The sequence below is a fragment of the Tauraco erythrolophus genome, chromosome 6 (assembly GCF_009769465.1).
Source record: "Tauraco erythrolophus isolate bTauEry1 chromosome 6, bTauEry1.pri, whole genome shotgun sequence".
Taxonomy (NCBI): Eukaryota; Metazoa; Chordata; class Aves; order Musophagiformes; family Musophagidae; genus Tauraco; species Tauraco erythrolophus.
In genome coordinates, this window is record NC_141470.1 from 67,194,714 (window position 1) to 67,316,609 (window position 121,896).

At 42.4% G+C, this 121,896-nt stretch overlaps 2 protein-coding genes across 4 annotated transcripts; one reads left to right on the forward strand and one right to left on the reverse strand.

Moving 5' to 3' along the window:
- Positions 1–52,408: 52,408 nt before the first annotated feature.
- Positions 52,409–81,405, reverse strand: PPM1A (protein phosphatase, Mg2+/Mn2+ dependent 1A). 3 transcript variants are annotated; one of them, XM_086614169.1, is made up of 6 exons: positions 81,366–81,405; positions 65,411–66,262; positions 63,468–63,585; positions 58,346–58,454; positions 55,703–55,760; positions 52,409–53,332 (listed from the first exon to the last, which is right to left on the reverse strand). In XM_086614169.1, exons 2-6 carry the CDS (start codon positions 66,242–66,244, stop codon positions 53,303–53,305), a joined length of 1,149 nt encoding a protein of 382 aa, XP_086470295.1. In that variant the 5' UTR covers positions 66,245–66,262; positions 81,366–81,405; the 3' UTR covers positions 52,409–53,302. The 3 variants fall into 3 exon arrangements, 1 of the variants encoding a protein (XP_086470295.1); XR_015222228.1 differs by lacking the exons at positions 52,409–53,332; positions 55,703–55,760 and adding an exon at positions 61,980–62,102 and having other exon boundaries at positions 58,416–58,454; XR_015222227.1 differs by lacking the exons at positions 52,409–53,332; positions 55,703–55,760 and adding an exon at positions 61,980–62,105 and having other exon boundaries at positions 58,416–58,454.
- An 18,629-nt stretch (positions 81,406–100,034) lies between these two features.
- DHRS7 (dehydrogenase/reductase 7) lies at positions 100,035–121,612 on the forward strand. The gene is made up of 8 exons (XM_086612934.1): positions 100,035–100,170; positions 105,353–105,505; positions 111,692–111,798; positions 112,798–113,037; position 114,115; positions 118,779–118,900; positions 120,411–120,626; positions 121,398–121,612. Exons 1-8 carry the CDS (start codon positions 100,035–100,037, stop codon positions 121,431–121,433), a joined length of 1,011 nt encoding a protein of 336 aa, XP_086469060.1. The 3' UTR covers positions 121,434–121,612.
- The last annotated feature ends 284 nt before the right edge of the window (positions 121,613–121,896 follow it).

Here is a 121,896-nt window from a genome sequence, read left to right on the forward strand (position 1 = left end):
TTTAATTTCACCTTCTGGAATCAAAGCTCCCTTATTGTTTTCTTTTGTCCTTATGGAGGCCCAGAGACATAATGCTTGAAGCAGGACATTTCCTCCCATATCCTCTATTAGAACCAAATTCCGTCATCATGATCTGTCTGTAATATTTTAAAACTAATGGATGAGTAACCAGATCCTCTTTGCTGTTGTGCAAATCCCAGCATGAAGTGCTACTTATTATAATGTACCTCATGGACACATCTAGGGATCTCTAGCCGGATGAAGTAGGAGCTGTGCAAGCACGGTCCCTGCACTAAGGAATGTGGCCCTGCACTAAGGTCTGCTCTGTCTTAGCCTACTTCACATGGGTCACATCATAATACACACTCAGTTCTGAACTGGATGGTATGAAGATACTCAAGCAGACTCTGAAGGACAGCACCCATATGCAGGAGTGATTTATCTGCAAGCTGGATAATCTGCCAGGGAATAATGGCAAGGAAACAAAGAACGCTCTGCCTAAAAAACACTCAAAATCCAGCTCCTGGACAAAGTCTTTCCCAATATGTATTCCCTAGCTGGAGGATGAGGACAGTTTTGGTGTATGTTCTCCAGTGGGCCTCTGCATTCCTCATTGCACTGTGGTGCACCTTTTTACTTTTGCTTGTAATTAGAGCTGCTTTTTGATTGGTCTCAACAGCAGTTTGAAGTGGTTTTTTTGTTCGGAAATATCGCCAGGAAGTATGTTAACGGAGAGGTGCCAAAGGTGTTAAAAGCTACAGTCCCATGTCACAATGGAGATAATATTCTTGCATACATTCCAGTGCAATCTTTGCAATATAAAAGCAGAGACAAAACATCTCCTGCGTTTCTTTCCTCTCTCGAATTCCATCTTCCACCACTCTATTCCCTTTGCAGATCAGTGAGCGGCGGTTGCTAAGTATATGCATAATACTGAAAACCACTACATAATACACTGCATTGAAAAAGAGTCCTGCCAGGCTTCTAGGTCAAGGGAAGGAATATCTCTTTCTTCCCTAGTTAGCTTATCTTCCCATTTGTCTCCTTTCTCTTTATGAAAGAGCTGATGGGGAAGGTCTCCGGTTGAAGGAGCTATTCAGAAAAAGACCTGACATTTTGAATCAAAATTCAGGCTGCCTCCAAATGTCATGTCCCCAGTGCTATTAAACAATAATCATAGTATAATGAAATTCATATTTACTCTGACAACAAAACACACACAGGTATTTGATTTAAGAAAACCCAGATAATTGCCTTAGAAAAGCGAGCCATGACGAATGGGTGCAAAACGGATAATTTAGGTAGAATGTGAAAAAAAGTAATGCTTGAATCTATGAGAGGAAGAGATAAGAACCAACAGTAGGTAGAGGCACAGATGTTTGCGTTCTACAGAGGAATGCATAGATACATGGGGACAAAGACTTGGGAAGGGCCCTCGCTTTCACCAAAGTCCACCCCAGGCATCAGAAGCAGTTTGGTGAGGGTGGCAGACACCAGGCTCAGAGAGACTCACAGCACAGCACACGTGCCAGGCCCCACGTGCTGTTGTGGCATGCCCCTGTGTGCCTCTCTGCTGACATCGATAGCAAATTTAACACCTCCGGTGTGTTAAATTAACACCTTCGGTGTGTTTAGCACCTTTATTGTGTGTCAGTGAGGACTTGGGTGACACTAAGAAGAAGATTTTACCCTGCGCTATGGGTAAAAGCAAAAAATTGTAGCCTTAAACCAATGCCACGCGTCCATCTGATTTATGGCACAACTTCTTGACTCCAAGCCTGTCATCAGCTTAACCCTAACTTTGTGATAAATCACCCACTACTTGGGAGGTTTCTTGGAACCACCAGAAGCACCAGCTTAACTCACACGAAAATCCATCCCCATATGGATGTTTCAGAAGACGTTGGAGAAAAGCAACCTGACCTCCCAAATTCGGCATTAAGGGTGAAAAAAAAGTCCTTTCAGCCTCTTGCAAATGGTCAGAATTAGCAGCAAATAGCATTCAAAACTGAGAAGTGCTTTGGTATTTGGATGAGGGCACTAAAACTAAAATGTTGAAGACTACATGAGAAGAGTGCCCCTGCCCATTGCTGGTGCACCCTTGCCCGTCTCAAGCTCCAGGGAGGTGTACAAGGCTGGTCGAGTGAGGACTTGGGTGCTCAGGTTAAAAGTCTTCGTGGCTTTTGGACTTGCAGTTGAAGGGGTTTTGTCTGATTTACTGATTTCAGCACCCACTTCAGACGTCCCGTAATCCTAGCGTGGACTCTGCTGCCATGGAGATTGTCCCAGACCAAGCTCCCTTGACACCATGGGTAGAGCATCTGAGTAACATCTCTTTCTGGGTGACTACTCTGTCACTGTTTCTTAAAGCTCTTCTTTGTAAGATGATTCCTGAGCTGTAAACCGATCCCGTTGCAGCAGCCAGGTAGGAATTACTGGTGTGTGCTCAGGATTCCAGGCAGCTGTGCCAGGATGTGGTGTTGCTTATCCTGTCAGTCACAGGTGTGTAACCACAGGAGATAACGAAAGATCATAAAACCAAGCAAGTGCAAAAGGTCTTCGCATGTGCTGTTTGTTGCCCTTTATTCTGTCAGTAAAGACACAGCCACGCTGCTGTTATCAGGAGCTCTAATGAGCTGGAACACCAGCAAGGACCAGGAGAGAAGCATTTAGGTGTTTGCTAACCTCACAAATGATCCATAGTTTGCAAAGGCGCATACATGTCCCACGCTGGTTGACATGGTTTGCCACAACCAGTGGCCTCCTGTCTTACTGGCATAATATATCTCCAAGCAGAGTAGTTCAGCAAGGGAGACATCAAACAAGGATAGAACTATCATTCCATTATAATGCAGCTGAGATGCTTCCTGGCCTTCCACCTAACAGCATCCTCAAGACTTCTGAGGACTGTGGCAGGGTGAGCAGGGTTACTCAAAAGGGAATTATTGCCACTTATATGAGACCTCCAGGCTGTTGCTGAGAGATGTAAGTCCCAGGTCAGCAGCAGCTTGTGTGTGACCTGAGTGGATTCTGCAGGCTACTGCTCAAAAACAATGACTTGCTGGATTTCTACTGTTAAAATCCTCATGTAAGAGTTTTGCTAAATAGCCCAGTCCAAAGGCTGTGGTGTCCCCTCAGCGATTTGTACGCGCAGATCCCACCAGTACCCATCCATGCTGAACGCATCTGCCTGTTGCCTGGCACGAGGACATCCCAAGGTGGTAGAGCACCGCAGGAAAGTTCATGTTCTTCAGAGGCTGGATCAGAAATGTTATTGAGCTAAAGAAAACATCACGTCGATAGAGTTATCCACGCGTCACGACAGAGCTGACTCCCTCAGTTTGTGCCCTTACCCTTCCTTCCCTGCCACCCAGCTACGGGTTTAAAAAACCCCAGCGATACACGCATCTTCAAAGCTTCCAAGGGCGAAACTTTCCTCTGCAGCCTTCGTCGCATCACTCAGACTTGTATTCACAAGCACAGAATTCATTGTATAATCCACACCCACTCAGCACAAAGATCATTCTTGACACCAGAGGAAAAGTTAATGTATGAAGAAATAAAAGAATATGTAACTGAGATTCCCCCAGAGCGGAAAGGAGTGGAGAAATCTGCCACCGCGTATCATGCATCTCACTAACAGATACATATTCATTCTGCTTAAATGTATTCTGGTAGTTCTTATGTGTTCCTTGTAGTTCCTAACAATTATATCTGATCTCTTTGTTAGGGACAGAAAATGTAGACTTAATAAGATGTCAACAGACAAGGAGTATAAAGTAATTGCCCATTACGCTATAAATGTGTTATAATCACTTGCCAGAAGGAAAAAAAGTCTAATTGAATGAAAACTCTTGATGGTTTCATTATGCTTCTATTAAAAGGCAGTCAGTCCTCCTGATCCCAACACAAGGCTTGACACTTCTTGTATTTACATCCACAGAAAATTTGAGGCAGCTGCAACGTTACCGATGGATTAGCAGAGCTGGAGTAAGAGAGATGAGAGTGGGCCCTGAGCATTTCTGAGCCAGGATGAAATGAAAACATTTACCATGCGTGTGGCTGAGGAAGAAAAATTCAATACAAATGAAAGCAAAGCTGAATAAAACGCCAGAGCACTTTCCAGCAATGGCAGGAATCAAACAAAGTCTGTCTTCGGGGAGAAAGGAAAGAAAAGGGCTAAATTCTGCCTTTCAAATTGCACTGCTAAAAATCCAGGCTAATTATTTGCTTATTAGTTATTAAACAAAACTTCCTTTTCTCCATCCTCCCTGCCACTCAGGCAGAACACAGCTGTTGAAATCCCCTTCTGCCTTTGCCAAGATCGGCCCAGCCTTTTTCAATCACTCACTAACTCCCCCTTTCTCTACTCCGCCTTGTTCAAGCTCCTTGTCCTTGCCTTTGTGCCCTGCATAATTCCAGCTCTTCCCCACTTCACGTGCTACCCCCCGCGCATCCCCCATGCCCTGCGTACCAACTTCGGCATCCTGTGCATCTGCTTCTCTGTGAACCTCTTGGCGTTTTCGCCTCCTGCCGCTATTCACAGCCTTCCTGAGGTGCTTCACGAAGTCGTCCCCCTCACCTACTTTCAATACTTTTTGAAGAACCTTTTCTTCCGTAACCTAAAATAAACGCAACTCCTGGTGGCTTCATCCACTTACCACATGACAAGAGGAATTGTCGCTCCTCCTCTGCATCAGCCTCACTGAACGTGTAGCTTCAGTGCTGCTGCGCTTGCCCGTGCTTCCCCAGCCCGTCCATCTTGGTGGCTGCCGTGAAGCGTTTTGTGAGCTCCGTGGGACGGGAAAGGCGAGTTGCTGCGGGGTCCCACCTGCGCCGTGAGAAACGGCACGTAGATTTGGCGGCCTTCAAGACAACAGCAGGAGGGTGCCTCTGACTCCTTAGCTGTGGCTCCTGCAGCAGAGGTATGGGGTGGGAGAGGTGGTGGGGCTGGGGGAGGTAGCCGTGGTCTCACGTCAGCCTGGGAGAGCTGCTGGTGCCCTGCCTGCAGCAGGAAGCCCTTGATGTGTCCATCAGCCCCACCAGCCCACAGTCCTCCATGGGACAGGGTCTGTGCCTGCTGAGTCCTGTCCGCAAGAGGATTTGGAGTTGCGGCTCATAAGGTCAGACAGGATGGACGCTCCTAAGTTATGCTATCTCAGCAAAAAAGATTTTTTGGCTTGTTTTGACTGATGAATGTCTAAATTTTTTTCCAGCAGGGGTAAGCACCACCGTAGTGTGCCTTTTAAAGGCTGACTCTTCTTCATTGGTCTCCATGGGTCTCTGAAGCATCACACACAGCTCCCTGAGGATCTGCAGACCACCGATGGGAAAGTGTTTCTCACTCACTCGTCGGCTTCCTCCGATCAGGCAAATTATTAGAGCTACCTGAGCAGAGGTATTTGTGCTAGCCGAGGGCCTCTCTCAGCAGCAATGATGTGCTCTGGAAGTAAGGAGGAGCGGTGATCTCTTCTGCATAGGGACTTTAAGGTGGTTATAAAGCCAGACAGCCGCTTCTTGTGCTCACTTGCACGTATGCAAGATACCATGTAAGTTACAAACCAATGAAAATCACACTGGCCGTCATACGTATTGTTCAAATGATGTTCTGACTAGGGCCATCACCCAAACCAGAGGGAAACTAAATGACTATCTGCTTCTGTACAACCTTCTGGCCCTAACCCCATATGCTTCCCTGTCTTTCTATCTGTCTACCTACCCACCCAGGCAGCCTGTTGCATAACGAGTCTTTTGCAAACTGGGAATGTAACAAAGTTTTCTTTCCCTCCTCTGTCAATTCAGTTTTCCTTTCAGCAGATTTGCATGCTCCTGCTGTGAATCCTTACCATTATCAGCATCTTTTTAAAAGCTCATGTTTGAGGCTCAGCACAACAAAAACCTGAGTTGTTTACGTAAAAAAAAGGACTGGGTGGACAGACTCAGTAGTGAAGCTGGGTTTTAGGCGTGTCTGACCCCTCACTATCATTTTGTTGAGGGAAATATCTCACCTTTTCATTGTTTTTGTTTTTGAGGGAATCACTCTCTGTTTCTTCCAACCTCTGATCTCACCAGCCATTTTCAATCACATTTGACAGTCGGTTTCCCTATAGTTTTGCCAAGAAGGAACAGAAGAGAGGGGCAGGTTAGTCCCCCGCTGAAGGAAGGACAGGCAGAATTTAGCTGTTACCCAGTGTCTGGACGTGAGCATTTGGGCAGGCAGCATCACGACCGAGCTGAGATGATGCTGTGCTGCGGAGAGGGGGAGGAAGCTGGGGCGCTGCAGTGGGGAGAAATTTGGAGGACAAAGAGCACGTACCCACTGAGGCATCACTACTTCACCATGCAGTATTATTTCAGTATTCTGCATTACGTTTTTAGCTTCATTTAATTGCCTTGCGCATTTATATGAACAAGCCATTGCATAATTCTCGAATCGTGAATGCTTCAGTTAATTTTCTGTCTCTTTTTGGCTGGGGCAAAGATATCTATTTGTCCTGCCTCCTTGGACAGGGTAATCCCTGTATCTTGTCAGGTAGGCTCCATGACTCCTCTCTGGCAAGCAAAAGCACCTCTTGCTTGTGCTTGCTGGTACAAAAACGCATTGTACCTGTTGTAGAGATTTACTTTCATTGACACCAATCTCCTGAGCTCATAATAGGACGGTATTTTGAAATATTTGCTTTCGAAATATTTGCTTTCAAATTATTTACTGAGAAACAACCCTCTCATCTCAGCTCTTCCTTGAGAGTCGTACTTCTGTGTGTGCTCCTTGACTTCAGCAGTAAATGGTTTTGTCGTGCCTCAGATACAGACTCTGAAAGGAAAATTGCTGGTGGAGCTGTATCTGCAAGTGGAAATGTTTTCCTTCAGACAGAGTTCAGTCCAAAACTACCTGGAATTAATGGCATTTTTTTCCCTAAGGTTTCTGAACACTGCAATTAAATCTAACTGTGATGAGCTAGTTGATAAATAGAGGAATCTTCTCTATTCTTAGACTGCCTTTCCCTGAGAAGACAAGGGGTATTGGTAATAAATGCACAGTTTCTTGTACAGAGCAGTGGGGTTATCCATGACAGGGAGGTTGGATTAGATGATCTCTAAGGTCCCTTCCACCCTATGCCATTGTATGATTCTGTGATATCTCTGTTGTCTTATATAAATATAGATACACTCCATTGGAATATTGTGTCCAGTTTTGGGCCCCTCGCTTTAAGAGAGATATTGAGCTCCTGGAGCGGGTCCAGAGAAGGGCGACTAAACTGGTCAAGGGGCTGGAAAATAAAACTTATGAGGAGCGGCTGAGGGAGTTGGGGCTGTTTAGCCTGGAGAAGAGGAGGCTGAGGGGAGACCTGATTACGGCCTATAAATACTTGAGAAAAGATGGTGGGGAGGTAGGGGAAGGGCTCTTTACATTAGTGTTGGGTGATAGAACAAGAGGAAATGGGCATAAGCTTAGTCAGGGGAAATTCAGGTTGGATGTTAGGAAGTATTTCTTCTCTGAAAGGGTTGTCAGCCACTGGAATAAGCTGCCCAGGGAGGTGGTTGAGTCCCCATCCCTGGCTGTGTTTAAGAATAGGGTGGATGAGCTACTTGAGGACATGGTTTAATGGGGATTAGGGATGGTTGGACTCGATGATCTATAAGGTCTTTTCCAACCTAGAAATCTATGAATCTATGAATCTATGAATCATGCAGAAAAACCCAGTGGAAGAAATGAAATTTCAGCTAAAATGCTGAATTGCGTGCAGCCCAGTGTGCTAACGGACACCAAGCTGCTTTATTTGACACTATTTGGGTTAAAAAATAAATAGAATGAGATGATAAACAAAAACTAGTGTAAAAGATAAACAAGGATCACTAAACCCATGTCATCTGAAGATTAAATATCACTGTTGGTTTTAAATGTAACAAAACCAAGTCAGTTCCAAAATACCAGAATTATTTTGTCACTTTTGACCTGTATCTCAGCAGTTTTAACATTTTCTTTTGGTATAACTCAGTAAAGGCAAAGGATATAAAGGTGTTAGCATAATTTAGGAGTAATTCTGCCGGAATCTTTAGATAAAACTTTCAGCTTGAACATGGAAAAATAGAATTTTTTTTTTTAGAAAATCTTACTTTTAGTGAGAATGAACCCTCCTCTTTCCTGCTTTTGCAAATCCCCTCCAAATGCATACTTATGCTCAAACTTCAAAAGCATCCTGTATTTTAAATGTTTCCCCCGCTGCCTTCAAATTGCAGTTGTTCTGAGAGGAGAAAATCCAACTATATTTCGGAGGGATATCAAAGTATGGATTTAGGAGATTAATTTTAGACACCCAGGCTTGATGTTTGGACCAATGGGATTACATTGATACAAACAACAGCAAAGCCCTAAATCTGGGAAAAATAACAAAGCAGAACTTCTCAAAGAAGGACAACCCGACTCTTGCAAAAGCTGCCAAGGATTACTGTAAGGCAATAATTAACGACCATTGCTTCTGGGTCTCTAACTGATGCAGGGGGAATATTGATATAATCCTATTAGTGTGTTGCTCTCATTAATGTACTTATGTCAATTAGCTGAGCATTTTAGCAGAAAGGTGAATTTATGATTTTTTTTTTCCATCTAACATAGATTTCCAGTGCAAAAATCAATTTTGAACAACCACCAAAGATCAAGGTCCATTAATGAATCTTATCTGACACTAATGTTTTCTAATTACATTAAAATGTCACAACTAATTTAATGGCATCAGAGCTCCCTGCTCCATAAACAAACACAAGTTTGGTTACATTTCTAAAGAATTTCATTTTTGAACAGGAAAAAGGTGAATGGAAATTCCAGTTCTGATAATTTCCTACATTTCTGCCATTTTTATGTGTTTTGAAATAAAGTGTAAGAAAAACCAGGGGCTTAACAGAACATTCACCAACATCTCACCAGCCAAAACAACAGACCTTTTTGGGGAGTATTTAGAAGAATCGAATTATCTTTGCCCCTGTCTTCCATTAAACTCTAAGAAAGCCCTAGAAAATCAGCCAAAGCAGCCTGTGTCGCTCTTTGTGAACCTATTTCTGCGTCTGCTTGTGCCTTGGGGCAGTCGCTTGGGTGCAAAGCTGAAGTCAGATGGTGCTGTCCTGACGTAAGCACTGGACATCCTTGCTGGTGCGGCTGTTGCTGGCTCCATGGCTCGCCCTCCTTGATGCTCCCGCTCTGTGCGACCCAGCACCCTGCTCTGCCCCCTGTGCCCACGTGCCACAGTCAGTACAGTGTGGGAGAAGGGTGCAGGAGGGGATAAAACCGGGTGCTGCCCAGTCCCCAGCTTGTGAGTCTGGTTGTAAGTGGGTGGAGAAGCAGAGGGACCAGAGACTGCAGTGAAGACGCAGTGAGGGTTTTTCGTCACTCCAACACACTTGAGCCTTGGAAATGAGTTAAAATAAGACGCTGAACCAACAACTCTTCAAATGACTGATAACTGGGGCATAGAGAGGAGTTCTTAACCTAATTCCCACTGGGTTTTTTTCTTCAACAAAATAAAACAGCAGACTCTTTCACAGTTGCCAGAGCTGGAGCCTCAGTAAGAGATTATGAGAGATGCGGCCAGGGACTCAGTTCGGATACAAAAGCATTTCTGATTGGTTTCCCGCAAGACGAAATTCTGTTATAAAACCTGCTACTCATTTTCCATTGAAAGAGTAATTTGGGAAACTGTCGCTCTTTGTGCTCTAACTAGGCAGCAGATGGCTCTGGATAAGTTGTTCTTGGTCCTATTGATTTCACTGAAGGGATTGGATTTTATTTCTCAGCAGAGCAGATTAAAATCTGGGAGATGCTTTATAGGCTTCTGAGATGGCAGAAACCTGCCCCAAAGAAGCTACGGCATGAGTCCATCCCCAAGTGCACCTCTTTCCCTTGCGTTATCTCAGAGACATCCGCCTCCACACCACGGTCCCCTGTAGCAGCGTTTGGGTCCAGGGAAGGGTGTTGGCAGACCCAGTGCAAAACACAGACAACAAGCACACAAAGGAGAAACAAGTGACTCTGAAGAAAAGACGTGTGATGTGATTTTTTTTTTTACAGCCCGTCTCCAGTGTGTGCTTAATAAATAATTAATTGCTGTTATTTCCAAGCTTGGATCCATTTTCACACAAATGCACTTTCAACGCCAGTGATGAAAAAAAAAAGGATGCTTTTTTGTTGATTCTTCTTCAGTGCAGCCCTGAAGCAATAAACCAAATTGACTGCTAAATTTAGACAAGAATACAGTCTGGCCGAGTCATTGCAGAGTCCATAAATTTATTAATAAGGGAGATCAAGACGAGTCAGGAAAGAATCCCTGAGATGCAGAGCTGCTTCTCCTTTTAGTGGGTCAAGGATAGCTTAGGATATGAAACACATATTGTATTCTCCAATTTACATGTCCAAGTCTAGGTTTATTCTCTTAACTATGAAAAAAACCTGCACTAAGGAAGAGCAACGGACTGGACAGCCCTGAGCAGAACTTCCCCATGCTGAGGGGCAGCTTGTTCCAGCCCTGCGACACCACGCTGCTTCCTCTACCCTTAGGATTCTTGTCTTTTCCAGCAGTGGGTGGGTAACATGCTCTTCTATAAGTAGTATTTCTTATGTGTTACCTATCAAAGGAGTCCCTGGGAGACTGTTTGAAGCTCTAGCTAGTCCCTGCATATTTTTTGCAAAGTGGGTGTGATGACTGATGCTCAGTTGTGTTCCTCACACAGTACCTAACTTTTCATCTCAGGCTTTGTACGGAGGTGGCTGGGTATTTCACGAATTTTTCCAGGTAAGAAAATAAATCCGTAGCAAGAAAAAGTGATTTGTCTCCAGTGCTGCACAAATGAGGATATGGCCAAGAAGAAGATCCATTGCATGGCAAGGTAGGAAAAGAAAGAGGTGGAATATGGATTGGGAATTGATTCTCTTCACTGAAGGAAGGGACTGAATCTCATTTTTCCTGGGGAGGAAAGCAGGCAAGCAGTTGTCACCTCAAAGTAGTCAATGGCATAGTCTGTTGTACTGCCCTTCTTCATGTCCGTGTACTTCACAGGCATGGCATGACATGGCAAGAACTTCTCTCCTGAAGGAGCTTGGAAGCTTCTCCAGGCACTAGATACTAGACCTGACCTTGAGAGTCACATCTCCCATTTCTTTCATGGTCTTCCTGCCCCATACAATACGTTTGTCCTGTAAGGGAAACACAGATACAGCCAGTAAGGTCATAGATTTTATCATAGTTTTATGTGTAACATGGGACAACAGCCCCATATGGTGTAGACCTTGTGTTCAGAAACTGATCAGTGTTGGATGAGGGACCATGGCATTTGCTTAGAGCTACCTCTGCCTGTCATCTCCTCCTGTCCATGCTGTCTCCTTCTCTCCCACCATCACCTTTCATCTTCTCTTCACCCATTCATGCCTGGGGATCAGCGTCTGCAAAGGGCTCATTCAGATTCTGGCAACAGCTGCATCTGCAACAAGGAGTATATTAAAAACTGAAAAAGCTAAGCGGGAGCTTGGAAGCCTAGGATGTGGGGGAGGAAAGGTGTCAGATGAGAATGGAGGTGGTCTGTACTACCTTTTCTTGCTGGAGAGCCTGTTTTCCTGCAGTAATGCACTTCCACAAGAGTTGGTGAAGGCAAACGTGAATGGGTTGTGTGCTGCTGCAGTGGCTTTCTCTGGTGTTGGAGCTTGCACTCATAGATTTCATAGATTTCTAGGTTGGAAAAGACCTTAGAGATCATCGAGTCCAACCATCGAATTGTCCACTCAGGACAATTACAGCCTTTTAGTTACTTAGCAGGAAGATCCCACTTTCATCTACTTTGCCATAACACTTGTGTGTCCATCAACCTCGTGAGTCAGGGAGAGACAAGAAGTTGCTTCTGTGTTTGCAGCACGAGCACGAGGCTGGGGGACTACCATGAACTTGACCTTGTCACTAATAGCATATAATTTAATCATCAAGTTTTCAATACCAATCAATAATTGTGAAGATTACAACTCAGACTAATTAATGCAACACCTTGAATTCACAGCCAGTCCCCCAAGACATAGCATGAATCCATCTCACCTTCTCCACGTGGCTTCAAAGAGGCTATTTACCTGAGTAAAGGGAGCAGAACGTGATCCACGACGTCACACAAAAGGATTGGTGTTTGCTCTACTTGGCAAAATGTGTCAGGACAAATGTGGGTGACATACCGCTGTGACGACATTACAACACGCTGAACATCACCTCAACAAAATCGTGTTACCACAATGCACTGTTCATGCTAGCCTACCCTTTAGACCATGCGTCCCACCCCAGCCTGCCTCAGATTTGTGCGCCTGTCCCAGCACACTTGGACCTTGTACAAAGGCTGAAGAGCAAACTCTGGTCTCAGAGCAGTCAGAAGAGCAAAACTGCTTTGTTCAACACTGGTGCTGGCTTCCTTATGCATAAAAAAGGTCAAAATTCCTGCAGTTCAATTCCAGATTTCTGCCTCAAGTGACAAGGTCTTTAACTCCATTATCTGGTTCCCAAGAAGCTAATAGGAGTGAGACCAGATGTGTACCTTGTTTGGTTGGAAAGCCTCACTTGAAGAGGTTGATCATTTATGGGTGCTCGGTGCTTCTTGATCAGTCCCTGCGGGTTTTCTCATACTCCATATTTCAAGACTTGGATGCCAGCACAGCCCCATGCTGGTGTCTTCTCACTGCTTGCCCTCTCCTGGCCCTCCCTATCACTGCGTGTTCTGCTTTTCCAAACACTTGAGTTGGCAAATTTTCCTCTCCTCCTCCAGGATCAAGCTGGGTTTCCCCAGGCAGGATTTTGCCCTTGGCTAAGAGGAAGAAGAAACACATGCTCACATTCCTGGGCTACAAACCTGAAGTGGGAGATCATGGCCATTAAGAAGACAGTCCCCATCATGCTACCTGCTCCTGGTGACCGAATTTGCCCTCAGTGAACCGTTTTCACAGAAGCTGATAGAAAGTGATATGATTTACAGGTCCTAGTGTCAGTAAAGTCTTTTGCACTGGTAAGGAAAGAGTTCCTGTTTAGAAACAGTTACTTAATGGTCTTTGGGATTTTTTTCACCCTTTAAATTACCCAAGTTCAGCACTTTACTGAGCCAACAGGGGACAGTCCCCCAGGAGCAATGCCTGCCACCTATTTTCACCAGCAGTACTTCTCACATCTACTTGGCTATTCTTCTTAAATTGCTGTCTAATTTTCAGCATAAAGAGTGTTCAAGGTACATACTTTCCATGATCGAAGCTTTATTACAAACCTGCAAGAAAAATAATAAGAGCTTTCATTGTTGTTTTAATTCCTTCGAACTTCTGAGTTCAGCTTCCCCCAGACACATGCACGTACAAAGCAGAAAAAAGCGCACTATTTTAAAGAGCGTTCAGAATAAAGGTGGACATATGCTATCTTGTCATTTTCTAATAAAAAAAAATCAAGCAAATAATCACATTCCTGCAATTAGGACATCACTAAATACCATGTATTTTGGATCAGCTGTCGGAATAAAATCTAAAATTTAAATAAACGCGTTTCCAGAGCAACTGATGGGTGTAAATCAGGGATTTGATTCAACGCAGATCCATCCTCGGAACAACGTGGAGCTTCACAAACGTGACTAACGGTTGTTCTGCGCGTGAAAAATAAGAGTGAAAACAAGCAGGGTAAACACTGTTGTTTAACTGACTTCTGCCACTACAAATCTAGGCCAGATGCAGCCCTGGATTTCCAGTCATTGAAGAAAGAGACTCGTACAAAGAAAATCTATTTTGCAGAACACACAAGTGAAAGAGCTTGGAAGGTCACCAAACCTAAACAGTTAAAAGCAATCACGTTTCAATTAAGTTGAGCTGAAACAAACAGGCTTTAGAAAGAACGGTAAACACAGAAATGTTTCACTGAGCATTAAGATGAACAAAGAGCATACATCTTCTGAAATGCTTTTTAAGAGCCATCTCATCCCAGCGCAGACATGAGACATTGCGCTGCGCAGAACTCCCAACTTCTCCCCGCCAAGCCAAGCACAAAAATTAAATAGTTTTCCCTTTCCGTTCGAGATGAAATGAAGGCAATACAACCATCTGAAGCAAAAGGGGAAGAAATGGCTGCGTGGTATTAAGAGAGTTAATTATAGATGCAGATTAAAAGGCAAGACTGAGTGGTGGAAGAAAAGGGAAGAGTAACCTCCGGCGCAGAGATACTGACATGCAGCAGTTGTCAGTCACCTAGCAACAAGTTTCCTATCCCTGCTGTGCTCTTTAATTCAGCAAATCTGCTCAGGATGTTGGGCTGTTCTCCTGACAAAACGCATTATGTAGTAGACTAAAGGATACAAAAATCCACTGTACACAACACTCTGCTCCCTATTGACCACTGATCCTTTCTCTCAACCCACAAAAGAGGCTTGCATAATGCTCTGAAAAGAGAAAAGTCTCAACAGAGAAAACATTTGCTTGTAATTGAGATTGACTACATAATGAAAATGATGTTCTTTTTTAAATTCAGCTTGTTGAGGCCATGCTTTTTGTCTCCTGGCTCTCAAAACCCATCCCTGCTGGGAAAAGGGGCAAACATTGTACAAACTCAAACCTGTGGGTTTTTTCCCTTCTTTTCACTGGAAGCACACACACACACACGCACGCATGCACGCACACGCATTTGAGGCTAAATGGGCAAGATCGGCTCCTAAAGACTTAAACAAGTTGGAAAAAAGAGAAGACAAATAAGAGAATCGTGGTGTGTTTCTGTGTCAGAGGGAAGCTGCCTTCCTTCTGAAGGGAAGCTGGCGTGTGGAGGGCAGAGTATATTTTATAACTGATTTGGCTAACTAAGAACACTGCCTGAGAAGAGTTGTGTTATTACTGAGTCCATGCAGGAAGTTATAAGCAAACCCAGGAAGGACCTGTGCACCCACATCCCCACCTCTGCATTAATGTCACGATTGCACTTTGGGGTAGCGATTATCTAAATACAAAGAATAAACATGGGCGTGAGTTTAAAAGACCGAAGTCTTGGCACAATGAACTCCACTGTGGTCCATGGCAGATGTTCGAGTGAGTGCTCCTCACAGAGCCACAGCTAACACCACCAAGATGGATGAAGGTGCTGGACCAGGAGTGCTGGACAATAGGACAAGGGGCAATGGATTTAAACTGAAAGAGGGCAGATTTAGATCAGATACAAGGAAGAAATTTTTCACTCTGAGGGTGGTGAGGCACTGGAACAGGTTGCCCAGAGAAGTTGTAGATGCCCCATCCCTGGAAGTGTTCAAGGCCAGGTTGGATGAGGTGTTGAGCAACCTGGTGTAGTGGAGGGTTTCCCTGCCCATGGCAGGGGGGTTGGAACTAGATGATCTTTGAGCTCCCTTCCAACCCAAACCATTCTATGATTCAATGATTCTATGATTTTATGTCTTCCTGAGACTTATTGGTAGGTCTCAAGTCCAGAAGCTAGTAAAAGGAGAGAGGAAGATAATGGGAGAGAAACTACAGCCTCATCCAGCTCACATGGATGCCCGCAGCAAACTCAGCAGAAGCCCTCTGAAGAGGAGTTTGAGCTGCAGTGACATGCTCAGCTCTTTGGGATAGAAATGGTTTGCTTTTCCTGTTTGTAGAGCACCTAATGCAATGGAGGATCAGCATCCTGGGAGCTCCACAAGTTCAGATAACAGCAGTAACACATAACAAGCTTTTCTGTTGACATCAACCAATTGACTCTGCAACTGTGCAACTCCAGATAAACCAGTGGTAATCCCAGAAATTATGTGGAGTCCCTTCTGGAATAAGACTGATTAGCACATCTGTGCAGAGGAGAGGGTACCGATCCCAATGGGTCCCAGAGCACAGCACAGGTAAGGAACATCATGAAAACCCAGCTTCCTTGGATAACAAAGCAGGCTCCAGGCTCCACTGGCAGAAGCCCCATCGCTTCTGGTGATGCAGGTACTACTGAACTTTCCTCCCTGGGTATCAGAACCACCTTGTCTTCATGCTCCACAGCATAAAAAAAAGTGGTATCTGTGCACAAGGAAATCCAGCAGTGAATTTCTTCCTCCAAAAGCTACACAGAAAACTGAAAAAACACCGACTAAGAGAAGATGGGAAAGGTGACAGTATATTTTATAATCTGATGCTTACAGAACAGCATCACTTAGAAGCCATAACAGTCCAGGATAAGGCTGATGGGTGCAGTACTTCATCCCATCAAAACAAACCCACTTGGGTGTCACTCCAGCTCAGCTATTTCCACCCTCTGCTCTCCTAGAGAAGGAAGGAATGAAAGGGAAGCACCATCGTTTACCTAGTGGGTATTTCCAGCAGTGATAAAACCCCATTCCCTGCTTGTGCCTATAACTCCTGGATACCCATTCCTGCCCAAACGCCCCCTTCCCTTCTTGGTGCTGAGCACCACCAGGCATCGCTGGCTGTGGGGCCGCCACTGATGCCTGCAAAAAGGGAGAGATTTGGCCACAGCTCACCTGGTCCTTGGCTTCTGTCTGCCCAGCCGACCATCCGCTCCTCTGCTGATTTCGGCCATAGAGCCCAGCTTGTTGTAAGGGGCTGCTCTCAGCCGTAGCAAGCTGGGGGGAAAAATCAATAGATGTATCTCAGTTGATAACACCCAGATCTTGTTTTTTTTTTGTGCTCGGCATGGCAGAGCCAGGGGCAATTGGTATGGGCTTTCTGTGAGGGATCATCTCACAGAATAGGGCTAAGAGTGGAATAATACTGCACTAATAAAAGATGGGTGATGCCCAGTTTATTCTCTGGCTTACTGAAACATGTTTAACAATTTCTCTTCCGTATCAATGCTTTTTCCAGGCTTCTCATCTTGCATTGTTTTGTGTATCGAATAACAAGTTGAGTACTTTGTTTCCTTTATTTTCATAACCATGGCACTGAAGATATGAAGGTTTAATGTAAGCAGTATGCACTCCAATGTGAATATAACATAATTTGTTAAAAAATAAAGAATTGGAAGGGCTACCAGGAATGTGTTGTGCACCCACAACTGAGAAAAAGTAGAGTTTGATTTTTAAGAGTTTCTCTCTTAAAAAGGATTGTTCCTTTGAAAAAAAATGAATTAATATTCAAAATTTTCCTTCCCAATTTTAGTCAAAACCAACCAGAAAATAAAAATTGCACAAAATTGTGAAGATAATTTCAACCAATAAATATGAACTCAAGGGAGAGCTTCACGAAGCTGGAAATGATCATAAGGTAACGTACAACAGTAGAAAAGAAGGTTATGTGAACCCCTCAAAGAGATGCTAAAAACCTGAAATAGCAGAAGGTTTAAAGGAATTAAATGGAAAAAATAAAGCAGAAGGTGTGAATAATTGTGGTGCTGGTGAAATACTTCTTGCTATCTCCAGAAAGAGTGTAGTGTTGTTTACTGTAGAATGTAAGGCCCTCTGTCACTCCGACAGTGCAGACAGATTTCATAGGAGTTACAAAGAAAATCCCCTGTGAAGGATTTGGATCAATCATATAACACGCAAAAGCCCAAATTGCTGAAAAAAGAAAAACAAAAAAGGCAAATATTTAGGCTAAGAAGAAACTCCTAGTACCATAAAATGAAGAGAAGACATAAAAGTATTTACATTCATTTCTGGAGCTTCGTAAATATGGTCAACAGGGATATTTGTTTTAAATCTACCCACAGTAACAACGTGTGTAAATCCTGCCCTAGCTTAACGCTGTGTAGCTCCTCTCCCGCTGAGCCAGTGCACGCCAGCTGCAGAAGGGACCTTGTCTTCTAAACGCAGAATTTCTGCCAAGCAGGGTACTTAATTTTCAGGTATAGTTTTTAGAAAAGTTTTATCTCAGAAAAGATAAAATTCAAGCGGACGCTGGGGTCAATGCGGAATAGTTGGATCGCGTCCCACCAAAAGTAGGAATCGCGAGGGATTCTCCTGTTGATATTTTAAACTTTTGTTCATGCAAGTTTTAATCAATTAAAATGCATTATCTACCCTCTTAACTTTCTCAGAGAGGATTATCTGACATTTACTATTCACCAGTTTTGCTGAAAAGGTTAATAGTTCACAGGCTGAAGTTAGAAGTAAACAGAATTGATCATTTCTAATGCTTTGGCTGAAACGGAGGGGCTTTGTGTTGACAGGCTAGGAGATGTAATGAGCCTCTAGTACATTCTTAAGGCTTGTTTCATTTGCTCTGTGAATGGGGAAAGTAAAATTACAGTCTATAGGTGTTTTCCATGGTTCTTTCATAAGCAGGCCTCCTGACACCAATTAAAGAGATTATGTCATCAACTGAAAAGAAAGCTATAACCTTGTATGTTAATGCCGTGATTACTTGAGACAGGGTCACTGGACCCAACAGAACGGTGAATGACCTTGGTGAAATTAACTTCGGAGCTCAATTCCTAATTAACTGTTTTCAATGAAAGAATGTGTGATTTCAGGCTATTGGTCAAAATACTCACTTTTTTCTGTACAAGGACTTTGCCACCAGAAGTTAGTCTCCAGCAGCATGAAAAAACAGGAATAAGATTAGGAAATGGGAAACAGCGTGTCCAGAGCTTTATGAAAACAGATATTGTGCCCTGCCTGAAAAACCTTATTCTTTACAGGCTTCTTTGCCCACAGTGCAAAAATTACAATCCTCAGGAGGAAACGACACGTTTGAACACTCATCCAGGACAGATGGAATTGAAAAAAGTTGCACCAAAATACTAAAAAGTAGCTATGCACAAAATACAAGCATATATTTATACTTCTTATAAAATTAGCAATTTTTAAATGCAATTGCAGCATATACAAAAATCCGGTCAGGGAAGCTGCATTTTGTAACATTGGAGGCAAGTGAAAGGAAGACAGGGAAGCATTTTTAAGCAGCTCTCTGCGTGCTCTCTCGGGTAAGGGTAGTGATGCTCCGAAAGGAGGGTAGATGTCCAGAGCACCCCTTGACTTTGTCTGCCCTGTGTCATGGGCTGGTCTCCATCAGAGACGCACCCACCCAGTCCCAGTGCTATAATAGTGGTAGGGGCCATATAGTCCCCTTGAAGCTGTTGCTCTGCACTGAATCTATCTAAGATCTCTGGTCAGCTATGCCAACGTCACGCTTCTACGTGCTTCACTTTACCAGGAAGAAATACTTATCTGAAAAAATCTTCAACATTAATAACCACCGGCTCTGGCTGCAAAAGAAGTTGGTTTAACCCGTCAGTCTTTTTCTGCTTTCATAAATAACTGATATTCCAGCAAACAGCAAATTCTCCTTCAAAATTATTACAGAGTTAATGGCAACTTGCTTCATGTGTGGAAAGACTTTGGACCTGTGTTACCTGTATGAACACGTTCTGCTTCCATGGGGCTGGATTTAGAGGGTCAAATGTTACACCTGTGCCAGATGTGAGTATGGCAGAGGTTTCTTCCTCTGAAGGCTATGAGCAAGGCACGAAGGGTGGCCATCCAGGGTGTCATACAGTCCCCAACTCAGGACAAGGTGCGGGGCTCTGGATTTGCTTCTGCTACTGAATCATGCAATGGAGTCGATTCCTCTCTCTGGCTGCAGTGATGGGATGAACATCAAAGTAGGTCAAGAAGGGGAAGCAGAAACCTCTCCCATCTGCCAACATATAATCCTACAAGTAGAAGCGATTAGACAAAATGTCCCAGAGAAACCCCAGAGTACCTGGTGCTCAGAGACAGTGGAGGTATCTATGTGCCATGGGCAAAACCCCAAAGGGAGCCTGTAGCAAAGCCAAGGGATGAGCCAGCTTCCTGAAACTCCATTTCTGTTCGCAGACCACATCTGTGCCAACCATACAGCATCGCTGGTTGACCACCGGGCCAGCTGCTCCTCTCCTCACGTAGAACGAAAATCTGCCTGGGCTTGGACACAGACATTCACTGTTCTTGGGAACACTCTGAAAGATCACAGTGCAAAAAAAAAAAAGTCTTTTCCCACGGTCACCAGGTTCTAAAGCATCACGCTTAACTGGGGATCCAGCTCTAGAGGACAGCTAGAGAGACTGAGGGAGATGCCCTGGAAATTAAACTGGTGCCATCCGGGTAACATCGCTGATACCTGCCTAGAGATACGGCATGTGGATGGGACGGCATTAATTAAACATAAAAATCTGTGAAACCTGTGACCATGTAGTACAGGTGACACCAGAGACGCAATTCACTTCAAATCTGACCAAATGTGGGCAGCTGATTTCTCCAAGAATCAAGAAAACAAACTCTCCTACAGCTTTCTGGCCTTGTTTTTATTGCAGGTCCAAAACACACCCCTTAGACTGGGCACACATGTCACCAAACAAGGCCCGGGGCTGGATATCGCCAACCTCCCAGAGCACCCTTCAGAAAAGCACCTTCCACGCTCCGGCCCCTGCCTAATGAACGGCAAAGGAGCAGTGAGTAAATTCTCTGAAAAGTGCAATTAAAAGCGATAGGGACATTCTGCCCGCTGAAAGCAGAGTATTCTTTACTGCTTGTTTGTGGAGGAGAAGGGAAAAGAAAAGGAAAGGAAAAGATTTCTCCCTTCGCTGTGGACCACCCATGGAACTTTTTGTCTCCTGATTCTGACACCAGAAAGAAAAGAGACACTTGTTGCTTACGGCGATGCCTCGAGCTCTCGTGGGCCTTTCTCTCCATACAGTAGGGCTTTGGGAAGCTGATTGCAGTAACGTGTTGTCAGAGGACAAACAGGTGTTGCAACACCTGCATTTTCTAAAGCTGAATTTCATTAAGAAACTTGGCGTTTTTTGGAGGGTTGGAGCATGTGGTTTACACAGAGGTGATATTTAAGGGACTGGGGCTGCACAGAACCACTAAATTGGAAACTTTAATAACTTGTGCCATGAAACCCTGCAAATTATTGACTACCAGAGCTAAACCCTGGACAGTGCCGAGCTCTCTGCAGGAACTGGGCATGGGAATGGTTTTCAGAGAGTGGTGGTGGAATCAGTTGGTGTCATTAACCTTTTGGCCCATGCTTTAGCCTTCGCTGGACACAATGACAGTGCTCAGCGCTTTGCAGGATGCAGCTCCTTAGATAAGGCCTCTGAGCCTGCAGAACCAAAACCAGCAGGCTCTTTGCCACCATCTTCATTCAGGAGCCAGGTTAGAGTGAATGAGGTAGCTTCTAGTGAATGGATATTATGGTTGCAAAGAACATGACAGCAACAACGCCAAGGCTGGAAAGCCTCCCAGCACTGAGGATTTTCTAGGAATAGGGAGTATCTTACGGGCTACAAGGGCTGAAGTGGGAGATTGCTTACTCACAAGAGTAAGGGCTACTAGCAGTAGGAAGGATTGCAAGATTAAGCTCTTAAGGAATGAAATGCTAATGGGTCTGACGGTGAAGTGGCTTTGCAGTTACTTACACAGTTGAGGATATGGCCTGTGACATAACACACTCAGTCATGCAAGCTTCATGTGCACATGTCCGTGTCATAATACCAGCAACTTGCTAAGTGCACATAATCCCTCCCATCAGAGACACGAGAGTTACCTCCTTGTAAAAAGCATGTTAAAATCCTGAGAATATACACTGCCTTGAGCCAACACTCATTTGTACATTGAATCATATAAGGGGGAAATGCATCCTGGGTGAGATGCCCTTACTTCAGCAAGAGTTCTCTCCACCACTTGTCCGTGTTTGCCAGCACACTAAAGGGCCAGAGCAGCTGGGAGAAGTTTGAAAAGCCCTATTAAAAGCAGAAAGTCGATTCCTGCAGTGGAGAGACCAGAAGGTGGCCGAGCATCCACCTTCCAGGGACAAGTCCTGGTGCTGAGGGGCTCCAGAATAGAGACCCTAATGAGGCAAACCACCAGAGCTGGCTGATAACTAAGGTGACTTAGAGAGTTCATTCAAGCAGGAGTGGAAGTGGGGCTTTCCTCCTCACTCGACCAGTCCAGGGTTGAGAACATTCAGAAAGGCTTTAAAATCAGTGTCTCTGTGAAGGCACTGTGAGCTTTGGCGAGGTCCAGCTGTGAGTCCTTTTGAGTACTGTGGCCCTGTTTCTTTCAGAGCTTCAAATTAAGAATTCATTCTGTTAGATATTATTATTCTCCTTATTATTAGTCTGATTATTATTGCTAGCCTCATTACTTGCATCCAGCCTGATCACACTCTCACACTCTGCACAGTTTCATTCCAGCGTACTTCAGCTTTCATCCCAACCAAACTTTTTGTTGAAACTTCTCAGAGACCACAGAGAGAAGTGCAGGGTTTTTTTTTCCCCCATCTCTCCTGGGTGCAACAAGTTGCCTATCTGGAATGCAGTACTTCCACGGACGCCTCTTGCCCTGGACACACAAGCTAGAAACCCATCACAAGGGAAAAAATGTAATTACTTGTATCAATCCAAACATTTAGTTCAAATGCTTTACAGCACAGATAAACAGTGGCAGGCTCTAAACATCTTCCCCTGAAAGCAGGTTTGCCTTGTAATGATTTTGGTATAAAATCTTCCAAAGTGGAAATGACAGATGAGTAGCAGAAATGACTGACATCTGTTTCCTTCCCTCAGTTGTGGGCTATTTTCAGATAGAATTGACAATGTTTTTCCTATTTCCTTCCTCTGAAGTCCACTTATTTTGTAGCAAACGTGCAGTTCCTTTCTCCTTTGTCGCTATTAGCAAGTGCACAGAGAGCAGCTACTTTCTACATGTGTGAAGATGGCAATGTCTTTGCACAACTGTTTTCTACTGGAACAACCTTCCCAAAGCAGTCTGAGAAAAAGGACTGGCTATGCACAGCCATGGAGAGTCTGCTGGAGCAAGGCAGGCTCCAGCATGGTCAGCTCTTCCCAGGAGATGCTCCACGTGTGCTAACAGCAGTAAAACACTACCATTATACAGCATTCTTCTCACCAGCAGATCTCAAAGCAGTTTATGATGGCAGCACTGCTATCTTCTTTTCACAGGTGGAAATGATCAGTCCCCTGGTCATATAGGCAGTCATCACACAGTGAAGAACAGAAGAAAAGGCACTTGAGCTCCCCAGCCATAGCTCCAGCCCCTAGACCACACTACTCCTTCTTGCTACCAAGATCTAGGGAAGGTGGTAAAGCTACTTTTATACTGTTTGTTGATCGAAAGTCAAGCCTATATCAGTCAAAAAATCTCGATATTCGCATTTAGGACGCTTCTGATTTAAGTCCTGGTTTGGCAGGTCTTCTCCTCCACTTTGTGAAGCCCAACCTACAAAGGCCGGGCTCGTGAAACACAGGAGCCGGTGGGTACGCAGCTGCAGGACGGCTTGAGGAAAAGACTGGGGCAGCACAACTTGTTAAGCCAACTTTGCCTCGCATCAGATGGGATGCTGTGTCTTCCTGAGCAGAGAGCCTGGTGCCAGGGAGCCCCAAAGCCACGTGCTCTCCTGCTCACCTACCCACGGACAAGGGCTTGCGGCGACGCATGCCGTTGGCCTGCCTGGTTCAGAGATGGTGTCTGAGGAGGAGATGGAGACTGAGTCAGGCTGCAGGCTGCAAGAGCTGGAGCAGCCAGGCTGAACTTCTCTTGACCTTTCCCTAATCCGTCAGCATTTGAGCACAAGAACTCAGGCTTTCCTACACCACACGTTTCCATTCATTTTTTACAGATACATTCACGCTGCGATTATTCCAGGTTTTTCTGTTTCCAGCCCCTGGGGAAGGGCGAGCCAGGCACAGACAAGGCATCTTCTGCCAGCAGTTACGTGCTGCTCTTTGTCACCGTGCTCCAGCACTGCGCCATGAGGCAACTGCTCCTCTCAGCCTTGCTGCGCTCATTTCATCAGCTGTGATTTTTTTTTTTTTTCCTGACAAAAGGGACTGGAGCCCTCTTGTGTTGAGTTTGAAGCTTGCAACAATCCCTTTGGAAATCTCTTTAAGTGAAGTCACCCCAGCTTTACCTGGATGCTGCAGACCAGCCGCTACTAATAGGAACGTGTCTGCTCTGCTTGTCTTTGCCTTAGCAGTAACATCACATATGATGACAGTCCAAAACAGATTTCAGCTTCAAAAGCCACAGACTCAATCATAGAAAGATGAATAAAAATATTTTATGAATAAAATTATTTTATGATATAAACCCAGCCTACTCTAATCTCAGCTACTGCGAAAGGTGGCTTTTTAATCACTGGAGTTTAATTAGTAAGGTACAATATATGCCACACATTCCTGCTGCGCAGGAAGCCTGTATTAGAAAGGGCAGCGATGACTATAGGATTTGCAATTGCAATTTCACTTGAATTTCAAAGCCACGTAGACTAAATCGTCTGTTCACACCTGCTACTCACTCGGAGTGAGTTTCCCTAAACCTGAGATCCTGCAGTATGTGGCTATGGTAGAACAGCACGCACGCTTTGGAAGAGGCAGCATCTTAATTGCTGAGAGTTCCTGGGATTATTTGAAACTGATGTAAAACTGATGTTATTTTTCATTAATTTTAGTCATAAATTATGCTTTTCTGCCTCTTTTAGTGGTATCAGCTTGACAGTGAAAGCTGATGTTGAAACCACTTTGAATACACGTATCAGTCCTTTATTTTGAGAAAGTGTTATTTACGCAACTACAAGCATGTCACTTTTTCAAAGTTGGGGAAAACCCAGGATTATATTTGCCTTAGGTTTGCATGTGGGAAGATATTTTTAGGTGTTGTAATCCCCTTCTGATAAAAGTTGCTATTAAAAAAAATCTATTCAAAGACATTTAAAATTGTTTCTATCGCAGACTCATTTAAGACATCCTAAAAAAATTGTTATCTGTGCTCTTAAGTCCTATATACAGGCTTCAGACAGTCTCTAGGCAGGGATCCTAATTCTGTATCATGCCTTTTAAGGCAAATTTATTAGAGGTTATTAGTATTATTATTTGCTGCGAATTGCAATGGTATTTTACAGACTGGCGAGCTGACAAGGTCCCTGCTCTGTGACGCTCATTCTAGCTCAGAGACGCACAATCTATGGAAGGACATCATGTAGGACATGGCCTTGTAGAGTCATACTCCCTATGCAAGTCAGCCTTACAAGGTCTCACAAAGGAAGCAGTTTCTAAAGAGAACCCTCTTTAGAAGGTGAGGGAAAAAAGAGGTCATGTTATTCTTATTAGCACGAGTTGAGCTTTTTCTGCCACCAGTGCAGCACTTGGAAGACGGAGACCCACGACTTTCCCAGACAATGTACTCACTTGCGAAGAAGTAGATGCAAATGTGCCTTTCACTGCTTGCATCACACGTTGCCGTCTCCCCTGTCTTTAAGTCCAATCCAAGACCATGTGTTTCCTGGGAGAAAGAGGAGCCTAGCTGTGGGCCAAGATTGTCTGAGCTGCTAGATCATTCCAGGCTCCCAGCTTGTAAGACAACACAGGGACATGGCTTTTTTATGAACTGCTGAGACATCCTCTCAAAATTCAGGCCTTTTCAAGGCGCTTTCAGTTGTTCTGCTTAAAAAAAAACCCCAAAACACATTAATAAAAATGCCCCAAAACTTTAATCACTTTAAAAAATCTGTCTACATTTCATTGGCAATGCAGGTACACTCAGTACAGGTGAAGGTCACGTTTGATCTTTCTCCATTTGCTCCCTGTTCTCACCATATGTCAAAGATCATGATTATAATCTCACAGAAAAGCGTCGTCAGCAAGTGATGCATTTCCTCTGCTTGTGGTTAAACACAACACCTACAGACAAAACTATATTTTATGTCTCAAGACTGCAGTAACAACGACTGGAAGAGATAATTTATAGGTATTTCAGTTTTTACTCTCTGCACTACCGAGCGCAGGACAGATCGAACGACATGGTGCAGTTGCTGACTTCCAGCCCGGCACAGCTGAAATGGAAATAATGGATGCTGGTAGGACCTTCCACTGAGAGAGAGTTCCTGATACCTCGTGCGAAGAGCAGCTGTGAGTCTGGGAGACGCAGCGGTCTAGCGAAGCGCTGAAGGAAGTCTCTGACAGAAGACATTACGGTCATGTACTGTAATGGGACTTGCTGATTTGAATAAAGTAGCATGTTAAACACTCCACAGGTTCTTTACTCTGTGCCGTGGCCCTATTTACAACTCTACGTTTAAGATATTTGCACTCGATACAATTTGGGACAAGCCAACACGCCCAGGCTACAGTCTTTTTCCATTTATTTTAGTTTTAAAAATTTTAAAAGGATACATAGGAACTTCGTCCCTTGGTGGAAACCCGACAGCTACGAACAAGCTTTGCAGCAGCATTCCCATCGTTTACCTCTTGGGTGCATCTTTTGAAATGAAATGTTTGTCCCAAGCCCCAGGTCAGCACAAAGTCACCTGTCACTTAGAGAAACACTACTGGTCTCAGAAATAGCTAACACTTGTTTTTGTAGTCATTAGAGCGATAAACATGCTTTATTACACATTCATAATGAAAAACAAGCGCAAACATTAATAAATTTACCTATTAATAGCTGCAGAGCAGCATAACCCATGTTGTACTCATGGTGCTGTGCCTCAGCCCGGGCCCTGGTTGAGCACACGTGTTCCTCCCAACTGAGTCAAGCACACACTGTAATAAAACTGGGTGATGGATGAGATCATAATGTATACCATTAAATGATTACAGTCTACTGCTCCCTTGACCTCTGCAGCGCTTTGTTCTTCAACAGTCTTTTTCAATCCAGCCCCTCATTCTACATCCAGATTAGAGTGTCCATTCTGTCTTTTGCTGCTGCACGACCCCCATCCCCGAATCCCTTCCTCCTCCGCCTTCACCTTCTCAAACATGGCTGGCTTCATCATCCATACAGAGTTGCTTGTGGGCCAGGTGCTACCTGGACGGGCTGGGTGCCGTAGACGGCTGTCCTTTGGGAAGCTGATGGGGCTACTCCTGCTCAGCTCCCTGAGTCATTGGCCTTGGCCAAGAGAAGAATTAGATCCGGAGGGTCTGATCCTCTCCCCATCCCCTCTGCCCATGGAGATTGCAGCTTGCCTTTGTAAAAGTCATGGTTTCTTTAAGCTACAAATCTTGTTTGTAGTTTTAATTAAATCTTATGTTTGACTTGAAATGCAAACCTTTATTTTCTTCAAAGTTCCTTGACATAATTTTCTTTAAAATTAAGGAGACTTAAAATGAAAAAATTATCATAGAAATGGAAACGTTTAATTTTGTTAAAGGCAAAATGACTTTTTTTAAGCAGCTTAATTAAGTCTATATGATTCACAACCAGTGATTATTTGATTATTTATTTGGTATTTGTCTCGGCCAAGAGATTTTGCAGCTAAATCTTTCTCCCTGTTTTACCTGGGGACCCTGCTGAGCTCTGGCGCTCAGAGCTGTGTGTCCTGTGTGTTGCTCTTAAAGAGTCTCTTGTATTGCGTCCCTGGTCCTCAGACACTGGTTTGCCTCTGAAGGTGGCATCTGCTCCTTAATTATTTGACTTTGTTTTGCCTGGAACTCTCCATTTAACACATCAGGAACTGAAGAGTGCCACTGCTGGTGGAGTGTTTCTGCATACATATTTAACATCTTCCCTATAGGCCCAGAGATTTCCTAAAATCATCCAATGAAGATGTAGATTTGATTGGTCCACAAGAATTTGTTGGCTGAGGGTTGTCTCCGGTGCCTGTGAATTGGGAACTCTTAGCTTTAAGAAGGTCATGCTGAAGAACACGGTGTTGAAACCTACTGACCATGGCGCTGAAACCTACCGACCGTGGCAACCTAAGAGAAGCTCTGTGGGCGATTTTTCTGCCCCTTTTGAGGGGTGAAGATAATCATGAGCCAACACCATCCATCACAGGACTCCACACCATGAGATGTGAAGCTGAGGAGGAGGGCTAACAGCTTGGCAAGCCCCATGCAGCCAAGAGTTGGGCAGGACCACACAGGAACCTGTGGTGTGGCAGTCCCCAGCTGCTTATAGCTTTTCTGCTGTGCAAGGAGCCTTCTACCATGCGCATTGTGGAACAGGATGGCCAGCAGCATCTGGCATGTGGGCGGGGGACAGCCCTGAAGTCGAGGAGAGCTGTGACACCGCGCTGCAATGTCACGAGCTGCTGCTGCTGCTGCTCGTAGGGCCGTGGAGAATACATGAGAATTGACAGCGAGGTCAGGGAGATAATATGAAGGAGCTAAAGTGGCTGGAAACCTGGAGAGAAAATGACAAGTTCTTTTGCACTTTTTGATGCTGAACCTTATTTACTTCTGGGGACAGATGATCTGAAGAACTGATATAAACTAGTGGGTAAGTTAAAAATTGCAGGAAACTGGGAGAGCAACCCCTTAGAAACATGTGGGTAACGAGTAGCAGAGGAGAAAGAGGCAAGGGTAATTTTGGATTTAAAATCAAACCTACTATAATTTTTCATTTGATTTAAGGAAATATGCAGCAGATATCTCATTGGGAAAAAAACTCAACAACGATACAACCAAATGTGTTCGTGCGTGACCAGGTCTGAAGTGTAATTCTCTCAATGACACGATAGTCACCCTCTTTTTTTTTTTTTTTTTTAGCTTATATGGGGAGGAGGGAGACAGAAGTCAGCCAGTAGCTCCCCTGACAAGGCAAATCTTTCATCTTGGATAAACCTAATGTAATTCCCTTCTTGCCACAGGAACCGTGCTGCAGACACTGAATTCCTGGTTGGTAACACTCTGTGAGCGAGTGTTAGAGGGCAGGAAGCGCTCGGCACAGGTTGGGTTCAACGGAGAGACAATTTGCCAAGTGTCCCAAGCGTTAAGCACATCGTGTTTTAAATTCTGTAAGCGCAAGGAATGCAAACTGGCCAACAAACTTTTTTGAATTGGACCACAAGTCATGATTAATTTATCAAGCTGTTCTAAATACACCAACTAAAATAATGGAAATATAAACAAAAGTTACGTAATTCCTCCTTGCCTGTGCTTGGGTCCTGCTTGTGATGGCGGAAATATAAACTGAACTTTTTATATAGAGCATATAAAAAGATTTCCAAGAAAAAGCCTTTGTTTAATGTTGCCTATGCATCAGCTATTCCTCTTGCCTCCCAGACGCGTATATTCTAAATCGTGCTTTTTGCTGTCCACAGAAAATTCCTCCATCTATTTATACTTTCAAATCTATGATCTTATACATTAATAAATAGTAATGAAGTCCTGAAGTAAATACCAATGTTACGGTTTCACTGGAGATCTTGCTGACATTTATAGATATCTGCAGCTTTCATGGTTCAGGACACTGGCAGAGCTTACAGACTTTGTTAAACTTTATCACATAATTGTACATATGGTCTCTCTTTTAAAAGCATAATGCATGAGGTTTATGGAATATTTCTGTTCGGCAGCACTGCGTGCGTTCGCTTGCTTTATCAAAAGCCATGTTTCTGTGTGGATGTATCTCAGCTGACCTACTAAACCCACTATTTTTCATCTCAGCTGACACCAAACAGCACACATAGTCTGGACTTTCCCAAGCTGTAGAAATATTGCAATCTTGTGATTACTCACGACTCTGAATTAGTCATCTGTTTACATGTCTGTCCATTTATACGCTAGGAGATAATCCAACAAGACTAACAGCCATTTCACCTCTTGTGTATGCCTTTGTCTATCAACAGGATTACAGGACTTGGTTCCCTGTGGTGGAAACTTTAGCTCAGTGACCCAAGAAATACTTTCCAATTGAACACTGTCATTGCCCTGCTCCACAAGGTAAGAGAGAGGAATTTCACAATACAGCCTGGAACTGAATGTGGCATGGGACAACCCTGGGCCAGGGACTTTGCTGCTGGGATAAGGACAAGTTGAAGAACTGAAGAGCATTGGTAGCAATTAGAGTCCAGCTTCTCCCGGAGATGTTTAAGTGGCCAAGAGCAAAGGTCTTGGGATGGAAATTCATTTCAGCCTCACATTCAGGGGTAGTACAGTGATTTCTGAGCCAGTTTATTGCTGCATGCTCCTAATCATGCAATACTGCCTAATTCTGTGGAAAAGGACAGGTGCCATAACATACATTCTTTCAACAGACAGAGTCCTATGTATCCAATATCTCACATTCATACCAAAGAATGGCAAAGTGGGAGGGAATTTTCTACTCCAGAGAGCTCTGTCAAAGTATGACTTTTCTCCTTGTACAACAGGGAAGATCTCCACTGTCTTTGGTCTCCCAAAGGTCCTCCAATACAAGCAGGAATCAAATAGCTGCAGTCTCTGATCCCTGCTAGAACTGATAGGAAATCATAGAATCATAGAATGGTTTGGGTTGGAAGGGACCTCAAAGATCATCTAGTTCCAATCCCCCTGCCACGGGCAGGGAAACCCTCCACTACACCAGGTTGCCCAAAGCCTCATCCAACCTGGCCTTGAACACTTCCAGGGATGGGGCATCTACAACTTCTCTGGGCAACCTGTTCCAGTGCCTCACACTCTCAGAGTGAAAAACTTCTTCCTTAGATCGAATGGAAATCTGCCCTCTTTCAGTTTAAAGCCATTGCCCCTTGTCCTATCACTACATGCCCTTGTAAAAAGTCCCTCTCCAGCTTTCCTGTAGGCCCCCTTTAAGTACTGGAAAGGTTGTGACTTCCAGGTAAAATGATGGTTAAAGCTCCATTTTTACATGGTTAAACTTTCACACTCCAAGGTAGTCCCATGCTTAGTCATCCCCCATCTAACATTACATTTGATGGAGGCCTTGGGACAGTCAGAACGAGAGGAACTGTTCAGATAAAAGTTCCTTGGTTTGGGCGCAGAAGATGTCACACAGATACAGATGCTCCTGGTAACTCTGCACTGATGACAAAAGGATGACAAAAGGAACTTCTGTCACTTGCCAGATGGATTCTGCCAGCACTTCTGAAGGCCTAATACTACTCACATTTAAAGGATCTTAAAAGTGTTATGTGTTATCTCTTTGGGAAACTTTGTAGATTAACGTCTGGGAGCAGTCACCATAATCCCTTATCGGTCACTAGAGACACGAGACCTGTGATTGCCACTGCTGCTGCTGAGGATGAGACCTTGAAGAGAACGGCCAAGGCAAGTGGGATGGACTACTATTGAGAAAGACACTGGATCTCAGAAACAGGTGGGATTTTGCTTGCAGGCTGCAGGATGGCCGCTCTGAGCACACCTGTAAAACCGGCTTTTTAAGAGAATGCATGAAGGACCTGTAGACTCTCTTCTCTCCAGACTTCTGGAGCTGTATTTATACTGGCCTAAAATAAATGTAACATAGAGGAAGGGAGAAAGGCTTGCTGCATATGCCACAATACAGATCAAGTCAAGCGCAAAAGCCAGTGTTGGTGGCACATGAAAAATTAGTTCCCTGAAGCAAAGTAGGCAACGACTTATCTATGCTGGCTGGAAAAACTGCTTGTTCTATGTGTTTCTCTTCTCCTACCTATAGCTCTTCCCAAGTAAGGCTAACTAGCCTGGTGATTTTGCATATCAGATCTTCTTATTAGATACAACGATGTCTGTAGATGCTGGCTAATGTAACATGTGAGTTAAAGCACTTGGCAGTGAATCATTGGTTAAGACATGTAACTCCATCCCCAATTATCCTCATTCTGATAAAGGGAGGAAAAGCAGTGATGACATAATTGTGTATCTAAAGGAAGGTTGTAAGGTCATGTTCCGATCCATATTTAGCAGTGTTAAATTGCAAAATAGCACAATGAAGTCTGCTTATATTCAACAGAAAACTGCAGAAAACTGTTTGCCCTAATGTCCAACCTCAGGGACCTGAGAAGGGTTGTACAGAAGAAGATAAAGAACTCAAGTTCTTGTGTCTGTACCAATACCACGAGCTGGCCCAACAGTCAGTTGAGATGGAGATTAAAACAGCTAAACTGCTTTCAGCTTACAGTGACTCCAGTAGGACTCCTGCAACTGTCTCTGCTTTGCCTTCTCCATGGCTGAAGACTTTGTCCAACATGCAGACACGTGTGTGACTCCCACTGAATGCTTCACGGCACCACGGTGCGCAAAGACCCCACTCGAGACCCAAGGGCTAGTCAGAGGTGGGTGCAGTCCTTGCTGTGAAGACCAACTGGTTGGTTTGAAACCTGCAGAAAAGCAGCATAGGGTAACAGGAGTGGGAGGGAAGGACGAGCGCAGTTGGATGTGTGACCTCTGTGTCCCAGTAAGGAAAAGCCCGCTGCATATTGGTAAAAATCACAGCTGGAAAAATGCATTTTAAACACCTTTAAGTGAACTCAACAAATTAGTGCATTTTTTGCCTTATTGGATGGAACATCTCACTACTAACCCAATCATTTCTTGAGCTATTTTCTTACTACCGTGTATAATTACTCCCAGTTCAGATAAGCCCAAAGAAAACAAAATAACATTCTTTCCACATTTTTTTTTTATTTTGATTCTCCAGAGATGAGGTCTTTTAAAGGTCATATCTTGACAGAATTCTTTTTTTACCCCCCTGTTGTGCTAAAACAGATCAGTATTATTGACCTTGACAACAATGCCTGAAAGGTTTAGTGACAATCTATTCTGTATCAATGAGCACAGAAAACTGCTTTTATGGGCTGGGGCGCTCTCCGTGCGTTTGATAGCAGGCAGATCGGCTTTTCTTGACAAGGCATCGAGTAAAAAGATTTAATGTACCCATCTCAACGTGAATCGGATCGTACCCTCCTGACATGAGATCCCCAGCCCCGGGGAGAGCCGTGCTCAGCGCTGTGTGGCTGCATTAGCCGCTCGTAATGGCTACACGAAGAAACAGAGCATGACAAGAGCTAAATAACATCGTGAGTGTGGAAATGTCCAGGCTTCCCCAGCCTCCCTGCTCTCCCAGGCTTTTTAAACATGAAAAGCAACAAAACACTTTTAAAGGGGGGTTACTTTTCGTCTGAAACCGCTCTTTTTGCTTTGTAAAGGTAGACCTTGCACGAGGAGTAAGGCAGCCAGGGGTCCTGTTAAGGGTCAGACAAGAACTCTACGTTGGCTCTTTCAAGTGGCTTCAGGTTTGGGGTGGTGAAGCAGCTGATCTGCTAACGTATAACTGCTCTCCTGTTGCTGATTCCGGTTTCGAAGGGGCCGGTCAGCCTGTGTATGCTCTCACACCTGCGCTGGGGCAATAGGTCCCTCTTAATTGAATCTTTCTTTTCGTCCAATTCTTTTCTTCACTGATGCCCATTCTGATCAACAAAAACAGAGTTTAAACTCTGTATTTGGTGAAGCTCTGGTCCAAATGAAGGCAATGCAAACGTGCCAGTGGTGTCAGTGGGGGCAGGATTTCACTTGTTCAGTTAGAAACAGGTTTTGCCAGAATCCTGACTCTTTCCCCTTGAGTTATGGTGATTACTGGGGGAGAGGGGAAGGGGGGAGGGAGAGGGAAGCACTATAATAGATAAATAGATGAATAAAAACCCACCCAGTACAAAAATGTACAATGACTATTGTTATTCTCATGTTTTGTATTAAAATTTGAAAATCAAGGTACATGGAGAAAAGAAGACGATGGAAATCAAGAGCTTTGCTTCAGAATTTACATTTCTTCAGTTTAAGAGATTATGAATAATCCTTGCCAATGGGCTGAGTTACCTCCCATCATTATTCTTATCTCCACAATGCCTGTTCTATCATGTTGTTCGTTTCAGGGTTGAAAAATTGGAAAAGCAGCAACACACAGCAGATTTCCCCGAAGCCGAGTAGACAGACATGTTAACCAGCCCTTCCACCACTCCATCACCGGGAAGCCAACCAAAGCTTTCTGTACTTGGCCTCAGTGCATCCTCCCCTGTATTACCATGGCTAGAAGTGGCATGGAGGCATCATGGCAACTCTTCATGATCTCTTCTGGGGAGGCAGGATTGTTGTTCAGGGATCAACAGCTTCCGCACCAGTCCAAAGGCAACTGGTATTGAAGACAACATTTAGAGGAAAGGTGAAGCTCACTATGGCACATCCGTCAAGACCGGAGAAACACTAAGCACAGGTACACCATTTTTCCCACCTGTGTGGGGACAAGGGCTAGAACTGTGATGAGTGTTTGCCTGTGTGCACACACGTTACTAAGAATCAGGGTTTACACAGAGACCTTTAAAAATCCCATTCCTCTTTCCTTCTCAAAAGAAAGAGCACTACTCTCCCAAGAAAGGATGTTTCTGTATTTCATATTTCAGCCATATGAGCTTGTTTGATTCCTGCAGTGGCAGAAGGCACAGATAATTGCCAGAAAAGAGCTTTGATCATGGTAAGCTCAGCTGCATTACACATCTGAATGCAAGTCAAGGACCACCACCATCGCTCACAGCATCAGCTGAGCACAGCACAGTTGCTGCAGGTCTAAGAAATCCAACTCAGATGGCTGGTAAGGCAAACTCACTGGCGTTGAGATTCCTGCTTCAATCATTTAAAGGGTAGTTTGCAGATCAAAGGCGTCTTGGAAAAATGAAGACCCAGGTTATTTGAAACACAGTCTCCGTTGGAATAAGCCTCTGTGGGGTTCCTCTCCTAAGGCAGCCCCTACCTCCAGGTGTTGCTCTGGGAATCGGAACAAAAGGGGGAGGTAGTGGAAGATGAACAAAACCACTCCAAAAGTCAAGGAAAGAATGAGGAGGAAAAGAGAAAAGATTAATTGTTCCATTACCAGCAGCCTCCTGAGCAGGACATTTGTTCCTCCCGCATGAAAAGTCCTTCCTTTGCCATCCCAAACAGTCACCTGGCATTTAGCTTGCCTTCAGCCCTTTTCCCCATTACAAGCATGTAATTATTTGCACCAGGTGCATTGCTTCAACCCATCTCTTATGACACCCCCATTCACAAGTAAAGGACTGTAATTTGCCAGCCTTCACTGAAGTTCCTTTGTACAAGTCTCCTACCCTGGGTGTAACGTTACGTTGACCAGCCGCACGCCACAATGGAAAGGGAAATAGAATTTACCCGGTGAACAAAGGGTATTAGTGCTCCCTGCCTCTAACTCCAGGTGACCGTACAGGGCTGACCGCAGGGGTTCTGGTGACAGAAGGTTTGGGTCCATCAAAACCACGAGCCGGGCAGCAGTACCAGCAGACAGCTACACCTGCCGCAGCCCACGGCCGCGTGCAACCACGCTGTTACTTTGGGTAAATGCTGCCCGGGCTGTTTAAAGTTTAAATTAATGAAATATTTTAGGGTCCTGGGCACTGATGGAGGGTGTTCAGCTCAAGCAGGGTTCACCCCTTCCCTTCCTGGCTGCTAACAGAGGTTTCCCCATCGCTGCTGGATTCACTGTGTGGTCCGGCCTTTTGTGCGCGGAGTTGCCCTGAACTTTGCCGACGGCTGTGTTCAGGATCAGGTGCGGAAACAGAAACGCTGTGAAAACTCAGGTCTCGTGGCACCCGTGACGCTGCCTCTTTGTTTCACTGAAGCTCCTGGAATTTGCCTGTTGCACCCGCCTGGAGCGGGACCCGTCGCTTTGTGCGTGGCCAGGAACCCTCCCCGGCCGGGGCTGATCCATGACAGATGCCCCTGGGCACTGCTGTAAAACAAATAAACAGCGACAACAATGATGAAGGGAAAGTGAGGAGTGGGATTATTTTGGTTTGCAGCTCCTGTCCTTTGATTTGGTTTGATGTGGCAAGTCCAGGCATGGATGAACCGGGAGATGAAGGGAGTCGGAGTGCTCCCTCCTTAGCCCTGGCTACGCAGCACACATGCCGCTGCACGCGAGGCTGCTTGCAAGCACAATCCCTTTTCACCTATCTAAATCAAAGGTGTCTTCTGTCTTTCCCTCCCAGAAAAAATCCCAAGGTCATGGATCACACAGGGATGCAAATAAAAATACTGAGACAATGATGCCAGATAAACACTGTCTCTCCCATCACTTCTTATTGCTTCTCTTCCCTGAAAAGCGTGTGCAATAAGCTAAACGAGTCCTGGATGCTAGAGGGGAGAAATTCTTGCTTGTTCAACTTCAGCCTACATCCCCCAGCCTCTGTTGTCTCATCTTGACTTAGACTGGAGGCAGCGGGAGCCCCGGTCACTTCTTTTCAGAAGCAGTTCTGGTTCCAAACAAATATTCAGTATACTCTGGCCATGCTTTCTTGTGATCCTGCCCCAAATTTGCCCTTTAAAAACGGCAGTCCACTGCTCCTAGTCCAGCCTCCAACCAGGAGGCCAGAGGCTAGAGAAAGGTGCACCAGGGAAGGGTCACCACACCATGATTCACACATCACACCTGAAAAAGTGGTGTACGCCAGGGGTCGATATGGGGGCAATATTGTTTAATCTCTTCATTACTGGGTGACGGGAAAGAGTGCACCCTCAGCAAGCTTGCAAGTGGTATAAAATTTGGAGTGGTTGATATACCAGAGGGTTGTGCTGCTTTTCAGAGGGAACCTCAACAGGATGGAGAAGCAGGTCAAGAGCAACCTCATGAAGTTCAACAAAGGGAAATGCAAAGTCCTGCACAGAGGAGAAATAACCCCGTGCACCAGCACGGGTTGGGGCAGACCAGCTGGAAAGCAGCTTTGCACAGATGTCCCTGTAGGTCCTGTTGGACACCAAGTTAACCATGGGCCAGAAACGTGCCCTGAAGGCACAGAAGGCCAATGGCCTGCTGGGCTGCATTAGGCAGAGCATTACCAGCAGGTCAAGGGAGGTGCCACCCATGACAGCCTCATTGGAGTATGGAGAAATCTGTCTTGGACCCGCAGGCTGGCTGGGAGCTTTGCAGCGGTGGTGGCCCTGCCTCAGCAGAGCGCTCTCGGCTCTGCAGCCATACACTCTGCACAGACACTTGAAGATTTCCAGTCCCATCACAAAACCACAGCCCTGCTGACATCTGCCATGGGAACTCCCCAGGCACAGCCGTTCGACCAGAGGTTACAGGCAGCGCTGCAGGAGAGATCCCCAGTGGGGAAAGGAAGGGTCAGGTGCGCTCCTGCACTTATAAAAATTCATTTTTTATAATGTCTCCATTTCTTTCGCTTTCTAATCCGTTGCCAAACGCACAAAGAGAATTCCTGGCTGCACCAGCAGGCAGCTTTGCTGAACTCAGCACAACCTTCTGCTAAAGCCCCTTCCACCGTCTGAGCTGCCTCTGCTCGAGCGCTGCTCCTTCTGCCACGAGCGTGCCCGTCGCTCCCTGCGGAACACGCTACCGAGGCACCTTCCTCTGCTCTTCCTCCAGATGCTTCTGACTCATCCTGATCTACCAAAGATTAGGGAATCCAGCTTTTGAAGTGCTCTGAAACATGTGCATTAAAAGAAAATAAATTAATTGAAGCAACATTGGTCCGAGCCCTATTGAGGCAGAAATCAGACAGCAGCAGAAGGAATGTCCTTGAGCTTTTTTTTTTTCATGGCTTCCTCTGACCCGCAGGCTGGAGGAGGAAGCGGGCAGATGTTTCAAATGGAGACATTACATCACTGGGTTTTTATATCCTCCGTCTGTATGAACTGTAGGACATAAGTGGGGCCAAGCATAATTATTCCTAAAGAAATTAAGGTATGAGCAAGGCACGTGCACAGCCCCAAGGCGTAGCTTGCAATATGGGAGAAGTTTGGCTTTGCTCTGGGGCAAATGAAGATCTGTAACTCCTTCCTATCACCTCCACCTTCTCCCTACAAACCTGCAGTTACCTGTAAAGCTCCCAGGACACCTGCTCATGTTCAGGACCATCTGTGCACTCACTGAGACTGGCGTTAGGGAGTTAAATCCAGGAGCACTGGAAAATAATTTTATTGAGGGACACTTCTCTTCTAGGGCATTTGAAATAACAATCGCAGCCTTGCTGTTTGATGCAGTAGATATTTCTCCCACAGACAAGTTATTTTAAATTGGAAAGGAATAGTATAAAAAAGTAACAAATCCTGCCTGTTTCCAAATTGGACTTGATCCCAAGGACTATAGGAAATGGGCCCACTGGTGGGATGAGGATCCTATTCAATATGCAAGCCTTCACCAGGCTTTTGCTTGCCTGTTTCTCCATAGTTTCCCCAGGCCACTCCACAACTACCCTTAGAGGTTTTCCTCACCTGCTGAAAGGAAAAGCACAGAAATGGGTAAGAGGCTACACTGCAGCGTTCTTGGGGTTTTCAGGTTCACTTGGGTCCCAGACATGACAACAGCATGTCTGTCTGTCCCACCCCACCACCTCTCACTGCCTGACTCTTCCAGAAGAGGAAGCACTGTTTTACAGCCGAAGAGCAGGATTGTAGACATCCCAGGTGAAGGCTTCTGCTCAGTAAAAAGCATTGCAGACTGCAGGTGTAGGTTTATCATATTGCAACATCCTGATTTTTGGAGCACGTTGCAAGTTTTTTATCAGAGACTAGAGATTTGTTCTGTAGATAAATAGGAGAACATCAGCTTTTGATTTGCTGCAAATTTTCTATTCTATTTGATTTTCTATAAAATTTCTATTCATTTTTCTATTTTGATTTTCTATTCTGTTTCCTCTGCTATTTTTTCATCATTCCGCATTATAATCAGCTGAGATGAATCAACAGTTCTGGCCTCTTCGTATTTGTTATATGGGATTGTTTTGCTTTTCATCAACTTGTTTCTCTACTGCTTTTTGTTCTGGAAAGCATACCCTGTCTGCAAAGAGAAAGAGAAGGCAAGTGTAACATTTTAACCCTCACATTTTTGCCTAAATTTCTACTGCTGAGATGTCTGGACCTTGCCTTCATACCGGCCTCATTTTCTACTGCTCAGTTCTTGCAGCAGCCAGACTTGGTGGCAGCAGCCCAGGTCCAGCATTCACCACTAACCAGGAGAAAGAGGCCATCGTATTCTAGGACATCTCCCTGAGAACAGGCAGACAATTATTTGAAGCACAGGAGGAAAGAGGGTGAGAAAACTTCAGTAGCAACAGCCTGTTTTACAAATGTTTACAAGTCCCATTTATAAAGGAGACTACTGCAGGAAAATTCAGCGCTCACAGCTGGCTGGAAAAATCCCTCAAATATAGTTTCCTTTGACTCTCACTTCTGCAACAGTTGGGACTCGGTCTGAAATTCAAATTAACTTTCATACCCAGCCTACGATTCCATTTTGTGCCCCAAAGCAAAATTTCCTGCATAATTGTGTGTATTTAGGTCAGTTCTCCATTGTTCGCTTCTGCAAAGAAAATAGCTGATCTGCTAGTGGAGAAAATTCCTAATACAGTTTTCAAAAGCACTTTTGCAATTAGAGATTGTGCTCCTAAATGAGATTAGAATGGAGGAATGTATTTGCTTAGGTACTGTCTTGAGACTTTTTACGTCTCTTTTTTTCAGCAGGGTGACTGTTTAAACACAGATCGTGTTTGACATTTACACAGCAATAAGCTGGTTTGCCAAACTGTATTAAAAAAAGTAGTTACCCTATTTCCATACTTCTATCGAATATTAACCGTAAGTATGCAGTATGTGCAAATATTAATCTAACAAAATAACATTTAATCGAGAAAAACAACACTTATGGCCTTGTCCCATTCTAAGGTTCTTCTCAATGCAATCTTTCCCTACGCTTAATTTGTATGAATTTCTTTTGTTTCTAAATTTCTGCTGTGAGAAGTACTCTGAAAGTATCTTCTGTTTATGTTCGACTGTAAAGCACCAGCCACATGAACGGACAGATTCGTATAAACATTTAAAATTAATGCAGGTACCAAATTAAAACGAAATATTCTGAGCTGAGCCTAACAAACAAAAGCTCTCTTGAACGCTCAGTTAATTGGCTTAGACCAGGAATCCACGCAAAGTGATGCCTTTGTCTCTATATCTTGCAACGAAGCAAGGAGCACGACTCAAAGTGTGTATTTTCTCTACATCTTAGAGACTCATGGTCTGGTCTTGTGGCTTCATAAATATTTTTGTGAATGTGCTGCCAGATCAGGTTGAAACAGTTTGAACACACCATGCAAAGGTCCCACCAGGGCTGTAATTCAGGGCAATGACACCAAAGGTTGGGTGGTGGAAAGCCAAAAGCTGATGCTACATGTAGATTTCTAGGCATTAATTAAAAAAATCAAATTAAACCTCTCCCTTTCCCTCCCCTCCCCAGGATGCTTGCGAGGGACAACAAAGCATGGCAGATCTACCTCAGAATGCTGGGAGAGAAGGGGAAAAAAGAATCAGGTCAAAGCACACAATATACAAATCCTTAGGATGCCGTAGGGCACAGTATGCAACGACCTCAGACTGTTTTGAAAATCGATTACAGAAGGCCTTCAGCTGAATGGAGTCAATGACCCTATCCATGCACGGCAGAAGGAAAACAGCTACATCTTCTCTGAGCGAATACGCACGAGGGTTCCTGGCCCCAAGATCCTCATGGTGGCTAGTAAAAGGGGACCTATGGAAACAGTCTCTCCCAGCTATTCTCTCCAAACCAAGAGAGGAAAACATTGGCTTTCTTTTCATAAAGATTTGATCTCCATGAGATCAAAATAGATGAACCTCAGTTTTCTTCCTCCTCTTCGAAAAAACATCACCAGCTGTGCTAGGGGTCATGGTGTAATAGACAAAGAACGTGTATAATTCAGGAACTACAACTGCCTAATGAAATATACGTCAAAAGAGACAGCTGGCCTGAAGGCCTGGGCTGCCCAGTGTCTTTGTCTTAAGGTTTTCTCTAGCTAGAAGTACAGGAGAATTAGGACTGGTGAAATGGGGTGAGTTTTATCTGGTATACCCAATTTCCAATGTCTTCTTTTTTGCACTTAAGCTGGGACTCTTCAGCGTTTGTAACTACTGTCCAGTTAAAGCTGTTCTGTTTAGGCAGCATAAGCCATGGCCAACACAGGAGAATGAAGGGTTTTGCTCCCAGTGAGATGAACGCTCAAACACAGGAGAGAACAATTGAGTGTGATTTGGGTGGCAAAGAAGTGGCAATATTAAGACTTCCGATGCTCCAGCAGAGATAGAAAAATGAGAAATGAAAATGTGTTACCACTTGGGAGAGACTCTGCTTCTGACAGCTGTTTCCATCATCCTCATTGGAGCAGGACAACTAGTAAAGTTCTTGGTTGACTGACATGCATTGAGTTGGCTTTCTCTATCAGTGCTTGAAGCACAAAAGATATTTATGCTAACTATATAAAAACATTTTTAAAGATATAAAGATGAAGGAATTTGGAGTAAGGTTGGAGACCACTTCTTCTAAAACACTTGTAAATTGGACGCAGTGATTATGTCACTTAAAATCATACACTCTTCAGGCATGGGGAACATAATACACCAGCACCAGTTCACTAGACTAAACACATTTTCTAGGCAATGGTGCAAAAACCTTTTGAAATAAAAAAAAAAATCAAAAAGGGTCAAAAGTAGCTTCATCACTTTTCTTTGCCTTAGCTAATGCAGACTGTACAATTGGGTCTTCCCTTGTTTCTCTTTCTTCTTTCAGAAAAACCCACAGCAACGGTAGAGGAAATGAATTGCGGGTTCAGTGCCACAAAAACATATGAATGAGTTTACTTTTAAGCACACAAGAAGCTTGCTGGCTTCAGCTGAGACTGAATGTTCAGCATATGCTGCAGGGCTCTGCCGACATGGGACCTACAGAGTGGAAATGGACAAAATGTCTACTTGAGGTCAGATAAGCTGAGACAAAGTGTTCACACTACAGCATCAATTAGCTGCCTGTAGAGATGGTAGAACGAGTTTAGCTTTTTAGCACTGCCCCTAAGAGCCTCAAACCCTGTTAGACCAGGTGGGGTAGAAAGCAAGTGTGCACTATTCCTAATATATGGGTGTTGGTTGAGGAGAAGCTCAACATGAGCCGGCAATGTGCGCTGGCAGCTCAGAAAGCCAACCCTATCCTGGGCTGCATCCAAGAAGCGTGGCCAGCAGGTCAAGGGAGGTGATTCTCCCTCTTTGCTCTCATGAGATCCCACCTGCAGTACTGTGTTCAGCTCTGGGGTCCCTAACGTAAGCAGGACATGGAGCTGTTGGAGCGAGTCCAGAGGAGGCCATGAGGATGATCCAAGGGCTGGAGCACCTCTGCTATGGAGACAGGCTGAGAGAGTTGGGGTTGTTGAGCCTGGAGAAGAGAAGGCTCCAGAGAGGTCTTATAGCAGCTTTCCAGTACTTAAAGGGGGCCTACAGGAAAGCTGGAGAGGGACTTTTCACAAGGGCATGCAGCAACAGGACAAGGGGTAATGGTTTTCAACTGAAAGTGGGTAGATTTACATGAGATCAAAGGAAGAAGTTTTTCACTCTACGGGTGGTGATGCACTGGAACAGGTTGCCCAGATAAACTGTGGATGCCCCATCCCTGGAGGTGTTCAAGGCCGGGTTGGATGAGGCTTTGAGCAACCTGATATAGGGGAAGGTGTCCCTGCCCATGGCAGGAGGGTTGGAACTAGATGGTCTTTAAGGTCCCTTCCAACCCGACATGTTCTATGGTTCTATGATTCTAAATGAGGAAAATGCACATGGAAGATGCAAGAAGGAATATAACCATACCTAGAGGATTTGCAGACTTTTACAAATAGTCTGGCAGCCTCAGGCCTAAGAGAGATGGTTAAGGAAGAAAAATCAAAGGGATCAGGTGTACGCGAGAGGTGGCAGAAGGAACGCGCTTCACTGCATGTAAAGCAAGAACCAACCACAGAACAAGATGCAACCGATTTGTGTACATAGGGAATATAAAAATTAGGCTAAAGGTTGCAGTCTACCTAGAAACAAGGTGATAAAATGAGTACAGCCCCTTATCCAATTTTAATATGAAAGCTTTGTATTAGCTCTTAGATGATGAAAGCTGGGCTGTGGCCCGGAGCAGCTTTCTTCTAGCACTGAACTCCTGCCCATGCTAAGGTTTTCAGATGCAGGTAAACTGAGACCCTCACCCTCAGCTTAATGTCTGCAAGTGGGGCAAGGTTCAGCCTATTAGGCTGTTCCTAACACAACAGTCAAGTTTTGATATTGAAACTTCAAGTTTCAAGCGTGTAAAAGCATCAAGCTTATGTAATTAAATATTGACATTATTTTGATTTATTCCGTACATTTCATTACTAATATTTTCAGTAGCAGTCTTCTGAAATCAGCTTTCTGTTTTGTTTTGTTCCCCTGAAACTGATTCCTGGTATCTGGCCAGTCTCCAGTTCATTACTGGGAGTCAACAACAATCAACCAGAGGGTGATTAGCTCACTTTCCTATTCCAATCGTATACAGTCTTCTAAGTTAGCTGAAGGTGAGCACTAAAATCCTCTAAATAAACAAAACATTGTAATGACAGCAAAAAAAAAAAAATCCAAAGTGCAAAAAAATGCATACTTATGGATACTTCTAATACGAAGCAAAACATATTAGGATTACGACTGAGTTAAGTCAATTGTGTACCTTCATATTATCCAAGCAATAGACTCCCACTATATCCATGATAGGGGTGAACACAACAAAACAAATAAACTACTCGTTTATTAGCAGAGGAGGGTGGGAAAAAAAACCACAGCCACAAAAGACCTGGAGGTCAGCCATGTCCAAACACCCTCTTCCTGCTGTCTAGATCTCAGCCGGGGACATCACAGGTTATTCTATAAACCAACCAAAAAATGTTTTGTTTTCTTAAATGCCTTTTTTTTTTTTAATGCTTGTGTCATACCTTGAATTCTTTTGTTGAAGTAAATTCTACATAGGTGTTTTATCATGTACCTTTTTATAGTTTATGGAACAGAATTCAAGTTTCAGAAGAAGGTGACTGTTCTCCCCAGGTTATACTTGGTATTCACGGGCCAGCAGCAAAACTCTGATGGACTATTTCAGCATAAAGGGGAAGAGGAGCCACGATGCAGCTTCAGCAAGATGATACTTCCTCAAGAGAACCAGCAGGACACTGGACCCAGTGTCACAGACACTTCTGCTACTAAGGAGTAAAGACAAGAAAACACACACAGTTATATTTGCTTCATATCTGCTCTACTGTACAAACAAACCCACTGGTTTAAATATCTGTTTGGCAAACTTTTAATTCAAGTCTAAGTGGTAGGTCACAGTAAAGTTTTCAGTCCTGTTTAACAGGATCAAAAACGTGGCTTGCAAATATTTTCTTGAAGTAGAGGATGAACATCAGAAAAAGTTCCTAATTGGGAAAAGAAAATAAATCTCACTGCTGTGGCTCGTAAGTGGGATCTTTGAAAGGCTGTGGATTAATTTATTTAGTTTTGCTTTCAATAAAACTATTGGAAAGTTTGCAATAAGATTGGTAAGTACAAATTAACTTAATCAATATATGAATTCTCGTTATGCTGACGATCTTCCAGTCCTGCAAGCTCACAAACGAGAGCCATACACCAAGTTCACTCATCTCCCAAGAGCCTCTCCTATGTATGCGTATTTGCAGGGATACTTGTCTTAGTTATGTGTATCAGTAACTGTAAACAATTCTTCTGGCTACTCTTTGCCAAATTCACCTTCATTCCTTTGGAACATCACAGTAGAATAAACTGTTACAGTCTTAAAAATTGATGAAATCTAAAATTGAAATCCCTGTTAAATCATTTAACCGGCCTTCAGTGTCCTACCTCTTAAATTAGCTCATGTTAATGCAGTCTGATTAAATTCAGCCACAGCGAACACCTTAAGTTAGTTTAACATTTCTATCTAAGCAGCTCTGATGACATTCAAATTTATTATTACATGTAAAGATTAAAAAAATAAATAAAAATTAACTGATAGTGCTATTCAGAGGTATAGTATTCTTTGGCTTTGAGGAAAAATACGGTAAAATGTAAATTTCCAGTTAGATGAGATAAAACATTCTTTTTGTAAACTTTGAGCTAGAAAACAGAGAGATATACTTTAGCTCCCGTGTTTGCTCCAGAAATGTGAAATAAGGCTAACACTCAATCATATCATAGCAATTTCAGTTTTTAATCCACAGAAAACATTCCCTCTTTTTGCTAGATAACTCAGTAGTTCTGATTTTTTACTCCTTAAAGGGATGGGGACAAATCTTTAAAAAAGACAACTTTGCTCCAGGCCACAGGTGGTAGCAGAATACCCTTCCGCCCCTTCCCCTGGTTTCATCTGCAGAGTCCATGTCAAATCCTACCAGCTCTGCCTATAAAGATTACCAGGGAAGACAAAACGTGAAGTGATAACATACAGGCTCATTTTCCCTCCAAATCATGCAGACTAAAACCATTGCCAAAGATTTACTATATCCTTTAGCATCCTTAAATTCTTACAAATTACATTACAAAAGTCCATCCTGTATTTTACAGTACTGAATTAGGATGGAAGATACAAACAGATTTTGCTGCTGTGTGACTTGGTTTTCCAGAAGTTGGGCATCCTTATCGATCCCTAGCTCTCCTGAAAACCCTGGACTGGGTGGCCTCCAGGGAACACCGTGGCTGGAGCCAAGCACGCACTGCTTTATCTTGGAATTTCAACATGTAAGAGGAAAAACAGTGAAAAGGGGGATTTTTATTACCGTGATTAACAAAGGATCAAAATCAGCACTCAATACTCCATTTCAATGTAACTAATTTAAAACAGAAAGCTGAAGGAGGCTTGGTAAGTTTGTAAGTTAGTGACAATAAAACAGATGCAAAACTGGTTTATAGCATTACCACTCAAATACACACACGCGATGTAATTGCCTGTTTTATTTAGTGGAATCACTTTTGTAGATTAGAAATATTTCCAATTCTCACTTACGCCAATGCAAGCCTCCACCATCGACAGGCATAACGCAGTTTGTTCAACTGATTCCAAACAAATAAAAAAAAAAAAAGTACAATCTCAAAAGTTAAGTTAGAAACTAAGTTCACACATTTTCTTTGGGACCAGGAATCTGTACATAGTACAAAATATACATTTATTGAACTTTCTGTAAACACACACTTTGAATTGTGTAAAACTGTAAAGAGTGGGTGAACTATGTGGAGAATAATTTATTATATATTGTTATACATTCTACTTAAGGAAAATAGTTATGCTCTTGTATATTACTCTGCTAAATTTATAAATTCTGTAACGAAGCTGTGTAATCTGCAAACATGCTTTTCAAGCTTAAATCTCTCCATTCGTAACACACATTTATACAGGTCATCAATGAAAAAAGTTACACTTTCCACAAAATAGATATAAAGAGGTCATGGATTTTCTAAAAAGACGGGCACAGCATGTCACTACAAAGGAGACTCGTATGATACGATGTGGAGTCAATTCTGTGAGAAGACAGGTGAAAACTCTCTAATTCAGCATGTTTGTTCGTGGCCTTAGTAGCAAGACAGATGCGAGAACCCAAAATCTCTACTTTGAAAGATTTATAACGCAGCCAGTTCCGGAAATCAAACCTCACACTTTTCAAATAGCCAGTGTTCCCTGGCTAGGAGAATCCAGGCTTTTGTCTCGTATTAACCCTTCGTCGCTAGTAATTTAGTTTTCTGAGTAATGAACTACCTGGTACAATTTGTCAAGAACATTTGCATAATTCAGTACTTACTCCAAAAACTAGATTCCTGGCACCAAAGAGTTAGATCTGGTTAATAAATACAAGTTAACTCTTGGTACTCAAGGTCATTGCGAATCACACCATTAGCAATAAAACATTTGGTAGGAAATCCCAACTTCCAGCATCAACCAGTTGCATGGCATTAACCCGCAGAACGTGTGGCAACAGGTACTGCAGCATCTCACGTACTGGGGACTCTGTTGTATAATGCCCAGTTTCCATTTCCAGAGTCTGGAAATTCCAAATTCTGGCAGATTTGCCAGTCTAGCATCAAACACTCAGCAAGATAAAAAGTTCTTCTAAAAACACCAACAAAGATCTTTTCAGTAGGTCCGTCACTGGACATGGAAATAACGTCATGTAAATTCAGCACACTTATTCCTAGATTTTTGGGGTCTCATTGCTTTTCCATTCTGGGTAACTAATTTTGAGTTTCATCCTTTTATGTATTCTTTACAGCTAAAAGCACTACATCATAAACCAAACCTCTTCAACTGTGCCCTTCTGATGTTTTAAAAGAAAATTATGCTGACTTGTTTAAGGAATTATGAAATTGTTATGTCCAATTAACCTAACATTTTGCTTTAATATTACCACCTTCCTCCCTTTGGCTTTGAAAAGCTTTTTCAAAACCAAAACTGAGTAAAGATTACATTTCTTTTTCACTCCAAGAAAAGCAGAACAGTTAATACATGTGCGAACTTTATATACTGAAGTGAAGTTCCATCAACGTCAGCAGGATGCAAAGTTAAGCACATGTCCAGCTTTCCCGAGACTATCTCAATTTAATCTTCCCCTGTAGTTCGAACAAAAATACTGTGCTTCAGCCTGAAATCCCAACAGTGAAAATGAAACTGGCTACTCAGGACTTCCATTGCTCAGACTGGGCTGAATCCAGCAATGCAAGTGGAATTAAACTCTGAAGACCTTAGTCTATAGGCATTGATAGAAGAAAAAGTATGTAATCTTTTATGACCTGCCAGTCTCAGTTTTCTCACTTTTCTCCTCACGGATATTTCTCAAAAGAAACAACAACGGCACCTCCTTCAGCTCTGGAGGCTCACTCGCAGTACACGTGGAGAGTCCTGTCTACTTTAGCTGTAAAACCCACGCTCCCATCAGCTCTTCAGAGCCACACGGTTCATGGAAGCAAAAATGAATTTCAGATTTGGCTCATATTGAGCAAGCTTCTCTGAGAAGTGCAGATGTAGGGCTCTTGAAGGAAAACGTGACTATCTGACACAGCACTTGCCCTTGCAAATAAATGGCTGGTTACATAATACTAAGGACCATTGGCTTTATTTTCCTCTTTTTGGGGAAAAAAAAAAGGAAAGAGAAAAACAGTAGATGTCTAGTGATATTTTAAAAAGCATTTGGGCAGGAATCAGTACAAGTTGAGCGTAAAAATCTGGCTAGGCATAAACCAATATATACTCTAGAAATCCGACCTGTCATCCCACCTCTACTGAAGCTTCGACACTTCCAGAATAGAACTATTTCATGAATTCTATAAAAGACATTTTTAAGTTAGGCCCACTTTCCCAAATTTTGTGGTTGCAAAGGTTACAGGTTTTGTTGTTGCAAGCCTCCCCCAACACCCTTTCCTATAAGACACCGTTACCACTCCTGTTGTCTTAGCTTGGAAGCAAAGACTGTAGTGACTACATGAGGCGGGGAAAAAAGAAAACATCTGTTTTACTGCTACTCAAAAGGAACATCAAATAAAAACACAGATAAAGCAAGGAATATGCATAAAGCCTGGGTCACTGCAGGGCAACAGCTCTCACACAATCAGGAGATCAAAGCTCCAGACGTTTTGTCACCTATTAAGTAAAACGGTAGAAATATTTGTCAATTTTTCCGGAAACAAGTTTTCAGTGGGAGATAATGTAAACTCAACTTTTAGCACACTGTATGTATTTTTTTTTACTTGAAATTTAGAGGTCCATGAGAATAAAGAAAAGCTTGACGTTTTGCTACAGCTTCTCGAACTTCTGGTGGAACAAATTCCATGGCCCAGGTGACTGCTACCTCACTTACAAAGCAACACTATTCAGCAAAATAAGGCTACGAAGAGGTTGAGAAGGTGCATGCCTGGGTCTGCAGAAACACCTCAGAAAGAGCTCACTGAAAGGCTGGATTCTCTGATCAATATTTCACAGACAGGTATGCCAAACGTACTCAGCCTCAGATTGTTACTTGTAATTTTTGCTCCATTTTTACAGCTTATAGCAGGAATCACATGCATTTTATGCACCACAGCATCCTAGAAATTCATGTGTGGAGCCTCTTTTTGTCACTTAAAAGAGTTTTTTGGTTTTTTGTTTTTTTTTTTTTTTAAAAAAATCTATCCAGCCAAGTAGAGACTTTAAACCCTGTAGTGGTATATAAAGGCTCGTGTCACGATCATCTCAAACACACCTAGCTGTAGAAACACAGAGCTCTACTAATTATCTAGGAGACATTATTTTCACACCTCATGAAGCTTAGCACAGAGTAACAATTCTGTTTTCAAAGGAAGACTGCCAGGTACAGCTCTCTAGCTCTACACGGTTTTGCCACTTCTGAACCTATGCAAGGTACATGAGGTTTGTACTGAAATACTGTATTTGCCAAACGAGGAAAAGGGTAACATTTTACTCAAGGTTAGCTCGTTACAGACATGGCCAAGTTTAAATACCCAGAAATTTAAGTATACCAAGTCATTTGCGCATAAAAGCAACTCAAGAAGGTGCAGGTAGAGATGAAGGTGAACATCTCAGCATGATGAAGTCCTGATATACACCGAAATATGGTGAACTATTAACCCAATTGTGGCAGCCATGCTGCCTATCCCACAGGACAGAGCTACAGACATCTAGAGAAAGCAAACAGTAAGTTTGTCCGCATGGAACTCGCACACAACATGACATTAAAACCAAAGTCTCACAATTTAAGAAAAAGGATGCTTACTAAAGCAAAATGTTTGTCTTAAGTATACAGTGGAGAGAGATCAGCAAAGGCTTCAATACCGATCATTTATCTATGTTTAGGGTGTGGTTTCCCAAACTGCAGCAGAAGGGGTGGTGAAACCATTCCTTTGCTCTCAGTCCCGTCTAGCCACTCTGCACATTGCCCTAAATCCAGCTACGGGATGTCGGTACATCAACTTACCCAGCTGAAGAGTACAGAATTATTTTTTTTCTCCTGACTGCATGGCCACACAAGCATGACTGCTGGCACAAAAAGGGCAGTAGCTTAGAGCGATAGTTTATTCTTGATCTAAGTTGATCATGAAACCATTCCCTTAGTTCATAAATTACTAAAAAGTGGAATTCAACAGGAAGCTTATCCTATGGCAGTGTAACAAATGGAGATTCTTATCAGGGAATCTGTTGAAGTGAAAACTGTTCCCGAGTTTTGTTAAATCACCTTTTTAATTTTCCAATTCTTGAACTGAGCAAAATAGCTTAAGATTTTAACCTATACAGTTGAGACAGTACCAGCTTTGCAATAAGCAATTTAATGGATGCTGGGGTCAGTTTATGCCAGGTACAGGTTAAAATTATCAGCTCTGGCACCAGCATGAACAATCAAGTACTACCATTACTCATCTGCTGCTTAATATCCATCAGGCATCTTGCTAGTGTGACACAACCTAGGATTACCACAACCCAGCGCAGTTTAAGGACAAGCAGATGAAATTCCTCTCTCTGATTCTGACTTCTGCTGGAAGATTAAAACGAATGATGGCCACGCATCAAGGTCTCTGTGGGGTGGCCTCCTGGCTAGGTAAGAGCAAGCCAGCTGAAAGGCCCTGGCTTCATGACTTTGTAACACGGGACCTGCTGATTTCTGCCCCCTCCCACGTAACAGGGACTCTATTGATACAACGGGTTTACAAAGCCTTGCAGGTCTAGGAGCCTACTCAACTGTAATTGCATTTAGTTAATCCAACATTGGTTTTAAAAACACATTTTAGAAGCCTCTGTCTTGAACATGTTTCGATGCTGAATTAGTGAGAATTATTTGAAACAGGTGTCTACAAAGCAGTACAGGTATTCTCCCAGAACGATCAGTGAAACATTTAATCTGACTATAACAAAACTCACAGAAACTGAAGCCAGTGAAGCTGTCAAATGTAGAAGGAAAACAAAGTTGCATGGCATACGAAGCAAAGTAGCTTTACAAATGTCATTTCCTTTTAAAAACAAGCAAATTGGGACCATCCTATTTGAACATGTATTTAAAAATACATCTTTTAACATCACAAAATTTTCATTTTTGTCACACAGGAATCTTTTTCCAAGAGGGAAATAAATAGCACACAATACTTCAAAAAAATAAATTGCTGCCTTGCCCCTGAGGTGCTAATGTTTTTAGCATTTAAAAAAAAGTTTCTGGTGCAAGAAGGAGATGCACAAAGGTGCAAAAGTGCCTTTTTCTTTTCAGAGCAGTGAAAAGTACAGCTTGCCTCTTCTCTAGGATGCTTTATATACTTAATCCGTATATTTTGTAATCAAAATCTGTATCTAAAATGGCAGTGTTTATGCATACATAATAGATTCAGTGCTCTGACCTCATCAAAACGCTGAACATAGGCGGGAGAGAGAAAGGCCTGAAACGGGCTTTCATCCACTACCCTCCAACCTAGTTACATCGCCTGTAGCAACAGCAGAATTATTTTCTTTCCAACCTTTAGGAGACCTCCTAAGAAGAGGCTTCAAATACATCACTTGTCACTGAGACAGTTCAAGTGATTATGGTTTGAAGTATGGCTTTTCACACCACAGTTTTGCTTCTGATTTTTAAAGTTTAAAACTCAAAGGTTCCACAGTCCAGTTCAAGGTTTTGCAGTTTCCAAAACTAAACTTTAGTCTCTATGAAAAAGGGCAGAACTTCATCTGCCTCGTCCTAAACTAGGATTAGCTTTTTGCACTAATACGCCATGTATTATTAAATATGCTTGTTAATTAGGTGCCTGTGAAGCTATAACTTAACATTATTATAGTTTTGCACTCTACAACAAAATTAGACATTTTAAGCATTTATTCATAGGTAGGTAAGGAACTGGTTCTTTAAGCAAAAATTGCTATAAATTTATAAATACAAATAGTGCTTATGTTTTCTTCATTCATGCTTGAACAGATTACAAACTGAATACAATGAAGTTACGTTTAAGCACCCCACATAGACAAGAGGGATAAAAGAAAAGTTTGCTGGTATATACTATACTTAGTTCCAAGACACTATAAGTTACTTTTTCACTGTTCAGTGTTCCCTAACTCTGCATTAGTTTTAAGGCTATATATACAAATATGTATATTTCAAAGTTAGGGAAAGACAAATATAGCAAAATGCACTGTACTACATTTTCCTATCAAAAAGTAATTATACATCAAGTTTTGATTCTTGTTTAACTGCAGTAAATGTTACAATCTACTTGTTTTACTGATTTTCCTTTTGGGGAATCTGCCTACTAAATGAGTAAACTACATATTAAATACAATATTCTCAACCAAAAAGACAATACAAGGTGCACAAAACAGCAGTTTTGCAAACACGACTGACTTTAAAACTTAATTTTTGTATGCTCAATGGGAGAAAGCTAATCTTAAATCAAATTAGTTTATTATCTTATAAAATTTTAAATTAGAATTTTAAACAACGAACAGTTAAATATTGTCAACATGCTATATCTTAAATCACAAGTACTGTTTAACCACTAGTCTCTCATTCTAAGTAAGTGGGTCAATTAAAAACACACACCATAAAATGTTAAAGATTGTCAGGCTTTGACAAATGTATTTTATCAAACAGTAGGCAAATTCAAACCAATGCACATCTTCAGTGGGGAGGAGGGAAAAAAAAAACCACAACCAACTACCATCAAAAAGCCTGAAAAAACCCACACTTGTAAAAAATAGGGTAACAGATTAATCCCACATCATCCTCTAGCATATGGCTATGTCTTGGGCAATAGTCAAAATCCTTCCCATTTTAAAAATGGGCTACTAATTAATAAAAATATTCTTCCACAAGTAAAATATCATTTACAATGGCACTGACATTTTAAAAGGCAGGAAAAAAAGGAATTACACATTTATGGATAAATTTCTTGTTTGTTAAATCAAGCTTTATTGATAAAATGGAATTCAAAGTATCTTACTAGGAACAGCAGCAGACCCAGCCAATCAGGATTGTAAAAATGCTGCAGACTCCTACTGTGTGTAGAAAGCTGCCTGTTCGTGCTCAGTGATTAGCAGTTTCAGGTAAGGGTTAATGAAAAAAGAGGTGCAAAGTATCAAGGCATTCTAATCCCAAGGTTCGTACGCGTATGAACACGATACTATTAATAGGGCATGATTTAATTCCCACTGAAGTCAAAAATCAGGACTCCCTTGAACTCAATGTGAGAGCAGGAGTGCGCCCAAGAAAATGAGACACGTTTGTTGAAGAATGTGCACTACTCTTATTTTTCCATTGCCAAGCAAATTAGCACTGTAATTTCTGGTAAGTTGCCCACAAGTTCAGCTTTCATATAAAACAAAAAGTTATCTTTACAGTTTTGTGCACCTCTTGAGCACCTAGCTGGCTAGGCTGCTGCTCCTTGCAATCCAAAACCACAACATGAATTTAAAGGGATATATATTGTTGCATCACACAAGCCAAACATTTCTTCTAACCTTTATAGTGATTTAAAGCAGTTCATAATTAAATATGAGCATTTTGTACAAAGACAATTGCACTTTACAAAAACAAAATCATACAACATAAACTGCTGGAGTCTGATTTACAACATGAATTATGGTTTGAAATCATGTTTACAGAAGTCTGTTTTACAAAAAAGATCAGTTCCTGGGCCAGACGTCATACTGCTGTAGTCACTCTCACCAACACATCATATTCCCTTCTTTAATTGAGGATGGACGTAAAGAAGGGTCACCGAGGTTGGGCTGCACTTTCATTTGAAGGATGAACGTGAACTCCACAGCTAGATGAGCAGTTTTACCACATGTCATCAGTTGAGGCAGAATCCTTAAAGAAAAAAGAAGGAGCCCTTTAAAGTCTGGAGTGACCACAGTTACAGCAGTTTCTGGATAATCCAGACTGAAAAGAGTAGACTTAAACCATTTTAAGAGTCTGTTTTCTTTCCCCTTTCAGAAAGAGCATTTAAGAAGTATCTAAAATTCACATATGCTTAATTAATGAAGCATTAGTATCAACACATTTTAAAACATGACCAAGTGTTTTATAATAGCCTTATAGCAACGTTATTCAAAAGCACTTCCAGAGTAGCTAAAGCAATACAAAACAGATACACTTACACACAGGTGTATTAAAAGAGCAGGATGTGCCTCATGCCATTTATTATCTTACCATCTCTTGTGTTTCAGCCCTCCCTTACTGCGTAGGAAGATACACTCATCAACTGACACCTTGTTATAATTCATACCAATTTTAACATTTATAATTTAGGCTTAGAGAAGTGTAGCTTGGGCAACTGCAGGAAACCCTAATTTTGGATGGTAATAAAACCGCATGGAGGGAAAAAAAGAGTATCTATGAAGAAAACTGGAAGCAGAGACACGCCGTGCTCTAAATCATAACTGTATAGCTGTAGCACAGGGCATTACAACCATGCATCCAATACTTGAGTATCCCTCAAATCTGGTCCTTTTAGGCCCACAGGTGACAGTGGATTTTATGTAACTACCATATCCCTGAAAAATCTTTAACTGATTCCTGTTATCATTTTTTTTTAAAAAAAACCTAGTACAAATCCACTAGTAATTCTAATAAGTCTTTTTTAATCCATTTCCCTGTGTGTCATGTCTGTTTCCTTCTTCCTTGTTTAGATTGCTCTATACTCAGCTTTCTCTAAGTGCCTCATCAGTTGGGTACATATGTTAACACCACGACTAAGAAGTGGGACTGCAGCTCGGTAGCTGAAGCAACAGCTAAGCCTGTAACACAGGCATCAGAGCAACCTGCTTACATACAGCAACCTTTGGTTGTTTCAGCATTACCTGCTACCTTTCCCAAAGTAATTAAGGGCCATGGTGGGCTTTAACAACAGCGTACGCTGGTGCTTCCACAGCTACACTCCCCCGTCATTACTAAGACTGCAGGAAGGAGAAATATTAATCCTCTTCAGAAGCACTGCCTTACTGATTCCTTTGAGAAAAAAAGAGGCTAATTAAGTCTCTAGCAATGCCACGCACGACAATTTCTCAGCACTGAAGTTCTGCACCCTTCATTCAGACTTGCACACAGAATTCATTACAAACCATAAAGAAGAACAGTTGGCACGGAGGTGTAGTAAAAAAAAATTTCACTGAAATTACCCTTTGCAAAAGTACCACCTCCAGTTTTTTCTTCAAGACCAGAAGTAGCAAAGGAGAGGAATTATATGAAAGACCAAAATGGTTGTGCTTGCTTCAAGTGCAAGGATGAAGAACAAAAGCAGCAGCGAGTAAAATCGCGGGAGCTGTGATTTCAGCTGCCAACTATTCCGTATGCAAATTTCTGCATCCAAGTTGCCAACATCATCACAAAGAGACGTTTGCGTACTGTACATTTGTAGAAGAGTAACATACTACCAAAGGTATTTTGAAGGTAAAGCACCCTCTTTCCGTCAGTATTTAGGAATTCTTATGCTAAAGATATGAGAACTGTCAAATAAACTGTAGCACCCAATTGTAAAGCCAGTGCACAATTCTGTATATCTGGATGCATTTCACTTTTGTGTCACATCTAAACATGTGAGCAGGTAGGTAAAGGATCAAGTTAACTACTTTATGAAGTACAGCACTTGGTGACAGAACGTTATTTCCAATGATGTATCTGCAATTGGGATCACTGTTTGTATTTTCGAGTTTTGGGTTTTTTTCACCCACTGACAGTGGATTCACATCACTCTGATCATGACATACAAGAACCTGAACTGTATGCTTGCTATAAGATGCTCTATGCTTAAGAATAAAAGTGCTTATGCAGTCCATTTGGAGGATTAATATATCCTTAAAGCTGATAGTTACAAACCTGTTTAACCTACAAGTATAGCCTTTTTCTTCCTGATATCTAGGGAAAAACGCCTCCCGTAAGAGAGAAAAAAATATACATACATGACTGCACCATTAGGCAGGAAAGAATGTGGAAAACCAGGCAGGATTCAAATAATGAAAATTCCAGAGGACAAATGAATCAACCATACCAGAGTTCTGAGATTATGATCCGTAGAAGGCAGCAGAAACCAATTACAAACCATACTTCCAAAGAGCACAACATTGCTATCACTTTTTTTTGGGAAAGGTGTCTTAACAAGAACTAGCAACATGTTTCTTTAAAAAACAGTTAAAATAATTGGGGTGAGGGGAAAGACAATGTAAGAGAAAGGATACTTACAGTATCATCATTCCTGTAGGGGTTCAGTCTGTTATAAACAGCTTCAATCACACTCCGTCTAGAGAAAAAAAACATACAATCACAAGACTTTAAGGCTGTGTTTTGATTTTTTTTTTAAGTCAAATTCCCTAAGTACAATTTTAATTTAAAATGCAAACTTCAAAAGGTTTTAAATTCACAGAACCAAGTTTACTGCAAGTTAGCACTAAGTGTCATTAAACATTGAACAGAGCTACGATATCCTTTAAAATCTTCAGGTTCAAGAAAAACAAGGCTGAGCGCCACTCCGAGTTCAGCAGAAGAGCACAATCTGATGTTCAGATGAGGCTGCGATGCTGTTTGGTTATCCGCCTCTTGACTTTGAAAAAGGGCATCAGAAAACTTGACGGATGTTGGATGCCCTGGTCTTTTGCGTGTCTGATGCACGCTGGAGTAGTACTTCATGTATTATGGCACTTTCACGGGGGAATAGTGTTTTTTTTTTATTTTCTGGATGCACAAAAATTACATTCTGAAGTACGTTTTTGTTCTTCCCACGTGCAAATCTGGAAAAACTATTTCTGAAGCAATACTATTTTACAATAATATGTTCAATACTCTCCTACTACTTTTCCCCCCAAAAATTAAACTGTAAATAGCAGTTCTACATACTGTATCTTCAGACTGAGAAGAATTTTGTCTGGTGAAAAATAGTAAAAAAAAAAATAAAATTAATCAAGCATCTTGACAGTTTCCTCCCTTAAAAAAAATTGCTTAGCATATTTAAGATAGCTTGCAATTAACTTTTGTCTCTGGGATTCTTGGCTTTTCCAATCTTGATAGAAATATTGATAGGAAATATAGTGATAAGATATTAGTAGAAAAATTGCAAGCAACAGGTAAATGAGCAACTTTTTTTTAACATATAGTGAAAAGGTTTTTCTTGAAAACTGATATTCAAAAAAAAAGTTAGGCTGAAGGAAGAGGAAGCCTTTGCCTTACTCAGCATATAAGGAAACAACTTTGGAGGGGGAGCAGGAAGGAAAGCGGTGAGTAAAAGACAGGAATTATAGATTGGACTTTAAAAGCAACTTTCTTCCAGATCCCTCTTCTGCAGGATCAGGTATGATGAAGTAGCAGACTACGAGTGCGATACAAAACAAACTTCAAAGAACAACCTTTTAACTGCTCATGAATGCACGCAGAGCAATCACAAAGGAGCGCATTCGAAGGAAAAAAAAAAAGCAGATGATAGGCTTTATAATTATCCTTTAACACTGAAAAGTCAGGAACTACCACGCAGCAGTATAAACGTCATTGTGAATCTATTGAATGATTATAGGCATGGAAGGACAGGCTGAACTTAAAGCAATAACAACAAGCAAGAACACACAAAGTACATGGCACATAGAAACTGGAAAGTTTCCCTTATCTTTCAAGAAATAGGTATCTTTGATTCAAAATAAAAGCAGGCTTCTTGAAAAGCCTTATATTCCTTCCAAATTGGTAGTAGTGCTTTCAGCTATGCTAACATCTAATTAAATCCATACTTCTATCAATCTCTATTGAGACTAGCATCACTAAGACAAAATCCCACAGAAGTCAGTCACTTCAGCGACTTCAGCTCTTCCTCACAACCATGATGCTATTGCTAGCCAAAGCAAACTGAGAAAAATCAGTTTATATGCCGTATTTCAGGAATAACTGACTCATTTATACTCCACGACTACAGCAACACATCCTAAACAGATGCTGCTATTATATATAAAACTGCCATCTCTTCTTTTTCCAGTCAAATCATTCATACAAGAACAATTTTCTTTTGTAGAAGTAATCTTTACAGTTCAGGTATCATTTATTCAATTACATATCTAGAGTCTTCATGTTTTGGTGAACAATACAAAAATCATTCTCTGAAGGGTTAAAAATACAGTCTACACTGTATGTGCCCAATCCATTTTAACACAGCACAGGTTCATGAACAACCTTTTGAACCAAAACCCACCTGGTTTGGTGTGCAAATGAGCTAAGGGCACTGCTTCCCTAAAGACTGAACATCAATCTGAGAAGCCGCAGAGCACCAACACTGAACTCTTAAAGGACAAAGCCAGCCAGTATAAAAGTTGTAAATTTAACTTCCTGTTTCTTTTTTTCATAGACCCCTATCCAGTTCTCAGATTTGTCACAAGTAGAAAGATACAAAAAGCAAACTTTTAAGCAATTACAACATTGCTTTAGCTACAGATAAGAGAAGAACGCTGCCAAGCAAAACATCATATTCATATCACTTTTCGTCAGTGTCGAGCTACATATCCAAGTAGCTACTAAAGTCAGTGCATTATTTTTGCATCTTCAAACATAACATCCCACTCAGAAAACCCAGTTAATTACAAAACAGACACACTCAGGCCACCCTTAAAAAGCCCCTCAGTCCTTCCCAAAATCACAATTTGACATTTAGTTTTAGCAGCGATTCACAGTTAACTCTGTTCTTACGCTTGTCCTTTTCATTCAGGACACCCGAGTAACAAACATCGAAGAACGGATCACCACCTTTGGTCCGGCACCCTTCCTCCCTCCCCACAACTTTTAAGAGTGGCCTTACAGTCAAGTTCCCATTTAAATCAAACCCCCTCCCCGCCGTTTACACGGATGTGAACTCACTTGCTTGCCAATTCACCCCCCGGCGGGAGGTTTGGGATGCTCTCAGTTGCTAACGTACGCATCACGTGGACTAAGTCTGGGACTCCTTCACCCTGCTTCTTTATGATCTCTGGGAATCAGAAGTACTTTTTTTGTAAGTGCAGTCCAAATTTAACTTAAAAAGATTGAAACACTCAGTTTTTATAAAAAGGCAGCTTACTTCTGTTAATATAAAAAAAAAAAAAGATGACAGACCATATTCAACATGGTAAATGTTAACTTTGGTTCCGTAAGAAAAAGAACCTGTAACAGATTTGACAAAGATACGCTGCTAACTGTTAACATGCACACTGGTTTTAGAAACACACAGCTACCTAAATAAAAGTGGGAAAAATTTCTTTAATGGCTTTCCTGCTATATATTAGATACAAAATGTCCTGGACACGAGGCAGATGTTAACATCAGCTTTATTGCTGCAATAGAAGATAAAAGATTATGGCCATCATAGAAAGCACAGTGTTTTCAAGAAACCAAAGTTCAGACATAGTAAAAATAACTCCCATGGCTGTAGGCGTATCAGCCAATACTTGTACCTCACTGCATTACAGTAACATGCAAATTTTAGGAACTACTATACACAAATTAAAAGCCAGGGACATCAGATCTAAGAGACAGTTACATCCTCAACTCACTTAAGGGGTATGTGAATATCGGGCAGTTATTTAAAGCTGATCCACTCCAGCTTCTGTGTGAAGAAAATCTGTACTGTAGCCACAGTCACGTTTGCTAAGAAATTAATTCTTTAACTTTATTCTTAGGCCTGGGTTTTGTTTTTTTGTTTGTTTGGTTTTTCTTTCTCAAAGTTTTAAGCACACAATTTTATTTGAACTCAAGGTATTTCAGAGTATACCACTTCTAGAGAGTCACTCTTTAAATAGGGATTTAATGACATTTAAAGAACAAGCACATTTTTAAAATGCATCTCACCAGTTTCTCTGTAAACATGAGCTCTTAAGAGCTATGAATTATTAAGACTTGGTGCTGTTTACCTTCAAACGAATCCTGCAGCACACACACAATAAAGTGTACAGATGTGCATACATATACATGCATGTATGTACATGCACACTGTTTTTCACATAATAAAGTATTTACATAGCTTGAAGAGTAGCTGGAATTCAATACCACTTTTGAAAAATACTCTGGCATCCAGTTTTTGCCCTAAATGATAATTCCAAAAGAGCAAACCAAGCTTCCATTTTATAACTTACTTAGTGAGATAAGGCACATTAAAAGCTTTTAAAACCAACATGTATCCAGTCCTTTTTAGTTAAAAAATTAAAAACAACAACAGTGAATTACTCTTTGTGCATGCAATAGTTTTTCAGGATTGTGTGTGTTTACAAAAAGAATCAGCTCTGTTTTGCAGTCAGGCTGTGTAAATTATTTGCAAGGTACAGTGGAAACACTGTCTAGCCCTCAACCAGTGTCAAGCTCCACAACACAAAGCTTTAAGCTGTTTATTTCAAAACCTACATTTTAAATACATACCACACACCATAAACACCTCAAAAACTTGCCATTTCCTCAAAATCTATAGCCAAAATTAATTTTACCATCTAGTATTTAGTAAATGAGTAAGCTAACGTTCTTAGATCTGAATAAGAAGCAAAGATCTCAGATTTGGTTTGCCAAGTTTCTTTATTGTGCAATTTTGAACATCTAGTATATTCTACATTGTGCTAGTGCTAAAGTTCTGCTGTACAAAAATAAGGAATTTATAGTTTACCTATACTACACAGTTTCACAACCTGTAACTGCGGTACATTTAACATACAGTCTCCACTAAATGAATACATTTATATTTTGATAAAACTATAGATACAGACTGAATGAACACTGAAGACACAACAAATGGAGTCGGTCTGCTAGCTGTGTTTAATTTATTGGAATTATCTTCTTTCAATACATCTTACAACCCTCCCCCCCAGTCCTTAATTTACTTTTAAACCCTCTACACATTTTCATGGCATCAAGCACTGGAAAAATGTACTTAACAACCCTAAAATAACGGATTCAAAACATATCTGCTTTTTCATATTCTGAATGGGAATTCCACACAAAGTTTAAGGAAAAGCCAGAGCTTTTATTTTGTGAAAATATGGGAAGGAACATGTAGCAGCTAACTCAAAATTATTTATAGGTATAAATATTGCAAGGGTTATCTATTATGGAATGTTTTTATGTAAAAAAATGAGAACAGAAAAAAAGCTCAGACAAGTTTCTTTTTAGAGTCAACATATCAATAACACACATTAGTGCAAGTAATAGCAACACATTTTGGAATGACTGATTACTTCTACCGTGAAGTTCACACGATATTTTAGGAGTAACACTGACTTATTGCAAGTAATGGCACAAAGATGCTTCTCCACACTTGCTTCTTCTCCCATTATTATTTATTGTAGCTATGAATCTGGACCACAAACGCATCAAAATTAGGAAAAGGAGAGTCCTATGTGGCATGGTAAGTAGAAAACTTTCTATGTTTTTAAAAATCTGAATCACCTCTCCTTATTCAAGATGACCATCAGTACTAAGCCCTATTCAGTCTTACAAATTGCACTATTTTTTAACAGTATAAAGATATATTCTGGGCTGAGGGAATAAAAGTGCAACCAGAAAAAATGCACATTAGTAAGCATCAAATCTCATTACTTGTTGGACTATACTGAGTACTGACGTGCATAAAAATACATAATACGCGTTTTCATCAAGTTTCCATTTTAATGAATTCTAACTTTAAATTGATATTACAGATTAGTAAGATCATTCCGAAAGTACTCTTTACATTTTCTAGTTCCTTCAGCTGAAGATTAGGCTTTTAAAGTTAAGCACTGCCATTCTTCAAGTATCCTAGGACAACGGCAAGATTATTCACTGTAGTGTTTAAAAGTTTCAGGTGTTGCAGCAGTCCTGCCTTACTAGCCAATACTGCATTATCCATTTACACCAAGAAACAATTTAACTGCACAAGAATTAAGTTAAAATGTAACAAAGTTAATCGACTCCTGTTCTTGAAGTTCTGCCTTAGTTCACCTTCTCAACTTCCCTCATGAGTTAAGACCTAAAAGGCCAAATTCTGCACACAGCTGATACAAATCATGGCTGGGTTAAGTAGTGTTGACTACATAATCATTAATTTAAATAGTATCTTTGTGCAACAGTAGACAAAAGATTGAAGACAACTCTAAAAAAGAAGCAAAGACCCTTGAGGGAAAGTACAATGTATTTCCTCAAGTGGTTCCCATTAAATTAGTATTAAAGTGCTTTATAACTACATACAGAATCCTTCCTGCCTCTATGCAAGTATCCCACTTCGCTCAGCCCTGAAATCTTGTATTTGTATAAATACAAAGTACCTGCAGCCAAATTCATTGTATGTACCATAATTACACGTAGCTCCAGTGTTTCGGTGCTTCATTTGCAAAATGAAGTGCCTGTACAAAAATGTCAGCTTTCCTCATCAAAATATTCCTGGGGTACAATGGGGCCAGCTGAAGACGCAGCCTTAACTTAAGCATATTTTCATATTCTAGGTCACGGGTTCATCTGAACTCAGAGAAAACATCTAAGCTATGAAGGTAATACTTGCCCAAATCAGGAGAGTTAGCACGCTGTAAATTAATGTGTGAATTCACAGCATACTTGTTCTTCACCAGTTCCGTCAGTGGGCACACACAGTAAGCTCTTCAAATGCCTGGTGCAAAACTGCTCACTGCTTTGAAACAGCGAAAGCCATCTGACACTTAACTCACGCAGTGTTATCGTGCACTTGGATATTATGCTACACTGTCAAAAAGATTCACACTATTGCTCACTGCATACCAACTTCTCCTATCAGGCAAGTATTAGATGAACATGGAAATGTATGTGTGGACGTTTGTTCAGGAGCAGAACGGATGTAGTTTGCCAAGACCTTGTGAATGAGACCTTTGAAAAAGGTGGTACTTTCTGAAGGAGCATCTACACAGGTAGTAAGTGTTTTAAAATTGCACATTAATTTGTCTGAATCCAGAATTCCCATGTAGGCAAGTTCTCTGTGAAATATCTGAAGCTGCACTGTGTTATCTTCATGGAAGTTAAGGAGGAAAAATGTGCACAGTATATTCCCCTAACTTACTAATCACTCATACCATAGCTGTGAAGAACTCTGTCTCGTGTCCTGTATGCTATTAAGGATTCTTGGAATATATACACATAATCAAGACTTTTAACATATAGGTCTATAGGAGTCCACTTCAAAACCAGACTTAACCTATGCAAATAATGCATACAGCATGTCTATGTTTCAGAAATAAACTCCAAGCTGTGGTCGTTTTTGAATACCAAAAGGCACTATAAATTCAGTTTTAATGAGAAATCTTTCAAATCAAATTGATTTAAAATAGCATTTTCAGTTAGGTGACTCAAAATGCTTAAGACTTGCAGTTTTAGTTTAAAGCTTCAGAACTCCCAAAATACAAGTTTAAAGCAAAATTCTGAAGCTAATATCAGAGTAAGATGAGCTCCCAGCTTTTGTTCATCATGAATGCCTAAGGATTAGGCTTGACAGATTTCTGACATACCTTCAAATAAGTAAATATAACACTTAAGGCAGGTGCCTTAAAGATCACAGTAATCAAGCCGTAACCCTACCATAATTGGATAATAAAGTACTATGGCTAACTCAGCTGTACATAACTATATGGAAAATGGTGCTCAAATTACGATCTTCACAGACACTTTGCAAGATACTCCAATCGTTTCATTTAACTCCGTATAACAGGAACCAGGATTTACTGGTTGGAAGCTGGCACTGTCAATGGACTCATGAAGTAGACTGAGCACAAATTAATTCTTCCTCAGCCATCCTGAATGATTTTCAGGGCTACAGGCTGCTGCACTTTCACAGCAGAATTTTTTCAGGACATACAGCAGGACTACACAAGCGCCTTTTTCAGAGATGTACACTAGATGGCCATGGCACTTGAAGGTCTATTAAAAAGCCTGTATGTATTAAAGAGTTTAGTTTTTGGAAGGGAAAGGGGGCCAAGGGGTCTGTTTAGAAACAAAGTTACTTATTTTTTTTTAAATGATCCACCTTCTACTCTGCTTTCCAGGTACTTGTCCAACTCTGCCTCTCTTTTCACCGCCTCTGGCGATACCTTTGGTGCATTCGGAAAACAGATCAATATCACACTCATGTTGTCTCGACTTCCCTGGTGGAAAAGAAAAAACAATTTGAGAATGTATACACACCAGGCTAAATACACATCAAAGCAGTTTACACACACACACAAAAAATAAATCGCAAATCATATGGTATTAGAATTCAACTTTTACTACTATGGATTAGTATTATTATTAGCCTTAATTTCCCCTCACCCTCTTTCAGAATTCCAGAAGTCTGCCTGTTCATTCAGTACAACCTTTTAAGTCATTTTGTTCTTTCCTCTTTTATGGTCTGAAGACTACATGGAGCCATTTACAGACAGCCCATTGTCTTTTTAAAACTGACATGACTAATGAGTGATGTGTAATTACAAAGTTGTGTTCCATCTTGTTTCAAGTACTATGCAATCATTTTGGAAAAAGAGCTGAATATTAGATGGGTAAATAAAACCATTACTGCTTAAAAGCACTGAGAAGGGAGATGTTGAATTCAGACAGTGCTTACACCTAAAATCACAACCATTTGTTTTTCCCCCTCCCCTTTTCTTTTAAAACAAGAAAAGTTGCAAGTGAGAGAATCTGTTAACAGACCAGCTGGAAGGGGCCCAGGCCTTTACAAAAGCATTCTTTGAAATGAAAATATTTAAAACTCCAACTAAACAGAACCCTAATACTTGAATACATTAAAATACAAACACATTCTGCTTATGAAAAGTAACTATTTAGTTTACTTTCAATAACCCTGTGCTCTGGTCTACAAACACGCATTCATATGCTTAACTTTTAACACCAATTAAACCCACCCAAGTCAGCAAGATCAAGAACAAGCCAGCATTTAAAACGAGAGTACATGGGTGAACAGCGAGGCGCTGACAGTTGGCTACTGCAAAGCTTACAGCATCCACAAGCCGCTGCTCCTTCCCTGGTATTTTTCAGGATTACCAGACAAAAATTGTAAACAAAAACATACGCATTATCAATTTGCCAAAGCGATGGAAAGCAATTACATTTTTCCAAAAGGGAAACAATGACCTTGTTAGCCATGTGGCAAAAGTGGAGATGCTGTCTTGTCTCTTTAGTATCAAAAATGTTGGCTTTTTTTTTTTTTTACATTATGATTTATAGCTTGCCTCTGGAAAATCAAGTGTCGAGCTATGAAAAGAAATACTTCAAATCTCTTCCATAACTGTACCATCCTGCAACTTACTAATACAAAGCAGAAGTTATTGTAGACAAAATTACATAGATCTGAAATAAAACAGTCCCGTCATCTTCTACTCGAGCTAGTTTCAGAGCTGTATCACACAACGCTGAATAAGAAATACAGTAATTAAGCCACAATAAAAACTAACTTAGGAAGTCAGATCTTCACATAGTCAAGAAAAAATTTTAAACTGCAAAATATCAAGTCAAGGTTCAATCATTCTGCATTTATCTCAGTGTAATTTTGACAGTCAAGTGACTACTATATGCCCAGGAAAGAAGGGGAAGAGTAGGAAGGGAAAGAGCATTCTCTAGCCTGATTAAGAGTTACGGTTTTGTAAGGAACGTTGTGTAACAGAAAAGGGCAGTTATTGTCATTGGCTCGCCCAAAAATTCCCATCAGCTTCTAGCTTCCCAGTGGTCACAACGCATCTGTACATGGTTTTAAACTCTTCAACAACCAAAACTACCCAGAAAGTCATACTGTTTGTGTTGCGTGTTCGTTCCCCCTCTATCACCATTTTTGTGGGAATCATGGTAACCACTGTCAAAGTTGCGTTAACATAAATCATCGGATACTTATAGACTGGAATCAAAACTTATTCTTAACTTGTTCATAAACTTCTATTAGTGAAAACACAGTAAACTTCTTCTCTCGAGTCTGGCTACCTTGTACAAGCAGGTGTCAACTATTTCATTGCAAACTTTCTCAAGGTCATCAGTGACTTCAAGTCTGGATCTTACAAAGTCACACAGCTCTTCATTTCCCATAACATCCCAGATACCGTCACAAGCCAGTATGATGAACTGATCATCATCTTCTGATCTCTCAATTTCATAAACTTCAGGCTCAGGTGACACTAGCTGTTCTGTAGGACCTTTCCCATGGACACATTTGTAATCAAAGTCCCCAAGTGCCCTGGAAACAGCAAGAGAGCCATTCACACGCTGAATCATTACAGAGCCACCTGCGTTCTGTATACGCTCTTTCTCCAGTGGGTTGCTTGGTTTGTGATCCTGTGTGAAGAAGTGAACCTTCCTGTTTCTACAAAGTAAACCTCTCGAGTCTCCACAGTTGATGAAGTATGTATGTTGGGGAGAAATCATGACACCCACAGCTGTTGACCCACTTCTGTCTGCGCCATGTTTCTTCTCAGAGATGACTCTCATGTGTTCATCAATTTGCAGAAAACCTGTTCTGATGCCGCTCTTTACACTTTCCACAGATGGTGGCCCATCTGGCCCTTTAAAATCCTGGTTGCTCGTGATGTGATCTAATAAATGCTCACAGCAGTACTTGGCAACCTGTGATCCAGCGTGCCCATCGTATACAGCAAAAAATGACCATCCATCAAGTCCATTTGGCAAACCAATCACAGCCGTATGCGCATCCTCCATTTCCACTCGCCAGCCTTGCATACTACTCAGACCATAACGCAGCCCATTCCCCTGCCCCTGGGCATTATGCTTCTCCATCTTTGGCTTGTCTAAAAATGCTCCCATGATGACTTTCCTTCAGTTCTAAAAAGAAAAAAAAAGGATTATTAAGATATTTCTTAAACATCTCTTGTTTAAACATCCTATTGTAAACTACTAAATAGCCCGAATAATGTTAAGATGACAAAACCACACAGATATAAAGCTGACTTTTCTGTCTCCCAAGTCAAATTTGCATTGCTTTCATCTATTTCAAACAAGGGCACTGCGATTAGCTGAACGGCACTTTTCACATTTTTGTAAGTATTTTCAGCTGTATTACTTGAAGAACTGATATTCCACTATCGTTCATGATACTGACAAAAGCCTCTAGTACAACTATGTAAAAAATTAGTTTGAAAGAGGGCTTGTTAACTGGCACACATCTGAATAGCAATGCTCGCTGTGATTACTGGGCCAACAAAAGAGTACAGTGCTTTCCCTAGATCGCATTCCCTAGATCCTAGCCTCCTGCCCCGAAGTCCTGCTCACACTCTGCTTTACCAATGGTGATGAGGAAACGAAAGTAAACTGATTGGGTTTTCTTTTGGGGGAAGAGGTTCAGGTTTTTTGTATGGTTGGTGGTTTTTTGTTTTGTTTTTCTACAGGGATAAAGTGAACTGAATGATCAAGATGAATGCCAGAGCTGGCATAAAGGAAGAGGCAACACTGGATAACTAGGAGCAGGACTCGGAAGAAACAGAGCAGCTGTCCCTTTAGGCAGCAGCAAGCCATTAGTTTGGCTCAGCCATCTTGTGAAAGCTCATCCTTAGATTTTCAGTTAAATTACGCAGCAAGCTTCTCAGATGTCTGTGCTGCAGATTTACTTAAAACCTTAATGTATTCATGCTTCACTGAAAGACAACTGCCCCTGACAAGTCAAAGGAAATCTGTTTGGAAATAAAATCACAAGTATTGTAAATACACGCTTCCTTCTTCAAGCCAGACCAATATACTGCACCACCCTACCCTCCTCCACCTCCCATCACTGGGATGTGATGCAGCAAATATTCAGGCTGAAGACAGTAAGAACTATATTTGCAGGCGGCGTAAACTGACTGGTTTATCTTCATGGCTTTCACACCCTAACCATCCAAACCCACCCTTTTAATCCACATCAGTTTATTTGTGCATTCATTATTTAAAAAAAAAAATCATACAAAATAGGTCACACGCTTTACATACTTGCAAATTCTGCCCTGGGAAGCATCAAAGAGTGTGCAAATCACTGTTATACAATACAAGGGAAGGGAACAAGACTATGAGCTTTTCTATTTGAAGACAGTGGACAAAAATTAGCTGTGAGAAGAGTCCCTAAAACAGATTTTACCTGAGGCCCCAACTAAGCAGCTGTACTTGCAGAAAAGTTAGTATACTAGGAGTTTTGGAAGGTTTTAACTTCTACATGGAACACATTTGATCAGTTTTCTAAGGAATAACATCACTTTTTGATAACACGTTTTCATTGCAATACAGCTCCAGCTATAGGTGACACTATATATCCAACAAAGCTTTTCATACTGTCCCTTCCAGGCACTATCAACCTTTCTAAAACATCTGTATGTGTTAGAATAAACAGTCGAGAAATGTTTATATTTGATCTCACCACAACAGTGATTCAAAGGTGAGGCACAGGGACAAGATACACACTCTGGCTCACATGCTTTGTTAACAAAACCAAAAGCCACACATACTTCAGCTGTACTGAGAGAGATATCGGCAGAAATACACCTCTTCTTCCTCTCACCCCAACCCATGCTCTTAAGTTCTGTCTCTTCTCAAGCGAACACGAAACACTGAAGTCCATGCAAACTGTAACTGGCCAACAAAACACAGTGTACACCGGTCTTGCATCCCAAGCACAGGCATGAGGTTCACATTACTGCAGTTGCTAGGAAAAAAATATGACTTAGACTTTTTAATCTTCACATGCAACTCTAGTGAAGTCAGAGTGATCAAAATAATTACAGAATGCTGCCATAAATCAAATGGGGAACTATTTTGCAGAAAAATAGACTTTTTATTAATTCCATGATAGCAGCAGAGTTTAAAGCCTAACAGCTTCTTATTGTCAAAAAGATCATACAATAGAATGCAGATATTCAATTATTTCACCTTAATTTAGAGCTCAAAAAGCAGAAACTGCTCTGGCAGATACCACATTTCTGTGAAGTATTTTACATCATTTCTGTGTTTAAAACAAAACAGAAACGCATTACAAACAGGATACAGTTAAACTGACCACAAGCACTGTCAAATTTGGACTAAAAAAAGGCAATTTTCCTTCTAATCTCTCACATTCAGAGTTGTGCTTTGTAAGCTGTTTGTTTGTGCCTCTCAGTAGTTTGCCATATAAACCACAATTAAAAATACATACAGACAGGTCATATGCAGTTCTAGCAACTCATCCAGAACTGTTAGCACACTTCAATAATTAACAAATCCACTCTCCATTTAAAATCAAGTTGCCTTATCCCTCCCCAGAAGGTAAAGTGAAAGCTGTTGCTACTCTAAATTAAGCCTTGTAGGTGAGATGTTGACACATGATTCTTCAAGGGTGCGAGCTACCCGCCGTAGGTAGATGTGAATACAACCAGGCAGAAGGATAACCACGACGTGGCCATGTAACTTCTACCTAGGAAATTATTCACAGCCCATGGCACAGTCACCCTCTGAAAACTCCAGTAACAGACTGCAGTTCCCCTCCTCGCAACACTCCAGCTAATCACGCTCCCACCACAACGCCAGCCTAAACCTGTAGGAGGGCAGGCCAGGTTTGCAAAATCCTCACTTTATCTGAAGGAAAAGCACAGTTTACTTGTGGATAGGATGAATATGCCAAGCCTTTAGTTCTTCCAGAATTTCAATTCTTGTTCAGAAAAACATGAGTTTAATATGACCAATCTCTGAATTCTTATGAATCACAGGCTACCTGCTACTTCTCTCCCAACTCTCTTACATGTGGCTACAATCTGAAGAATTTAAGGAGTCTTAGTTCTAAAAGATAAATCTTAGTTTTAAAAGAAGGGAGAGGGGGGTCAATACACACACAAAAAAAGACTGATATAAGCAAGTCGTGCCTCCTTCCTACTAAAAGTATCTTACACACCTGTTTCTGAGTTCGTATCTACGGAAACATCTTTCACACATCAGTGTCTACCTAAATCACTAGTACGTTCTTCATTCTTTCGCGAGGTGGTTTGTGCACTGTACTGATTAAGTGGCAATGACACCTTTAGTTAAGCACCTAACGCTGTATGCAAATCAGATTAACCTATAGCAGCCCAAGCGCCCGAGTTCCAGCACGACTTTGTTATGCAATAACACGCCAGAGAGACGTCAGACCCACAACAGTCTGCATGCATGAGGGGCAAGGAAGCAACAGATTCTGAACACAGTTTAACTGAGCCCTCTCTTGTCTGTCTTTAGTCATCTTCTTAAACAGGAGTCCTTGGCTTATGACCCTTACTCTCTCCAAATAATTTTACTACTCTTCCCCTTCTCAACCCAGTCACACATTTCTGCAATCATGGTAGAAAACTGCCGTTTCATAGCAGGAGGTGGAACCAGCCCTCAACTCTGTGGATGCTGTTCTTTTCTTAGAGAAAGCCAATTCTGAACAGTACTGTAGCAGTAGTGTCCACTAAAAAGATCAAAGGTGCAACATTTTCTTCAGGAATGGTAACTCTAAAACATCATCTGGCACTGCAACTGCCACGATTAGTCAAGCAAACTTTCATTTTAATCTAAGATGATTTTTGGTTCACCATCTCCATAGCCATGCCTACTGTTAGTTTCTCCTAAAAGAGAAGAGCTTTCTGCAAAGTTCCTGAGTTTCGGCTCTGGAAAACAAAGAGGCTTCTGAACAAATCTAAAAGTGAAAATAGATCCCTATGCATAAAAACAAATATGCAGGGGATGTATCTACAAGTGCATCTAAACCAAGACTTCTGAAATGCAGATTTTCTGGAGGTCAAACTGAAGGACAGCTTCTACAGCAAGCACATGAAAAACTCAAGTTGCAGTTTGCAGACAGAAAAACAAGAATACTGTACAGGGCCTAGAAAAATCAACACAAGTAACAAGATCTTGGATAAAACACAAGAGTGCCAAAATTCAAAGGACTGCAGCATTAGAAACAAAACTGAAATAATGAATGGAGCACGCCAAAGAGTCAGTAGCTAAACCCCTTGAAAATAGACCCAACCAGAGAACAGAATGGCAAAGAAAAGCTGGGTAATTAGTATACTGGACCATGGACAACCATGGACAACCACAGATACATCACTGGAATGCATGAAATCTCTTTGCCTCTCCATTCGTCCCTCAAATTGTGCTATCCAGACAGCACAACTATAACATTTTCCGATACACATGAAAATAAACTTCACTCGTTTGCTATTTGCTTATAGGTTCAAACGAAGATAAGTCTTAAATTGTTCACAAAAGACAGCTAAAGTAACTCCATGTACTCCTGTAAAAAGACTATTTTTGCAAGGAATTCAGACAAGGATTTGATCATCTCGTCCAAGAAAACCAACCACCCCCAACTGAAACTTGTACTTTAACAACATGCAATTTAATAATCCTTTTTAAACAACGTTTGAGTTGTATTCCTTCCACTAGGATAAGCTGCTTATATGAACCACACTGAAGTCATAGGCACTTGCTCAAACTAAGCTGAGAAATGTCCCCACACTCCAATTTCCTGGAACAATTCTCCAAGTGACATTACACCCAATGTGTTGTAATGAGCACCGTAAAGAAAGATTACAACCTTTACTTGAACTGCAGGACACAGAGCAACTCACCAAATTATACAGCCTGCTATCGAATAGAACAAAGGCATTCGGTCACTTCAACTCCAGTCTCATCCGTGGCACTTTTCCCCTACCTTAAGCAGGCTGGATGTAGTAACCAGTCACCACGTAATTGTACAAATTTGGAAACATTCTCAGAAGTTAGTGCCTGTTGAATGAAAAACTGACAGTACATACTAGATGCCCCAAATCAATTAATGTTAACAAACAACACGTCAGAGACTATCCTAGGGACCGGAAGAATGACTGAAAAAATAAAAGAGAACACGTAGACGAGGAGACATAATTATACCACAGTCATGGGCTGAATGAAGTCATGAAAAAGCTTCTTGCCAATGAAACTATTTAAAAGCTATTGGAGTCTATATGATTGAGTTCTGGCACTCACGGTTCAACACCACCAATAAAGTACTGAAAACTACAGTTGGTATTTCTGAATGTGTACTTTTACACACACAGGAATACATGGCTGACTAGGAGACGTGAATTGTCTATGAAAAAGAAGAAATAAAATACAGAAATGGGGCTATTTTATAAACATGGATTAACACACAATTTCCCCACCAGAATTCTTGCTTCTTGGAGATCCAACTGTAGTCTGCGTTATATTTCAGTAAGACAATTGCAAATAGAAGAACATAAGAAACTACCCATAGGGGTAACGAAATTTTGTAATAATATTCACAATTTTTGTTCAAGGACAGATGTAGGAGCTATGGCATATGGCAGACAAAGGAAGATGAGAAGACAGACAGCTGGAAACAGTTGTAAGAAAGTAAAGAGAAATATCAAAGCTCTCAGGAACAGGCCTTCAGACAGGCAAGAACGTCTGTCTATACACGGATGCAAGTGAGAGGCAAGGAAAAAAAACAAGGTAAGCAAGTTAATGACTGTGTACAGGGAAAGTACGAACTGTTTCAACCTTTCCCCATTTATCCCCCGCCTCTCCTCGTCATTAATATGCAACAGTGATTACCACCAATTACAACTTCATACCACAGCAGAAAACGGTAAATCTAATCACCTCTAATACAGACACCCAGGAGCTCTGACCTCTTGACAGCTGGTCCATAGGCACTGCCATTTCACTGAGCTAGCTTGTTTGGTGAGCTGTTTTGTTTTTCAAACATATCTTCTCTTCTGCTTAAAATCCCTCATCTTTTCTAGGAGCTAACAGCCTTCTCGAATGCCTCCCCATACTAAACAGCAAAATACTTTATCCCACTTGTTCTCCTATGTCTTTTTTTTGTGTGTGTACAGCAAGATTCAGGAGAGGATTGCTGAAGTCTCCCAAAGTCTTCTGGAACACAGAAAGTAACCATTTCTAAGTTAACATCTTCCCTGCAACAAGATGTTTCAGCTTTTTCTTAAAACATCTTTTTCTGCTCCAACCTACCTTTCCTGCAGACAACTAAACCTGTTCCAAGGTTAAACTAGGAGCTGCTGTTCTCCGTATCAAGGTACACTGGCTGAGGTTCAAACTCTCTCCAAAGGAGATGGATGGCTTCTGATTTTTGAAAAAGAAAGTCCTGGATAAAAAGATAATTCGTGTCTCTAACAAATTATTCCTGCAGAAATTTGAAAGACAGTGATGTAGTTCCAAGATTTCTTTATGGAGTTGTTTTTATTTTGCTCTACGATCAGTTACTTTAGACAGTAACTTCTTCCTGAAATTACTAAGACCACTGCTGGGAATAGAAAAATCACTACATTGGTTTTGACAAGAGATGCAACTTCCATCCACAAGTACCAGTCATTCATCAGGATCCTAACATGACTGGTACCATCAGAACACAATTAAGGTAATATTTCTTGGCCCAGACAGAATTCTTGCTTCTTTCTAGTTATCTGTACTACAAATTAGAGCTGGGAAAGCATAAGGAAAAAACCCACAAACCACTAGGCAGCAGTACCAACGTATGAGCAGCCCGATCACTGTGAAGAACTGTGTAGACAACCAAAATGGCATGAACAAGTACTACAAAAATCAATGAGGTAGCTCTGCATAAATTCATATGCTGCTGTCTGAACAGTGCGAGAATGAAAAAGCCAAGGTCCTTGCTTGAAAGCATTAATAAGCAGAAAACATGTCCATGCGGGTGTTTAGTTCAGCACCTTTCTGGTTATACTTCATTTTCCAAAGATTCCGTACTTAAAAGTGTTGGACAATAAACAAAAGACATCCATTTCAGACAGAGATTAGACAACTACTTTGTCAATAGCACAAACTCCTGCAGACTCCAGCCAAAACTCAAAGTCCCACTGAAGCAAGCACTGTAAAAAGGAACTGGAAGATCCAAGGAAGCTGCAGTCTATGTAGACAGAAGTTGGCAGAAAGAAAGGTCTTCCTTCATTTTATGTATCAATGAGATGCAGCAAGATTCAAATTTTCTGAAAGAGCAAAGCAAAGAATTGAAAATAAGAATTCCAACCAAACTGCTCATGTCAGAAAGAACAGTGCCATGCAGCTATTCCAACAGAAGTACACACAGCAATACAGCTTCACCAGAAAGAAAACATGGGCAAAACCAGAAAAAGACAATACAGAAGAATTGAGTTATAGCAAGTCTAAAAGTTGAATTACAATTTTTTCCAGTATTCCTAATACCAAGAGTGCTCTGCCACTGTCATCTACCACCATAACAGATTATCCCACTCCTAGACATCGTGGGTCTAACTGACAATTCTTACTCGAGTACAAGCCACTGAAAGTCAAAGAATTGAAGAAATCAGAACATATCAAATGCTTCAATAGCTAAAACCTTCTGTTCTTTAAATTTCCTTTTTTGATCGCTTACAGCTTGAAGTCTCAGCATCTTCGTTCACTGATAGTATTATCAATCAAACAATACTTGACTTAAAAAAAAAGTTGACAATTCAGCGGTATGTTTTCTTCAGTGGAAGAACCACACTATTCCCCTGTGATTTCTGTGTCTGAAAGAAAACAACCAAGCAAAAAAAAACAACCAGAGAAAAAGCAGTTGTTTTTTTATCAAGATCAGCTAAACCTATTCAGAAAAATCAAGACAGAATTGAAGTCCTAGCCTGTCCTGCCACTACCTGAAAGAGGAGAGTGAAGTTATTGGGTAAAAAGCCTTTAGACCACAACGACTTAGAGTGACCAGGACTGTACGGGTTGTTCAAAAGCCACTGGAGTGAAGTCAAGCTACCGCCAATTTGTCTTTGTCAGTGTTATAGCTAAAGCTATAATATAAACCAGGAAAAAGATGCTCCGTGGAAAAAGGTCTCAATGGAATCATTCGCTGAGACTCCGAAAACAAAGGGAGGCTTGAATAACAGTAATTTTAAAAACAACAAAACACCAAGCGCATTAATTGAACCATTCCTGAAATTTGGAAAAAAATGACACACACTCTCATGCGTGGTGAGGAAGCTGAGGAAACTGCCGCTTTTTTTACAGTTAACATAATTGGGTATCGTCGCCTGTGTTAACGTGTACAAATTCTTAGAGAATCCCACCATCCTCTGTCAATAGTTTCACTGATAACCACACCACAAACATCTTAAAATTTAATTAATACAGTCCTACATCTCTTAAAGAAAACTGAACACATGGAATCACCACACCATCTCCTCTTTGATTTTTAGTCTTTGTGCCTACAGTTACTCACTAAGGTCACTGCTCTTCTTTAAATAATAAGTATTTAAAGTTTTCAAACTTCAGATCTTCCTAACTTCAACAATAAGCATCAGCCACCTATTTCTGATTTGTCTTATGAGTAATTTATCGATATGGAAGAATAAAAACTAAGTGAAAATAAAGTTTATACAGACAGTGCTTGGAGGTAAAATAAACTATTCAGAGAAAGTTATGAGAAGATGATGTTTGCACCAAGGTCCCGAAATCTTCTGTTTAGCCGAGTATCCAATATTATGAAATAATTTGAAGTAAGATACGTAAGTGATTTCCCAGACTTTTTATTTTACATGCAAATATTTGTGGGGTTCTAATCTCTGTAACATAGCCAAGTGCAAGGTCCTGCACGTGGGTCGGGGCAATCCCATGCACAAGTACAGGCTGGGTGGAGAATGGATTGAGAGCAGCCCTGAGGAAAAGGACTTGGGAGTGCTGGTGGATGAGAAGCTCAACATGAGCCGGCAATGTGCGCTGGCAGCCCAGAAAGCCAACCATATCCTGGGCTGCATCCAAGAAGAGTGGCCAGCAGGTCGAGGGAGGTTCTGCCCCTCTACTCTGCTCTTGTGAGACCCCACCTGGAATACTGTGTTCAGCTCTGGAGCCCCAACACAAGAAGGAGATGGAGCTGCTGGAGCGAGTCCAGAGGAGGGCCATGAAGATGATCCAAGGGCTGGAGCACCTCTGCTATGAAGACAGGCTGAAAGAGTTGGGGCTGTTCGGCCTGGAGAAGAGAAGGCTCCGGGGTGATCTTATTGCAGCCTTCCAGTACTTAAAAGGGGCCTACAGGAAAGCTGGAGAGGGATTTTTTACAAGGGCGTGTAGTGATAGGACAAGGGGCAATGGCTTTAAACTGAAAGAGGGGAGATTTAGATTAGATATAAGGAAGAAATTTTTCACTCAGAGGGTGGTGAGGCACTGGAACAGGTTGCCCAGAGAAGCTGTGGATGCCCCATCCCTGGCAGTGTTCAAGGCCAGGTTGGATGAGGCTTTGGGCAACCTGGTGTAGTGGAGGGTTTCCCTACCCAGCGCAGGGAGGTTGCAAGTAGATGATCTTTGAGGTCCCTTCCAACCCAAACCATTCTCTGATTCTATTCGGGTGAGGATATAGAAAAAGCAGCATACAGGAGACTTAAAACCTGATGACTATACATGGGAACAAAATGCCAATAAAATAGGAAATGTTCTGAAGTGTACAGCTGTAACCTGGCTTTGCTTGCAAGGAAATGACATCAAAACTATGCCAGTAGCACAGTAAGACCTGGAAGTCAAATCTTCAAAGCTTAGGAAAAGCCAGAGTTTGTTCATTTGTACACACACACAGAGCTTTTATTTACAAAGCTATGCCCTCACATCCCCAGCATTCCTATCTCATTAAAAGAACAAGGATAGAGGATGACTACTGCAATAAAGCAGATTTTCTCCCCAAGACTACATAAAAATAGAAAAAAGAAACCACGGGAAAAGCCCTATTGTTTTAGCCTTTTATGCAGACAATAACTTTCAGGACAGCAGGCTTTCCTCTGAGGGTCACACTGATTACCGAGCTAACTTCTATCAGTACCAGCACAGAGTTGACAGATTCATCTATGATGAACAAGGCAGTGAGGTGCTCTCCTGAGTCCCAACTTGGGTTCATTGCAGCTCTACTTATTCTGGTCACCAAACGAAGACACTGTCAAATTCACCTGTTCTTCAAAACATAAGCAGTGCTAATGTCAGCATTTCCTAAGCTTACAGGGCCTCATTCTGCATCCTCAGAACGGTTCTCTACAGAGAGAAGCAGTTCTAGATTTTTAAGAAGGGTCTGTCTAAATACTTACTATAATTGATTGGGGGAACCAGAAAATTATTCACTGATAGAAACTGATTCTGTCTTCATGAAATGTTCCTACAATTGAATACTAACCACTCACCTGCCCACATTTTTCCGCATTCTGCATCCCTTTCCAAAGACTGGGTTTTATCTAACTTAGCACACAGCTGGAGAATTCCTTAACCTCATCTCCAAATACAAAGAGAAGTTTACACAGTTCTTGTGGCTATTGCATTTTAGGGTATTTTTTAAGTAAAAAAAGACAACTGAATTTTATGCACAAATAACTATGATATATGGTCAGGAAGAATACAGACTATTCCAGAAAATAGAGAAATTCCAGATCGGAAATGCAGTTGGCAGTTAAAATGAATTGTATGCATAGATCCAGAAAATCCTTCAGGTTATAGCTGAGACTCAAACATGGAAGCACACTCCATCCTCTAGGTCGCAATCCAGCAAGGCATTTCGGCAGGAGAGCAACACCAGATGTCTGAGGAGTCCCACATCATTCAGTCGCACGTGGCGTATCAGCATAAGTGCATTTAAGTGCTTCCTTTTATTTAAGCTGCAGCTATCAGAACACAAGTCATGCTATACTTGAGTTTCTTGGGTTTGTAAACTATTATCTTAGAAGACTTTAGAGACCTTTTTATCTATTAAAATATCCTTACCTGAACTGAGAACTAAGACGTTAGCAATAAAGAGGCTACTGTACTTTTTCCTGTGTAAACTGCTAGCATTTCTCTACATTTCAATATTGAAACCTGACCAGCCAGTTTTGTTTTTCCCTTTGCATCACTCTTAGAAGCTATTTTGCTAGTACACTGCTATGAAGTTTAGACTCTAAACAGTAGGTGTGTACTTCATTGGAACTATCTGTAGATGAAGGAAGTTTTTATTCTGTTGTTTAGTCACATATAAACACCTTTTTAGAAGAGCTGTTAAAAAAATCTGAGCAACTGTTTCATGTATTTATAAACACACTGTTCTCTACACTTCAGTAGCAAGCTGAAATATCCATTAGTTAATTTACCAGTACGTGAAAACAAATAAATTAAAATAAACATCCAGTAAAACAAAGGCTTGTTCAGTTTAAACACAAACAGAAATAAATAAAAAAAATAAGACTTAACAGACACCTGTAACTCAATATGTGGTTTAACACAGAGTTTAGCAGATAGAAAAAGAGACCTTCTAGCAGACAAATATAGAAAAGCAGACCTTACAGCATTGGTTTAACACCAGTAACACTCAGCCGAATACCACCTCTATCCAGTAACAAAAATCAGTCTACTCACTCCCATGGAATCACATTCGCTTTCTTCTCCTGCCCTGATTACAATTTCCTTGGTCTAAACATTCTTTCTAGCCTTGAAGACTTAAATGATTTACTCTAGTAATATTAAATCTAAATAAATCTCAAATTATTCCTTCACAGATAGCAACAGGAACAACATAAAGCTATAACCACTGTGATGCACATCACATCATGGCTCAAAGACATGAATCCTTCTTAAACAATCTCTTTATGCACTGGCTAATGGAACGTACATAAAATGCCATAAAAATCACATTGTATGTACATTCCCTGGATCTTCTAAACATCCCAAGAACACTGACATTTTTTCAGGGATTACATATTGCTTACATGGACTTTACGCTTTGCAATTTGCCATTCTTTCAATGAAGAGCATTGTAGTTAAGTATGTTTAAATTTTACAGAAGTTTATTCCTTATCCTAGTATTTTTGACTAAAATTTGGATCATGTGACAAACTACAGAGATCAGTAAGAATTCAGCCAACAAAGTAGTATCCAAAAAGGGCTTAATTTTCAGAAGAACAAACGAGACTACAGGCTGCATCATTTAAAAAGTTACAGATGATACACTAATGTTTCAAAAAAATCTAGAAGTCAGGTACAATTTATGCGAAAAGAGGAGCAAAAATTGCAACGGGCCACACGCAATGGTAAAAATAAATGTTGTTTGGCTCAGGCGTAGCTATGCTAAGCCTCTACTGTCTTGACTTCAAACATGGTTACTATTAAAGTCTTTAAAACAAGTTGCAGGTCTGCAGAGGCAAAATGAATACAATTATTTTACACTACCTCCCATTCCAAAACTTGCTTATTTAATAGCACAACCTGCATTATTCAATCACTTAATTCCAAGGCGGTTCTGCTCAGCCAGTTACGTAAAAAAAAAAAATATTTTTACATCAGAATAGATCTGAACATGTAAAAATTAAGTCTATAGTAATGTCAATATTTTAGTAAGAAAAACATTTTTGTCAAATGACTTATATTTAGGCCATCTTGTGAAAGCAGCTGCTCTGTATTCCCTAGTTCCACTAAAAAGGAAAAGTGCAATAAGATCTCTTATTGACAGCTGCATTCAAAAACATACCAGTTACATAAGTTTGCAAATTATACTGTGCCAGAGTTAAACATCTAAGCGTTTTAACGACAGTTCTTAAAATGCTATCTCAGCAAGAATGACTCAACTTCACTGCATAAGCTGCACTCCAGATAAGAAGCAACTAGGCTTGATTTTATAGAAAAAAACTTTTTTGTATTCTGCTTTAATTCAAATTGCACTAAGTGAGTTCTGCTTGTTTAGACCTGCAAGCTTCACCAGTCATTTGGCATTTCCATCTCGCCTCCTTGGTTTCAACAAAAGTATCTCAAGCTTACCCATGGACAGTTAAGTAAAAACTTGGAAAACAGGTATAGTTTTCTAGTGTACATCAAGGGGAGAGATTCACCAGACAACCACCAACCAAAGGACTAAACGTATACAAACCACAGTTAGGCCTTGTCTGTACGCGAGAAAAACACAGCTATGCCAGAAGGGCGTGAGTGTATAGACCAGCTCTCTCCACTCCAAGCTACATCCATCAGAGGGTTTTATCAGATGCGTATGTCTGTGAGGAAAACGTTAATAACTGGCATGATGCATCAGCAAGTCTTTTACTCTTAGCCCAGTCTCACATACAAAAGGCAGACCCAGAAAGGCCTGGAAGGGAAAGCTTTAAAAGCAGCTGTCCCTGCCCCAGGCAACACGGCTGGTACACCTAACAAAACTGTTTTCCTTCAACACCTTTCCTTTGATTGCTACCTTGATTGGATACAGAAAATGTGAAACTTCCCTGACCCACGTGTTTTCCCCCCCATCCCGTCCCTGATGTTATTCATAGAAAAACTATGAATAGTAACAGAAGGGAAGCTATCAGAGAAGAAACGCGGGTGGAACTTGCACAATTCTTGGTCATTTGGCAATTCACACAGGGTCCTGAGCAACAGCAGCCGTCTTGCTTCAATTTCACTAGCCCTTCACGAATCCTGCTTCAGCCACTCAGCCACTGAAACGGTCCATGTACAGGCTTGGGAAAGTGCTACACGGGCTCATATTTGGAAAGCCATTTTCTAGAACCACAAGAGTTAGAACTTCTACTTTATAAAAATGATTCTACTTATTCTGATGCTAAACATCCCAACCTAAGGAAAACATATCACCTACCTTCAAACCTACTGCTCTCAGGATCTAAAACTGCCTTCTGCTTAAAAAAATTAAAAATTCCTTTGTATGACATATAGGACCTTAAACCTTAAGGTTACCACACCAGCCATGTGAATGACGAGCACTTGACAAAAGGTGCAATTCAAAAAAAATATTAGTTCCTCTCAAGTAATACTGTAAACGTTAGTTTTGCAACAAAATTTTGCCATACACATGGCAACACTGAAATATTTCAACTGTACTAAATAAATACAAACACGTAACGAACAGATGTCTACAAAATCTATTCTGAAACTATCAACCTGCAGCCAGTCTTAAAGCTGTATCATATCTACTATAATACAAGCTAATGTAATGAAAAGGTTACACATCTCCTCAGAACCTCTGGCATTTAACATGCAAGCCCAAGCATCTGGTACATCACCGGACAACTTTTTAACCGAGGACAGCGTTTTCTTCTATCTACTTTTAACGCACACGCTATGACAGACCACAGACCATCGGCGTAACCTTTGCTCACGACATTCTTTTCAAAGGCAGCGAAATCCCTCTCAAACTTTAAACGCCAGAGAGGCGTTGGCAAGGGAAAACCGCCCGCTGCATAATAATGCCACTATTTGGGGAGCGCTTGATGCTTCGACCCTCGCTAGGGTGGGGTGCTTTATAAATAGATGCGTGTTTTTTAGTTTTTTTTTTTTTTTTCTCACTGCCGTGCCCCAAGCGTTTGGGTGGCGATGGGAGAGGAGGCTGTTTATAGCCATTATTAAACGAACTCTGAATCGGCCAAGAAAACGGGGGGGGGGGGTGAAGCTGCTGCCACCTGAGCCAGGCCTAAAACCCTGTGCTCACCCTCCTCCTCCTCCCTGTCTTTCCCCCTGCCCAGCCCCAAGGGGCTGCCGTGCCACCCCCTACCCTTTCGCAAAGGCGCCTGCAATGCAGGGGCTGCGCGGCGGAGCCCGGCGGCCGGGCCACCTTCAGCCCCGGGCGGGGGGCTCCCAGCAGCAGCATCCCGAGCAGGCTCGCATCCGTGCCGCCCCCCGCCCCCCTTCCCGTTTCCCTCCTTCTCGCCGGCCCGACCTGGTACCAGCTGCTGCCGCCGGGCCGGGATGGCGCCTCGCTCCTCACCCGGGAAGGGGGACCCCCCCCACCGCCCTGTCCTCTCCCGCAGAGCCGAGGGAGAGCAGCCCCCGCGCAGGCCACCCCCGCTTGTTTACAGGCCCAGGCGGCGGCGGACGCGGCCCTCCAGCGCCCCGGCGTAGCCCGGCCCCGCCGCCACCCCCTCAGCCCGCCTCAGCCCGGCCCGCCGGAGGCCCCGCACTGCGCAGCACCACTTACCCTCCCGGCCGCGGCGGACGGCGCCGGCTGTGGCGGGCAGGGCCGCGCTCCCGAAGGTGCGTGGGGGCAGGGAGGCCGGGGGCAGGCGGGGACGTCCGCGGTGGGGCCGGCAGCGGGCGGGCCGGGGGAGAAGGGGAAGGACGGGGAGAAGGAGGAGGGGGGTCCCCGGCTGGCGGCCTCGCCTCAGTTCATTCACAGGCGGCGGCTGTCGAGGGCGGCTCTCTGCCCAGGGGGAGCCCAGCGCTCATCTCGCCTCCGCTCCTCTCCCCCCTCCTCGCTCGCCGCCGTCGCTCGGCCGCCGCCGCCGCCGGCCCCCCCTCCCCGGCCCCCTCCCGCTCCGCCCGAGCTCCGCGCCCACTCGCACCGCGGAGCGTCGTCCGCCCCCCCCGCCTCTCTCGCTCAGACACACACACACACGCACTGCGCCGCCGCCGCCTCCTCCTCCTCCTCTTCCCTTTCGCGCAGGCGCGCCGGGCGCTGTCGGCGCGCGCGCCTGCCTGCCGCCGCTCCCCTCCCCCGCCGCGGCTACGCACGCGCGCGCGCGCGCGCCGCAGGGGAGGCGGGAGCGAGCGCGCGCGCGCGCGCCCCCTCGCCCTCTCCCTCCTCCCCGAGGGCGCGCGCGCCGGCCGCCCCTCCCGTTAAAAAAATAAAAATTAAAAAAAACAAAAAACAACAAAACAACACAACAAAAAAACACTGCCTAAACGCGACAAACGCAGCTTTTCGGGGGAAAAAACCCGCCTCTGGCGTAGCGGGCGGGATACCCGGATGTTGGGGCTGCGAGAGCTGCAAAGGCGGGGGGGCGGGAGCGGAGCGAGGCCGTTACAAGTATTACATCACCCTCCGTCCCGCGTCCCACCCTGAGCATGCGCAGAGCGCGTGGGCGAGGCGCCCTAGGGCGGGGTGGGGGGGCGAAGACGTCATGGGCACCGCCCCCTTCCCCGAGGTTGGGGGGGGGGCAGCGCCCGGGGACGTTTCGCCGGGCCGGGATGGAGGTGCTGGTCGCTGCTCGGTTGGGGCCGAGGCGCTGGCGGGATCAGCGGCAGCGGCCCGCCTCGTCTCGTCTCCCCGAGGAGGCGACCGGCGGCGGACAGGCTGAGGAAGAGCCGCCCTGCTCGCGTCCCGTCCCCGCAGCCCCGGGATATCCGCTTACCCGCCTAAACCAGAGCCCTGCGGGCTGCCCTGCTGACGGCACAACTGCTGGCCAAATCGGCAGCGGATTACCAGTAATGAACGCGTAATGGGTTTAATAATCCCGTGATTTGCAGCTCCCCTTTGATGAAGGCTGGCCTGTTGACAAAAGGGACGGGAGCGCGTTCAGAGAACGACCTCCCCCCCCGCCCCCGCCAGTGTGCGGGGAACAGATGTGGAGCACGAGCTCTTGGACAAACCCCTGTTTGTCTCGTAGGGGGAGGTGAATGTGGCGGGGCCGTGGGGATGCTCGGGGAGGTGAATGTGGCGGGGCCGTGGGGATGCTCGGGGAGGTGAATGTGGCGGGGCCGTGGGGATGCTCGGGGAGGTGAATGTGGCGGGGCCGTGGGGATGCTCGGGGAGGTGAATGTGGCGGGGCCGTGGGGATGCTCGGGGAGGCGGCGGTGGGAGAGGGGTGGCTCGAGGGGAGGTAGGGGGACGCTCCGTGCAGCTGACTCCAGCGAGCCAGGGTTGCGTTATCGGGCTGGGAATTTTTGAAGGTGGAGTGGATGCGAGAAGGGAGTGCGTTTAAGGCGAGGAGTCGGGATGCATGGTAGTTTTGAGGCTGTGAAGAAGGAGTTGGCTGCAAAGGGAGAAAGCGTGAAGAGGGCTGGGGAAAGGTGAAGTGCGTACTTAGCTAAAGAATCGGGAAGGTTGTCTACTTTAGGGAGTTTCCATCGTTAACAGCAATCGGAGCACACAGCCCTATGTCAACGTTTCCCTAAACCGAATGTTTGGAAAACCCTCAAATTGCTGGTTTACGTTCCCTTAGCCATCGTAGATAACCATCAGTGTACCTTCAACCGAGCGTGCCAACGACTGAGGACAGTTAATTCAGGGCTCTCGCACAGATAAGACCTACAAAACCAGTAAAGCCCTACCTGGAGATAGCTTAAAAAGCTGTAACAAATACAAGAAGACCTCATCGTTGCGGGGCTTTCCTGTAATAGATGAACTGACTGTGTTTCAGTATGATTACGAAATCTCCAGTTTCCATTGCTGACTGTGACTGAATGGTGTGTTTGGAGCCAATCTGACTGTATTCACCCTAATGGTGTTTGTTAGCATGATGCTGGACACCACTCAGTAGCGCTCAATGTTGTGTTAACTGTTTCAGGCCTTTGAATTGCAGTTAAATGCAGCAAAATCTGTTAATGGAAACAAACCTTTAGGGAAATTTAAATGCAGACTATTCTTAAAATACATTTCAGAGGGGGGAGCAGAATATATGCAGCATGTTCCACAATGAGAGAGAGGTTTTGGAAGGTCACAGAGTAATTCCCATAATCTTCGTCAATGCAATTTTGAGTTTCCTCTTGGTATCCAAAGACAATTACGTATAATTTTGATGCAGTTCGGATTTCAAAAACTGCATTTTTTTTTTCCCCTCAAAACTTCTACAATATACAGACAAAGTACAGATTATGCAGAATTGTTCCTGTGGGCATGTGCCATGCTTCTTTAACCTCTGCATTTAAACATAAATTTATTTTTTCACCCTCCTTTTCCACTTTAATAAATCTCTCCCAACATTTTTAACGATATACAATTGTGGATTTCATTTAGATTCTATTTCGTGTTACTTACAGCTGAGTTTTTGTGTGTGGTTGTTTTTGGTTTTTTGTAAATAAAAGTGAATGAAAACATGGCCCAGCTTTTTTTTATGATGCCCTAGTTTTAAGCTGCAGGAATGTAATGACAGCAGAGAGTTTGCTGCTGTCATTTTCTATTTATATGTTTTTCTCGGGAAATTGGATGGAGTCAAATTACCGCTGTATTTTGTTAAAGTGTAATTTTTGTTTAGTTTGCTAGTTTTGCCTGGCCTGTTGTACTGAAAATGGGAACAAATATTTACGAGAAATTCAAACAGCGCGTTTAATTAGGACAAAACAGCTGTGTGTAACGTATGCCTCTGCTATGCATATTTGTAGCTGATGAGACTACATCTCCCAGCATACAACTCTTTATTTTCCCTTTAGCTGTAGATCAAGCTGGGATATAGCTGACTGGGACCTGTAGTCGCTCGAGCCATTAGCACCACAGTCAAGGAGGCTGTAACAAGAACCATTGCAAAACTCTTTTGACACTGCATCATAATCCGTGACTGAATTGCTGAGAAGAATTGTATTTCAATGTTTGGAGCAAGAAATTTGTATTAGCATAACAGAGCATATTTAAAATTACATGCTGTCCCATGGGATAATTTTAGAGAAGATTATTTTTGGAGGAGTTTTTCCTGCTTCCTGTTACAGCTTTAAAGAAGCCTTTTGAACGATGGTATTTGCCAAGAGTATTTTTTAAAAATCCATGTATCTAAATTAACAGATATTTACCACCTATGAACACTTGGTTATTGCAAGCAGGAGGATGTTTTTGTCTCATGTACTAATTGAAACTGTTGATTTAGAAAATTCCATATTTTGTCCAATGAAGCTGTTCCCAATGACATCATTTCCCATGAAAAGAGAATATGGGGCTGCAGTTGCTACTGAGATCACATGGCAATTTAACTGCATTTTGTAATCAGTTTCCATTGTAATGGCTGTATTCTGTACAAGTCTGCTGTAATCATAGAATGGCTTGGGTTGGAAGGGACCTCAAAGATCATCATCATCTACTTCCAACCCACGTGCCATGGGCAGAGACACCTTCCCCTAGATCAGGTTGCTCAAAGCCTCATCCAACCTGGCCTTGAACACCTCCAGAGATGGGGCAGCCACAACTTCTCTGGGCAGCCTGTTCCAGTGCCTCACCACCCTCAGAGTGAAGAAGTTCTTCCTTACACCCAAACTAAATCTATCCTTTTTCAGTTTAAAACCATTGCCCCGTGTCCTGTCACTACAGGCCCTGGTAAAAAGTCTGTCCCCATCTTTACTATAAGCCCCCTCTAGGTACTGGAAGGCTGCTGGAAGGTCTCCCCAGAGCCTTTTCTTCTCCAGGCTGAACAACCCCAACTCTCTCAGCCTGTCTTCACAGCAGAGGTGCTCCAGCCCTCAGATCATCTTTGTGGCCCTCCTCTAGACTTGCTCCCACAAATCCATGTCCTTGTTCTGTTGGGGGTCCCAGAGCTGAACGCAGTACTGCAGTGGGGTCTCACGAGAGCAGAGTAGAGGGGCAGAATCCCCTCCCTTGACCTGCTGGCCACACTTCTTTTGATACAGCCCAGGATACGGTTGGCTTTCTGGGCTGCAGGTGCACATTGCCGGCTCATGTTGAGCTTCTCCTCAACCAACACCCCCAAGTCCTTCCCCTCAGGGCTGCTCTCAATCCATTCTCATTTATGCTTGGGATTGCCTCGACCCATGTGCAGGACCTTTCGCTTGGCCTTGTTGGACTTCATGAGGTTCTCACAAGCCCACCTCTCCAGCCTGTCAAGGTCCCTCTGGATGGCATTCCTTCCCTCCAGCGTGTCCACCACACCACACAACTTGGTGTCATCTGCAAATGGCTGAGGGTGCACTCGATCCCAATATCCCTGTTGCCGACAAAGATGTTAAACAGCGCTGGCCCCAATACTGACCCCTGAGAAACACCACTCGTCACTAATCTCTGTGTGTTGGTATTGCCAATTGCTCCTTTCAGCTCTTCCAGTTTTAATACCAGTTGGTTAAACTTCTTTTATTGTGAGGTATATCGTGAAGTATCAGAATTTTGTCTGTATATTCTTTAAAGAAGGGACACATATTAACTGTTGCGTTGCATGATTTAGATTTCTTGATCCCTAAGTCAAAAAGCTGTACTTCTTTCAATGTCTCACATGTGGTTTATTTTAAAGGTCAGGAAAAGCAGAGGCTCTTGGTTTCAGCTTCCCTAACTTATTGTCCCTGTTTCTCTTACTGTCTACCATGAATATTTGATGTAGATGGGAAGTGATGCGTTCGAAGTTACTCTGCAGCCTAAAAAGCTGGTAGACTGTGGGGATTTGTTTTGAATAGGATTTATATCACCTAATAACACTAATCTAAATATTAAACATGTAATCAAGCTGTTGTCCAGGCTATCTTGGTTCAGCGGAGAGAGACTGGCACCTTTAGATGATCATTACTCCCATGCTTACATGGGTGTCTAAAGCAGGTTGGGTGAGTTGCCTTCTGAAGGTCACTTTTTCTCTCCTGTGTTTCTGTGACTACAGAAGAAGTGGAGATGACCACCTAAACTAGACCCTTAATTTTTAGATGGCTAGAGTTAATTATTACCTGTGTCGTTGGAGGTTATCTAATAGAAATCTTCATATTAATGATACGTGTGGCCTGCAATAGTGTGATCATGAACTTGCCAGAGCTGTATACTTGGCTTGCGAAGTACTGATGCCCTGCCCCATCTCCTTCAGTGGGCTGTACCTATTTTTGGAATCTAAAAGCCAGCTGGATGACTATGCTGCAGGCTTTACGTCTTCTTAGTACTATTCCTGCAACACCCTGGTGTGATGACATCTGTAGGTATCTGCTCAGGCAGCTGTGCCACTGGGAACTCCATAAAATGCCAGTACTGTAGCTATGATTAATAATCACATGATGTTTAAATCATCAAAAGTGCACACCTAGGGTGTATCCTGTATCCAGACTGAATTTATCTGAAAGATGTCACAAAGACTTTGGACTTTTGAAGAACACGCTATGCCAAAGTCCCGCATTCTTGAAATGCAGCAGTTCTGACAATGTTTGCTTTCTGCTAGAGTCTGGAAAAGTGCTACGCAAACTGCCACGCTTTGGCCCCTCTGAGATGAGGTTCATGCTCTCCTGATCGCTTTTTAAAACAGCATTCAAACTATTAGGGCATTTGTTAAATACAAACATTTTTCAATCTAGAAAATTAGGTACAAAATTATTGGGGCATCACAACGTGGTTTTCTTATTCTAGCTGTAGAGACAGAAAGCAATGCTCAGTCATGAGTTTTATTTTTTCTGGTGAGCATTTGCTGATGGAAGTAACCTGCAATTCAGAAAAATCAGCAAAAGCAAAGTACAGTAAAGATCTAAATATCACTAGAGGGAAAATCCTTTTATGCTGAAAATTAATATAAAGCTTTATTCTAGAATATTGTTGTTATTTTTGTCCTGCCATTTTACTCCTACTTTTTTGTATGTGAAATATGGGAAAACCATGGCATCTCCCAATTCCTACAAAATTCCAAAACTTACACAAAAGTAAGAAGACAGAAATTCAGGCAGCTCAGGAAGATAAATGCAGTTTGTCAAGGTTTTCAGAACTCATCTGCAAATCACCTGCGTTTCATATAGTTCCTTCTATCTGTAACAAAATGTCACTGACGACCTGGTGGCCAGGAAAATTTGCTTTTCATGTGAAATGGGGAAATGAATAAAGAATGTCAATGCAATCTACGAGCATTTTAAAGAAAATGAGGGGAAAAAAGAGAACCACTTAAATATTATTTTTTTACCTCCTCCCTTTAGAATCTCAGCTGCCACAGTAGTTGAAACGGCAAAGTCTTGCTAGAAAGCCTGTGTGTCCTGAACCTGTGATACAAAAAGGGACAAACCAGACATGTTTGATGTCTGAAGAAGTGCTGGCATGGCATTCCAGGGTATGGCAGTTCCTCTTGTCCCCTGTGCTATCTGCCAGATTCACGATGGTACAGTGTAAATGGTCTCATTGGGACCATCTGCATTACTCTTCAGCGTAGAAACCACGAAAACAGCTTAAAGCAACATTAGTAGAAAATGTAAGCTGAAGTATTCTAAAGGCTGGTTCGAATTCACACATAACAGGACTCCAGCACAGATTTCTAGTGTTCTTTCCAGCCTGAAGGGGATACACTTCATTGAATCTTCCTCTGTCAGTGGTGGATGCTTACGTCTTTGTGGTCAATTGCTGAAAATTTAATTTTCTTGACAAGGTCTTCTTTTGCTGTAAGACAAGCTGTGAAGTAGAGAACAGCCGGAATATTTTATCAGCTAGGCTTTGGCCTATTCCATTCATTAGATGGTTCTTCTGTTTTAAAAATGCAAGGGGATATATAAGTTGCTGTTTTCCTTTGCTATTAGTAGTCTGTGCAGGAAGGCCTGTATCCTCACTGCAGGCGCTGACAAAGCTTCCATTGACCTCAGCGTTGCAGGATCAAACCCTTAGTCATTAGCATGTTGTAAAAACGGCTGTTATCCCAGCCAGTTTTAATGGGCCTGCCTACAATTGTCAGTTGTTTAACCTAAAAATTAGCTTAGCAATCACAGCTAAAATTACATGTCAGACTGTTGATGCATAACAATACTTCATACTGAGTCATCGAGAGTCTTATGATGCTCTTAGAGTTGTATAATTATTAACATTCAAGCAAGAGATTCTGAAATGTCGTAAAGACTGTAACTTCCAGATGTGAAAGAGATTAGTTCTGATGGGGGGATAAGATTTATATATTGTGAACTCTGGTTTTTGTGTTACTAGTCCTTTTCTTCTTTAAATAGCCGGATCTAGTTGCCTTCTTTGTACAACCAAACACAATTCACTTTTTGCTCCATTCATTCATATAAATCTGTTCAATCAATTTTCTCTTTTAACAAGTCTGTTAGGTGGGACACAGCTGAGGAGATAATTTTTTTGTGTGTCAATTAAATAGTTAATTAAACTAAAAGCAACACGTCAGAATCAGATAGCCAAGGTGTGGAGATATTTGAAATGTGAACATTGCTTAGCATTTTGCAAAATAGGTTTTACGCAGTATCAAGGATTCTGGAGTCCAGGATTTAAAGGATAATCCTGTTCTGGAGCTGGATTTTGCCACTTGCGCCTTTTTTAGTTGACAACGTAGCTTAAGTTTAAATTTACTTTCATTACATAGGTGCTGATGTGTTATGACTGTAAGAAGTAAAGACATTGTTTCATGTTTGCTGGCATAAGGGACACGATAAAAATGGATATGAAATCACAAGCTGTATGTGATGGCTTTCTTAGGAAAGCAAGACAAGTAGTAATTTGGAACTTTATGACAACCCTCGCCCCTCGCTGACAGTGTCGTGTTTCTTTGGGGATGGTGAAGAACAAAATACCAGCAAAGCAGAAAGGGCCATTATGAGAAGAAACTGCTTGGTTTTGCAGTTCAAGCTCAGAGTTTCAGGAGGAGGAACCTATCAGGGAAGGAAAATCTCATTTTGCTGGTTGCATTAGCGTAAGATCTTTTGTAGAAGATTTAAGTGCAAGTAATGTGGTGCAACTTAATATCAGAGTATTACTCAAAACATGGATACTACTTGGAGATAATGTGAGTCTCCACCCTAAACAGAAAAGTATCCTTCCTTCTCAGGAAAATTTCAGTTAATCTAATGGATTAGGAGTCCAACTACTTCTTGAGGGATTTGAGAATGTGATTTCTTGTAAGGATTTGAAATATGTTGGTTTTCTGGCTTGTTTTTGTTCATTGTACTATATCGCACATGTATTTATTCAGATAAATCTATATTTCTGGTATATTTGTGTGTGTAAAGGCATACATTACATTTTTACAAACACATTTGTTTTTTGCATTTTTTAACCTTTATAGGAATAATCAAAATAATTGGCTAGTACTTGACATTTACTGTATTGTATTCTAATTATTCCCTTGTGGTGTTTTACTCTGTTTTACATTCAAAATAAATAATATCATCCCTTGTACGAGACAAGATAAGGAAGAGGAAAAATCTTGGCTTACAAAGATGAAAAAAACTGTGAAGTGAAAATGGGAAAGCATTGTGGTGTTAATTCACAGCAGCCTGCTGAAAACGAGATTGGAATCATTAGCTCACTCTGCAGAGGTCACAAGATTGCCATTCTATGACATAAATTTCAATTAATATAGACGGTGTCTCAACATGAAAGTAGCAGCTGACCTGAGCTGAACCCAAGTTAGATGAGAGGCTCATTACCAGTAACAGTTAGCAAATCGGAATTTTCCTGCAAGTGCAACCTGAAAAGCAAAGTTTCATACCTTCAGAGCACTGAGCAAACACTTGATTCTGCTCCTAAGTCTCCAGGTAGAATTCGTGGGTACTCGAAGATAGCGGTTGTGGAATGCTTCATTCTCATCTCGCTGTGAAAGCAACCTGCTGAGAAACCCACAGGAAAAAACACCACCATCCTGATGCAATTTCTAATGCTGTCTACAAAAATGGAGTTTAGGATCTTTTCTGAACACGAACACTAAAAGTGTTGAAGTTGATCCAATGCCTTTCAAGTTAAACTCAAGATTCCCACTGACTTCAGCAAGTCCGGATTGGGTTTAAGTTTCTTGCTTGAGGAAGCATTAGTACTGTCAAAATTACTTTCATCAGTTTAAGCTGGATTAATGATACAGTAGTCATTTATCATAAAATCAGAGAATAATTTTGTTTCAAAGGGGCTTCTGGAGGTCATCTAGTTCAACCCCTGGCTCAAAGCAAGTCCAACGAGAAGGGGTGGCTTAGGTCTTTGTCCAGCTGACTTTTGAATATCTTTGAGGATGGAAATTCCACCTCTCTGGGCACCTGTTTTCGTGTTTCCACTCAGAATTTGCTGTGTTCAATTTGTGTCTGTTGTCTCTTGTCTTGTCACTACGTACCTCTGAAGAGAGTCTGCAGTTGAAGACAGCACTGAAGTCTTCCCTTATCCTTCTCTTCTTCCAGCTGAACAAAGACAGTTGTCTAAGTCTCTCTTCATCTTGGTAGCCCTCCACTGCACTTCCTCCAGTATATTGAAGAATTTATTTACCCAGAAAAGGTAACAAGAGGCTTCTTACATAGCTTTGATTTAAATACTTGTGGCTGGTATCTTGTCTGTTGCTGTGTCATATAAAATGCTTTTTAAGATCATTAAAAACCCCCTCAGCTATATACAATAAAACTTTACTATCTTTTGCAACTCTCCCGAACCTCTCTGTGTTGACACCTGTGCTACCATATACAGAGAGCTGATGGATCCTCCACAAAGCACCCAGTTGCTTGCACTGAGGCTTGATGTCAAGTAAAAGTTGACTTCAGAAAGTGGATTAGGTGAAATGCTCACTAAACCACATACACATCTTGGATTTGTGTTTCTGTAGATTTTAATCAAAACTTCTTGCAGCATACCATCCTATACACCTCAGAGGAGGAACAGGGCCACCTTCCTGATAGACCCACATCGGCCTCAACCTGGGCAGTGCAGGAAACTTTTTTAGATGTTGGTAGTAGTTAGAGCAGTCTTAGAAACATTTTCTTTTGGGTTTGGTTACCAGAAAGGGACTGTTGGAATACCAGCTGTGCCAAACTTACCCTCTCCCAACACCAGCATGTCCTATCCTTCAGCTGATTCAGAAAGCGCTATGCTCTACTTTATTTCTCTGACATCCAGGGGTTTTCCCAGCTGAATAATTAGATCAGCTCTCTGTTCTATTGTGTTGCTGGAATGAAAGCTAATATTTAGACACGGTTTCTCTTTACCTCCTTAAAGTACGTACTGGCCATGACTTGTTAACTGAGATACACAGAAAAAGCTGTCTCCTCAGTAGCGAATGCTTCTAGAGCTGCTTGCATAATATCTTCATTAAAATGCCAATCACAGGGTTCTGCTAAGAGCCAGGTCAGCCTGTGATCAGCTTTTTAGGCCATGTTCGCTTTTGGATTTTTTGCCTGAGAAATTCCACAGGTTCACATGCTTGATTATGCAATTATTTTCTTGAATTCATTAAAAAACTCCCCACATGCTCAGTTTACAGCCCTAAAGCTGAACTTCCTCATAATTTATATTTTGATAGGAAAAGGTTTAGAAACAGAAGTCTGGATTTTTCTCTTGAAAGTATTGATTGGTAATGAAAACGCCCTGATATTTCACGTTTTGCTTTGAGAAGACCAGCAGAGGGAGTGTCAGAGGGAGCGAGCAAACCCGGCCCAGATTTCTGCTGGAATTATTAACAATATGAGTGCAAAACAAAGAAGTAAACTTTAGTTCTCTATTAAAACCAAAGAGGAATACATTAATGAAAATGAGGGAAACCAACTGCCTTAGGAAAACTGCACTGTTAAAAGGCTGTCAAAAAAGCAGTACTAATAATTAAGGAAAAAAAAAATTTGGGGATTAGGAAAGGACTTTTAGTTAACTGATTCTGTCATTGGCTAACAGCTACTAAAGGACTGGTTCCTTGAAGTATCTTTTCATGGGATTTGGGAAACATTCCCTCCATAAGCTATGTCTCTGCAAGGAGATGGAGGAAGAGAAAAATCTTTCAGTGCAGGATTCAGAGCAGGTTCCTAATTTATGTTCCTTGGCCGTCCCCACGATGGAGTTTCTTTCTGCTGGCTATGGTGGGTGCTCAGGGAGACGAAGCTCTGCAGAATCAACCTTTCGGACACCACCTTCTTTTTCTCCTCCTGTCCCTCACTTAATATTAAATGTTGCAGGAGAGAAAGTTTTCACTGGTTCCCTGCATGAGGAGTCTTTTCAGTACTAGCGCAATGAGAGAAACGGAAAGAAACGCACACAGAAAGAAACCTTTCTAGATTCATCACAACAGATTTAAATTGAATAAATATTGGTTTATATACCTATGTATGTACTTGGAAAATCCCAAGTGAAGAAAAGGGGGCATAAATCTTTCCCATTGACTTTGGTGACCTTGTAACCCAGCCCAGGATAACAGACACAAAACAGGGGTCTAAGAATCAAAATGTAAATATCAGTGATAATGTCCTCCTCTTTTCACCATCACAAGAAGTTCGTTCTATATCAAGAAAGCGAGAAACCTTTTTTTTTAAAAAAAACATTAAATTCTTGCTTCCCCTCACTTATCCAGATATTCACATGACATGGTATATTCAGCTATGTTCTACCCTTTACCTATAGCTGTTCCTCTCGGGAAAAGTCCTTTATATATTTGTATCTTGACTTCTTCTAATATTTCATTTGAATAATCATGAAGAATTACATAGTACTAATGTGACACAAGCAAAAAGGCATTATCATCAAACAGTTTTGTTCAATTCACCTGAGCATGTTCTGTCTTTTCTGTTATTTATTTTAACACAGGTGATTTACTCATACCCCTTCTTGTAAACTCAAGAAAGTGTGTTACGAAAAGGAAACGGATAATACGACTTAAGGACTCTGGGTTCCATCACTGACTCATCATACTAAACAAATCTTATCTTCTTATAAATGGTCCATCTCCTGCAGAAAAGGTTGCTTTTAATGTCAATAAACAGGAAGCGAAGTCAAAGTAGTGTGGTCTAGAGGAATGAGCAGAGCTCAGGCAGGCAGTCCTGAATAAAATTCACCCTTATGTGAAGGACACATCTGGAAAACTTAAGTCACATTCAAATATCCAGTTAGGTCAGTGAGGGAGACTTGATGTGCAGCAGCTCTGTGTCTGGAGGCAAATGTTGTCCTTTAAAAAGTAACACGTTCCTTTTCAACAGATACAGTTGATGTGGGTGTCAGTAAAAGCAGGAGGAGCACTTTGCAAAGAAAAGCAAAGCCAAGCAGTTTATAATCCAATTGAAAAGTCATGGGTGTGAAATTTGGAAGAAGGGCAGGGCCCAGTGGTGCTGCAGGTGGCTGGCATCACTGCACAGTTGCACAGCTTCAAACGTGAGTGTCACACCAGGTAGAGGGTAGAAAATGGCTCTTGCTTCTTATATTGAGGGAATCCTGCCCAGGAGGTGCCACAAAAAGTCACTGACCGACAATCAGGAGTCATCTATTTCTGTGTTTGAAGATGCTGCCTGTATTTGTCCTGGCTGTCTGAATAAGAATCGTCTTGCCGCCGTGTATTTTTACACTACTATTTTGTATTTTTCTGTGATGCTCCATTGTTATCAGATGTTTTTCTATTTTTTTTTTTTCTGAGGGAAACAGTGAGGTGTAGGGAGGAGGGAGGAGGAAAGAATGATTTACTCACAGTTGCACCACTTTAACTTAGAGTTTGCTTAACTAAACAGTTGCAAAGACTTGTGTAACTATCTTTGCTATGTCTTTGCTAGTAAGTAAAACAATTTGGGGACTTTCTAGTCCTGACACCAACTGGCCTGACCTGGCTTGTGTCCATAGCCGATGCCTCTCAGACAAACCCCACATGCCTTGGGAGAGCGTGTGTGAGCAAAGCCATACCATGAACCACAATAACAGTTTAAAACTATGGGTGGTGATGTGCCAGTGTATGACTCCACACCTTGACTCTGTTCGACTTACTGATAGAGACTGAGCTTACTCTGGCAAAAAAAGCGGAATTTCTCTGGTTTACCTTCTATTGCTTGGGAACAGGTTGTACTAATCTGTAATGTGGTCGCCAGGAAGGCAGTACCAACAGTTTTATTTACTGTTTTAAAAATCCACAGAAGACGCAGTAGTTCAACTTGCCCTAATTAGACTCCCAAGTTTTAAACTGATGTGAGCTCGCACACAAAACCTTAACTAAACAGACTGAAATGAAATGGATGCAAAGAGTAAGGAAAATTAAGGAGAGATCTAAAGGAAGAAAAGATGGAAGTTATTTCCTTCAAGTCTGTCTTTAAGTGGCCTGAGTAAGAAGGCAGGCAGGAGGGGCGATGTGTGAAAAAACATGAAGATTGAACGACATGCTAAAAGCTGACATGAGAGGAGATTAGGGTAGCCAGGAATGAAGAGGCTTAAGTGCAGAAAACCTCAGAGATGTGAACTCAAGAAGGTAATTCCGATGCAGAAAGCAGACAGCTTGTGTTCTCTGTAAGCAAGAGGAAAAATTTCACTGACATAGCGACAGCAGAATTGTACCCAAATCAGCATCAGATCAAAATGATTCTCGCATTTAAAAGGCTCAAATGATGTCCCTTACCTAGGATGAATTTTGAAGTTTTCAGTAAACGTTATTACAAAAGAGACAACATTTTATTAAATAATAATTTGCAGTTAAAACAGGTCTAAAATAAAAAAATAAAGAAATAATGTATATACCCTCTATCTGGTCAGACAGATTTACGTGAGTAGTGGTTTTGGCATTCTGTTATATTTACATGGGACTGTCTTTGCCTGGATGTGTGTTTGTTTGCCTCTTCTAGCAACATTAAACCATATGGCACAGGTAACATTCTGAAGCAGATAGCATGCAGTCGAAACCGGCCTTACTTCACTTGCACTCACTTTATGACAGATTCTCCCTAAAATTTTGTTTTCCTAAAAAAAGCAAAGGGCTTTTCCCCTTAGAAGCTGTTCTGTTTTGCTCACAGTGGAAGAGGAAATACAGGAAAAGGGAATATAGTGCTGCCGTACTTATTGGTATTAATTTTAATGTTATTCTACCCACATAAATAATTTAGTGAAGTAAGAGTATTTTTCAAAGTTATGTTTTACACAGACACTGAAGTAATCTCAGATAATTGCACTGGAGCTTTATTTACTCTAGCATGGATCAAAGAAATTGCATCACAGTACTGTGGAAAATATTCACACCCATGTTCTCGCAGTATTATTATCAGGGCTGCCATCAAGCCATCTGATGCCCCCTTGTGAACATTCAAAGAGGAGGCCTTTCACCCATAAATCTGTGAAAATTTACTCATTTTATAGAATCATAGAATCACAGAATGGTTTGGATTGGAAGGGACCTCAAAGATCATCTACTTCCAACCCCCCCTGCCATGGGCAGAGACACCCTCCACTACACCAGGGTGCTCAAAGCCTCATCCAACCTGGCCTTGAACACCTCCAGGGATGGGGCAGCCATAGCTTCTCTGGGCAGCCTGTTCCAGTGCCTCACCACCCTCAGAGTGAAGAAGTTCTTCCTTACACCCAAACTAAATCTACCCTTTTTCAGTTTAAATCCATTGCCCCTTGTCCTGTCACTACAGGCCCTGGTAAAAAGTCTGTTCCCATCTTTCCTATAAGCCCCCTCTAGGTACTGGAAGGCTGCTGGAAGGTCTCCCCAGAGCCTTCTCTTCTTCAGGCTGAACAACACCAAATCTCTTAGCCTGTCTTCACAGGAGAGGTGCTCCAGCCTTCAGATCATCTTTGTGGCCCTCCTCTAGACTTGCTCCCACAAATCCATGTCCTTGTTCTGTTGGGGGCTCCAGAGCTGAACACAGTACTGCAGTGGGGTCTCACGAGAGCAGAGTAGAGGGGCAGAATCCCCTCTCTCGACCTGCTGGCCACACTTCTTTGGATGCAGCCCAGGACATGGTTGGCTTTCTGGGCTGCAAGCGCACATTGCCGGCTCATGTTGAGCTTCTCATTCATCAGCACTCTCAAGTCTTTCTCCTCAGGGCTGCTCTCAATCCATTCTCCATCAAGCCTGTACTTGTCCATTCATCTGCCAGTTCCGTTGTGCCATTGCAATTTTGCACAAGGTCTTCTCAATACTGCACAACTGGAGGGAAAAAAATATAGAAACAGCAACCTAACAAAACACTTATTTCTGCCTTATTGCTACGGAGAGAGAAGGCAGCTTGTCTTGCTTTTATTTACATTAAGTGTGTCACTATAATTCGTGTAACTCTTAAGAATAAGGCACATATGTTATGTCCTGCAACCTCAGCAAGGTTCCCAGCAGGGTGTGGAGCAAGACTATGATCTCTCACATTGGTGACTATTTCTCATTTTGTTTTCAGACCCTTGTACTTCAGCTTTACATTGACTTTTGTACTTCACAACCACAGTTGAGTACTTTGCACAGATATCAGAATAAGTTTACCGACTTCCAGAGCGCTGTCTGGATCAGTCACAGCACAAAGTGCAACAGAGCTCTCGTTCATTCTGTTGATGTTCGGGTTGACTTTGGTTGACTTTTAAAAACTGTTAGCAATAATGGCCTCTTCAGAAAGTGAAAATTAGCTTCTCATGTGGAAACTAAGTTCAGGCATTAGAAGGAGAAATATTTTTTATTTTCCTTGGGAATTTAGATGTTGGTCAAATCCAAGCGCTTCATTATGAGGTGATCCTTTAAGAGATGTTTCACTTTGCTTTGGTACTTTGTCAAACAGCTCTTGTCTAAGTAGCTGCTGGCTCTGAAGCAACAGGAAGAGTGTACATTACTGTCAACACTCCAAGCTGTACTTCCAGAAGGAAAGTCAAGAGCAAGGAAAGTCAAGTCTTCCATCAAGGTGAGACTGGAAGCTGGCAACCCTGAACTCACATCAATATTTTGCCAGTTTCTTTGGGGTTGAGAAGAAATTTCACAGTCTGGCATGATTCAGTTTACAGCAGCCATGTGTAAAAGCTGCAACCTGTGGTAGCTTTACTGCTTTTTTGCTGGTGGGAATCTCAAAAGAAATCTTTTTAATAGGCTCAGTTCTGTATAATTAAGATAATTTTTTAAGTATATTTGTCTATCATTAAGATAGTACCAATGAGATGAGCATATTTACTTTTTATGAGTTAGAAAACATCAAGAATGGACATTATCTTGTAAAGGACCTTATAACTTTTTCCAGTACTCTCCTCCCCATGCTCATTCTGACATGGAGCATGCCTTCGTGCGCTGAGCAGGCACTTCATGCCTGTCTTTGTAATCTTGGGGATAGGCAGTAAAGTCCTCACTGATGGTGACTGTGCAGGTGTACAAATACACAAGAACAGTGTTAAATGAACTTTTTTTTTTTAAAAAAGGAGAAAGCTATTTTACTCAGTTTTGTTGTAAAAGAATCATAGAATGGTTTGGGTTGGAAGGGACCTTAAAGACCATCTAGTTCCAACCCCCCTGACATGGGCAGGGACACCCTCCACTACATCAGGCCATCCTGTGCTACGTCTTCTGATAGATAAAGGGCCTTAGTCCATAACATTTTGGGCACAGGGTCTGCATGCCTCTCTGAACAACTACGTGGCCTGTCCTACATGAATTCCGCATGCATTTGTGTCAAGAGTCTGGCAAGGAGGCAGGAAATTTTTCACTCTGAGGGTAGTGAGGCACTGGAACAGGTTGCCCAGACAAGTTGTAGGTGCCACATCCCTGGAGGTGTTCAAGGCCAGATTGGATGAGGCTTTGGGCAACCTGGTGTAGTGGAAGGTTTCCCTGCCCATGGCAGGGGGGTTGGAACTAGATGATCTTTGAGGTCCCTTCCAACCCTAACCATTCTGTGATTCTATGATTCTATTATGAGTTCTTCTTTTAAAATCTGTACTTCCTGCTGCGAAAGACTTTGAAACTTCAAGGTAGTAAGAACAGAACTCTGCGCCTCTGCACATGAGCACTAGCACTAGTGAGGCGCTGTAGACCAGAGTGATGTGATGTCCAGAAGTGCCGCAGTCCCTGGGTTTTTAGCACTTGTGGGCATCCAGCACCACTGATTTCAGAGACCAGGGTTTAAACCCAAGGTCTGAAACGTTGGCCAGAGCGGCCAGGTTCGCCTTGGCAGCTGTGGCGCAGCAGGAGGCATGGCTAAGGGCACAGCTACTGCAGAAACCTGGGTGAGGAACGCCTGCTGGCTGCGAAATGAGCTGCTGCTTCCAAAAAGGGACGCGAAATGAGCTGCTGCCTCCAAAAAAGGGACGCGGCGTGGTCTGTGACAAGAGCCAGGGGTGACTGCAGCTGGGCTGGGGACAGCTCGAGAGCTCCGCGGAGGAGAGGCATCGCTGGTGTCCCCAAGGGCCAGCCATAAGGCTCTCCTCAGCAGGACTGTTACCGAAAATCCGGAATAAGAAACTTATCAACACCAATGGGATGTAGATAAGCAGACACTTCTTTATTGCGGCGCCGGGTGCACGGGGGATATCTCCTCCTAGCGTGCACATCTTGCACCAAAATTAAACTTCTTATATAGAGCTTACACATGCATAAACAAATTATTTCCCGAAAATCATTAGCATATTCTTCCCCTATTTCCGATTCTGCGCAATAAAATTTAGAATCATCTGGAAATGAGTCTGGGGTGTAATATGGGTAGGTGGTCTATGAGTCGGTGGTCACGATCTCCCCCTGCCGGAATTACATTTTGCTTAAGTTCACGGTTTCTGGTAATTACCTCATGGTTTCTTGGCAAGTACCCATAACTCGTTAAGGCTGGCCTTCTTCATTCTCATTAACCCAAACCTTGATAGCTACATGCATTCTTCTAGTTCTATGTAAGTACCATAAATCAATGGGTAGGTCAACTTGTACTTGTTATCTAATTTCTACATGATTCTAACTTATCCCTTTGGTCTTGGTACAGGATTATACAAAGACTTTCATAGCAGCATCTGGTTACTGCACGAGCATACTTTTCATTGAAATATTTCTTATAGCTTTATATTATTAAAATCAATTGCAACCTATATTAATTACAAACTATTGATTAAATTCTAATTACTAAAATTCTAAGTATCAGTAACAGGACGAGCACCAGTTTTGGATCTCCAAACACCAGTTTTGGATCTGTAAACACACGCCGCGGCGCGGAGGCGCGGAGCGGAGCTGCCCGCCCCTGCCCGCCGGGGAAAGCGGGGGTGAGGGGAGGCGGGGAGGCGGGGAGGAGGCCGGCGGTGACGCTGCCGTGGGGCAGGCGCTGGCTTCGGGCAGCGGGGGCGGCCCCCGCCGCGTCGCGGCCCCGATAAAGGGGCGGCAGGAGCCGCGGGCAGCGGGCGGCCATGGCGTGGGGCTGCGCTCTCTGCCTGGCGCTGGCCGGCGGCGCTTTGCTGGCCCTGCTGGCGCAGCTGCTCCGCTGGCTGCGGGCCGACGGCGACCTCACGCTGCTGTGGGCCGAGTGGTGGGGGAAGAAGCCAGGTAAAGCCGCCCGCCAGCAGCCGCCGCCCGCCGGGAGGGTGGCGGCGTGGGGGGGGGAGGGGGGGCCGGGGCTGTGCTGGGCGCGGGGGCGGCGGGTTGGGGCGCTCGGTGGGGGAAGGAGCACGGCGGCGTGTGAGGGGGAGAGGGGTCCCCAGGGACGGGGCTGAAGTCGCCTCAGGCTGCAGACCCAGCCCTTGGCAGCTGTCCCGCCGGCGTGTCTGAAGAACAATAAAAATAACCCCAAAAGTGTTAATTTTCCTGCCCTTAGCCAGCAAGGCACGTGGCACTGCGGTCGTGCCAGTGGAGCAGCTGTCTAAGAGCAGGTTCCAGCGACAGTGAACTCCAGGAGCAGGTCCGTGGGGGGTGCTGGCTCGTTTGGCCCAAACCCAGTTGTTTTGCGCTGTTTCCAGGCAGATGTCCGGTTCTGGCACGGGTGTGCGGGGCGGCCGGGGCTGCCTGGAGAGCGTGAGGTTCAGGGGAAGTGTGGAAGGAAGGGATGGTAAGGAAAGACGGTGCTTGGTGCATGTGGCCGGGGTGAGCTGCTTCATAGTCTGTTTAGCTTCTGTTTCGGTTTGCTCTGGCGTCTCGAGGCAGGTTTTCTGTAAGGTGCTGCTTCTGACACCTATGGGTACGAAGGTTCAACAAAATGCCGTCGGATAGGGATTTTCGACTCTTGCACATGTTGATCTTTCTAATTTGACTGTAATTCTGCTCGCTTCTGGACAAAGATCTTTAAAAATCGTAGGTTTTATTTGCTCAATAGAGACTTTGGATCAGAAAAGCCACAGATTTCTGAATATCCCCCCTCAGCTTAGCCGGCAGCAGCGACTCGGGGCTGCTGTGAGCTGTGCTGGGTGCGGGTGGTTGAAGGTGAAAGGGGCAGCTGGTGCCATCAGTGACCACGCAACAGCCTCTTCTGACCCGTTGAGGGAAGACGCTGATCTGAAAGAAGATGGGACAAGGAACACTATAAGCTGTCCCGTGTCGGAAATGAAACTGGATGTTGGGTTAAGATCGAATGAAGGTGAATCAGGAATGTGTGCCTGGGGGGTGTGGTGGAGTAAGGATTTGGGCTTGAGACCATGATTTGGTAGGGGATGGAGGTGCGAGTGAAGGTCAACATTAGGAAGGGCTTGAGGAAAGAGCAGGACAAACTTGTTGAGATATCTGTCTTCTGCTTTCAGTACAAGCTTACTGCAAAAGTGCTAGTCCGTATAATGGAGAAGGGAACAGAAAAGCATGCATAAGTAATAAAACTGTCATAAATATTAAATTTAAATCTGTGTGAGCAGTGTTCCGTAACTCTTTGGATATGCAGCCCAAACTTTTACAGTAACTCCATCAGGTAGTTCCTCTACTATAAGAAGACTACAAAAAAGCTTCGTGTGTGGGCTTTGCAAAGATCATGGAAAGACTCAGGGCAGAGAAACAAGATAAATGTTGACTAATATAAAACAGAACTGAAGCTTTGTCCTGAGGGACCTATGTGCAGTGCACATCAAGATGCAGGAGCTCTCAGGTAGACATAGTGTTATTTCAATGTAGCCTTCAGTCTTATTGGAAGCCTGGAAACCTTTTAACTAGTCTTTAAAAGTTTCTGTATAAAGAGCAACGTAGTCGTTTTCTGATGTAGTTGTTTCAACATGTAATGTAAGAAGAATCAGGCAGAATTTTGTCAACATAAACTCCTTTGCTCTGCAAAGAGTGAGCTGTGTTTTGCCTCCCATCCGTCTCCCAGCATCAGTGCTTGTGATCAATTAAATTATGTAGCTGAAACAGTAGTGTTTTAAGTGGCATTCTGCTGATAGTTCAGCCGTATACATGTGGGATGGTGGTGCCACAGTGCTGATCCTGAGTGTGCAGATAGGAAAACAGATGGGACAAACACTAGAAAAGATGTTCCTTTAAATATGTTCTGCACATAATGTAGTGTGCCTAGGTAAGTAACGTATGGATCCCGCGGAAAAAAAAACTTGATTTTTATTTAAAGCTGTTATTAGAGCTGTCACTCTTGCAGTCATTATATTGTGTTATCGCTTCTACAACACTATTAAGGATGTTGAAGTTTTTGGAGATAAAAATACTTACCAGAAAGCAGACTGATGTCATATGTTTCTTTCCCTTGTGCTGTAAACTATAATTACAAAGAGAGGCCTTAATATAGGTAAGACCAGTTCCATTTCAATGATTCAGTTCTATAGGGAGAATTCACTTCTAGATTTTATCATTGGCAGGTGCTGGATTGTTTCCCATCTTCTAAATATTTGTGTGATCGGGAGACAAGTGTTACTGGGTGCAGGATGACTTATGTGTTATGTTTCATTAGCTGAGCAGGAGTCATTCTAAATGGTGTGCTTTTCACAGGCAGCGTAATATCGAGCTAAGGAGGATACTTTGACGTACGAAAGCCTACGTATCTGAAAGTCTAATCTTTAAACTGGGAATAATGGTATGATTCTCTTGGGCTGTGGGGAGCATGTTCTGCATGAAACCTCCCCACTCCAAATTTTTTTCATGAACGAAATGACATGGCAACCTTGTGCTATAGGAGCTATAAAATGCTGGAAAAAACCCTAAATAGACCTACAAAAGCACTTCCTGGATTACACGTGGTACTGCTGTGTTCAGCCTCTTATTTGTTATGCCTTGTAACACAGTAGTTAATGGTTAGTAATAGTATCATCTGCTTTTATTTCTTAATTTGTCATGGTTAATTTTTAAACTTATTTCTAGTAACAACAGGACATTTATTCTAGAGTAAGCTGGTGATTTGATACTTGTTCTACAACAGCATTTGAGCTAGGTTTTCCATTATGTTAACTCCCAGTAGCTTAGTGCTTGGTTACTATCGGCACTGGGGAATCGGTGGGAAGCTTTCGTTATCTCAGTTAATTATTCTGTCCACAGAACAAGATCCTGAATAACTGCAGTGAAGCTGCCCAAGACAGGTTGGGAACAGGGAAGCTGAGTGGTGGGAGGAAGTGGATTTGTTTTCAGTAGCAAGAGGAGATGAGTGTGGTAAGCAGGGTTGAAAGTGTGTCCGTGTGTTCTTTTGTTCATGTAGTGTTTGTCTACACGGGTTTGCTGCCAAAAAAAAATGTAATAGGAGAGACGAACCCCCATATTTCTTGAGGTTAATTAATGAATTGGTAAAGTATTGGAATAAAACTGCAGGAAAAGAGTGTGAATAAGCTTTACAGACAGCAGCCATTTGGTATAATTATTAATACAGTGGTTATTCTTACAACTTCAGCAACACCTCTTTCCACCTCACAAGTTCATAACCTTAGAATACATCTCTGCTTTGGGAAGTGGCTGTTGTTGCTGTTGTTGTTAGTGTTTCTAAGAGCAAACCAAAAAACCCAAACAACCCAAAACCTCCAAAGGGGGAGAGATTTTTAGGAGGGATTTTTCTTTGGCTAGAATACAGTCAGCTTAACAAAAGACAAATAATACCCACTGCCATCCCACAAACTCAAGTTGAGCGCTGATAGTCAGTCTTGAGTGTTCTCTGATCTTATCAGAAGAGTGGAAGGTTTTGGTGCGAATCTCTTAATGGGATTTATGTCTTTAACACTCTGAGTGTAGAAGTTTGAAACACAGTGTAGTGCAGAGAGAGCAGGAACTGATTACTGAAGTAAGCAGGAAGTAAAAGCAGTCCCAGCCACTGGCTGCAGTGAAAAAGAAGTACTTTTGCTAAAGTAAGTGTGTAGGTAAGTTTCAGTGAGCTGAAAAATGTTATTCTGGCCTTTTTCAAAATAGAACTGGCTTTAAGTCTCAGGATCTACATTTGGCTCTGCTATTTGGATTATTCCATGACATCTTTCTTGGTTGGCTGGACGTCGTTGGAATACTCTTCTGTACCAACTTGAAAAACAGAAGGAAGAGCTCTTCTCAGTAGCACTCTGAGTACTTGAGTCAGATTTTCACTGAGACTAATATTCACTAAGATTAATCTTGAAAAACACATACAAGTGTTCTTCAAGCCAGAGGAGATAGAGAGGGACTTTTGACAAGGGCATGTAGTGATAGGACATGGGGCAATGGCTTTAAACTGAAAGAGGGGAGATTTAGATTAGATATAAGGAAGAAATTTTTTACATTGAGAGTGGTGAGGCAATGGAACAGGTTGCCCAGAGAAGTTGTGCTTGCCCCATCCCTGGAAGTGTTCAAGGCCAGGTTGGATGAGGCTTTGGGCAACCTGGTGTAGTGGAAGGTGTCCCTGCCCATGGCAGGGGGGTTGGAACTAGATGATCTTTGAGGTCCCTTCCAACCCAAACCATTCTATGATTCTATGATAAGTGTTAGGCAGTGGTATGTCCTGGAAAGTGCTCTGGTATTAGTGATCATACATCCTTAAATCATGTTCTAGAACTAAATGGGTGATTTTCATCCATCTGTTGTATTTGATGATACTGAATATATGTCTAGAAAGCTAAGCCTTTTCCCAGCACACAGGTGTATCATGGAATGGGATGATTGCAAACGAAGGGGACAGGCATATAGAGGAACAAAAGGAGTAAGATGCTATTATTTTTACTACAGGTTAAAAAAGCATGCCAGGGCAGGAACTATGAGTAAATGGCGAAATTCACGCCTGAGCTTACACCTCGGGAGCTCTGTGTGTTGTACTCTGGCCAATGCAGAAATTAACCTGCATCAGATACAAAACAAAGTGGACGAACACCCATTTGGTTCGTTATGATTAGCTGTCTTTGTTCAGAGAATTTTCTTCTGTCAGCAATTACTTAGGAACATTTTTGAGGTAGAACATTATTGGGAAAGGTTTGCTTAGGCTTTTGTTTGGATTTGCAATACAGTAACTATTTCCTGTCATTTCCAAGAATTCTCTTCTCCCTTTTCCTCTGAAGCTCTTTTTGATGAGGTTAGTGGAAACGCCGTGTGTGGATGGCTTGCAGAAACACAATCAGATTTCTTCCATCAGGTAGATAATCACTGTTTATTCAGATTAGCCTTGGAACAAAGTTCAGGTGGCAACAGAACAGCTATGAATGATTTCACAACTGCACGCGACAAAAAATAAAGAAGTGAAGATTTTGTAATAGCCCCCCAAAATGAGCATATTTCTAAAAAACATTATCAGATTATACCCCCTGCAGTGACTTAAATGTTTCTCCTAGCATTGGCAATGTGTGAACTCTTGTCTTAATTCTTTTGATAGAAGATGAACTGCGTGGCAAGGTTGTCTGGGTGACAGGAGCTTCAAGTGGAATCGGAGAAGAACTGGCTTACCAGCTATCAAAGATAGGGGCCTCGCTTGCCATCTCAGCAAGAAGAGAGGATGAGCTGGAAAGAGTGAAAAAGAAATGCCTTCGTAAGTACAACTTGCTGCTGCTTCATGTGAGCAGTTCCACTCTTGCTGTGATGGAGTTGCCACAGGAATACTAACCTACATATCACAGGAATAAATTTCATGGTGGAAGTAAACTTTATACATAGCTTCACTGTACATTTGAAGCCATTATTTTCTTTTTGTGAGTGAGAAACCTTTGTATAGACTTGCATTATGAGCTCCTTCATGAGCCAATGTTACTTAAAAAATTCTCATTATCGATTGTATGCAGTCTTGTAAGATACTAGATTAAGAAAAGGAATATATAAATGTTGTGGGGAATGGAGGAAGCAATCTGAGGAGTGTCATCCTGTTAAGAACCAAACCACGTCGTTGCATGCTACTAGGAAGTCTTCTTCCTTCAGGTTTGTGCATGTTACAGGCAGACTGACAACTGACTTTTCCTCTCTGGAAAAGGAATGAACAGAAATGTTCAGAAAAAGTTGTTCTGCGCAAGTGCAAGAAAGAGAATATCCTGTAGATCAAGAGGAAAAAACGTGAAGTGGAATGTTATTCTGCTATTCTAGTTATCTTTCATATGCCTGCTGAGTCAGTAGTCTGGCTTCATTCCTCTTTTTCTCTGTTTTATGGCTTAACAGCAAGAGGGATCGACAGTTAATTCATGCTGATAAATAGAGGTTTTGAACATGATTAATGTTATGCCTCTTTCAGACTGTTTGTCCTCCTTAGCTCAGCATGCAGCATTTTTTACTGAGTATATTATCACACTGACAGTTCATTCCTCGTAATGTTGATAGAATGTCTGCAGTTTACTTGGAACGTGTGTTTGTCTTGGGTTAGCACCTAAGCATTTCTAGAAATCTAAACATTGCAGCAGGCTACTCTGAAAATCTGTCAAGGAGCTTTTGAAAATGCACAACTCCTTATTTCTATTTTCTGGTGCTTTGAAAAGCAGTCACTTAGGCAGATATCTTCAAAAGCAGCAAGGGACGTAAGATGACAGTGTGGTTGGGTGGTAATCAGGGCGAAATTCCAGTGCTGTGTGACGCAATGTTCAGCAGTCAGTAAAAGTGTGCAACCATGTTTGCGTCTGTGGCTGTTTGTTGCCATTGCAAAACTGGTAACACCAGACAGGCTGGCAGAAGCAGTAATCCTGGATATCCATTTTTAGGCACCGCTTGTGTGAGAGCGCGATGGACTAAGGAATATTCAGAAATATTATTTCAATTTATATGAACTGAGAGCACAGATTTATCTAAGAGGATTTCTGCCTCTGCCAACTTCAGGTGATCCTCTGAATGTCTTAGATGGGGTATTTACTAGCTTTAAATCCTTATGTAGCCATGTGTTTTGTAAGTATACGCTACTGAACTTTATTTTAACTATAGATGAGGTTAGTAGGATGGAGACTTTTCAGTAATACAGTTACTCCGTATTTTCTATAGCCAGCCTTTAAGTAGTGGAAAGGAGTAATTGGGCCCACTTACTTCCTCTCTTATCCTTCTCTTCTCGAGGCTATGGAAACTTTGCTTTCTGCCCCTTGCCTTGATTATCATGTGCGTAGCCCTCCAACGATCTTAGTGGCCCTCTGCTACGCTGTCTCCAGTTTATCAGTATTTGTCTTAAACTAGGGTGTCCAAAATTGGACACAGTACTCCAGATGGAGTCAGAGTGCTGTGTAGGGGCACTTAAAAATCACTTCCCTCAGTCTGCTCTTACTAGTGCAGCCCATTAGCATTTGTAATTGCCAGAGCTAACTGCTGACTTATGTTCAACTTGCAGTTTTCCTTCCATCAGGACCTCAGGTCTTGTTTGGAGAGCTGATACATAGCCGTTTGGATGTGGGCCTGCAGTACTGCAGAGCATTATTCTGCCCAGGTGTGAAATTTCGTATTTGACTTTGTTGAGCTTAATGAGGTTTGTCAGACTGTTCTTCCAGCTTGTTAAGATGCCTCTGAATGGCAGTCCTGCCCTCCAGCATAGCAACTGCTCCTTTGAACTTGATGTTAACTGAAAATTTGCTGAAAACCTGTGTTCTGTCCCATCATCTGAGTCATTAATGAAGATATTAAGATATTGATCATGGAAGGATACCACTTATAACTGACCACCAGTTAGAATTTGGATGGTTGGTTGCTACTTTTTAGGCCTGATGATCCAGCCTGTTTTTCGCTTACATTGTGATCCACTCATCTAGACCCCTCAGATTTCCCCAATATAGCTTCAAGGATGCTATGGAAGACAGCACAGAAAGCTACCTAGTCAGCAACATCCACTGCTCTCCCCTTGTCCACAGAGGCAGTCTTCTCATCACAAAAAGCAATTAAATTGGTCAGGCAGTATATGTCCATGCTAAATCTATGGTGCCTCTTCCCAGTCACCTTCTTGTCCTTCATATACTTGGAAAGTGCTTTCAGGAGGAATTGCCACATAATTTTCCCAAGGACTGAGGTTAGGCTGTGTGACATTTGGTTTTCTCCAGTCACTGGGGATCTCCTCCACTTACCAAGTACCTTCCAAAGATGAGTGACATTGGTCACCTCTTGTAGATCTTGGATGTATATACTGTCCTGCTTATATCCAGTCCAGTTAGTCCCTGACTTGGTCTTCCTCTGATGTTGGCAGTATTCCTTTCCGCTAGAGTCTAGCCTCAGGAGTGTGGGAGGCCTGAGAGGAGATCTTGCCAGTGAAGACTAAGGGAGAAAAAAGGCCATGAGTACTTTATGTTTTTCTGTGCTCTTCATCACTTCCTTGCCATCCCTATTCAGCAGTGAGCTCACTCTGTCTTTGGTCTTCCTGTTGTTGGTGCTGCACCTGTGAAGCCCTTGTTGTCTTTCACATTCCTCACTGGTTTCACCTCCGTCTGAGCTTTGATCTTCCTGATTCTATCCCTGCATGTGCTTCCTCGGTGGCTTGTCCCTGCTTCCACCTATGTGTTTTTGCCATTGAGTTCAGGAGTATTCTGTAAGGTTTGGGTAGCATGAGATGGATTAAGATTGAGCTGCACCATGTAACAGCAACTTGAATTTGGCTGAATTATATGTTGTAATTGGAGCTAATGGGCTTTAACATGCCTGCTGTAGGTGCTGTACACAGCAACTTAACTAGATAGTTCGCATATTAATGTCAGAAATAAGCACATCAATCGTGTTCAAAATTTAGAGACACCACCCTTTGATATACTTTTATGCATTCTACACTGTTTAAAAGCCGAAGGAGAGAGAGAGAGAGAGAGAGAAGGAAAGTATCGTCGCCAAGTCAACACTCCATTGCACTTCTGCAGGAGGGAGGGAAAACAACTTGTATAACTTGTGTGGTTCCTGCAGGTGGTTTCTGTATTGCCCCCCAACCATTCTCTGCAACAACTTGAACTTCACCAGTAATGTTGGAGGCAGTTTTTTCTCAAAAGCCCTAAAAAGAAAAAAATGTAGGTGGAGGGATGTTTCTTGGTTTGACAAAGCTCAAACATGATTTAAATATGGATGGGCCAAATGAATGACAGACAATCTGTAAGTTCTAGAATTATACAGTAACCGAGGTTGGAATGGACCTCGGGAGGTCACGTTCAGCCTCTGCTGAAAGCTCATGTTCTGTTAAATGGTGTTACACAAGGTAGAAATGAAAGATAGAAAAGGAAACGCTGAAGAGCTGGAGAATAAAGGGTCTCTGCTGAGTAATAGTGTTTATCATGTTGCAAGAAACTGCTATCTTGGATTAAAATGTATTGGAAAGAGTTGGTGATCTGAAATCCTTTAGGAGATCCAAGGGGAAGGACGTGTATGCTTGATGTCATAATTCTAAGTCGTCATTACTTACGCAGCTGTCTTTCAAAAAACGAGTTGGCTTTTAGTTAAAAAGTAACTAGAACTTAACAAACATAACGGGGAAGAGGCAGCCCATGTCTGCTTGATAGGAAAATGTCAGAAGACCTGCTACTTGGTGGTTGGGCAGTTTCATCCTGACCAGAAGCCAGGTAGTGTAAAGCTGCTAGGTAAGGAGACTTTAAGGGATCTCCAGAAAATACCGTGCACTAGAAGTGCACAGTTTCACAGCTGTGTGAAAGTGGCCTTTGTTCTGGGTAGACTGAGCTTTGAGCGCTCAGTTTCAGGTATTTTGCATCAGAAAGCTGGTGGCCATGTGCAATTCACTGTGCAGCTGGAGACACTCCACTAAAGGATGCTAACTAACGAGCGGTTAGCATTTGTGTGAAACGAGGAACTCCAAACTAAGGGCTCCCACTTGGCAGCAAGTGTTTTTCTGGATTATTGTAATTGTTCACTTAAAAACATCAGTTTGGTAGCAGGCAAAAAAGGAAGCGGAATATTAAGGGTTATTAGTAAAAAGAATGGAGAACAGCGTTCTGACAGTGTATAAATTGGGACATGTACCTGCCTTCAACACCGGGCATTTCTGGTCGTCTGGCAGAAAATGGGATGTGAGTGGACAGTAGAAGAACTTTAGAAAAAGAGTAACAAGAGTTTGAAGTTTGTAAAAGCCGTCTGTGAGGAGTGACTAGAGCAAAGACTCCTCACCCTAGCAAAGAAGTAAGGAAGCTGATAGAGATGTACAGTCTGAGTGCTTTGGGGGGTGCAAATCACACTGGACAACAGATTGCTCCAAAACAAGAACTAGGCTTCTGGTTTGATATTTCCTGAAGTCACAAGTTTCTTACATCATGTAAAAGAGTACTTCCTTCCTTAGCAGCAGTCTGTGTCTCTTTCTCCGCTTTTTTCTTTCCCCTCGGTGTAACTTTCTTGGCTGAGTTGACTGTGTGGTCTTGTTAATCCACGGCAGAAACACTCCACATCCCAGCAGGTTTCAACTGTGCAAATCTGCTTGAGGGAGCATGATGTAGAGGTGTGTCTCTAAGAGGGTAGGTTAAACTACATGGATTTTATTGCTGTGTTTCTGGAAGAAATGGAGGGGAAAATGCACTTGGAGGGGCTGGAGGGAGCAATAAATGGAAATACTGGTAGCTTTGCACCAAACAGATGAGTTTGCTTTAACTGATAGCCTAAATACTGATAACCTTTGAACAGGGGCAACTTGTGGATTTAAGTAACCTCCTTGTTTGTACATCACTGTAAAGACAAAGTTCAACCTTAACCTGTATATGCAAGAAGTAGTACTTAAAAAATCAGAGCCTTAGGCTCTCCATAAAGAGGGCAGCTGATTAAAGGGGAGCAGGTACACTTAGTTGTGGCTGGGAATCAACTAGAAGCAAAAATAGCACTATCAAACTAATGTAAATGAAGTAAAAACAAATAATCATATTGTATGTAGTTAAAAAAACCTGAAAAGATTAACATTGGTTTTTGAGAGTCATCTGCCCCGAAAGCCCAGGGTAACACATCACTGCCCAAGGAATACTTCCTATGGAAAAGGTCAGTTGTTCTGAAGAGACAGTGGGAGAAACGCTCAACATGAAGGCTTGAACTTGATGACAGCTGACTTTTATTTCAGAAGATGGATATATTAAAAGCTGTCAGTTAAACAAAAACCTTCTCCTTCTGTTGCTCACCAGCCTGGGCTGCAGCACCAGGGACGCTGTTGCATCTTCTGGAGCCAGGAGGAAATGGCCTGCCTCTTGTAGGCAGGATAGGTACCTTGAGTTGATTAGAGTAATTAGTAGTTCATTATCTCAACTCAGTCCAGCTGGGTAAGAATGATTGGTGCCATATCCTTCTACCTGCTCCAATAATCTAACTTCTCTAGACTTTGCCTCGTAGCTACTCATGTATATATGGTGTGTTTTTGAGCTAAATTGTGCTAGTCCTGTTGTCAGGAATGAACATACTTGAACCAGTTAACATGTAAGCAAAGTGTCAAGGCTGCTAGTATGCTGTTCTTCTGAACGGCTCAGCGAAAAATTTCGGTATCAGGTAATCCTGTTGCATGTTACTCCCAACTATTGCAAATTATTTGGAGAATTGAATTGCCTGTATTGTGCTACACGCACCTGTTTGATGAAGTCAAGCTTTTCACAAGCAGAAACATAATGATGAGAAAAGAAAGACTTGATAGGAACAGATTAAAAATGGGTTCTACGTGGAGATTAAAATGAAAACAAAGCATTGTATTTCAAACTTAATGTTATGATTTCATGATGTCTTTTTAGTGCAAATGTGTTTAAAAGCACGCTACATTTCCCTCACTTGCTGTGTTAGCAATCTTATTGGTTCCTGTTCACTTTATGGTTGTTTTTAGAGATTAGCAGCTTGAGTGAAAAAGATATCCTTGTTCTGCGTCTTGACTTGACTGATAGAAGCTCTCATGAAGCTGCAACCAACAGTGTTCTTAAGCATTTTGGCAAGGTAAGGTGTGCTTCTGGGGTTAAACTTCTTTTTCTCCTCTGTCTCCTATACCTGCATTTATGTTTGTATTTTATTCTGTCCTATGGTGAATTCACCAGTGTCTACATCTTTCTTAGTTTCGGTATAAAACTTGCCAAAAAGTTTGACTGAATTTTCATCTCTTCTGTTACTTGCTTCTGGGTTTTAGCAGGCTTTGCAGAGATGCAGCAATGAACAAATAATCACTGCTCATTACCAAGAACTAAAAAGTCACTGGCTTGATGTCACTGAATTTCTGGACCAACTGGGAACTATCCTCAGCTGTGCACTTAAAGGCTTAAAATTGTGTGTGAAAGTCAGAACCTTCATTTTGTATTTTCAGTAATGCATGTAATTTGGGTTCAGAACCTTGTGGAGCAAAACTGGACATCAGGCACAATTGTTTGCCTTGTTTGGTGCATAGTTCTCATGATTGCTAGTCCAGGGTATGGAGTTAATATTGGTTAGATCTGACTGCTATTATCTCAAGTACAACATGCAGAACTTCAGTTAGGCCTTTAGTCCACTGATATTTTGATTTCACAGTGAAATTATTGGTACCAGATTTGTTTCTTCTGTTCTTCAGTCTAGCTGGTTTGTGGTTCTGCACAAAACATATTTTCAGAGGTCACCTTGCAGGACCAGACGTTAAGTGTTATGTTCTACAGTGCAGTAGGGTTAAAAAATGTTGTATGGAAAACAACTTTCAGCTGCCAGAGTTCCTGTACTAGGAGTTAACCTTGTTTGACATCAAACATTGTATTCCTGTTTTGTTGACTCAGCTCAAAATTAGCTCAGTTCAAAGAGGAAGTCTAGTGGGGGTGAGCAAGTCTTGAAACTTCTTCAGCAGCTGATACATCTCACCTGTGCATGGCAGAGATGACCCTGGAGAGAAGAGAATAGTCACTTAACAATTGCCTGAGGAAGCACAAGTATTAAAGGAAATGTCTTGTATTAATTTATCTTTGTATTTTTCCTGAGATTGATGTTTTGGTCAACAATGGTGGACGTTCCCAGCGCTCCTTGTTTGTGGATACAAACCTGGATGTCTACAGTGCCATAATAGAACTCAACTACTTAGGTACCATCTCTTTAACAAAATATGTCCTGAATCACATGATCCAAAGGAAAAAAGGAAAGATTGTTACTGTGAGCAGTGTGATGGGTATCATGGGAGCTCCTCTTGCCTCTGGGTACTGTGCCAGCAAGCATGCTCTGCAGGTAAGTTAAATTTCTGAGGTTAATTAAGTCTTGCTGTGTAGCAGACCACCATCGGTTAGTGCTGTAGCAGAGGACTTTATTCTGTGCAGGATACACAAGTCACACTTGAGATTGCACGCGGCATAGGGAACTTTCTCAGGTTCTGAAAGTCCTTTTTAATCAATTTGCTCTGAAATAGGAAATATCTCAGCTCCCAGTGTAGATTTGTTTTTTCATGACTAAAATTCAAATGCCACCGCAGTTAGGCCTAACCACTACATAGTTAAAATTCCAATGTGAAACACAAGACCTTGGCCTCTGGCCTTCCGATGAAGGAATACTTAAATCAGAGGATTATTCTGTTGCATATTGAAGCCCTAATGTTCTCATCTTAATTCAGTCAGGGAGGAAAAGTCACTGATGAGAGTTTTAAGACTACAGGAAATCTTCAGAACAGTAAAGCAAGAACAGTGGGTGGTAAATCAGACTACTCAGAGAATTCCTGATCTAGCTGGGAACATCTGAATGAATCTTCCCAGTGGTTCTGGATCTTGCTGTGGTGTGAAGAACTGGCAGCTCATAACCTTCTAGGAAGATATCTTCTGCATAACACTTCACTTTCAATATTGCTTTTAAAGACTTTTTGAAAGTAATCTGGCTTGTATGGACAAACATAAAAGAAGAGCTCAGAAAAGTATTTGGGGGAAAAGACGACTGCCTGTATCATGGAGGAATCATTTGTTTAACGAGTAAATTTATTTAGACGTATTTGTCTTTCACCACTGTTTGACTTCCTGCTAATGTACATTTTGATCTCAGTAAAATAAACTTCGGCTGTCCTCGGTGATGGCTGAAAAAACTTCTTACTCCCTGCTGGATTGCAGCACATAAACAGAATAAATAACTTTGCTTAAGCTATGGGGTCAATATCTTTTTGACAATTCGACTAACTACGTCAAAAACGTAACAGGTGACTAACACTGCAAAGCCACTAGATGCTTGAAAGGAAGAGGTGTAGAAGAACTTGGAGACCTTCGAGCAGCCTTCCAGTACCTAAAGGGGACCTGCAAGAAAGCTGGAGAGGGACTTTTTTACAAGGGTGTGTAGTGATAGGACAAGGGGCAATGGCTTTAAACTGAAAGAGGGGAGATTTAGATTAGATACAAGGAAGAAATTCTTCACTCTGAGGGTGGTGAGGCACTGGAACAGGTTGCCCAGAGAAGTTGTGGCTGCCCCATCCCTGGAAGTGTTCAAGGCCAGGTTGGATGAGGCTTTGGGCAACCTGGTGTAGTGGAGGGTTTCCCTGCCCATGGCAGGGGGGTTGGAACTAGATGATCTTTGAGGTCCCTTCCAACCCGAACCATTCTGTGATTCTAAGACAGTGACAGGTCTCTGCTAATAAAAAGTTTTCAGTTAGTGACTGGGAGAGCTCGGCTTCTCTTCACTTGAGTGGCAGTGATGAAATTGCCCGTTAGAGGCCAGCTTTTGGTTTAAGTCCAGTAGATTTAGATTAGAAAAACGCAATGAGCATGAGCTCCCTTTATGCCCCTTTATTAAGCATTCTTTCAGTTAAATTACCTTTTGGGTGTGGTGTAGTTGGTCTCAGTGTGGCTAATTAGTTGCAGAGCATGAGGAATTCATGTGTCACTTTAAAAATTCTCAGAACTCTGAATCTCATGTTAAGATTGAGAACATGGAAGGTGCTTTAAAGAGATAGTTTACTGAAATTTCTGGATTAATTATAAATAAGCTAACTGAACTGCTTGTATCTTTCTCTAGATTCTACCTCTGCTCAATAACCAGGCCAGACTCCAAACTTCCTTTCTTGTTTCTTTTGTGCTAATTCTGCAAATACTAATTGCAGGTGTTAAAACCATGAGATTTGCAATATAGATTTCAAAGAGACTTGGTCTGAGAGTCTCCTGTCGGTCTGGAGTTATGGCTAAATGTGGGCACGGAACCCCAAACAACTAGAAAAGCTTTTTTGAAATATCAAACTTCCCCAGGACAGTGCAGGTAAAGGAGGTCTGTAGGAATGGCAGTGCCCTGCAGGTAGCCCAGTAGCCCATCCCTGACAATGACCAAGAAGAAATGGCTAGAGAGGGGCTGAGGGGGAAAATAGGACGGAGTGTAAAGCGATGCTTTTCCTGTTGTGTTTTCCCAGCATGTACCAACCTGTATTCTAAGATCTTCTTGAAATGAAGATTGCGTTTTCGCCCTCAGTTATTAAATGTGTGAGCCTATCTGACATGAATTCATCTGTTACGGTTTTTGGTTTTTAAATTCATGCCTTGGAGTCTACCACACTGACACAGCTAATGCTGCAATCTTAATTATGCCTGCTTTGAAAAAGTCCCTCCTTTTGTTCTGTTTTCTTCTTTTTTAAAAATTTCTTTTAAAGGGCAGTTGGAGGAGGAAGGAAGGAATTCTGCTAAGAATTATAATTTGTTCTTGAAACAATCATGCTTTCATTCATGCCAATTGGAATTCTTCATAACAACGTTCTACTGATGAAATTACCCTTTATTTCAATTTTGGGAGTGCTGTAAGAGCGTGAGCCAAGTCCACGGGAGTCTGCATCTCACGGATGCAGCTTCTCTCCTAGTGTGACGATGCTCATGGAGATCATGTGCCATTCATCTCGTTGTTATTCGTGTAATTGGTGGCGTGTGGAGTGGGTCAGAAATGGTGGACTTCACAATGTTCTTTGATTAGGAACTCATCTGATGGGAGGCACTGAGCAGCAACCACTACTCTCTTTGTTCAGTTTCTGGTCATTAGGGGAATTTCTAAATATTTCTGTCACAGTAGAACTCAGTTCAGCCTTTCCTTCTTCAGCATCTTCTAGGATTTGGTCACTAAGCTGGAAAGGTGCAGAGATGGCTTAAAGCAGTTCCTGTTCCACAGACTCAGTGTCTGTATATCAGAGGTGGCTTCAGTCTGGGCTTGGTGGAAATGCTCAGATTCTTCCTTTCTGAATTTAAAGAAGAGAGCACTTTATTTTCTTACTTAGGAATTTTAAGCTTCTCTTCTGGGAGGAAGTGGAGGAATTTCATACCTTTGGATATCTAAGATAAGTGCTGGAATTAGAGAACCTGTATATGTTGTAGATGGAGCCACCAAGAGGACTGAGAATATGTGAGATTCTGGTCTTCAAGAGGCTCTGTTCAGTGCATGTCAGCCAGGATTTCAGCTGAACAAGTGCCTTGGCCATCCTGTGTTCCCAGTGAAGGATGCACCTCTTCCATGGTGCAAAAACTTGGAACTGCAGCACAGGGAAAGGATGGGCCACACAAACCTCTTGAGATGGAGGATGATAGCAGAATGGCCACAGAGCAGGAACAGGAGCTTGCTGCGATCTCTGGCTACCTGCGTTTCATGTTTACAGGCTGTGTGACCCTTCCATTAAATAGCGCTGACTTTGGTGGTGCTACTCAAACAGCACTCTGAAAAAAAAGCCTCAGCAGCCCTGTGCTTGGCTACCATGTAGACAGGATCTTCAGAGATGACAAGCTCACTGAACCAATGCTCAGCTCTTGGTACCTCGCCACTTGCTCAGGACAGCAAGGCTCCCGTTGTGCTATGGGGAGAGAAGCAGCTGTGTGGCTACTCAGGGCTGTGGGCAGGTGCCCGTTTTTAGGTAGGATTTGTACCCCAAAAGCCTCCCAGCATTTAAGCTGGTGTAGATGCTGTGTCACAAGTATCTGAGCAATGTTTCTGGCTTCCTTGCTATCACAGACACACCCCCTTCCACCTCCTCCACTCCTGGAAGTACATCTTGAGTTTGCCTCCTTCAAGGCAAAACGGGAGTCAGTTCTGTTCCTCAGCAAATCACCAGGGAGTGATAAGGGAGTGTGGGCTGGGAGAGCTCTGCCTTAGTCCTGCTCCTGCAGTTCCATGTTGATGGAATAACTATCGATTGCCCGAAGGAGGGAAGGGAGCCGAATAGGCGGCTGTTTAGGCTGTTTCTAGGAGAGCCTGGACTTCCAGTCACTGGTGTGGTGAATAGAACACAAAGCACTCATGTCAACAAGGAGCAGTACCATGTCATCCCCTCACCCAAGTGGCCGTGCTCCTGATGCACGCTGCCACCTCCTCCCCTTTGGGGTCCCGTGACCTTTTACTCGTTACTTTTTCCTCAGCTGGACTGACGGCACGACTGTTGTGACAGGGCTGCACAAACTGGGGGGTTAAGGGGCTTTTCTGAGATAAGTGGGCTCAGGACCCCATGGGGAAAGGAGGGGATGTGGGAAATGCAGGTCTGGGCTGTAGCGTTAGCCTGGAGTGGTGGATAAAGCACAGCCGTGTTGGTGCCACATCTCAAGGTGTGCACCAGGGGCGGAGGAGGCTCCTCTCAGGGCAGGAGGTGATATAGGGGAGAGCCCAGGTTTTTAATCCAAAACAGCTGGATGGTTGGCAGATCTCACATGCTTCCAGCTGTGTCCAGAAGTAGACTTCTGGGCATTCAAGTGTCTTTTAATTTTAGAACTTACTCCTCTAGAAGTTAGACATCTCCAGGTAACTACATGGTCAGTGTTTTTGCAGAACATAACTGCAAAGCCTGTATGCAATCTGTAAACTGGAATTAGTCACCAGCAATTGGGAAATTAGAGCCCGTGTTCTTGGTCAGGTGTGCAACTCACTGCCTAGCTTCAGTGGATTGCCCTGGTGGACTATTTCTGTGTCATCCCAGGAGTGTGCCTGACTGATTTTAGCCCTGTCCTGCAATTTAGTTCAGAGCTCTGAGTCAGCCAGCTCTTCCCATGCTAGATGGGAGGACAAATTACATATTTTTATTAGAGTGGGAGAAGTTTATCAGCCTGTGCTCACTCTCTGGTCTCTGTTGAGACACAAAATTATGTGTTAGAATAAATACAGGGAACTGTTAACCAGGTCAAAGATAAGACATGATGTGGTGTTTGCTAAATCCTAGCTCTACAGGGCTTGACCAAAGCACCTTCCTGAATCGATTATGTTCCCCATAATAGTTGCTGTCTAAATGGGAATAGTCACGGAGATTAAGAAAACTTGTATACTTTTAGCTTAAAGAAAAGAAATACTTGCAGCTTCTGTAATTATAGTTTAAATCAGATATACTGGTAGTATATTCCTGAGCTGAAATGAGATTTCTATCTATGTGGATGCAAATTTCAAACCCATTAGTGGACTCAGTGGTGCAGAATTACCCCCTAAAACATCAGGGTACACCTTTGACTTAATATATGGAAAAGTTTTCCTTCTTTTAGGAAGAAAAGTCTTTTTTCTTTGACTTAATATGTGGAAAAGTTTTCCTTTTCCTTCCTTTTTAGAAGGAAGATTTCCATCTAAAACCTGTGCCACCTACTCAATAAAAACAATTTAAAATTTGTGATCTCACCACAAAGAGCAATTCACCTGCAAAAGATCATTTCCACAGTATTGCAGTTCTTAGGGTTGGCAGCACCTCCTCTACTCAAACAGTGAGGCTTATCCTCAATACAGATACAGCAGAATCTGTCTGTGATTTAGAGAAGTTATTGTGTGTTTGAGAACTCGAGGATAGGTTCCTCAGTGATTTATGTATCAATGTCTACGTCTGTGATTGCAGATAAAATTTTAAATTAGCTGTTGAATGCAAAAAAGTCGAACATAGTAGGAATTGCTTTTAGTGGAATACTGCTATTTTTACAGCACAGAATTAGACTGAAAATATGTAGTCAATTAGGCTTTGCTACATGTGGAAATGTGGCAAAGGAAGATGACATGATTGTCTTTTCTTCTAGGGCTTTTTAATTCTCTGCGGACTGAGCTGACTGACTACCCCGAGATAAGCGTTATCAACATATGCCCAGGGCCTGTGCAGTCTAAGATTATACAAAATGTCTTTACGGAGGATCTTGCAAAGGTAAGAACTCACTTCTCTTGTGATAAATTCAACTTTTGCTGCAGGCCCAGTGATCCTTTCGTGGTTTTCTTTTCTTTTTTTCCTCCTAGCAAACACTAACCTCATCTTCTTGCTAAGAAATGCTTTGATTGGTGCAGAACCATGTATAGTCTTGAAATTCTTTGTGGTATCAAATGAAAATAAAGTTTGAGAGTTTTTATGCCTTCTCTCTTCCAACATACACAATCCACATCTAGTGAAATTTACTGTACAGCTGCTCTGCTGCACTTTTGGGGGAAAGGCCAGGATTTTCTGGACCCAGCTCTGCATGCAGAGCACTGTCCTTTCTGCGCAGGTGGCTTTGTGTCTGTCCTAGTCATGGTGTCCCCTGGTCGGCTGACGCTGTTGTTGGCAAAGCCGCTGGCGTCAGCTGATGCGAGGCCAGCGTTCTTTTCCTGTTAGGGATTGTTCAGGGAGAAAAAGCAAAACCTTCCAGCTGCACAATTGCTTTTAATAAAGGCTGTCTAACAAAGTAGCTGGCAAAAATTGCTACTGTGATCCACCAAAATGTAATCTGTCCTAAATTCAATCAATTTAAAGCTCAGGGTAACCCACCAGTGTGTGTGTGTGTGGGATCTCCCATTGCTGAATTGAATTCTGAAAGGATTTCTGGCCTGTAAAACTTCATACTTCTGTGAAAGAAAAGATGTGCTTTTTGAACAATCTGGAAAGCTTGCAAAACAAATTCCTCAGATTTCAGCATGGCGAAGGACCTAGGAGGAAGACCGACTCTAGACCAGAATTGCTTTTGCTCTGGAAAATAGAAGAGGAGATTGCTGGAGCAGTCTGTTATTGCTGGAGTGAAATGTATATAAATTCACAAGCTGTGGCTTATGTTCACGGAGCAGTACCTGTGGACAGGATGTCAAGTAAGACATCTCTGTGACTGATGAAGCCTGTTGCTTTTCTCCTGTTTGAGATGGCTGCCCACAGAGCAGAGCTGGCAGGAATATTTAAGTTAACGGGGAACGTGGCCTCATCTACTAACTCGGTTATTGAGTAACTTGTAGCATATAATGGGAACAGGAACAGCTGGGAACAGGAAAGTTCCTGTTTCCTGGAAAGTTCCAGGCAGCTGGGAACAGGAAAGTTCCCGTTTCTCAGAGCCCTCAGCTGCAGAATGGGTAACCTGTTCCCATAGATCTAGTTTGTGATAAAGTGGAAGCCATACTGAAGCAGGACAGAGTTTGGAGATCCAATTTTAACCTTCTTTGACCCATTAGTCGAGGCATTAATTACAAGGGTGCTTTATTTAAGCACGTGGGCTGAAGGAAGGTGGTAAGCATTCCCACACCTAAAACTAGAGGATTAGCATAGTGAGGGATGGGCTCCACAGCCCCCAGTCTCTGCTGTACTGGCTGGGTCATTCCCCTTGAACACAGTGCAGAAACTAGGAGCTCTGCTGCACAGAGCCTGGCCCTCCCACGAACAGAAATCTGGTTCTAATCCCTCCTGGCTCTCTCCCCTCCAGTCCCTGGAGAACAGCGGCGATCAGTCCCACAAGATGCGCACCGACCGCTGTGTCCGGCTCACCCTGGTGAGTGCAGCCAACGACCTGAAGGAGGCTTGGATCAGCGACCAGCCCTACCTGGCCGTCTGCTACCTCTGGCAGTATGCGCCCACCTGGGCCTGGTGGCTGATGAACAGGATGGGCAAGAGGAGGATAGAGAACTTCAAGAGCGGAGTGGTAAGTTTATTCCTCTCACCTCTGTTTGGTTGCTTTTTTTACTCCGCTGACAGACTCTTTAGCCACGGGAATGTTGGGATTGTGTTTTGGATCCGTTTCCTTTTCCCCTCCTCACTTCCCTAGCAGCTGATGCCAGGCCAGACTCCATCCTGCTAGTCTAGAATTACTGCAGCATGGTCACGTCACAGCACAGGGAAGCCAACACGTCTTGTACTACCAAAGGTCTTGCTCCGATCTTCATCACATGGGCTGCGAGTCCAGAACGTGGCATTAACGCGGAGCTGAGTTAGAGGTTACTAACACAAGTTATTTCATGCAGCTTGGAATTAAGACTGTTGAAAATCTCTTCCTGGGTTGTATCTAGGTTTTGCAACGGCAGGCACATCATCTGAGCACCTCCCAGAAGTAGATTAAGTGATACTACTATTTGTCAGGGCTCTTCACTCACATGTGCATTCCTGAAGGAAGACATGCCCATGCGTGTTCTGTTCTTGCAATACTGCTTAGTAGATGGTGTTTTTCTTACTGTGTTTTTGTTGAACTTGGTACAAAAAAAGCCCCAACAAACATGTTGAAATACTCCATAAGGGTGGCACATGCAGCTTAAAACTTCCTGCGTCCACACTGTAACTGCCGACTAGCACAAGCTGTTTCAAGCAAAATAACACTGTGGATAAAGGACACTTGGAAAACCGTCCTCCCTTTTTCCTTTAAATTGAAGGATTTAAATTGTGTGTGGGGAAATACTGACTTAATGTACTCTCGCTCCAGGACGCTGATGCCTCTTACTCAAGAAAGAAGAAGTAAGGACAAACGTGTACGAAGTCCTGCCTGTCCTAAGGCTAAGAAACTTTTTTCATATTGCGTGACTGCAAACAAAAGCTTTATTTTTTTTTTAATCTGTTGTGCCTTTGTCATCATGTAACTTGACAAATCTATCAAGCTGTATACACACTTGACTAAATAAAAATCTCTTTCTAAACGTACCTGTTTTTTAGGTGGTGAGCAGGCTGAAAATTCTATACCCACAGGATCCTCTTTCCCTCATTTTCATTCCTAATGGACCTTGAGCTAAAAAACTCTTAAGTAGAAGCTTGTGATATAAAGGGTAAAGAAGTTTAGTCTGTGTTTGTGAAGTGTTGCTTTGGGAAAAGGAGATTATAGTTTATCTCTGCTGTACAGGTGGTTTGAGAGCAAAACACGTATCATCATCATGTGTATTTAGAGCTAAGTCCCTGACCTTCTGGCCCAACATTCAGAAGTATTTAAT

Coding starts and splice junctions, on each gene's coding strand:
- PPM1A (XM_086614169.1), bottom strand. CDS start 66,244: ATGGGAGCATTTTTAGACAAGCCAAAGATGGAGAAGCATAATGCCCAG. Junction 58,455..63,467: donor CCTGGAAAGCAGAGTAGAAG/GTGGATCATTTA, acceptor TCTGATTCCCAG/AGATCATAAAGAAGCAGGGT. Junction 53,333..55,702: donor CCTACAGGAATGATGATACT/GTAAGTATCCTT, acceptor TTTTTCTTTAAG/GATTCTGCCTCAACTGATGA.
- DHRS7 (XM_086612934.1), top strand. CDS start 100,035: ATGGCGTGGGGCTGCGCTCTCTGCCTGGCGCTGGCCGGCGGCGCTTTG. Junction 105,506..111,691: donor AGTGAAAAAGAAATGCCTTC/GTAAGTACAACT, acceptor GGTTGTTTTTAG/AGATTAGCAGCTTGAGTGAA. Junction 118,901..120,410: donor TTACGGAGGATCTTGCAAAG/GTAAGAACTCAC, acceptor TCTCCCCTCCAG/TCCCTGGAGAACAGCGGCGA.